Source organism: Solanum verrucosum, unplaced genomic scaffold (genome assembly GCF_900185275.1).
Source record: "Solanum verrucosum unplaced genomic scaffold, falcon-dt-bn FXZP01000235.1, whole genome shotgun sequence".
Taxonomy (NCBI): Eukaryota; Viridiplantae; Streptophyta; class Magnoliopsida; order Solanales; family Solanaceae; genus Solanum; species Solanum verrucosum.
The window spans coordinates 3,780,586-3,902,481 of record NW_026019948.1 but is presented as its reverse complement, the minus strand read 5'-3'; the positions used below and the strand labels follow the sequence as shown (position 1 = coordinate 3,902,481).

Sequence of the window (121,896 nt, the reverse complement as noted above, 5' to 3'; positions counted from 1 at the left end):
CACACCAAATGATAATATCTTATTAGCAGATTCAAAATATCCAGAAAATTAGTACACATGAGCATAAAAATTCTTAAAAAATAATCATCGAGAATCTTTTAGAAAGAAAGTACATGTTCTTATATTGTGACCTTCTTGTCCACAACGTCCACAACAATTCGTTTTTGTGCTTAGCTTTTTGTCTGAATTTTTCTTCCTCTTTTTTCTTGGTTTATCAGGCATTTTTTTGTATCTTGGTGGCAAGACGACTTCTTCCAAAACACATTCTAGAGCTGTCCAATCACTTTTGTCTGGCATTGGTTCCATTGGAACTACATACGTTTTTGTTAATGCGTCATGTTTATAGTAATCACAATGGAGACGAATCCCACCTCATGTTTCTTAATTTCTATGTACATTTCACCCCCATATCATTCCAAATACACAATGGAGATGAATTACCTTCAACAACGTATCTGATCTCGATGTTTCTTTTCAATTCATCAATATCCAATTCAGCTGCAATTGTTGAAATAAGATTCACGAACGAAATATTTTTCCAACTACTATCCCATCACTTCTGTATCGCTCGTATCTAACATCACTTTCCCATGATCCAGAATGCCTTAGCAAGATCGAAATATTCATTTCGAATCTTCACAAAATTGCGTTCCAGAATTGTTTGAATCAAACTTTTACTATTTTTTCGAAGAACAGGCCAGGGAGAAGGTTTCACAATTTGAAATTTAAAAATTATAACTCAGTTAGAGGTTTATGAACGACTGATTGGTTGAAGGAAGAAACATAGCGTGATTTGTGGGAGTCAATTATAATTTTCGTTTTAATCCATTATTTAACACATTAAACTGATAACAACAACTTAATAATTTAAGTATCCGCTCTTTATTAATTAAAGTATCCGCCTGCAATATTATGTATCCGAAAGACACTAAAAAAAGGGATTTTTGGTAATTAATGAAAGAGTAGGGATAGGAAGTAATTTATTTCTTATACTATGTGATTTGCCTAATTTTTACATAACATAATAACAATTAAATAATTAGGGAAGAAAGGCTCGGGCCCAAGTCCGGTTCTGTTCGCCTGGGTCAGTACTTGGGCCTAATCCTATTTTTTGGGACTTTGACCCAATACTTGATATATGTCCTAAACTATCATAAGAAAACTGATTTTTTCTTTGTAAGGCCCAATTTACACGTGTCCTAAACTCTAACAATATGATAACAATTAAAATGACGAGGGCTTAGGCCCAAAATAACAAAATACAACTTAAAATAAAGAGATGGGCTTTTGAGCCCCATTCTGCCTCAATACACAACATATACACTTAGTGTATATTAATGTATATTCTTGGTATATCAACTCCAAATCTTGTACGTCAATATTTCGGGGATCTGTTCTTCGATTTTAATGGCTGACTGACTTGATAATGGTGAAACTTGAGCCCTAATGGCTCTCTCGATATGCAAGGGAAAGGTGATAGGAGTTTATACTGAACTCGAATAGATGCCACATGCAAACAAAAATGAGAAGATAAGGATTAATAAGCAATAACAAAACTATTATACATTTAAAACAAATCATAGCAGCCCTTAAACCAAAATATAGCAAATAACTTTATCGAATTGAAATGACAATAGATCTAGATAAGAAGATATCAACTCCGAAAACAATGAAGACCCATCATACTAAAGATAAAGTAACGATTACTTAAATTACTATTTTAACATCTAAAATCCACATCAAACAAATACTAACAAACTTATTTAATGAGCAGATACGCCAATAAAGGATGATAACCACTAAAGTCGGATACTCAAATTTAGCTACTAAACGTGACTATATATCGCAATGAGGCTACAAATGAATTAATATATAGGAATTATGGTTAGCCACTTAAAGAATGTGCATTTACAACCTCACTTGGAAAAGAGAAAATTAAACAAGAAAGAGGTGACCTTAGCACAACTTTAACAACCTATCAGTTCATACTAGAGAAAATGTATACATAGATGCCAAGACATCTCTTCACTATAAGGAAAATCTGGACTAAACATAAACTAACCAAAATAAATAAATTAAGATCAACAAAAAAGAGGGGCACATCTACATACGAGAAGCTAGTTAAGCCAATAAGACAACAAATCAAACATTCAAGCAATTGCCCGTTCACTTTACTCAAACAACAATGATGTGAGAACTAGATATTTGACACACTCACGCTTTCCAGATTTTAAACATGAAGAAATATGCGAGGACATAGTGTTCCAAACGAACGACAAGAAGATATAACAAGACTTCATTAATGATCATTGAATGAGCTTAAAACAAGAAGTAACATGGGTCAAAACGAGCACACAACAGCTCAATCAAATTTTAATTTACTACTGTCTCCAACAAACTATGAACAACTCCAACATACAACCTCCATATCAACCAATTTTTCAGATTCTACCTTATTTTTTTTAAAAAACAGCACTGACAGTAATAAAAACAAATAGAATTTTTGAAATTTAAGGAACAAGGAAAACAAGAGAATAGAGATTCAACAGTATTCAAACAAACATACAAGCATGAAGATAACGAAGCAAACTCAAATCAAGAATCAAGGAAACCACAACTCTAGATACGAAACAATAAAAACCTTAATCGAGTCATTCAAGAACAAGATATATAACATATTAAAACCACCTATCTGCAGCTACAAATAGCAGTGACGCAACGATACAGTAGTGAGGCACATCAGAAATAGAAGAAGACAGAAAGAAAATTATGGCAGAAAATATTACATTTTTTCGGACAGCGAACTGAGATGAACAGAGTTGAGGCGAGTTGTATTACCACCACACGAGAGTTTCCAGAGTTCCAACAAATTCTGGCAAACAACGAAGGGGAAGAAAAGAGAGCTTATCCGTTTAGCTTCTATTTCCCTATGTATTTTTGTATGTAAATTATGTATCTTCTATGTAATCTGTAAATTTTCTATTCTTCCAAAAAAAACATCCCCTCAAACAACTGGAAAATGAGGGTTTTATAGGAGAAATTAAGGCTGAAAAATTGGGGAAAATCGGAAGGGATTTTATTGTGATTTGAAATTTGAAATTCCCATTCACCCTTTTGAGTTGTCAATAGTACCAATTCTCAACGGAATTCAAAGGAGGAACGTTGATTTCGTGACAAGGACGATCGAAGCAAGGAGGAGGAGACATTTGGATGATCACGCGCGAGGTCGCTGGGCTTCGGGTTCGCTGGAATTCGCTGGGCTGTTGGAATGGGTTTCGATTTTTTGGATTTTTCTGAGTTCGCTGGTCGAGCTTTCGCGTGAAAAAAAGAAGAAGAAACGATGGGGTCGTTGGTATTGCTGGAATTTGGGCTGCTAATCAGTTGGGTATTGGTGTTTTGTGTGTGTTATTGTATTGTTGAATATTAAAGAATTGGGCTTGGGTCTTGTATGTATTGGGTTTTCTTAGTTTGAAAAGTGGGCTGCTGGAAAGGAATTGGCCCAAATTTGGCCTAAAGAGGGTCCAAGAAGTGGGAAAGAGATGGTTGGATTTGAATTAGACAAATGACCAATTAGATTGCAAACTTGATCAATTCAAGTTTAAACCTTAGCCAATTTGAATTTAATTGGTCAAATCAGCTAAAATTAAATGAGATGAATTAATATAATTAACTAACAAGCTTCTTAATTTTAACAATATGAAATAATTAATTTTATTATAAAATAGTTAATTTAAATTTATAACCATAATTTAAGCTAAACTAAATTAATAAAATATTCCACTAAAACGTAAAATCTTTTTCAAATAATCATAAAATATACTAATTATATACATAATTATGTAAAACATATATATTACTTAAAAATCATAGAAATAAAAAAAAATTAATTAAAAGTAACTTGAAAAAATATTTTGAACGTTATAAAAACTAATTATTTCAAATCGTTTGAAATTTAAGAAGCTTGATTATTAATCTATATTGTGGAGGTCCAAAATTGGGTGTCAACAATGACTTTGTCTACACATGAAAAGTCTGAAAAAACATGTCTCCTTGTACGAACAAGCTTCAAGAATATTTACTTTTAATTTTTTGAATTTCATATTTGAATTACTACTCAACAGTTTAGTGCAATATGTTGGATATTTTATAATATATAGTCTTAAACTGAATAGACACATTTGTTCGTGAAAGAACATAACTGTTAATAAAACTTGTTCATGAAAGAACACGACTCTTATGAAAAGTTATATGTTCATGAAAGAACATGAGTCTTATGAAGAGTCATCTCTTAAGTCCTATAAATATAAAGACTCTCTAGAAGTAGCCGAAGAAAAATCTGCGGGTATAAACAAAAGACTTTTATTGTATCTTTGAAGAGAATTATTTTTATTTACCCCAATATGTATATTGGCCAATATCTCTTTAAAGAAAGTGATTACATGCCTCAAAGTCATCTTTTTATTTTATATTTTCTACTATTATTTTTCTAACTATTTTAAAGAAATATTGGGTTTGAAGAAGATAAACAAGACGAAATCTTTGAATTCTTGAGGATGTGAGGCAATAAGAAAAAAATATTTGAGTGATCTAAAGTAGGATTCTAAGGCACCAAGTCATAGGCAAAAGTGAATCAACAATGGATCGCGAAGGAAATGATATATATTGGGTTCTGCTTTCTTAACTTCTCTTATTATTTATCCTTTGAAATTTTGAGAAATGATTTTTCATAATGTTAGAATAAATAATTCACTTGTAATGATCTTGAAATGTATTTTAAATAAGTTTTGAAATAACACATTTGATATACTTATTATAAATTTGTTATTTGAGCCAAAAAAAATCATTACGATATAATTGTGTTGCATAAAGATCATGTGAATTTTAATTTCATGTTATGGGATGATATATATGAATTCCTTTATTTTGATGGATAATATATATACTTGAAAGTTATTAGAATAATTTGATATGAAGAGAAATGATCATTTTTGTTAGATCATTTTGCGTTCTTTAAAGGTTGAAAAGTTTGTATTCTTATTGAATGCTAATGTATTACAGTATTGGAACGCAATAAACTTGACAAAAAATAATTTATTGATGTTAATTAGATATTCAGACTAGTTACAAAAGGATTTTTGAAGCATTTAAAGTGTGGGGTGATTGGATTATGATTAATAATTAATAATATTTGAAAAAGTTTAATATATAAATTATTTCTTTATTACTACAAGATATATCTTTGATGTATTTGATATGGTGGCTATATTTATAACTTGACATTTTAGCAATAGCTAGTTGATTACACTACTAATGTGACAATCAGGCTATAAGCCTTGATAGAAATATTGTGTAATTTCGTGAAGTGTAGTACCATTTGAAATGCTACGACTTTTCATGAAAAAAAAAGTATTTGTTGTAAGATAACTTTTTGTATAGACATGATCATTGATACATATATGAATTGGTGTGTTGGTCTATAAATAGTAAATCTTCTAATGATAATGATAAAATTCATATAAGTTGGATTTGTAACAAGCATGAAGGTACCATAAATTTTGCACCAAAATAGGCTTGAATTACATAGTGGAATAAGAATATACTTAGCGTATAAATGCTTGAAATGAAATGGTTGCAAAATATGATTTTGAAATGTTGGGGTCACAACTGATGTAACCATTCTAAGCTATTCAAATAATGATGATAATTGATATCTATGATATGCCTAAGTAAAAGATTTGTTTATAATTTATATTAATCTTGTAAAATCTAATTTTAAAAGATGTAGTATAATAAATGTGTGAATGATTAAGGCTAAAATCCTTAAACTAAACACAAGTGATGGGAACTCAACTTTGAGTTAGTATACACTCTAATAATACAGGTTCAGCGGGTAATAAGAAGCTACTTTGTGTTGCTAAAACACGAGTCTTCTTTTTAGAGCCTTGATTCAAGTGTACTGCATGTTGTTACATGAGAAGTTAAGGAGTTGTTATATGCTTGAAAATAACAGGGGCATAGTAACAAACTCCACTGGTAGACTGTTACATGAAAGTTAAATTAATTTTTAATGAAATTAGTAAATGTCTAAATAACAGGGACATAGAAGCAAATTAATTTACCTATATGTATATTGAAGTGGTGTCGCTTCAAGAAAGATCTAAAGGGTTGGTCTTGTAAATATCATGAAATCAAAATGAGCACATGGCAATATATAAACGTGCTAAAGTAAATACTGAGGTTTCTAAGCTATAAATAATATTATGTATGTGATATTTTCAATTATGACACAGAGTTATAGTTCATATCTTTTAAGATAACAATTACTTTATTAGAACTTTAAAGTCCTAAAGTTCAAATCATTATTATAAGATACTCTCTCATATGCATGATATTTTGAGAATTATTACATGTTAAAATAAAAAAATATTCCACCCATATAAACTTGAAGAGACTATATATTATTGATAGATGTGGTTACTTTTTTTTTAACTAAAAATTTTAAATTTAGGTATAAAAATTTTTAGATAGAAAGTATTTTTTCCTTAAATAAAATTATATAAGATAGAAATTTAAAATAGTCATATATATGACGAGAGGGAGTTGCTCTGATGGTAAGCACCCCTCACTTCCAATCCGAAGGTTGCGAGTTCGAATCACCAAAAAAGCAAAAGCGGTGGAAATTTCTAGGGAGGGTAAAAAAAATTTTAAAAAAATAGTCATATATCAATATATTGGACATCAAATGAAAAAAAATAGGCAATATTTGTTCTCCTCCTTTCTCACTTGTTGCGTTACGCGGCAATAAATCACTTCTTCTATTACCACGTAAGTTGTACCCAATTTGACACCCGTCTTCATGCATGTCTTTCTATCAAAATTTTCATCTCTATCTTCTTCAAACATTACACTATATATAATAATAATCCCTAGTCATGTTTCCATTCATATTAGATAGGAAAAAAAAATTACAAAAAAATGATGGTAAGAGCAAAAGTATTACCTTTCTTATTTTGCTTAGTGGTTGTAGCTTTTGGTACCAAAGAATCGGACCTAAAAAGATGTAAACATCAATGCAAGGTGTTACAACAAATAGAAGAATATCAAAGGGAAAAATGTTATGAAATATGTGAGAAATTGTATCATGGTGAGAAACAGGAAAAAGAAGAAATTAATTTCTATGAAGGAAGAGAAGAGGGGAAAAATAATCCTTATGTATTTAACGAAGAGCATTTTATTACGGGAATTAAGACTGAACACGGTCGAATTCGTGTTCTTCCTAAGTTTAGTGAGAGGTCTAAGTTGCTTAAAGGAATTGAGAATTATCGTTTTGCAATTCTTGAAGCAAATCCAAAGACCTTTGTTGTTCCTAACCATTGGGATGCTGATGCTGTCTTGTTTGTTGCTCAAGGTATAATATAATTCTTTAATTTGTGTGTTTTTTTAGACAATACAATTGTTTAAAATTATGTCTATAACTACTTAAAATATTATGTTGATTGGTAAATTTTTAACACCAAGTAATTTGGGTTAATTATCATTTCGATTTAGTGGGACATTTCTTATGTTGGGTACCATCTAGAGGTAGAGGCTCTGTGTTTGTTCATTTAAATGTTAGGGTAAATATACTAATTAGATTCTTAATAAATTATTTGAGTTTGATCAAATAAACTTGTTCCCTTCCTTTCATTGATGATCTTACTAAACCATAATTATTACTCCCTCTGTCCCAATTTATGTGACACATTTCGCTTTTTGAGAGTCAGACAAGTTAAGTTTGACCGAGAATTTGCTCATGGAATCTTCAAATTATTTAAAATGAAATTTATATATTTGTAAACTACATAAAAAGTACTATAAGTCCCAATAATTGATAATTCAAAATATTTAAAAGATATATGAAAAATTTACGGTCAAAGATAAACTTGTTTGAATCTCGAAATCCGAAATGTGTCACATAAATTGGGACAGAAGGAGTAGTTGTTTCAGATTAATTGTCTACCTTACTAAGAATATGTTTGGATTGGCTTAAAAGTCATTTTTAGCTTTTGAAAGTGTTTGATAAGGTTAAAAATAATTTAAAATGACTTTAGAAAAGCTAAAAATTAAAAATAGGTCTATTTTTTTATTTTTTGACTTAAAAAATCATTTAAGTTGATTTTTTATTTTTTACCTTTTAAGGTACTTTTTTAAGTCAATCTAAATGGTTCTAAATCAAGAAAGTATTAATTGAATTCATAATATGATAGATATGATCATTTTACTAAAAAGTAATTGTTCCATATTAATTAGCTGTCTATCTTATTAAAGCATTAATTGAACTTTTCTTGTATTATCCTTTCAATTAAAAAGTGTTCATATTTGTTTTTAAAAAGTTTTAAAAGGGGAATTAGTAAAATTAGTTTTTTGCTTATGATTTTTTAATATGCATATAAAAAGAAAAATAATCAACTAATATGAGACGGAGGGAGCTAACAAGGGGATAGATAGTACATCTATTAAGTGGAGTCGGAGTTTTGACCAAACAAACTTAATTATAATTGGTACATTAATAATTTAAATTTTAAATATTTTATTTTATTTTATTAGATAAAATTTGAACAATGATATTAGAATAGACTTGTCGCTAGTTGAATTAACTTATTATTTAGGTGTTTATATGACTTTCAGTTTTGGCCCTTTTTGGAAAGGTTATAAAATGCTGTAAGTATCCACGTTTAAAAGTTTTAAAATAAGTCTAAAATAAGTTAGAAGTCAAAAAGAATATGATTACATCTATTTATGACTTTAATTTTTAACTTATAAGTTACTTTTTACTTTTTATAAGTTCATTCAAATAAGTCGAATATACTTCATGTCTTGACTCCAAAGTCAATCCTCTGACCACTGAGGAAGCAAAGTTTTGACTTAAATTTTTAATTTATAAATTACTTTTTATAAGTTCATTCAAACAAGTCGAATATACGATATGTCTTGACTCCAAAGTCAATCCCTCTGACCACTGAGGAAGCAAAGTTTTGACTTAAATTTTTAACTTATAAGTTACTTTTTATAAGCTCATTCAAACAAGTCGAATATATGATATGTCTTGACTCCAAAGTCAATCCTCTGACCACTGGAGGAAGCAAAGTTTTAAAATAAGTCAAAAGTCAAAAATAGAATTACATCTACTTATGATTTTTACTTTTGACTTATAGCTTACTTTTTATAAGCTTATTTAAACCGATCGAATATACTATTTGTCTATGACTCTTAACCCTCTGACCACAGAGGAAGCAACTCTGCTCCGTAGGGATGAAGTAAGAATTTGAAATTGAATGGGTTAAAAATTTTGAACTCTTTTAAGTTGCTGGATTTCAAATTAATAAGCTATACATATTCAGTGAATTTTTCCTACAAATTTAGTGTTCGAGTTGGACCTCCAGAGTTTGAACAAAACTCGGAGTTTAAACTCTGGCTCCGCCCCTACCTATAGTGGGGTAACTTTTTTCCTTCACAATAATAGGAACTAATTGGAACAAAATTAATTTTTTTGTTTTATTACATGATCGAACAGGGCTAGAATAGGAAGGATATGCGCTATGCTATGATTTTGAATTAGAAATAATATGAATTCCAAATATGATTTGTTTTAAACCACAATTACCAAGTCTTTCATCCATTATTAGACTATATACTAAATTAGTAACATTGTGCAGGGAGAGGAACGTTGAGCTTGGTTCGTAAGGGGAAGAGGAATAGCTTCAATATTGGACGTGGGGATGTTATCAAGGTTTGTGCTGGAACAACTGCTTACTTGATCAACAGGGACGATAATGAAAAACTTCTCATAGCCAAGCTTCTCCGCCCCGTCTCCACTCCCGGACAATTTGAGGTACCCAACTCTCCGAATTATTGAGTGCTTAAGATGAAGTATTCAATTCTTCCACTAGACACCGTGAATAATGTCTATTCGTTTGATGCATGCAGCACTTCTTTGGGCCAGGAGGACGAGAAAATCCAGAATCTTTTTATAGCGCCTTTAGCTCGGAAATACTTGAAGCCGCACTCAATGTGAGCTAATATTTCATTCACATATATACATACTCCCTTCATTCCGATTAATGTACTATCATTTTTCACACTTCCTGGAGTCGATTTGAAGCTTGGAGATTGGATTAAATTAATTTAATATTATTAAGACATACATTTGAAAATGTGTGAAACTTGTACCATTTGAATCTCGAAAAATAGAAAGTAAAGTAGACATCAATTACAACATAGTGAGTAGTTTAATTTAGGGATAGACATACAATCGGTATTATTTTGGTATGTTTTGACTATTAATCTAATATTCTGTTGAAACAGACTAGGAAGGATAGATTGCAGAGGCTGTTCGGGCAGCCGAGGGAAGGCGTGATAATAAGAGCTTCAGAAGAGCAAATCAGGGTAATGAGCCAGCACGAAGAAGGCGGAATTTGGCCTTTTGGAGGAGAATCAAAGGGCTCCGTCAATATTTATAAGCAACGGCCATTGCAATCCAACCAGTATGGACAATTCTATCAAGTAGATGATAGCAACTACAAGCAACTAGAGGACCTTGATATTTCCCTCAATTTCGCCAACATCACCGAGGTGAGCAAATTATACCAAATATAACACGTGTTTTACTAGTTCTGTTCAATTTTATACAAGTTTAAGTGTCTATTTATGCACAATCAAAATTCGATTATGATTAAAACCACTTTTACACTATCAAAGTTATTTTTTGTATTTTTAGGTTTTACTTATTTTGATTCTCTTTTTGATAGTTACTTCACGGAGATTAATTTTTTCCATATATATAGTTGATTACTACTCGGCATGCAAGCTGACAATTCTTCCTCTGCTTGTTCAATTTGTATACATAGGGTGGCATGTTAGGTCCAATTTACAGCTCAAGGGCAACAAAGATAGCAGCAGTGGTGGAGGGTGAAGGTTACTTTGAGATGGCATGCCCACACTTGGCGTCCAAGTCCGAGTTGGGTAGACACCAAGGAAGCAAAGAAACGGAAACGAGAATTGGACGTTACCAAAAGGTGCGTTCAAAGTTGAGGCGTGGGATGGTGCTGGTCATCCCTGCTGGCCATCCGTTCGTCGCTGTAGCTTCCACCAATCAGAATTTGCAAATCGTTGGCTTCAATGTCAATGCCCGCAACAACGAAATTGTCCCTCTTGCAGGTGATTTTATGCATAAGAATTTAACTCGGTGGGTTACGGTTACAAACATATTATATATATTTGATTAACTTGCGCGGTAACAAATAATTTTAGATTTATATTCACTGTAATTGATCTTACCATCAGGTTGATTTTCACACACAAGGTAAGATTAAATGATAATTGACACAAATATGTAATGATACTCCCTAATTCATATCAATACATATTTGTTTCTGATTTTAATTTGACACAAAGTTAAAAAGAGTCGATTTCTTATGAGTTGAGTCAAAATTATTCATCTCATTTGTATTTGTTAGGGAGGAACAATGTGATGAGTCAACTGGAGAGGGAAGCACTAGAGTTGGGTTTCGGGCTACCAGCAAGAGAGGTGGAGCAAATATTCCAGAGCCAACAGGAGGAGTTCTTCTTCCAGGGACCTGGTGGTCGACAGAGTGGCCGAGCCGCTGCATGAATGGCGGGCTGTGGCTGATTCGACTCCAATGCGGGTTTATGTTGGCTACAAGAGATGGTGACAACAATGTTGTAGTTTTTGCACTAGTAATGTTGCTACTACTTCCTATCATGTAAATGGTTAATAAGTGAGTGAGTGATTATAAATAAGTAGTAGTGGCTTAGTTGGGTGCTGCTAATAAGACTTACCAACTTTAGTTGGGTTATGGCATATGAGGAAATGTAAAATTATGGAGACAAAACTGCCAACAAGAATGAAATAAAAGCGGTTTTGGTGGTTGGTTATCTGAATTTTCATTTTATTTTGTTGACTACAAGTGTTCGATTTTCATTATTGTAATCCAAAAAATAAAAATAAAAATTGCAGAAATCCCACCTTTTAGTTTATTTATTACCATTATCCCCTATAAATTCAAATCTCCAAAATCTCTCATTTTCACGCATCAGATTAGTGTATCTCGCGCATCACATAGTGTATCATGTATAAAATGTATATCAGATTAGTGCATCTTGTATCTCGTGCAGCATATAGTGTATCATGTATAAAATGTACATCAGATTAGTGTATCATTTATAAAATGTAATATATCTTACTTAATGATTAATGTATCTCGCACATCAGATTAATGAATCAGCGCTTATATTATTGATCCGTTTTGAGGGATTTCTGTAATTAAAAAAAGTAATTAAAAAAAATAGAGGTGCATGCAAGCGATCCACTTAACATTTAGTCATGTGGGCTTTGGTCTATGGCATGTGTCACTTGAAGGAGTCCAATTTAGTGACGTCCAAGTCTAGATTCCCAATTGAATTGTGTTTAAAAGCCCACAATAATCCATGTCGAAAGCCCAAAAAGAGAGAGTTGCTGAAAAGGTGTTTGAACCAAATGGCCAACTATGGTAACTTGTTCTCAGACAACAAACTCTTCACTAATTTAATGAGTGGTGGTAAATAATAATATGTGGCAGGCCAAAACTTAGAAGTTGAGTAAGGGGGTGGAGCTTGAAGAGTGAAACGATATGAACTTTCCGACCATGTGGAATGAATTTATATTTAGGTAATTTTACATAAATTTTATATTGTTAAGAGCTAATTACACCGTATTTCTATTTTAAATTTTTTTATAAAAATCGCTTAAAATTTAAGGATTTTTGATATATTACTCAACGTTCCGATACAACGCATCTTGACTTCAAATACATCACTCAACGTTTTGATACATTGTGTTTCGATTTTGGATACATTATTCAACGCTCCGATACATCGCGTTTCGATTTTGGATACATCACTCAATGTCTGATATATCACTTTCCAATACATTACCTTTAATTTGTTGATGCAAGACACACATGTCTCGATACATCGCATTTTGATATTTTACTTTTGTTGATACAAGACACACTTATCCCAATACATCGCGTTCTGATATATTGTGTAAGAGTGATATATCCGAGAATAGGACAAAGTAGAAATTTTTATAACTTTTTTCAAATGATAGGGAATTTTAGAGAATATGGTAAAATAAATTGTGTATTTAGATAATTTTTCTCTATATTTAAACACAAAATTATTGGCTTTTAGATCATAAATTTCAAAAATCTTTCTTTCTTTCTTAAACTTTGTGTCAAATCAAACTAACTCACGTAATATAAAATGAGACAGATGAGATAGTATTTTAAAAAAAATATATACACGTTTATATAGGCGCCCGTGAGGTAATGGCTCCGCCATGTGATTGATGTAGCATTGGTAGACTGGTAAGCTAAGGCAGTGGGTAAGAGTGGATCTTTCACCAAAATAAACCTATCGTAAGAAACGACATAATATGCATTTACTAATACTTACTCTTTATTTAATGATCTTCACTATATATCTCACCTCTGACACCACAGTTTACTACCACTTCTTTGTACTTATTATTACTACAAAATCATTATCTACTTTGAAACGCTATCACGCCCTAGGATATTAGTTGTGAGTTTTTAAAAAAAAATTTAGTATTGGCGTTAAGTAACTTTGTTCATTAAGATTGAGACACAATAGTGGATTCTAAAATATTTGGGTTTTCATGCTTATTAACTAACGTGCAATAATTGTTGGTGGTGCACCTGTCATCTTTAAATTCTGGGTTTCGCCAAGACACGAAAAAAAATCACATAATATTTTTGTTTAAGTTGGAATTAGAACCCGAGACCTCATGGTTTTCTATCCATTTTATTGATTACTAGGTCACATTCATGGATTTTAGTTTGGAGGAGTTAAACCGGATAACAATCACCAGACTCCCAAAAGAATACAATTTTTCTAATCACGATTTCTTAAAATATTTTGTCTTAATTAAATATATCGTTACATTTTTATTGTTATAAAAATATGTCATTAAGTTTAAATATAAAGTCTAAATTTAAAAAATTCAAATATAATATGTCATCCCATTTCTATAAATTTGTAATTAATAAGAAAAAAATGTCATAGGAGTAGTATTCTTACCAATGTGGATGCTTTAAGTAACTTTTAAATGTAAACAATTTCATGGTTCAAATTTTCAACTTTTTCTTTGATAGCAACGGGTCAATTTAAGTGCACTCCACTATTCAATTAGACGTACATATCTTTTTCACGTATACAAGTACATTGTATATATAGAAACATAAAATTCACTTATTAGATTATTTCTATATTTCCTTATGAATTTAGGGATCATTTAGCTGGAAACAAGTTATTTCAATATTAATTATCATAGAATTAGGTATTCTGAAATAAGTTATCACACTATGTATATATGATAATTTATCTCATCACTATGATATAAATGATGAGATAAATTATCTCAAACTTGACAATCAAACAAAACACCAAAATTTTATCCCTCACATCAAACGACAATATTATTTGTTTTTTTATTATTATGTAAAGATGATGCTAATAGGTAGACCAAAGTGGAAATATAGATTAATTTTGTTGTGTAGGGAGTAGTTGACAAGAGGAATCATAGAGTCAAGTGTCTGTCTGCGTCAATGATGCTCGTGTGCTAAACGTTATTTGTGAGTCAGTACATATCTGATCACTCTGACGTTTTTACTTGCTTAACAAGATATCCAACCCTTTTTTAAAATTCACCTGTATCTCAATTTACGTGACATTATTTGAATTTCAAGAGTTAAACTTTTATGAATTTAGATAAGTATTTTAAGTCGTAATAATTAACAATTTAAAATATATAAATAACATATTCTTATCAAAGAAAAACGTGTTTGACTCTCAAAGGATATCACATACATTAAGATGGGAAGAGTACCTTTTTGCGTTATTTCTTTTGTGATACACTTTTATTTCTTAATTGGTTAAAAAGAGACATATTTTTAAATTTTGAAAAAGTAATTAAATATGTTTCACATTTTACCTTTAATTAAAAAGTTTTTATAATTATACACATGTTAATAATGTCATATTTCAAGTTACAATTTTTTATTAAAAAAAAATAGTTTTTTTTAATTGAACCCTATGTAAATAGAGTACTTCTTAAAAAAGAAATTGAGGGTACGAAAAGGGAAAATAAGAAGAAGGAATTACAAGATGAGAATAATCTTACCGTAAAAAAAATGAAAGTTCATGTAAATAATCAACTGATCGTATATTTATTTATATTTATATTAGATGAAAGAATCCCATGTGGTATGGTTGGTCTCCTCTTAATTACTGCACTTGAATTGTACTACTCATGTACTGTCAATTCCTGGGTCTCTCTTATCTACGCTGATGTAATTGTAATATAAATGATTCCTTCTAATAATTCAACCACAGAAAAAGAAAAAAAAATCCAATTATTGATTTACGCAAAATTAATTTTTCAAACAAATATTATTATTTTTTGGTGTATGTTTGATTTAAAACGAAAACATTTATTTTATGTCTCACACACCACTAACAATTCGTGTGGTATCTTTTTCTCTCACAAGCAAGTGGACCCAAAAAAAAAATATAAGATTTGAGTCTATTTAAAAACACTGAATTAGCTATGGAATTTATCGGTAGTTCCTAGTTATCCGTAGCTATATAGATCCTAGCTAAATGAATTGTCTTATAATCCGTAGCTAAATCGGATTAGCATGAGATTATTGTTATATAGCTAGGAAAGTTTGTCCGTCGCTAATTCCTTATTTTCTAATAGTCGTAACTCTTACGTAAATCTACTGTTATTTGTGTCAGTAGTTGTGTGAGACACAAAATAAAGCTTCTCATTTAAAACTATTTTTCTTTTAATAAGAAAAACAATTTTTTTTTCTCCTGGTTGAAGAAAATGCCACCTAATTTCTTTAAGACCTAATCCATATTTTGGTGATTTTTTCTTAGTAAATAGTATATATAATTTAACCTGGCAAACTTAATTTTCCATTTTTTTTGTAATAATAATAATAATAATAACCTACACATCCAGAATAATGTATTGTTTTTACAAGATAAATGATTGACTAATACAGATGAACATTTAGAAATATGGACAACATTATGTTACACTAGTATATCTTTCAAATAATTAACAAAGAAAATTAGTACTTAATAATTCAACTAGAGTATAAAGGCAAAATTCATTTATATTGAATATGAATTGTGTATGTGGTGATAGTATCATGTAGGAAGTTATGTTTTGGCAAATATCAAGTGGACATGTTATGCTGAGATTGAGCATGTGTGATAACAGAGAAATCAGAGCAAGTGAAATTAATCATTGTGTAATGAATATTAATGTAATAGCAAATAGGAAGACAACATTATTTATCTTCCAAAAATATGGTACTCTTCCAAATGGACTATCAGATTCAACTATATCTATTATGTGTATATACAGTAACGGCAGAATCAAAATTTTCATTTAGAGGTATTAATGATTATTATAAAAAAAATTATTATGAGACTAGCAAAGCTAAAACAATACGCGGCCCCAAGAAATTTCGTGACCCCTTAACCAGTGAACTAAATCTTCAATGGTAACCAAATATTTCCAAGGGTCATTCTCTTTTTTGGCTCCTCTCTGTACAATCAAGTAGTATTAAAGAAGGAGTTACTTGAAGTTCAGGAATTTTGATGTGAAAAAAAATAATCTAGGCTATTAGAGTTTATTTAATTATTAATTTGCATTATTGTCCTTAACAAGCTTATTTAACTACATATTTATATTTACTTGATTAATAACAAAATTACAAGTTGTGTTGATTCGTCTATTCTTGATCTCATATCAAATTCAATTGTACCGATTTTCAAATAAATAGATCATTAAGAAATCCTTTTCCAAAAAAGACACGCCCAAAACATTAAACCGAAAACTATTAAATTTATTTAACAAGAAATAATAATAATAATAATAATAATAATAAAAAGTACTTTCTTTAGTTTATATCAAGTGAAATGTTGGAGCGTTTTTCATATTTACTCTTAATTTAACTAGGTTCTTAATTACTTTATATTTTTTAAGAGAATAATCAAAAGAGTGTAATAGTGAAAAATATTTTTTAAAAGAATATATTATATGAAATATAAGGACAAAAGGTGTTGTATTATTAAATTAAATTAAATAATGCTCAAAAGAGTAGGCAAATCAATTTGATGCTGCAGAAAAAGGAACAGCTTGGACATCCCTCCACTTTCTTAATTTCTTCGGATTCTGTCTCTGTCTTTTTGTTTTTTTTTTTAATTTGAAAAACTTTTATTTGCATTTCAGAATGCACATTTCTATAATCAGATTTTTTTTTAAAAAAATAATAAAATAACATAAATAAATTAAAATGAAAGAAATATTGTATAGCCTCTTGAATCCTAATTATCGAATATGCAATTGAGCCATGATGACTCAGATATAAAAAGGCAACGAAAAATATATTTTACGTAATCTTTTGATAAGTATTTATTGATATATAATAAATAAATCTATTATAAATTATTTGCAAATATTATGAGAACAATTTTTTTTTACATAATTTACAGAATGAGATCAGGAGTAGGATCAGTGGTAGGGGTGGTTGGGTTGGCGGAGTGTTTGGGTGAGAAATTACTTGAAAAAATCCATCTTTTTGCAGAAGAGTTTATTTTGTTGATTTTTAAGGAATTTATTTTCTTAAAGTATATTTGGAAAATATTTTTGAAAAATCAAACAAGAATTATTGTTTCCATACCAAATACATCATAAGTACTAACCTGGAATATATATATATATATATATATATATGCCATACGATTTTAAATAACTATGTATCTATCACGAAATATAAATTAAAGGGATTCAAATTTAATATCAATGGTATTTTTTAAGAAAAATAAATGAAGGCCAGGGAAAGGGAAATGGGGAGGGGGTATTGCAAGGTGAAAAATTAAATCTCATTAACAATAAGATGAAAGTTTAGATAATCAAAAACAATTAATTTGAGGTCGCCCTAAAAAATCTCATTTTGAAAACTCCAATACTTCCTACTATCACAACTAGAAACAAAAGCTTTTTCCACCTCAAATTAACGGAAAATGTATGTTACAAAACATGATTTTTACCATCTCATTCTCGTCGAATCAATTCACTTAAGAAAATGCATGGTGAAAAATTGATTCTCGTTGAAATATTGGGAATAGCTAATGAACTTTTTTTTTCTTTTTCACCGATCTAATCAAAATATTTATGGGAATAGCTGAATATTTTTTTTTGGAGAAACTACCTTATTATACATACTATATATATTAATTCTACTCATACTTTCAATTAGTTACATATTTTACTTTTAATTAAGAATTTTCTACCATATATTGAAAAAATTCACCTAGATACATGTATTTTTTTATGTCAGATACACTAAAATAGAGAGGGAAGCGAGCGAGATAGTCATGTATCCCCGATACATGCAAATTATACTAGATATTATGTATCTGGTGTGATTCGCATGTCTGAGATACCAAATACATAGGAAAGTGGCGAGTGAGATTTGTTATGTATCCTATATACATGTGAATTCACTTGAATACAATGTATCTAGAACAATGTACACTTAAATTTGACTCATGTATCCTGAGATACATATATCTAGATGTATCTGAACTCACCAAAATCTGATAAAATTCGTAATATTGCAAACTAGAATCTATCTCAATAATTAGCTCTTATACTAGTGAAATTTCTATAAGTTTCTCGTATTTTTTTCTGGAGTGATTCAAATCAAAAGATCTCTACAAATAGTCATATAACATTTTTCATTAGAAAATTTCAATGAAAAAAATAGTGTTTGTTAGTAGTACAACAACTAATGTATTTTTTTCAAGGCTCAAACTCAAGAATTTTAATTGAAAATGAAGGAATACACTTATCACTCCACCATATCTTTGGGCATGTTTGAAAAAATAGGAATGTTGTAGAGACAGCGAAAAATGTCTCTTAGATTCTACGAACAACAATAAAAAAAAAGGACGAATATACCCCTCCAAACTATCGTAAATGGTATGCAGATACCCTTTGTCATACTTTTGGGACATTAGTACCCCTGCCGTCTAAAAATTAGAGCATATATGCCCTTCACTCTAACGGAAGACTAAATAGGAACGCATAGCGCAATCTTATTCATTGGTCCGATATTTAATAAATATTAGATCGATGAATAAGATTATGACATCTGTATGTCAGTAATTAGTATAAAGGTACAACAACAAAATAGAAAAACTTTGACTCGCCAAGAGAAAAAAACAAGAAAAGAAAAGATGAGAATTCACAATTTCCGATGCAAAGTGAAAATTGACTAAAATGTGACGTGCGGTCTCTGCATGAAATGGACCTTGGCTTTTTGTAAGGATTCCCATACACTACTCTCAACACATTCAAACAAAGAATGATCCAAATATATATTAAAGTAAGAAAACTTACGTAAAGTTAAAGATAACATTAAACAAACTACTACTACTATTTAGGTTTCCATTCTCCCTTCAATAAACCTATTTTCTAGATTTAGCTCTATTTTCCAAAATTCACACTTGCAATTCCATTAGTTAATATTTAAGAACAAAACTGAGTTTACATATGACAATAAAGAAGCAGTAGATAGACACAGAATTATCAAATAATGAATTTCCATGTTCTTAGTCTATGAAAAGAAATCAAGCTTGTATGTGAGTCAAACAGAAAATTACACTTTATATACAAGATTAGAATAATTATATATATGTAAAGTAGATGTTGAATCCACTTAGCTTTTTCGTGTGTTTATTTTCTCATATTTGAACCATCATATAGAATATTCTGGCTCCACCACTGACGTAAATGGCTTGCTAAAGACATAATTAAGTACATACAAGAATGTTATTTCTAATAGTTTAAGTTTTTAGATAAGATGATATCACACGGTTCAACATACACACTTCAAATAGAAAGTGGAAACCAAAGATTTATACAGAGCATGGACATGTCAATTTAGAGTGCTCCAATTCCATATGTAATTACTGCTGCATTCCTTTATATGATGGCATTCCAATAAAGAAGCTGACAATTAATGCATATATGTGAGAGAAAGCACAAGTACTTCTGCTTTGTGCTTTTCCACAGAATTTCAATAGTACTTGGTTTTTAAGTTATAATCAACACTTGCTACCCTTTTGCCTTACTGAGCACAATCCACAAACATACAAACTCATGAATATTGAACAAAGAAAAAAAAGAGAACAGTAAAAAAAAGATATGTAGAGCAACAACAATAAGCATCCAAGCAAACTGTGATTCCTTTTTCTTTTCAGGAATTTTTTTTACTTTTCAGTAATGTCATTGATGTTTGATGCCCACTCCCCCCCCCCTCCCCCCCCCCTCCCCCCCCCCCCCCCCCAACAACACAACATATCTTATTTGTCTGTGACAATGAGCACAAACCAAAGTTTCTTTTTCTCCAAATAGAACATAAAGGTCCACAAAAAATAAAGAGTGGAAGGACTCAATGCATCAACTTTCATCATTTTTTTGTATCAGGGTGTTCCTTTTAGTCCTCAAAAGAGATGAAGAACCTTGAGAAAGTTGATTTGCATCGGAGCAAATTCTTGCCTTAGCCATAGCACCTTCTCAAGAGTTTCTCTCTGTGTGTCACCTGTATGAAAATGAATTGAGAGAAGAGTGAATAACGATAAAGTCTTTTGATTGTGAATCAAAATATTGAGAACTAGTGAATCATATTGATTGTGTATTACGTTCATTTTGTTACAGAATCATCACCTGATATATATAACCATATCCTTGTATTAAGAGCTATAACAATTAATCGATGCTGCATTTTGGAATAAGAGACCGGTCTCAACATTTCTAACAGCTCTGAATCTTTGCGTAATTACTTCTTGCTTGTCTGTAACCACATTATATCTGGCAGAACTGCTCTGCTCCACTCCTGAAATTATTTTCTAAGCAAATTAGCCTAGGATTCTTCAAAGTTGAACATAAGTTCTTTCCATTACTCATACTACTGACACGACTGCATTGATCAGTTAAATTTTACACTCATGCGGCAGCACAAATGTAACATTATCTCAGCAAGATTCGGTATGAGGTTTTACCTGACTCGAGGCAGAAGAACTGCAGATATATCATATAGCAAAATTATCCCTTCTGAAGTCCTCTCATTTTGCAGTGTCCTGTTCAGCAGAGTTGAGCTTCAATTTTAAGTACTAAAACGAAAATTATCTCCATGTAAACTCAGTTAAACAAACTCACTTGCTAAGAATTTTCCTCTAAATTTTGCAGCATAAAGTCCAAAACTCCAAGTCTTGACTTCCTGACCTAAAGGCATCTGCTGCTTCAGAAAGAGTAGATATGTTAGCTAATGGAAAATATTTAGTATGAAATCTAACAATCAGAATCCCGAATACAGAAGCATACCTGAATATGGAGTTCTGTGGATAGGATTCTTCATTGAAGATCTGCATTCTTAGTAATAATATCCATCATATCCATATGAAGGGGGCAATAACTCTTCAACTTCAACCCTAGAGCTAGCACAACTCAAATTTTTCTTTATACGATGGCGGTTGATGGACTCGACCTCAGCCAAGAGTATACTATAAACTGGTCTATGATCCGAGAATCTGGACTCTCCACGAACATAAGATATTTGATATAGGCCTTGACCATACCATAATATGCGATCACACCTTCATTCACAAGTCATAAGTTTTAGATGTCCAACTATGTAACATGAACAAGATATGTATAACCATGCGAAAGGAGGGAATTTGCGCATAATGCACATAAAAACACATTGTGTTATTGTTAGAAGGATTACCAAGCAGGGGTTCTTCGTTTCTCTTTTGGGTGTGTGTCCTCTCCAGCATATCTGTCGGAATTACTTGAGTACTTGTATGTTGGAGGGAAGTATATTCTTCCTTCACTCCATCCATTAAAAACACGTCCCATCATCTGCTCTATCCGTAGCTGTGATAAAAAAGACAAAGGTTACAATTGATGATTTGGTGTGACTTCAAAATCTGGCAAATAAGAAAATGAAGGAAAGAAGAAAAGTGCTTGTGGAATATGAATAACATACCTGATCATTTTCTAACAGCACCCTCCAATTGCGCATCTCCACCAGTGCCTTGGCAGTTCGGTAAGACAAGGCAATCCGATAGTTCAAATCCCCAAGCCATATAATCCGACTTCACAAGCGCAAAATCAAAGTTAGGACATAAAACAAGACAAGAACCAACTTCAGAGCAATGAACATCATCTTAAATATAAATAACAGGTCAGGTAGACTATGGTCATTATTAAAAATCAATGTAGATTTTATAAGCAAGGGCTTTACTCATGCTCGAGGATTGTTTGAGGAGAGTTGTCATCCCCAATGCCATGAACCCTTGGAAACCTTGTTTTCTTTAGAATCTCCAAGACATCAGAGTTTCTCCGTAGCTCATCTCCCTCTTTCTGTCCAGATGTTAAATGACTACAAATGAAGCAGAAGCTTGTTTGGTGCAGTGACATGCTAACTGAGATTGAGCCCTGCAAATACAGTGGGGATTAGGACTTGTGCACATATGCAAGCAATTAAAGCTTTTACAAGATACCGTAGAAGGAAAATACCTTGTTCCCTAGATAACCCATCAATCCTCTGCCAACACAAGATACTTTCAGGTTGCGAACATCGTCCCTTAGATCACTTCTAATCCAAATAGTAAGAAATATTCCAACCATTTGCTTACTCGCGACGAGACAATATCTTGATTTCAATGGCTGTCTGTCTTTGTCCTCTAAAGTGATGGAACCACTGTACGAAATTGGGGAATAGTGGGTTGTAACCGGTGAATAATCATCTGGACAATTTTCATCATCAGAGGAACCACCCCATTGCGCATATGGGTCATAATCACTTGGCCTTCCCCCAAAGACACCTCTATCACAAACACTAAATCGCCGATCAAGTTGAGCCCGTGGCATTGACATTTCACTCTCCATTGCTCTCATGCTACGGCTTAGCGTCTGAAATGAGCGGCGGTGGAAGAAAGATGGAGCTTCATCTCTTACCGATCCCTCAAAGTCAGCATCTAGCTCAACAACAGGATTAGGAACTGGAGAGGGTGTATGATAACCACCACTTGCTCCGGGAAGACTGTTCAGAGTCTTCCGAATGAGTGCTAACCATTTTCTAGCTGGGCCATTATCTTCTGTCCCCAAAACATTACCAGCATTCAAAGGAACAATTTCTTGAAACCTAACAACTCACCAAATAAGACTCAATAAGTATAATCATTCTCAACGTAAAAGTATTTGTCTAAACATGACGATTAATCGGTTGTTACTCACCCCAGAACATAGATGTCAGCAGGAGGTGAGGTATGAAGCCAATCATCAAGACTTAAATTACTAGGTGGAGATTTTCCGGCCACATTCCATGTTGCTACAAAGACCCTGTGCAGGAAACAAATAAACATACATCCAGAGATATGCATACTTCATAAAAAGACAGCTCTCAATAAAACTGAACAGATTAAAAAAAAAAAACTTACCGGTAGTTATTCACATCTGTAACTTCTGAAGTGTCAAGGTCAATCTTACTTCGATGAAAACGATCAGCATTCCTTCTACTTGACTTATCTATAAGTTTTTTTCAATTAAACAAAACAAAAACACAAAATATACGATTCAGAAGACGGACTGCCAACCAGGAAAAAGAGGAAAATAAAATCATTGATTCCTTGCTTATGTTGTACAAAAACAAGTGGTTCGAAGAGTGTTGTGGTCCAAAGGGTAATTCTACTGAACCTGTTTTGCTTTTCTTAATAGTGGATGCCTGCCTCTCTGATAAGTTGTTCCTCCATTCATCATCAACACCTGAAAAAGCATGGACATAAAGTGGTTAAAGCTGTGCCATTTTGCTGTTACAGCATATAACTCACATATTTTGAAAAATGAAGCAAGAAAACACAACCTAAAACCTAGGAAAACAACAGGGAACCAAATTTCAGAAAACAACAAAACAAAGAGTAGATCTCAAAGAAGAACATGAAAATGGCAGACTTATTAGATTCCAAAGACTACTATACAAAAACATGCAGTGATTATTGCAGAATCAACCAACCAATCAACCAGGACAATTACAGTCAGTGAAAGTTTAACTTTAATTAAACCTCCATTACTTTACTTGTTAATTAATTACAAAGTAAAAACTCCAAGAACCTCAAACTCAAAATGCAATTTTTAGATTTAACCCTTCAAAAGTAAAGACTGATTCAATTACCTCCATTGACAATATCATCAGCTTGAAAATCCTCAGCTTTGCTCCTGATATTAAACCATTTCTTCACCAGACTCTTAGGCCACGAGAGCTTCATCAAAAACACACACAAAAAAAAAGGTAAATTTGGGGAACAAAAAAAATGCAGAAAACATCTTCACATTCTTGAAAAAACAAACCTTGGTTTTCTTAGAGCTTTCATCTCTCATTGTTTCAGAACTTCATACGAGAAGAATGCCCAGTAATTGTGGGTAATAAAGATCAAATCTTTCTGCTTTTTTTTTGTCCAAAAATGGATTTCAATGAGATCAAGAATCAAAACAAATTTCTCCAAGAATCACTCAACTTTGGGATTTTCTTTTCAATTCAATGAAATGGGGTTGTTGGGTATGAGTTTAAAGATCAAGAATCAACAAAAAGAAGCAATCTTGCAGCATAAAAACAAAGAACATTTAGGAGATTATAGTCAAATAGGCCCCAGAAGTAATGAAAAGAAAATAATTCTGGATAAGGAAGATGTGACAGTTGGTGTGCATTGTATGCAAAGTATAAAAGGAAGCAAGAATCTCAAATGGGCAAAACACAGAATTAATGACTGTTGGATTCAAGAACCATAGAAGAAGAAAATGTTAGAGAAAGAGAGAGAAGAAGAGGGTCTTTGTGGGGACTAAGTAAAATGTTGTATTTTCTATACCTCGTTCTTGTTAACAAGGCAAATTTGAAGGGGAATAAAGTGCAGGGGAGCAACAACAAAAAAAAATATACTATTCTTACCAGTCTCTCACTTTAATATAAATCCAATAAAAGTGCCCGGGAAAAAACAGTAAGAAAAAATAGCTCACATTAAAAAGAATTTTTTTAGTTGGAGTGATATAGGAGGTAGTCCTATATATATGAGCTAAAATAGTATTTTTCAACGCATACAAATTAGGGGCGGAGTCACGTAGGATCGATACGGTCGAGGAGTTTCGACTGAATTATCTTTGGTGGAAAATTAAGTTTATATATATGAGCTAAAATAGTATTTTTCAACGGCATACAGACTAGAGGCGGAGTTACGTAGGATCGATAGGGTCGAGGAGTTTCAACTGAATATATTGTTAAAATTATTTTTTATGTGTTTATATAGTAGATGTTAAACCTCCTTCGATTTCTTTGTATGTTTGCTTACCTCTTCATATTTTGATTCTCTAGTGAAAATTTTGATTTTGTTACTAATACGAAAGGGGCTCCTTATTGGGTCTCGGAGGAGCTAAGATGGGCTTTTTTTTTGTCGTTTGATTACCTTTGGCAGAAAATTACGTTGTTTATATATTATTAAAATGATTTATTATGCGTATATATAGTAGATGTTAAATCCCCTTCGATTTCTTTGTATGTTTACTTCTTTCATATTTTGACTCTCTTAGATGAAAATTCTGACTCCATTACTGATACTAAAAGGGCTCCTTGTTGGGTCTTGGAGGAGCTAAGATAAGCTTTTTTTTTGTCGTTTGATTACCTTTGGCAAAAAATTATGTTGTTTATCTATTGTTAAAAAGATTTCTTATGTATATATAGTAGATGTTAAACCCCTTTCAATTTCTTTGTATGTTTACTTCTTCATATTTTGACTCTTTTAGTGAAAATTCTGACTTTGTTTCTTATACAAAAAGGGCTCTTTATTGGGTTTTGGAGGAGCTAAGATAGGCTTCTTTCCCTATTGTTGGATACTAATATGGGAATTGTTTTGAGTCTCCCATGTTGTTTTTTGGGTTTTAGGAAAATTGAAGAATGTATTTTTTTTTTCTCTCTCTCTCAACTTGGTTTATATTAAACTCAACACAAAAGAACAATGTGTTGGTTTGTTGCTTTGTTAAACAAAACCAGAGGGGTATGTATTGGCTCAAACTAAACTTTGTGTCTTGAGAAGCAAAGGCATTTGTCCCTATATTAGGGTCTTTGTTCTTTAAAACATTTCATAGATATAATTGCAAGTTTTTTCTGTTTTTTTTCTTGTCATTAGATGCATGGACTCGGTAATTTAGATAATTTTTTGTCTAAGTGGTCCATCAATTTTAAGTGATTTATTTTTGTCCAATTTAAGCCATTTGACAATCTTAAATTACATTTATATATGTTGAGTGACAGCAAAAGCAACTTATGTGTTAACTTTTCTACTAAAAGTTAAATTGTGTGTTATATAAAGTTGATAGAATACGATAAATCTTTAAATTTGAGTTTACTGATTATATATAATCGATATTGACCATAATTCAAATTAGTTTGTAGTCAAAATTACAAATTTACTACCTAAATTTCAATCATAGATTGTTGTACAAAATTTATATGATTATATACATATTTTATATAATTTTTATCCGAGTTTTACTCTTCGAAGTCACTTCCAATTACAAGTAGTAATAGTAGTTTTTTTCGTATACAAATTAATGGTATTTTTCTTATGTTTTTTTTCCTTTTTATCAGATTTATATTAATTGTGTTCGTTGTCATGACTTTTGATGGAATATGTTCATTATAATAAAATGATGATACAAGTATTGTTAATAATTTTTAGAACTTATGAGTATAACTGTATAAATCATATTCTTTATAAATAAAAAAAAAGTCAAAAATTTCTCTCAAAATTTATGGCTAAACTCATGGTGAAATGACTTGCCAAATATATATGAGAATTTGTAGCCAAACACTAGCTACGTAATCTCTTCTCACAAGTTCTACTAAATTACTTCTTATTTGTTGTTGGTGGGAGTTGACAAATATTCCATGAAATTAATTAAAATATGTGTAAGTTAATACATACATGAACACTATTAAAAAAAAAAGATACATGAAATCTTTTTAAGTCAATTACTTAAGTCTTTTTACTTTTTAGTCCTCTTATAATAAAAAATGATGAATCTTGGCAAGTCAGAAGTGATTAGAAGTAGTTGGATATGATTAATTGTTGCAAATCTTGAAGAAAATTAAACAGTTGGTGAGTCTCCATCGTATTAAAATCATGGGAAATTTGCAAGTGATAGTGAAATTAAAATATGAAGAGGTCCCAAGCCAAAGATAAAGTCATAGTTGAACAAGTTTGTACAAAAAAGAAGTTAAGCACGTTGAGGTTCTTCTTTGTAGCATGGACAGGTCTACACTTCAACCATAACTACTTTATCCCATTATTCATCAATTTATTATAACTATATTCTAGTAGTACTATTTTTATCATATATATATATAGGTACATGAAAATTCTTCAATTTATAGTTATATTAAATATTTTACACTCGCTCATTATAAAGTGTAGATACCCTCATAAAATATTTGTCACATTTGTTTGTACCTACGGGTTTTGTCTTAATTTTTATCTAATTATTCTTTTTTACAAGTTTTCATCTTTTTTTTTCTCCCTTGATAATTCGATCTTACAATTATAGAATTGAAGATGAGGATGCTTATCATTTGAGTAACTCATTCTTATTATAAATGTCTTAAGTTTAATCTCATTAAGTCTATTTATTTTAAAATCTGAATCTTAGTAAATGCCTTTGTATTAAATTAAATTGGAAAAATTACTTAACTACACTCTTTTACTTACCTTAATATCCATTTATCCCTACTTATTTCAAAAATTTCAAAAATCCCTTATTTACCTATGTATCCCGCATGTATCCCGTGCACAACGCTATGTATCCCGCTATGTGGAATGTATCAAACGCTATGTATCCCGCATGTATCCCGTGCACAACACTATGTATCCCGCTATGTGGAATGTATCAAACCTAATGTATCCCGTGCACAACGCTATGTATCCCGCTATGTGGAATGTATCAAACCTAATGTATCTCGTGCACAACGCTATGTATCCCGCAAACATCATTTTTAAGGGATTTTTGGTAAATAGAAAACTAGAAGGGATAGAATGTTATTTAGTACTTATAATATGTGGTTCCTATAATTTATACAATTAAATTTTGCAACAATGGGCCTAAATAGATTTGAATGATATATATATATATATATATATATATATCATTGTGTTAGAATCATGGAGACACTACCTAATGAGACAAATATTCCTATCATATTTATTAATTTTCCCTATAGTTCGAAATAATTACATCATATCTCACTATTTAATAATTTCATACCAGATTTCAACTCAAATACATGTGAATCACACTAGATACACATTATATATATGTATCTAGGATACCATAGCCGAGCGAGTTATGGAAGTGGCGATCGATATGGGAAGGAGGCAAGGGAAGCAAGCAAGATTTGTATATGCATCCCTGATACGTGTGAATCCACTTGGATACAGTATATCTAAAACAAATTACACCTAATTTTGACCCCCGTATATTTTGAGATATATGTATATGGAGTCTAGACACACCAAAATCTTGTAAGATTAGTAATATTGCAAAATAGTGTGTATTTAAGTAATTATCTCCTAAAATAATGAAATTTCTGTAAGTTTTCCTAAAATCATTAAAATATTTATTTACGAATTTCTACAAAAATGAGAGTTCATCATTACTCTATCCATTCAATCAATATCCATCATCATCTCCCACCATAATCAATTATCGTCGCCCACCATCCACAACTATCATTCACAATTGATACAAATATATTTTGGAGGGTTTTCGGTAACAGCACAAATATCAGAATTGTGAATATAAGGGACATAAGATAGCAAGATCAAAGACCTTCTCAAGCAATGAAACTAAGGAGATTTGGGAATGGAAAGTCAATTAACATTTATACAATCCATTGCATATTAGGGTGTGTTTGGTATGAAGGAAAACATTTTCCGAAAAATGTTTTTCAATTTTCTCATGTTTGGTTGGGTTAAATGTTTTTGGAAAATGTTTTTTAAATCAATTCATTTTCCTCAAATTTAACGTAATCATGGGTCAAATTGAACATGCCTCGAAATCTCAATTATCTACATATATCCTTTGATCGTAGGCAAATATTTCTCAACTTACGAACCTAGCCAAGTGTCAACAAAGATAATTCAATTATGGGCATTGTAAGAATTTTACTATTACAAACTCATATCTAATAGATGAGGGATTAATCCTCAAATTAGCACCAATCAATCTTTGCCAACCTCAATTAACTCTTTTAAGCTAAATCAAAATAGATGGGCAATTCCTAGAAGTGATCAAATCCTTTGAAAAGCAGTTAAAACATGAGATTAATTATATAATTAAAGACTCATTTCATATATAAGAAAATATTCAACCAACTACAAAAGCATAAGATAGAAATTAACAACCCAAATATTATTTATGACTAACACAAAATCCAAATCAACAATTAACTACACCTATAAATATCCATTACAAATCATAGAGTTAACGGAAGGGTGAAAAATAATTACAATGGAAGCTCACAATATTCACTCTAATGGTATTATCATGGAACTTACTCTCAAAGTTATGTCCAGGATTAAAACTATGGAATTATTTGCTAAAATGGTTGTGCATAAGTGTATCATCCGCATTCGTGAGTTAGTTCTTTTTCATGTTTTATTCTTATTAGTAATTACTTATTCTCTAAAATATTTTTAATTTTAAGACCTAATACTAAAATATCAATTAATAGGGGTAATGTGGTAAAACAATCATGTCAATCATTCTTTTCTTAATAGGTATGTGTTGTAATATGATATGTAAAAGTGAACAAAAGGAGTATTTATCACTTTTAACATATCAAGAAAAAAATAACTTTTTTTTACATTTTACCCTTAACGTAACATTAATTACTTATTCCACAGATCATATTTCAAGGCCTATCAATTAATAAGAATAACATAGTAAAATAGTAATGTTGATTATTATTTCTTAATAAATGTGTTAAATTCAAATATGAAAATGAACAAAATCTACTTCCTATCATAAAAAGTAAAGTGAAATGACAAATACCCCTTTCTTATTTATATGTCACCATTTTAGATTTCACTTTTCTTAAGAAATTATGTAAGTTTATTATTGTACTCTTATTTAGTGATTTTTTGAAATCAAGTTTTCAATAAATGAACATAAATTAATTTATTTGATTAATTAAATTGGTCAAGGAACATGAATTAATCATTTAGTTTTCTATGTTGGTTAAATTCATACTTTCAAGACTAATAACGTTCAATGATATAATAAGAAAAATAATGTTATTTATATTAATTTTATAAAATAACAAATATTAATAAATATTTACTTTTACTGAGGACGACATATAAATATAAATAAAGAAAGCAGTGTTTAGAGGTTGTGTTGAATTGGAACCCATGAGCGTAGCCCACGCGACCTCCTTGATTTTTGAGCCAACTCCATGTTAGTGTCAAGTGAAAATTGGAATCACTTTTAAGCTCTAATTTTTATCATTTTGTACTAAGTATTTGTAGGCCTAGATAAATACCAAATAAAGGGTTGGATTAAGCTCTCAAGGCATTGAAATTAGATTTGACTATTCTTAATACACATGCTACATGTGGGAGACTGTGTCTGTTACCCTACAAACCTCAGTCTTTTGTTTTCAAATTTCTATGTACTTTTTCTATACAATTAATAATACAGACCAGTTCCACTATTTCTTTTCCTTTATTTATCACTTCAACAATTAAACTATTACTCTTTCACAGCAAAACATGCTTATAATAAAATCTAATACTATATATATATATATATATATGCAGAATCCCAAACTCTTTAAACAGTGAAGCTTCCACTACTGCTACCAAATTTAGCCACCTTTTCTATGATTCCTTCTCCCATTCTTCATACCATTAAATTACCTATTCGTATATTGGCAAGCGAAATATACAAATTGAAGTTTTGAAAAATTACTAAATGTATAGATACAGAATTTGTATAAACTTACCATATTTATATATTTGCAAGCGAAATTTACAAATTGTAACCTCCATAGCAAACAAAACTATAGCTATGAAGCGCAATTATCGAAACTATAGCTATAGAGCTTTATTTGGTCTATTATGTTTGTTATTTCTAAAATTTTCTCTTAAATTATAGTATTAATTAATACTAGTATAACTAATTAGGGTTGTGGTTGAGTGATAAGTATTTCTCCATCCTTAATCAGAGGTATCAAGTTTGAATCTCTTGTATACAGAGTCACCTTTGTTAAGGAACGTGTTACCCCCAATAGTACTTTCCGGCACGAATTCGATTTAGTCGGACTCTAATATAATGGGAAACCAAAATAAATAAATAATAGTACTAGCATTATTTTATTTTATTTTTAACAAAAAGAAGACCAAGATATGATAGGAGGGTGCAAAGTTATCTACTTAACATATCATAGTTTAATTTATTACTCACATTTCATATAATAAAGTCAATTCTAAAATCAAGAAATGTTTTACGTTACTACTTTATGAAATAAAGTTTAGGTGTTTTACACTATTGGTCTAAAATACCAAGGTTTCGCTACATTATAGGATATGACTGAGTACTTCCAAAAAATTTAACGTTTATCTATATGTTATTAACTGAACTTATAATAATAATATTGAATTCTCGAATATGTTCAAAGAATCAATATAGAAAAAAAAAAAAAAGATAGATAGATAATAAAAAAGCTATTCAACACCAGTAAACTAATCCAATTGAGGCATTTTTAATTTATTAAGACAAAAGGATTCCCTTTTAACCAACCAATAGTACTAAAAATAATATTAGACAAATCTAATAAACGCTGGAAGGCTAATTAGTTGAAGATTAATTATGAGGCTTGTCTAAATCCAAGCTAGTTGGCCAGCTAAAATTTCCATCTTAACACAAGTATTTATTGTACTAAAAACGTACGAAAATGCGTATCCCACTAATTAATGAATATGTATTGTGGCCTCCCATTTTGTTAAACAAGAAAGTTGTCAGCAACGACGATTATGGTGTAGTGGTAAGTAATTCTTCATCCTTAATCAGGTTAAGGGGTTTTGGGTTCGAGTTGGGTATGAAGTCGCCTTTGTTAAGAAACGTATTACCCCTAATGTGGTACTTCCTTATGTGAATCTGGATTTCATCAGATTCTAATGTGGATACCGAACACGGATAGGGAAAAAAAGGCTGTCAATTTGTCTAATCAATCATTTGGATAAAATCCAATATAATCTTTAATTAGTTGGTACATGTACTTACTCATCAAATAAGGAACATGCTTACTTATTGGTATGGTACCCTTTTAATAAATGTCGCTTACTTAAAATTTAATGAACTATGAAAAGCAAATTCAAATAATGATTTGTAAGAATTGATGGCGGAATCATGATTTTTACGAAAACAATATAAGATATAATAAATTTATTGATTTAAAGCACTAAATTTTCGATGGGGGTGTCATTTGACTTTCCTTTGACAAAGATGAATCCGCCACTAAGAGCATACCGATCAAAACATCGCATGTACAAAAAAAATAATTAGACAATCGTATTTTCTGTATATATAATATAATTATGATAAATTAACCTTTTATAATAAACATCAATCAATAAGATGAGCATCATAAGTTGAACTTCAAAAAATTTACACTATTGCATTTGTATATGTAATTTCAAGAGAATTTTACATTATAAGCGAGACAGTCAATGGATGTAATGGAACGAACGGTGACAATCATTGTGTGAAAGGAAGACAAAATCCCTAGTTTTATGGGATTATTTGGAGGTGTATATATTTCATAAAGAAACTATTGCTATGTTTTAAAATAAAATAACACCATTAATTATAGTAATTAGGATCCTATTTTATAGTAATATTTAGGAAATTATTCCCAAAGAAGTTGCAATATGTTGAGAAAGGATAGGGTCCATTTACGAACCTTGGTCAAGTCTTTTCCCCCAAACAATAAGTGCAAGAATGTGGACAATACAACAATTGTTACTATTATTAAAGCTTCCTAAATATACATTAAATTACATTCAATAAGAACAAATGTTCTTCTCATAATTTCGAGACAAGCACTAAGCTAATCAAACAACAAAGTTTCTTATTTTAATTACCATTAATCGTGTCTTATATACCGACCATAATTAATAACCTAAGGCAAAATATCTGTATTCCCTTAATTATTTTTTTTATCTTTTCTGGATGATCATTTAAGATCGTAGGTATAAATAAGGTCATGAAAAAAATAATACTGGACGAATTAAACTTTTGTATATATATCCTAAGTTATTTTCTAGCTTCAATTTATGCCAAGCACGTTCTACAACAATGGCCCATCTACCATTTTTATAATATGAAAAACTATATTGTACAAGTCGCTATATTATACCTTGAAACTTGAGTAAAGTACATTTAGCCTTAGTATTCAATATGCTTCAACAAATTTTGTTATAGGATAATAAAAATCAGTAGTTTGTTAAACAATTTACTCGTTTTATATTTACACCAAATTATAATACATATTTTCGATACAAAATAATATATGTATTTAACTATCGAAAGTAATTATTTTGATCGACTGATTAGTATGTTTCGATATCTCTATGAGATCTGCACATCGGACTGGTTAAATAATAAATTATAAAACAAGAATTGGCAGTATAATATGGTACGAATAGAATATAGTTATCATAAAAGGGTAAGGTCACCACGAATATGCTAACAAGTCAGCAAAATGGAAATTCTTTGTAAATTGCTACGACTCTATAAGTTTCGCGTCTTTTTTTTTTTTTGTTGCGTGTCTAGTATTTATTTAGGTGCAGAGGCAGAGCAAAGTACATTTGGCCTTAGTATTCAATATGCTTCAATAAATTTTGTTAGTATATGATACTAAACATGAGTAATTTATTAAACAATACACTCGCTTGGTATTTACGTTAAATTATATAAATTTATCATAGCTAAGGAAAACTAGTATGAGAAAATTACTTGAATTGACTTTGGTTGAGTGATAAAAATATATGTTAAAGACAAATATCATGCATTCATTTGTTGTTTGATGTGATTATCAATTTTTTAATATAAATTTTTTTTCTTTTTTCCGTTTCTTTTCCGGCTTGCCAAATTTATAAATAAGCAAGTTGTTAACTATAACTAGATTCAATTCATAATCAAAGGCACTATATTGGAGATGGAATCGTAATGACCATACGTTTATGGTCTATCACACATTGTACGTCTCATAGTAAGTTTTATTCTTCTACTCTTTTCCGAAAGTATATGATTACTCATAGCTATTATCTTACTATCAAAGAAGAGTAGACGGACTTTCAAATTTTCAAAAATGAGATGATCATGAGCTTAATATTATTTAAATCATGTTAATAAGAGGAACCAAATAAATGAAAAGATAATATGCAATAACAATTATATATCTTTTATTTGTTTTTCATTCAAGTTATTCTCATAGAGGAGGACAAATGAGAATATCATTGTCTTCCTTTATTTTCCAATTTAATTCTTATATATAGCCTTTATTTCTTAATCAATCACGATGCCTGTCCATTTCGTTGCATTTATGATTTTTACTCCCTTTCAATTAATAACTACTCACAACCTTCCAACTTGAGATGTTGATCATTCATCTAACTTCTCAATCTCCCTTTGCCCCACTAAGTGACGGAGCTATGAGCGCAAGGGGTTCATCTGATCCCCTCGTAGGAAATTTACACTATATATATGTTGTCAAAATATTTCTTTAGTATATGTAATTGAACGTTGAATCTCCTGCATTTACTTCTTTATATTTTGAATCCCTCTTATTGAAAATCATGACTCTGCGACTACTTATTGGAAGGAACATAAATAGACATAATATCCTCATATGTCCATATATATATGTATAAATTTGTAAGCAAGTCGTGATGGAGATGGACATTCTTGTCTTACATAAGAAATCGACAATTAGTCACTTATCTAATTGATGTTTTTATGCAATAACATTTGATCCCTCATTTATGTTATGCACAAAATGACTTTTGTCTTAACATTACATTGGTAACCACTAGTGTTCGTGTTTGATACTAAGGTAATTAAATTACAGCATGTTGGCCAAGTATCTAAAAAGTCAAAAGGTGATTAATTAATTTATTTTTACCTTTTTAGTGTTTATTTTAGAGAGTTGAAGCGTTTGGTCAAGTTTTTAGGGGTACAAACTCTCACTCTCCAAAAAAAAAAACTTTATCGAACTTGTCATTGTAAGTTGGTGGAGTTATTTTTCTGCATAATAATGAACTTAATAGGAATCAAATGAATAAACTAGTCAATAAGTTAAATCAATCACACATAATGTACTATGCCACATTGTTCCAATATGTACTCCAGATTTTCCGTCAGACACAATAAGATGAGAAATACTGGTCAATGATCAGAGGCATATATAAAGCGGGTTCTGTGAGTTTAACTGAACCATTACTTTCGACTCAAACAATGTACACACATGACCAAAAAAAGCTCAAAATATATATACATATAATGAGATCACACTTATATCGAACCTACAAACACGATAAATTTGTCAATGTAAATGATCTTAGCAAACAAGATAAAGTGCACAAACTTGGCAGTAGTACTGGCTCTGTCAATCAGAAATCAAAAGACTCTCATTCCCACCTAAAGCAACACGTTACTCTAAAGAAACTGCAGATTATATTGAAGTTTTCATCTGACTGGTATTTGCTGTAAAAGGCAAAAAGTCAGAAGAGTACTTACTGAGTGTTTGGCTAATTTTGTGTAAGCTCTTGCATCAGAATTCATCCCAACGTGTGACTTAAATTCACCACCAGTGTCACTAGCAACTTTAACTGCATCTCCAAAAAAAAATTTAGAATCTTGTACTCACAATATTTGGGTAAATATGTGGACCTGGTATCGCGCTTCCGGAATTGGCGTCATGCTCAAAGTTTGATCACCACTTGGCACATGTGTATGTATCTGTCCATTGCACTAGTGAATGCACATCCAAGAGTGATGTGATGACTTCCCTATCAATGAAAACAAAGAATTCAGAGAGACAAAACAAAGAGAAATATTACAAATGGTGCCAAGAATATTACATCAACTTGTAAACTCACAATCGAGTCAGGATGTACTATTCTTTTTTACTTGATCAGGTAGTGCTAGTACCATAAGGTAAAACCCGTATGTAGTTTTTTAAATTTTATAGCCTAGTCAAAATAGCTCACAAGGAAAGAATAATATCAAAGATTAAAAGCGACATGGAGAAGTGAAATCTCTCAATCAAAGTTATTATATGGTTTTTACTTAAGTTTTAATGAGTAAATAATCAAACAGATACAGCTTAACTCCTAACTCAAAACAACAATGAAATGAGATCAAACAATATAGGACAACAAGAAAATCCAACCTCTTTTGGCTTTCTTCCTCTTTTTTTTTTTTTTTTTTTTTTTAATAATTTCCAGTATATTCCAACATCAAATCCAAAGAAACCCGACAATGTTCAGAGCAGCACATTTGAGAGAGTTGCAAAAGAGTTCAAGCGTTTAATAGGGGAAATTAGAAATAACAATAGGAAAGTATATCAAATACTATAGGACACTTCTTTTGAACTGAGGATCTACTAGAAACAACTTTTCTACCCCCACAAAGGTCTTTAAGGTCCGCATACATCCTACTCTCCCCAAACCCCACTTGTGGAATTACACTACGTATGTCATTGTTGTTGAATCAAATACTATAGCAGTGCATTTAATTGCACTCTAAGGACCACAGTTGTAGTTCAATTGTACTGCTTCACATGCAGTCACATGGCATGAAAAATGTTGTGTTTATAATGTACAGCCTTCTGGGCTCATAAAATGTAAATATGCTGCCAACCAAAAGAAATTTTAGAACACCGATCACCACGTATGAACAGAAAATTTGTAATTCTGGGCAACTCTAAATGAGTTAGAACCACAATAAAACCTCGACTTAGCAACCAAAACATATTTGTCAGTGCTCCAAGCATTCTGTTTCTCCTGCCCCTAACGTTGATATTTAATGTAAAGCAATTGGAAAACTATTCATAAAATATTAAGGGTACTCTTAATAAGCAAATGTATTGTAAAAATGCATAAACAGGATAATTGTGTGAAGAACAGTTCAAACAGCGAAAGTTGACAGGCATAGACAAAAACATTGTCCTCTCTAATTGTGACCAACCATTCTGCTAAGTCGCGGTCTCCACAACAGAGGAAAAATAAATTCCCGCAGCATAGAAATGTAACTTCCTTTAATCTCTGCACATAACTGTGGTCTGTTGTTTCTGAAAAGGATATCTCAGATCTTCTATGCCTTAGAGAACATGACCCTGTATTAAGAACATCTGAAGAATATTTTTAAGTACACTATTGAATAATACTTTGAACGGGAATGAAGAGGTGCAAAGAGAAGAGGTGAATATTAAAGAATGCAGTTGTCCTAGGATCCACGAGACAAGCAAAGGACAGGCCAGATAACCATGATAGTACCATCCCTCTCTAAATTAATAGAAGGAACTGATGTATACCTCAAAAGAGAAAAATAGTTAAGAGGACGGCTTTGATGATTTGTCATATAAGATTATACAGGCATCTGCAATTGAAAAGTTGGAGTGATAGGCAAGACACTTACCCTTTAGAGGAGACAAAGGCATATGAACTTAATTTTTTTGAAAAATATTACAAAAAAGGCAAGGGATGCACAGCAAGAACAAAGTTCAACTCTAACTGGGAAGCTAACAAATCATATTACGGTTTCTATCTCTCAGCCTCGCTGATATATCACAAAACCCAAAGCAGAAACACAGTAAGATATAGTATTTGATATTTGACACCATTCATTTTTTCTGTGGAAAAAGAGGTAGTTAACAGAAAGGGGCATATAGGAACAGAGGCTGCTCCTTGGGCTAGCTTGTTGAACAACAACAGCCATTACTTTCAGTATTTCTTGTATGCAGCAATTATCTGGCCCATATGCTCACAGTTACAGGTCGAGACTAAAAGTAAAATCGCTATCTATGTTGGTTGCAAAAAATGAAGAGATCAGAGAATTGTATAGCTCAGTGACAATACACCAATGTGAAATGCCGTCCCAAGCAGAACTTGTATTCTCAAGAGCGAGCAAAATAGAAGTTAAAGATTCACATTAAGTGCAACTTAATCCTTAGGGAGGCTTAGTCTATTATTAGAAAAAAATCTCATCAGAAGCATATGCCAGAAAAGAGCACTTCCAGAGAAGTAGAAAGCCATTAATACCACTAGAAATACTGCTTAGATGGAAGAACTGCATGTTTCTTACATAATATGACTTGAATGACATTAATACTTGGAACAAAGGAAAAAAATATTTGAAAAGCGTTACCAAAAGTTTAACACTCTCTTTCCCTGAAACAGATTATGATCTACTGTAGAGATTACATATCAGTAAAAAAAGTATAGATCAGAGAAGAACAAAACGCTTGAGGAGATGTTCATTCTAGAACATGTCAATAACATATAACATAGGTGATACAGCTGAGCTCATTAGATTTCAACAAGAAGAGTGAATAAAGAGCACTTCCAGTACATATAAATCCACTGCTTTATCATCTGGAAGTGTTGAAGTAATGCTTAGTCAAAAGTCAATCAGTACCCGCAGAAAAAAAAAAACTTGGATAGTACCTAATTTTACAAAAGGTGAATGCAGAACATCAGCCTATTCAAAGAGAAGAAAAATGCAAAACAGGAAACAAAGTTGAAAAAAAAGACAATTATGAGAATTGAGACACTTATTAAGGATACAGAAACAGAATAATGCTCACCAGCTGGTTGGCAGCAAACCTCATCAACATGTTTGATGTCACCAAATCCCATGGACAATGCCACCATTATGTAGTTTTCCAATAGCATCACCAATCAGTTCATTTGCGATCGTTTCTTCAATAATCTCAAGTAAACCAAACCAAGGAATATATTTTCATGAGGGACCTTCAACATACTCAAAAGTGAGATGCATAGCAGCGTCAATAGCATATTGCTTTGAGTATGCACCTGGCCTCCTACTCCGTTATTCAAAATTGTTAGCAGCACAACTTTGAGGTATGAAGAGACTAAAGAATACAACTGGTATCATTTACACCAACCCACTTAAGTCTTCACGAGTAAGCTTTGATTCCACAGTTAGATGCCTGTATTTCTTTGTAAACAATGGACGTCCTACCACAAAGTTGACATGAAAACTCTCAACATTAGATAAATCCCAATGTGAAATAACATCAGCGGAGAGACTAGCATATTATGGTTTGTGATCTTTACAGAGTAAATACATGAAGGAAATAAACTTGCCGCACAGACATAGGAGAGAGATAATATAAACACATTTGCAGGAAAGTTCTTAATCAAATGAAAAAACATTTGCAGGGAAGTTAAATGGCACATGAACCTTGGATAACTTACAGCCTCAGCTCCGTGCTTGACTAAAACCAAGGATCCATCATTTCTGTCTGCCTTGATTTCCATCATATGAGATCTCCAGATAACTACTGCAACAAATATATACCTGGCAAGGTATCACTCATGGGTAACCAAATTAGTTTTGATAAAGTAATGTTTCTTCCATAAAGAAGCAGTACACCAAAAAAAATAAAAAACTTACATAAAAATATGATTCTTTGTAAGAGAAACCCCATCTTCTATACAAGCAAGGACCTTATGGGTGCACGAAAAAGTAACTACAGACAAGAGGCTACTCCTCAAATGTACAAAATCATTGTCAACTCTTTCAAATTGTTCTCTTCTTTCTCTATTTTATATACTCACATGAAGGCTAAAAGGGGAAACATCCCATGCCTGTGTCGTTTCCTTCTTCTAAAGTTCCAACTGTATATAATCTCTTCCTCTTCCCCTAGCGGCTAGCATCATCGACCACAGTAATTCAAACCAACAGTACCGAAGGAGGTGACTTGTATATTCTCTCAAACATTTGCACATAAAGCACCAACCTACATAAGTGAATAAGTGATCCTCCTCTCCCTCAGTTCTCAACTCTCACTATCACTTCCTTACTGCCAACCAAACAAATAAGCACACATTCGAAGGAACACCTGCGGACCCAAACCTATAAGTTCAAGAAACCCGACTCTTCCCTTACTACTAGTTTCTAGCAGTATGATTTAACTGAGAACAAACTAACTCTTCTCGTACTCCATCTTCACGAGTTCGGTAGTATGCGATAAGTTTTTGTAAAGTAGTTCCACCAAGTTTGGAAATCATACATCTCCTGTACATGTAGACTCCTCTTAAACCTCAAGTCACAATGACCTCACCATCTTGTATAATCAGGATCTATCGTACTGTCATCTCTACTAGCTCAAAACACTACATATGCTATAGCATGCAAGTCACTGTGCATTCTCCTAGCACCACTTGTGAACCTAAAATCAAGCATTCGTCCTACTCTGAATAAATGTAGTTATTGAAATCTTCTCATGCCTTCATGATCATCCTCCATAATTCGTACTCCGATGAAAGTGTGATATTTCCAATAATTCATCTTTCATTCACACTTTCACAGTGCCACACTTTTCCACTATCAGCTTTCTCCAAAAAGTCTGTTCCTTCTCCAAATCTCCATAATAGTTTCCCAAGCATGACTATGTCGAACAGTCTAAAGTCTTCCACCAAAATCCTTCAGTAAAACCTCATTCTTCTCTGCTTCCTAGAGTTTAAATCCGAGTTGTAATAAAAAACACACAATGTAGTTACCTCCTCTATATCTATCTTCCTCACATCACAAAATAATAGGATGTCTTGCATTCCAAATTGTAGGAATCGAATCATACTTAATCCACCTTTTCCCTCACACACTTCTTACAATTGTGTTAGTTATAAAACTCAATTAGTTTTCTAAAAACACTATATCCACCTTTTATTTGGTCAATTCATTATCTCACACCCTAAGAAAAGATCTTAACATCTATAAACGATATATGATATATCTATCCCTTATCTCTCACCTTCTTCAACACTTCTCTTTCCCTCATGCCGAGCCTTCTACCATACACCACAATATTTCCTCTTGCTCCAATCTCTTTTCTTCTTTTTTTTTGGAAACGGGTAAGCATTAAGGGCTATGCTGGCCACCTCCAAAATGTATTAACAGAGAAGAGAGGAAAAAAGATGAAAAACCTAAGGATGTAATTACCTAATTGGATTTCCTCTTCTATATTTTGTCTTTTACACCAAAAACCAAAGGATGTAATTACTTTCCATTTAATCTTTTGTATTGAGCATTCTTTTCCTTAAAAAAATCCTCTGATTCCTTTCGTTCCAAATATTCCACTAGATACAAGCAGGTACTGTCGTCCACCCACTTCTTTTGACTCTTGCTGCCCTCCCCCCCTTCTGATCCAACAACTCAATAAATCTGCCGTGTGTTCTACCATACACTAGCCTAAATTGAAGAATAAGGCCCATACTTGTATTGTTACATTACCATGCAAAAATAAGTGCTTGTTGGTTCCAGTGCCTCTTTGCATAGTAAGCATCTAGAGGCTATGTTGATGCCCCAGCTCCAGTCTCTTTTCTCACCCCACCCATGTCGTTCTTTCATCACAACTAATCCTTTTAAACTTGTTCTATGTCAGCTAACAATTCGATGACTCTATCTTCCTTTCCATCTCTCCCAAACTTAAAAGTATTTTTTTTTTTTCAATCTCCTCCATCCTTTGGTGATTGCTACACACACACAACATTTTTTGGTGCCAAGGTTTAAACAATCTTTTACCTAGTTTTTTTGTTTCTTATTCATATATATAGTTTCTTGCTTTTGTTATCTATCTGTTGTTTATCATGTTTAGGTGATTGCACTATTTGGTTGATGTTACTGTTCCTTGTATGTATGTTCTACACTACTTTTCTATTAGTTGTCATGTTTTCTTTACCATCGTTTTTCCTTTTCATTACTTCTTTGTTTTGCTGCAGTTGAGCCGAGAGTCTTTTGGAAAGAGCCTCTCTACCTCTACGAGATAGGGGTAAGGTTCACGTACACTCTATCCATCCCGGATCCCACTTTGTTCCCACACTAGGTATGTTGTTGTTTAGTTTGGTGCACCACCTTGGTCCCCTTCGTGAACATTTCATCTAGTTCCTAAGCCTTTTGGGACGATACCAGAAGTACCGGAGGGATGTAAATCCTTTATTGATATTGGAAAGATGACTAGTGTAATTGGCTCTTCCTTTCTAGCCTTAGCTAAGAATTTTGACCACCCACCCACCCTATCTCCTTTAGATGGGAAATTGCCAAAGTTGTTTTTCCTGCCATCTGCTTCATTGGATATATGATGGAAGAAAGCAAGAGCCCTTTACCGTCCCACTCCAATTATGAGTCTAGACTTAAGTTCAAGCCTATTGGTTTTTTAAATCATCGCCTTCTAACTCATTTTCAGTTTTGAAAATGGAGTTTCCGACATCTTGATCACCTACTCAATGACATTGGTTCGATCCGATAGTTATTTACTGGAACATATAATTCAGTAAACTGAATCCAATTTGTTTCACTATTTTTCTGCCCGATCTTTTTTGTTAAGTATCGCACATATGTTGAAGGACAAGTGGTGTACTTATGAGGTCTTAGATAATTCTTGCCTCAAGACCAAGCTTCAGGGATTGAATTAGGCCCAAACATAGGACCCATTATGTTATATTGTCAACACTTCTGATGTTCTTCATATCAGTGTGTATAGGTGTGTTAAGTATCTCACATGAGTAATGTTTTCTCTTTATAAGGTATTCAACAATCTTCACCTTCTAAGCTATTTTTGGAGCTGAATTAGGTGCAAGAACCATTTTCTGAAACATTTCCCACTTCATAATAGGCTTTTCCTGTCCCTCTTTTGCCCTTTCTCTTCCCTCCTCCTCATTTCCCCAATCATGTCCTCGTTTCCCAAGTTTCAGGGATAACTTTTGGTGTTAATCTCACCCTGAAACTCATGTCACCCCTCTCTGGTGCTATAGACACTGGCACCCTATTTCTCTTCTTTCACAGACAACCTAACTCTAAACCTGGTAAGTTAAAATCCAATTTAACAAAAAAGTTTCAAGGATAAATTTCAGAGTGTTCCCCGAAACTCATGTCGCCCCTCTCCACTGTTATAGACACTGGCACCCTTTTCCTCTTCTTTTAGGGACAGCCTAACTCTAGCAAAACTCGGTTAGTTACAATCCACATCAATGTAAATTTACACACTTCCCCTCCTTTTTGAGCAATTCATTACATCATAGATGAGTCAGTACACTGGTGATGTTACCACCACTGCCCCCTCGCTACTTCATTTTTTTTTACAACATGTTCTCTTAGACCACCTTCCAACCGTCACCTGGTACATGCAATGCTTTCACATCCCTTCACATTAAAGGGGCTACTGACTGGATGATCCCACACTCGTACAAACCTCCCAATCAAATATGTCTTAACTCTTAAGGAACTCCTTCCTCCTCAATATGTGGTCCCCAGATAACCTGAATCCGGGAATAGCACAGTCTCCACTTTCCACATTTCCTAATCATGATCCAAGCTGGCCCGGTCAAAACTTCCTTGAAGGGGTGATTGTTAATGTTCTTTGGTTCTAGAAAGGAGTCTCCCTCTAAAAGCCATTCTCATACAATAAGTAGGTCACTTAAGGAGCTGTTCTATCTTCACTAAACCAAAGTGGTTACTAAGAAAACTATTGAGAAAAGGAAACGAACCAGTCTTGTCAAAGACGAAAATCACTCCAGGTCTATAGGGGCTTTAAGCGCAAAGCGCAATTGAAGTGTGGGTTTTAGTTAAAGGCGCAATGAAGAAAAAATAAAGAAGTAAATGTAATGCAAGAAAAAAGTAACAACTTTATTCATAATCATTTCCTTAATCATTAATATATTTTTCTTATCAAAATCATTATAGTTTAGTACCCCTCTTACAAGATAGAACTTGTGGGCAATGAGTCACACAGCTTTGCGCCTTGCATACACTGAAACGCAGCCAAAGTGAAGCGAAGCACCTAGCCTGAGCTTCAAGACTTAAGTGCGTCACAAATGAGCCTTTGACAACACTGAATGAACACGATTAAAAATGTTTCATCCGACAATCACCTCCTGCAACATCAATACATAAGAGATGAGTGAGAGTTCAATAAAATATTAGGCATTGTACCCACATTTCACCAAAGAAAAATCCACTAATCACTGATAATACTGAATTTTGTTTAAATGTGTTTTTGGCATAGCTTAATAACTGAAGAAGAAAATCCACGAACAAGTAATCTTAAGCCCATTCATTCTCTTAGAGAATGCATGAAAGGTCTTTGGCAATTTTTCTATTCTCATTCTCTTTTTGTTTCCTCAATGATGGAGGAATCCCCGAGGGACCATGGCGCTGAGTTTCGAACTCATGGATAATGGATTCGCCCTGCTACCCTTATCCACTTAAATACCAAGCTTTTGTCTACAGTAGGGTCCAAACTCGTGACGCACACCTAACTCACACTTCTTATTCTAATTTATTGATTTTAGAGAACCTCTTGTTTCAATTAAAAGACAAGTTATAGTTTAAAATGAGATGGGCTTGATTAATGTGAATCTAATTCATATAACAAGGACTTCAACTAGTTATAATTGAGGATAGTCACTGTTTATCACTAGAACCTCCTAACCAAGAGAACTGAAATATCACCATCCTTAAACAATAAATAAGTATTGTTTATTGTATAAAGGCCAACTTTTTGAGGTTGGGCTGAGTCAATCAAAATCACCAATTTTCACTGTATTGGTAGATGCATGATTTTGGGTCAGAAATCATGAAAGAGGGGAACTCCAACCAACTAAAATGTAAAGCAAGATTGATTACAAATGTCAAATCCCTATAAAGATCAAGAATGAAAAGAACAAAAAAAAAAAACAGAAACCCAGAAACGTTGATGCAATTTGTGAGTTGTAAGGGAATCAAAAATACCTTACGGGCACCACAACAAATCGTTACAGCAGCAATTAGTGAAGAAAAAGAGCCACAAACTCAACTTTTACTTGTTTCAGAACAAGAAGAAAAAATTATATGGAGCCAAGAAACTCGCATCAACTACATCTGAACAATTAAAATGAATCTGCATTTGTCATCAAATGCTCAAGAAAATTTCAGGAACAACAAAGATAATAACCATATTAGTACTTGATAGTTATATTTTTGGTAATGGTGTTATATACCTATAGTTTTATTTGCTACAAAGGATATCTGGTTTGTATAGTTCTCGAAATACTTAAATTTGTATACAATTTTTTTTAAAAACAAATTAACTAAAAAGAAGCTAATTTCTGCTACTAAAAAAATGTAAATAATCTCATAACTCACACATATTATATTTTAATAGGATTTGTTTCCTACAATGACTTCTTTAACAACATGAACATCATTTTAATTTGGTTTATCAAATCGAATAAGCTTGAGCAATACAAACATTAGAGACCAATTTGATATTCGAGTAAATAACAACAGCTAAATGTATTTAATGCTGGAAATTATTTTGATTTGACTTTTTTCTGAACGAAATTGATGTTTTTATCTGGTGTTTTCAAACTCATATTTGGTTTTGAACATCCAGAAATTGATTTAATTGTATATTACGATAATATTCTGTAATTATAATTCGAATTGTATATTTTTGGAGTTTTTTGACATTCATAAAGTGTTTGGATTGTAAATTATGATAGTAATCAATGATTTCGTTTTGATTTGTATATTTTTTCTTTTCAATTTGTATATATGAATCAACAATGAAATTGTATTATGATTGTTAAATCATTTATACATTACGTGAAATGAAATTATATGAATTAATCAGTTCTGTATAAATTTATTTGAACACTTGAATAATTCCTATATGAAATGTTTTAGTTTATATAATATATATATATATATAAACAATTATTGAATGGAGGCAACAATCAATAAAATGCTAAGATAAATTCATTTTTCAAGTATACTCTATAGGCTTTTAAATCAAACATTAAAGGATTCAAAAATTACAAATCGATCATCTCAACAATCCTCATATCTAAAATAAAACTATTACTTAAAAAAAAAAACTCATGCAAACAATAATAATTTGTAGATACTACTCGATTAAATTTAAACCAGCCAAATCAAGCCTAGATTGATTCCACTAGGAATCATCTGTCAAACAAAAACTTAAGAGATATTCGATGTGGAATCCTCGTTGCCAGCCCTTGCTTTCAATATTTCTTTCATTTGTTTGAGATTTTCTCTCACCACGTACAACAAATTGTTGACATCTTTAGGGTCCATGTTAACAGAAAAATCTTCCTTTTTCATTTCATACACCTTAATTGTCAACTCCTTGAACTTGTTCTCTTCCCTTAGCTTTTGAAGTTCCTTCATCTTCTTAATTATTAATTGCTTGGTGACTTCTTCTTGTGTCACCATGTTTTTGGGTTGCTCCTGCACAGATAACTTTCTAAATTGTTCAAAGGTTTTAATAGCAGCAACATGATTTGGATATATCAGAGATTTTTTGTGGTAATCACTATAGACGCCAACAATCTCAACACCATGAGAGGCGTTGAGTTCTCGAGCCATTTTGAAAAACTCGTTTCGTGCTTTTTGGTATGCAATTTTTCTTTCAGTGCTCATTTCCTTTGTCATGGCTAAAAAGAAGTAGGAGAATATATTTTAGTAGATATCAGGGGTGATCAAATGACTTTGTTGATGTTGTTGTTATTGTGTGTTTCTTTGCCTAGGATTGACTTCTATTTATAGGGGAAATTTAGATTTTAATTTTTTTTTGAATAAGTTGAAATAGAAAATGTGTAATTGTCATACCTAAATTATTTTGGGATAAAATTAAATTATGATAGATTTGATGTCAAGTTAAGTCTAAAGAGACATGGAAACAAGGGAGATATTTTACACAACACGGATGAAGTGTAAATCTTGAAGTACGGGTCGGTTCATATGTCCCATAAATTTATGGGACTTAAATTTCATGTATCTTCAAATTTATAATTTTATTTTTAAGAAAATAAGCAAGAGTTGTAACAACAAAAAATGATAATAGCCAAGATAATTGTTAAAATGATTTCATTATTGATTTTAGCATTAGCTAGTCCTTCTCGGCTCAACAAATATTCGCAATTTTTTTTTTACATATTTTAAAGGCAAAAAATAAAAAGCGTAAGAGCAATAAAGCTAAAAAAGTGTTATAAATAGTGACGAATTTAGAACTTTAAATAAAAAGGTTCATTATTTTTTAAAAATGAATTGTAAAAAAAATTGTATTCTTAAAAAAAAATATTGTAATTTGAAATGAGCGCATAATACAATTCACTTCTTTAAAATAATATAAACTATAAAATTAAAATTAACAATATATTATATAAAAGAGAATACCTTTACGTTATTTTTAATTTTTTTCTCTCAAAAAATAATAATTAATATGCTAGTGCAAATGGCTTTTAAAGGAAGAATAGGTATAAAAAGAATGAGAAAATTTCAGAAATAGCAAACATAATAAATATAATAAGGCTCTAAAGTTATAATTTCGATAATTGTGCTCTATAACTATAATTCTGCTTGCTATGGAGGCTACTGTTTGTATATTTCACTTGCAAATATACAAATAGGGTAAATATATTACAAATGGAGATTGTTGTTTGTATATTTTGCTTGTGAATATATATACAAATAGGGTAAGTATATACAAATTTTGTAGGAAAAATTACTTGAATAAATACTTTTTGATATATAATTACTGATTTTAGCGATATTTTTTATTTATTACCATTCATAACAATATATAGCAATACTATGATAAATTTGCAATATGTATTAAAAGTGAATTATGTATGCAATATATATGTATTATAAATGTTTTAAAATATATTATGCTTGTTTGGTAAAAAAAATTTGACACATTGTATTATAAGTGTATTAAAATGTGTGATACATGTATTATTCATCAATAAAACTTATATTATATGTGTTTTATAAATTACTCTCCGTAATATGTATTAAAACTGTATTATACATGTATTAAAAGTGATCAAGTGAAAAAAATATTATTGCTATAAATGATAAATATTTTCTTAATTTAGTATATTTATGTAAGTTTTCCAATTTTGTATTTATACATTTGAGAATTTTACAGAACTCCGTTTGTATATTTCGATTGCCAATATACAAACATAGTAATTTATTATGAATTTTTCATAAATCATATACAAATAGTTAGGGTAAGCATATACAAATTCTGGATTTATACAATCAGGAATCGAATTATACAAATTCTTAATTTATATAATCACGCGAATTATACAAATTATAGATTTATACAATTAGAAAATTGAATAGCAAAAATTGAGAAAATTGTAGCTGCGAATTACAATTTCATTAAACTTTAGCTATAGTACATAATATAGGCTAAAGGTTTGCTATTGTACAAAATTTTCCCTAAGAAGACCCACATATTATAGGTTCTTAAACTTTAAACATAAAACAACACACACAAAAAAAGTTATGTTTTGATGCAATTTTAGGATAAAATTATTAAAATGGTCCTTAATATATTATAGGTAATTGAAATAGTCCTTAATATATAATAAAAATGTTCAATTTAGTTATTTACCCTAAACTTAATATATTTGTCCCCGAAATCTATTAAATATAACGATTAACCCTATATAACTTACAAAATCCATCATTTTTACCTTTTTTTTATTAGCTCAAAGATAGAGTTCCCCTTCTGTTTTTTTTTTTTTAATTACAAACCCCCACCCCACCCCCTCTCACCTCCCCCCCCCTTTTGAATAATCAACATTGCATATTTACCTGTATATATTGTGAAGACACAAAAGCCCTAACCAATTCAATTATTCAATTCGATTCGATTCCTTTGTGGTTCATTCTCTCGAGTTCGTCCCTGTGAGTGCTACAAGGTAATTCTTTTCCTTAATTAATACCCCATTAGCTTCGATTAATGTTAAGGCTATTTTGTTAATCAAGATTCGTTTTTGTGGGTTTTGCAGTTTGTTAAGGGGATGAAAAGGGAAATGCCATGGAGTGATGATGAAGAAGACGATTCATCCTCCGATGATGAATCTTCAGCACTTGATACTGATAATGAAGACAATTCGGGGTCTACCAACATCAAACGTAAACTTAATAATGCTTCTTCCTCCAAACATAAAGGTAACTCTTTTCTTTCATTTTGTCTCTCCAAAAATCCATTTTCTTGAAAATTTTAACTGCGGTGTACAGGCCAACTTGTGAGACCCTCTACTAGATGAAGATGTTTTTGCTATCAAAGAAAAGGTTTAATTTTTTTCACTGCTTACATGGTTAGAAATGTAAAACAGAGAAAGTAATCTGCTATAATTGTTTACCCGATATGGGTAGCTGTGTTTACTGTTAGTTGTATAGCTTAAATTGGAAAAGAAGTATGATCATTTGTGTTCATTGGTTTCGATAGAAATAGAATACTGATACTACCACTTGCTTATTACTAGAATTTTGGTTCCAGTTAGAATTGTTCCCTGTTCCTTCATTGGGAAGTCTAAGGAATTATGTTTTTTTTTTTAAAAATTCTAGCATAGTTTATTATGGTGATGGAGATCAACATAGATGCATGGAATAAATCCCCGAGGAGTAGGCTTCCCGATGCTGAACTCTATTCCTTAGGTTCGGAGGTTCATAGGTTCTTAGGTGGAGCCTTATGTTGTAGGGCATAGTTTACTATTTCGATGCTTATGCTACTACTGAATTGAATATGATAATATAGTCAAACAAAGGGGCCTTCAAGACTTCCATCTTCTTACTACTCGCTCCAAGTATTCGACTAGTTGGGTCGGGTACATCAAGAGTTCTTATGCATTTCCACGCCCCTTTGAGACCCCGAGAAATGGACAAATTCCTTTTCTTAGGAACACATACAACTTTCATCACTACAAAAAGGATAATTCACCACAATCCATGAATTTAAATTTATAGGGTCTCAAATTCGACCCGGGGATCTTAATTCAAGCCATTTTTGTATTCTAGCATCAATATAGTTCTGGTTCTATAGCTTATTAGGTCGGTGTGTATGGGATGCTACTGTACTTACTGGTAATTTGTGACAATGGGTACTAAGTTAGTAGAGTATATTGTATGATCATTTGGGGATCCTTTGCTTTTGATAGAATACTGTAGCTCTAATATGATACTACAGCTTGTTCATGTTCTTAAGTTCTTAGGTACAGTTAGAGTTGCTCCCATATCCGTATTTAGGAATGGTAAGCAATTATCTTGTTGTAGTTCTAATTTATTCTAGCGTCTATCAGAAACAGTTTTTCTCCTATGAGGTAGTAGGGGTAAGGTCTGCGTCCACACTTTATACTCCCCAAACCCCTCTTTCTGCGACTACACTATGTTGTTGTAATTTATTCTAGTGATGGAGAACCACAGATGCATGGAATAAATCACAAGACACTCGATGATATCTGTGAATTTGCATAGGCTTAAATACTAGGATTCAAACAATTAATTTCAAGTGTAGCGTTAATATAGTTCTGGTTTTATAGCTTACTAGGCAGTTTAAGTCGGTGTGCATGAGATACCGCTGTACTTACTAATCATTTGTGACAAATGACAAAGGGTGCAGAGTAAGTATGAACATGCTATATTTTCAAAAGTAATATCAATGTGTATATAAGGTTCAAGCAGAAGGCCACATACTGCTGAAGGCTATATGTAGCACTGTATAAATAACTTAGGATAGTACCTTTGTTGTTGGACTGCTTCCCCCAGTCTTCAAAGTAGTTTGTCGTCCTGTATACCAGCAAAAAATATCAATTACTTGATGCTTAACTGTTAATTTTGTCTAAGCTCAGCTGAATCTGCAAAGCGGAAGAGCAAAGGTGTGGACTTTGACGCTCTAAGCCGCCACGGGTACAGAGGTGGATTATCTGTCTTGAAAGTTCCACCACCCAAGGAACCGGATCAGGAACAGAATTGGTCTTGGTCAAGCGGGAAGGAAACCCGGGAAAAAGAGAAGGAAGAAACTTATGAGGAGCGTCAGAAGACGAGGGCTGCACTTGCGGAAGCAGAGGAACTTGTTCATGCACGAACTCAAAAAGAGAGGAAGAACTTTTCTTTCTCACAGAAGGAGAAGAGGAAGAGAGATCTTGGTCAGGCTAGCAGAGGGAAGAGTTACGTTGAAGAGGAAAAGAGGCTGCTTAGGGATAATGGTGTTTACTCTGGATTTGATTCTTGATTCACAAGCTGTTCTTTTTAGCAGTGTTATCTTGTAAAAGGTTGTAAAAGTTAGCTATGACTATTGGGCACACGCTATATCCATAAATATTGTTGTCAGCATCAAAACGAATGTATGATACCTCCATTGTCATTGCACGAGTATCAACAGATAAATCTAATCAAATTTGATGGTCCAATATCCATCTCATGTTCAAGATTGTTGTACTTTTTCCAGTGGCTTTGCCTTTGCTTGTTAAGTTCTCAAGTCCTAAGTTTTGAAAAATATGTTAATCCTAACTTCCTATAGTTTACCTATTATACGCAAAATGTGTTCATGCCAAAGTATTCTTCAAAAATAGCTACTCCCTTGGCTCAATTTGTATAATACTGCTCTTTTCATTTCGAAACAACTGTTTCCCCTGAAGCAGTATTTTCTGACTAGCATTTTTGGGCATCTTATATTATTAGACAATTAACATCATTTTAATGTTCACAAATGAAGTTACATTCTTTAAATCTGATACGGTATCTTTCTGCTAAACTGACTTTCTAACAATTATTTTAATATTTTTCACCACTACTGCTACAATATAATCAAGTTAAAAGGTTTTAACAATCCCAGCTCCGTCACTGCGTACAATGGAGCATTTTGTTTCACAAGTACAGAAGGTAACAGTTGCCATAACTCACAGTAGGTAAGATTAAGGTTCAAATCTCAGAACTTCCAATTTGGAAAATTGAAGTTCTAAACACAACAGCAAATACTTAAATAGCTATGGTTCCGTGGTTGGTGGTAAAATAGAGAACCACAAACTACAATGTGGCGTAATACTAAAAAGTTCTCAAAAACCAAAAATTTCATAGATTTTTCGTACATCTCCACCCAAAAATATGATACACCACCAATAAACAGCCTAGGTTGATCAGTAGATCCTCTCTTGCCCTGAACTCCAGTCAAGCAGAAACCTCTTCTGAAACGTAGGCCATCCAGGTTTACAAGAGACGGAAACAATCCTTTCGACCCAGGCACAAAATCTTGTCTCGTTTTTAAGTTAGATGTGCCCCTATTTTGTTCTCCAGATTAGACAGTACGTTTTCCGGAGAGTGATTTGTGAATTGCTCTGATGGTATTTGGAGTAGTTCTGCAGCAACCTCCTACCAGGGATGCTCCTGCCTCACACCATTTATTAACATAAGGAACAAAATCTTCATCTGTCACCCCGGTATTACTCTGCAACATAGAAAAAAAGACTATTAGGAGGATAGATTTGAAGTAATTAGTCCTTAATCTTCATCTGTTATCCCAGTATTACTCTGCAACATAGAGAAAACCAATATTAGGAGGATAAATTTGAAGTAATTACAGCATGGATATTAGTAAGAACATCTTAAAACCACAGGACCACACAGCTGATGATTAATATTTCTAGATTTAATTAACTATACACAGGGCACAAAGTACTTTAAAATTCCTGGTTGTATTAAAGCCCAAGGGCCTAAGCTGTTTTGTTTTGCTTTCCTCTTTTCTAAGGGAAAAAACACTGAAACTGAAGTGGCTCTTCTCCAGTTATTTCATGAGCAGAACGTTAACTTCTAATTTCGGTTTACTTCATATTCAGTATTTAAATATCTTTTGCTGTCTTGAAATGACTTTCTTTTGTGCTTCAGGCAACATCTTTAGCTACCACATAAAGTAGAAATGGAATTTTTTCACATAAATGCTTGAATGTTGAGAATTACAAAGGTTGTAGACCATCATATTGATTAGCAAATGTGGAGCCTAAAGCAAAAGATGAAAGTGACTTTTTTCGAGTTCGTGTGTGAACAACTATCGCAGGGGTTAGCACAATTGTCAAAGGTTGTGGGTTTTGGGTCTTAGGCACAAATTTGATCCCTGTGCCAAGCGAACTAAGTCCGGTATTTAAGTGGTGAAGGGTAGATGGTTGGGCCCCATCATCCCCGAGTGCTGAAGGTTGCGGCTGGCCCAAAGGGCAGGCTCAACATGAATTTCTTGTTCATTAAAAATAAAAAAACTCATCAAGGTTTCTATTCATCATCCCAAGTTGTCTGCAAGAAAGGAAATGACATAGTTTCTTTCCTACAAGCCACTGACTAGGAATAAGCACATAAGTGTTGTGTTGTAAATCAAGAATCAACAAGCCTTTTCAGTGACACTCAATAGGTACAGCTAAAAAGCTGAAAGTCGATGAGGAGAAATACTCACCACCCACTCCTTCCGAATGCCATCGTAACTCTCACCACTGTTGGGATATATAAGGATTGGTTTTGTTGTTACCTGAGAAATGCAAGTGAAAAAGTAACAAGACTATATTAGAACAATAGATTTATACAGAGCTATTGTTAAGTATATAAGAAAAATAACCTAGGATAACAACCAAACTAAGCTTCGCTTGAGAAATTTCCATTTGCTTGTCTAGACCCACTAGGTTTCTCCCTTATGGGGGGGGAGAGAGTTAAGAGAAGAATTTGAACACTTATCACAATTTCCTTGTTATTTTCCACCTATAATCCAAACAAGAGAAAAATAAAACAACACTTTCTCATCTCCTGCTGGTTTCTTTAGTGCCCAGAGGGAACTGAGGCAGGGAGACCCTTTTTCTCCTTTCCTTTTCCTACTTGCTATGGAAGGGCTGAACAATATGATCAAATCAGCTAAAGTGAGGGGATGGCTCAGAGGTATTGAGGTCAGTGGACCTGAAGTAGACAGTGTGGAACTTACCCATCTACAATATGTTGATGATACCTTGATGCTGTGTGATGCTGAAGAAGGCCAACTAAAGATACTGAGGGTGATCCTAGTGTTGTTTGAAGGGTTTTCTGGTCTACACAATAATTGGAGGAAAAGCTACCTCTATCCAATTAATGAAGTACACAACATGAAGCCTTAAATGTTATTCTGGGAGGGGAAATTGGAGCACTGCCTACATCGTATCTTGGGATGCCTTTGGGGGATAAATCTGAGTCATATGAAATCTGGAACAATGTGGTTGAGAAAATGTGAAATGAAGCTAGCAAGATGGAAATCACAATATCTCTTCAGGGGTGGCAGGTTGACCTTGATTAATTCTGTTCTTGATTCACTACCAACCTATATGATGTCAGTATTCCCAATTCCCAAGAGGGAATCAATAGGTTGGATAAAATTAGAAGAAAATCCCTCTGGCAAGGAAACAATGACAGAAAAAGCTACAACTTGGTTAAAAGGGATGATGTGATGGTGGGAAAGAAGCTTCAAACAACAATAACTATACTAATCCAAGGCTTTTAAACTTACCAGTTTCAAAAAAAAAAACATCGAGATCTGGGAATAAAGAACTTTATGAAGCAGAGCAAAACCCTTAGGATGAAATGGTTGTGGAAGTTCAATAATGAAGAACATACCTACTGGAAGGAAATCACTAAGGTAAAATATGTAGAGGAAGACAACTGGATGACCAAAGAGGTGACTACACCATATGGGGTCAGTGTATGGAGATCCATTAGATCTTTGTGGCTTGAGTTTAAGGCTAACACAAAGATCAAAGTGGGGAATGGAGAGACAACAGAATTTTTGGAAGGATGTTTGGCATGAGACAGGTAGACTAGAGGCCTTGTATCTTGATATATATTCTCTAGTATCCCACCAACAGAAGACCATAGTAAATCACTAGACTCCTCAAGGGTGGAACTTCATCTTTAGAAGACAATTAAATGTCTGGGAGATTCAGAGGGTAGCAAATTCTTTCAACACCTCAGGATGAAATGGTTATGGAAGTATTCCACAGAACAAAACCAGTTGTGGGGAAGAGTTATCAAATTTAAACATGAGCAGATGGACAACTGGATGACCAAGGAGGTCACTAGTCTTTATGTTGTAAGGCTATGGAAATTTATCAGAGTATTGTGGAGTGAAATGCAAGAACACTCCAAGATAAAAGTGTCTAATGGGAATAAGACTAGCTTCTGGAATGATAAATGGCATGAAGTTGGCATTTTGAAAGTGGTGTTTCCAGATATCTACAACCTAACTAATCATCATCTCAAAATAGTGGCAGAGATGTGGTCAGCCCAAGGATGGAATGTCAGCTTTAGAAGACAGATGAATGACTGGGAAATCAACAGAGTTGCTGATTTTTTCAACACTTTGAACCAGTTCTCAGGTCTCCAAACAAGAGAGGATACTCTTATGGTGGCAAAGTAATAATAAGGGGGTATACAAGGTTAATGTTGCTTATCATCAATTGAATCAGTCCAACTACCAGAATCTCAACTGAACATGGAAACTGATATGGGAAGTCAAAATTCAATATATAAAGTCTCCTGTTTGTATGGCTATTAGCAAGAGGAGTTGAGTTGACACTTGATAATCTACTGAAGAGGGGAATTCCCATGTGCTCTAGATGTTTTTTGTGTAAAGAGACTGTTGAGACAGTCAACCACTTATTTCTACAATGCAAGTTCACAGGCAGGTTATAGAGTATTATTTTGAACCTTAAATACCTAACATGGGTCATGCCAGGCAAGGTTTCTGAAGTTCTGAGAAGCTGGGATGAAGTAGGAGTAATAGCTAAAAATAGGTGTAGGTGGAAACTCATCCCCACATGCATCTGATGGACAGTGTGGAAGGAGAGAAAATCCAGATGCTAAGAAGGTGTAGAAAATGAAGTGCAGATCAAACTTGACTTACTGCCCAGTTTTTAGTGTAACCAGTTATACTATAATGAGTCTACGTCTATTGTTGATGTACTTGATTCAATATAGATAGAGATATAAGCATTCTAGAGTCCCTTTTGTAATTATGGTTCAGTACTACCTAAGTACTATTCTGGATAAAATACAATGTTACTGTTTATCAAAAAAGATTCTTTCGACACCATTGGGCAATTTAATGGACTGGAAGGGGGTCAAGACATTTTGTGGTGGAAAGGCAATCAGAAAGGCAGTTTTAGGTGGGTTGTGCATACAACTGGCTGAGCCACCCCAATCAGCCTCAAAGTCACTAGCCATGAAGAGGAATCTGGAAGTCGAAATCTCACTCAAAGTGGCTTGTTTTGTCTAGCTGCCAGCCAAAGAAGTTGTACTGACTCAAGACAACTTGAAGAGGAGGGGGATACCTTTATGTTCTAGATGTTTCTTTTATGGGAAAACTGTTAAGACAGTTAACCATCTCTTTATACATTGCAAGATCACTGGCCAAATATGGAGGTTATTCCTTAATCTTAAGGGTATGTCATGGACAATGCCTGCCAAGATCACGGAAGCAATCCAAAGTTGGGAGGAAGCAGGAAAGCAGTCCAAGAACAGAGACAAATGAAGAATTATCCCCGCTAGCATATGGAGGGCAATATGGAAGAAAAGGAACTCTAGAGCTTTTGATAGTATAGAGAATAGTATGCAAAAAGTCAAACTAAATTGTCTTATGCTACTATGTTTTTGATGTAACTAGTTATACTCAAATGATCCTATCTCCAAAATTGATGTACTAGACTCAATTTAGGAAATGATAGTAGGATTTGAACTACATGTTATACATATTGACCAGTACATTTTTAGTAGAGTCTTTTGAGGAATATATAAAGTTACCAGTTTTTAAAAAAACCACTTTCTCTCATTCTAATTTTCCTCCATTTCCTTTTTTGTCTCCTTTTCCAGATTAAAGTTAGAATCATTTGTTTTTTCTTATCAAGAAAATTTCTTTAACATTTGTTCAATGTAGCTAGTTTTCACCTTTGAACTGCTAGCATTGCAAAAACTAACATGGGGCATCTGCAATTACCCCAAGCACCAAGAGGAGTTCTCTAACCACATGTATACATAGATAAAAAATGAGAATCATCCTAGTGTAGACCTTCAACAAGGACACACATATGGCTCCATGACCCCTGAATATGAAGGCATTATAGCCCAAGACAAGTAGGTTTTATAGGCCCAAAATTGCTGAATATGTTATCACCACAAGTGCAATATGACAGAAACTTGTGTTTCCACGTGTAAGTAAACCAGTTCTCTTTCCCAGTTCCTTCTTCCTTTCTGCTTATGGCTCTTGGTGGTCTGTGAATTAAGGGGTCGTTTGGTAGAGTGCAATAGAAAAAATAATGCATGCATTAGTATTACTAGTAACTTGTTTGGTGCACTTTTACAACTAATGCAAGCATTAGTGATTTTTTTTAAAAACTACTAGTGCAAGCATTAGTTATACATACTATTTGTTACTAAGGTATGTATGACTAATATATGGAAATCCATGGTATTAGTAATGCAAAGGGTTCTAATGCATGCATTATTATCATGGTTAAGGACACAATTACCCCTCAAAACCTCTTCAACATCCTTTCCACCATATTTGTGGAGGATATTTTTGTAAGCAAATATATTTTTAGAAACTATGCAATGCATGTTATTTTTAATACACCAAACCAAACATTGCATAAGAAATAATCTCCCCATACCTAATGCGAGCATTACTATTGCCAACATCACTAACACACCACATGCAGCATTGACCTTATATGCCCTACCAAACGATCCCTACGTGTAAGTCAAATAATGAACATGCAGACAGATGGGGATACAATAAGGAATGAACTAAAGACATGATTTTTTTTGAATTCTGACAAATATAAGGTTTCCTAAGATTGGGTTTAACTTGTTTTGATCATTTTACTTCTCTGGAAGGTTCATCTTTTAACAAAGATTGAAAGATGTTCTTGATTGACCAGATGGTCGGGTTTGAGTTTTAAAAAAGCGATCAGAACAAGAAATAATCCAACTCATTTTTTCGTACAATATCCATCTTCTCTAGTAAGCATAAGCAGACACTAAAAGTGTCACTTTAAACCCACAAAGATAAACAGAATGAAGATCAGGAAAATGTAATGAAAAAGTACCTGCTTGATGGATAGAATAAGATCCAGAATAAATCTAGGAGGGGTACAGTTGATTCCAACAGCTAAAACTTTTTCACATGATTCGCCAATTGCAGCACATTCTGACAAGGAATCACCACTGACCACATTTACACCGTCTTTGGAGTTGAAGGATAACCAGGCAGGAGTCTTTATGTCTTCTTCCTTAAGAAGCTCAACAAAAGCCTGGGCAGGTGCTAATAGCTGTCAATCTCAAGCTCTTAACAAAAGAATACAAACTACTACTCCAGATAGACTGCTTCACAGCATTATACTGTGGTATTAACTTTTTCTATTGTCACAAACAGCTGTGTTTCAGATAATTATTGTCCATATAAAGAATGATAACAGAAGCATACCACTAATTTCTACAAGTAGTAAAGGCAATAAGTAGTATCAAAAGATCTCCTCAAAACTTACAACCAATAACGACCTTACCTGAGCTTCCAGTTTATTTGGCACGGTCTCAAAAGCTATTAGATCAGCACCAGAGTCTGCAAGAAGCTGAACCCTTCTACGATGAAAATCCTTTAGAAAGTTGAGATCAACCGCATCCCCATATTCCCCACTGCAAATTGATAAGCAAGTCAGTTTCAAATGCATGGAAGGCTAATAGTGGTTTGTGCTTAAGAGGCAAAGAAAATGTTAATGAGACCAGGTAAGAATTGTCAGAAGAATGTCATGGGTGTTAGTGAGACAATTTTTATGCTCTAACCTTGAGTTGACTACAAACTAAAGAGTAGTTTTGCAAAAATTTGGAGCAATATTCCCAGAATACACTTTAATGCACAAAAATATCAATAGTTACAGGGATGACAGGGAGCTAAACAAGAAACAAGGTAAACAAAAACGCCTCTAAGGAACAAGCAGATAAGCATCCTTACAGCCCATAAAAAATCCAATATTCCTTTATTTAATCAAGTAATAAAACTTTCATTAAATGGAACTGCAGCATACAAGTAGTACACAAAAAAACCCTTACGTTCCTACCATAGAAATCACATCAGACCAGAGAAAGGAAGAAGAATAAAGTCCTAATTTTCTTAAAATTACCTGTATTCGGAACCATCAGCTAAATAGGCCCCATAACTCCCAACAGATGCTGCAACTAAGATAGGACGTTGTTTGAGAACCTTTCCATCAGTGCTATGATCAGCTGAAGACTCACGGCATCTATTATAGTAGACATCACGTGCTTCACATGCAATCTCGACACTTCTTTTGAGCAAGGATTCACTTTCTTCTATAGAATATCCTTTGGCCTTAAACCCCTGGATGGTTGCCTGTCCAAAAAATGAGAAACCATGAAACTAGTCGCAAGGACATAGATAGAACTTGAGATGCATTCATGCGCAATAGATCATGCATATGAGATACAGAGAGGAAGAATAATTGCAACTGACAAAAGTGGTACCTGATAAGATGAACTGAGTATTATATCTGCACCAGCTTCAAGGTAATCCAAGTGTACCTGCTCAATTTAGTACACCAATGAGCCATGTAATAGAACAAAGAGAACAATTTCATGTACCTCAAATATTTAAGTGTGGTGATAATTGATATCACACTAGTTTCTCAAAATTTTCCAGCAAAGATTTTGATATGTGATAAAAGCATAGTCTAAACCGTACAACAAAAGCCACAAAGGATACCGAAAAGGGAAAGAATCAAAGAGAAGATTGTCAGTTGCCAAATGTTGAGATCTACTGATTCATTTGAGTTGATTATGTCAAGAGCCAAGAACTTTTAACTATTCAAGATGAGGATCATCACATTCAAAATTATATCGGAGATTGTAGACGTGGTAACACTTAATTGTTCACAATTCTGAACCACAGCGTTTCTGTTGAAATTTCACACCTGTACCACATTGATATTTTCATCAAACAAATTCATGGGCATACCAACAATTCCGATCATATTATCGATATTGGTAATACTATATAGGATCTTTGCGATGTTGCATTCCATTATTCCAGAAACTGTTCTTATTTTCCCATTCCTATAATACATAATAAATAACAGTTCCAGCAATTTTTAATAATACTTCCTTCATTAAAAAAATTGTGAAAAATGCACATATTCAAAATTATCAAAGTAATTTCTCTGATCCAGTGCCTCAATACCTATTTCACCATAAGGAATACAAATTGGCAAGAAGTGAAATCCATAAATGAAAATAGGAACTTCTCTAGCAACATGCATTTGTTGAAAGGTTTCAACCTCTACAAAGAAGAGATAAGTCACTATTCTACAGCAATTTTGTAACAATTGGAGCAGCGAGAAGCAAAAGAGTATTAAAAGGAGAAAACAAGAAGAGGAGGAAGTGTTATGCTTTTACATTAGGTCTACTGAATGGTTGAAGGGGATTTCCAGACTTAAAAAAGATGGATAAAAGGTCTAAGGAAGCTGAATAAATGGATAAACTAGGGGTAAGTTTGTTCAAGTATCCTTTCTTTCTTTTTTTAAAAGGAAGTATAATGTAGAATTAATGATTTAGCAGAATATTTACAGCCTTATTTTCTATTTTATCATCTATCATTTTTAGTTATTATCCCTTCATTCTTATTGGATTTGCCTTAGTGATACAGCAGATGAAGGAAAATTACTAGTATTTCCACCACCTCCTTCTTGGTTTCCCCAAGAAATTATTTGAGGCATAATTGTTGTTAAGAAAGAACTACTGTAGCTAGTTGTTTCATTAGCAGAATATAGTTTGACTCAAATGTCTCATTTTAAGATATTACATCTCTACTTATTTTTTTTGAAAATTGGGTATTCCTGGATCTTTCTTCTTTCCAAAAGACAGAGAGAGATAGAGAGAAGCTGAATCTTTGCTATTTGAAGAAGTATGAAATAGGTCAGTCTCTCCTATCGAGTCAGGTGAAGATGCAGAATCAAAAAAGAAGAGAGAGTCTCAAAAGGATTAGTTGTTCATAAAGTAAGCTACTTTTCATGCATTTGTTTGACAATATGTTCTATCTACTTGTATGAGATAGTTCCCAGAAAAGACAAAATCTCTGAAACATTACCAGAAAGTCTATCATTATGCAAAACAAAGATGCTGCCAACAACCCCCACACCCTCACACTTCTACAGAAAAGGGAAACCTAATAAAAAATCCATATGGTGGTCCAACTTATCCACATAACCCGTGCTGTAAAGCTAACATCCTAAAGAACTAATCTTGAAAAGATAACCCTTTTCGCTAAATCCACTAAATTGAATAAGCTAGTCAGTAACACGAAACAAGACAAGTGAAAATCTGTTAGAATACAAAAAGGTTACTGAACTACTAATATTTTTTAAAAAAAACAAAATCTATTCAGCTTAGTATAATATAATAGAGTATTAAAGATATGGTTGAAGAAGCATACAGCGCGGACAAGGTGAGGGTCAGTGAGGAGACATTTAGCGCTCCAAAGAGGGTCATTAAGGTCCGCTCCATGACGTTCCAGCTCCGTCGCAAAGCCGCCGTCAATCACGGCAACGCCACCGCATTTGTGGAGGAATTCTTTGACGAGGGAAGAGGAGGAGGAGTTGGCATTAACGTCGGAAGTACCCATGGATTCTCGTAAAAACAGTGACGGAGACGAAGAGAAGTCAATGCAAATTCGGCGTGGTAGTTCACCGGCGAGAAATCTCAATTGGTTGGGGATGTAGTAGTTGGTAAAAGAGATGGAGTAATAAATTGGGAAGATCCGAAATGTCTCAATACTTGGAATTACAAGTTACGAATATTTTTTTCATTTAAAAAACACATTTAGATGCACTAAAATTCCCCCACTAGCATGTGTCAGAAGGAATTCGAATCATATGAATTTATTGGTGTGAACTCTAAACTATATGTGTGTCAACGAGTCGAGTCGAATATGAGTCTACCAAAAATTGGTTGAATAAAAATAGATAAAGTATTCAATTCAATTTATATTTTAAATGGTTAAAAACGAGTTACTCAATGAATAATATGGATACACATACTATAGTAGAGATCTTATTAAAAGCTTTTAAAAAATAGTTTATTTTTACCCCATGCCCTCCCTATCCAAAAAAATGTATAAAGAATTTAAATCTTTTTCATAAAAAAAATAAAATTGAAGTGTTTTTTTTTTATCACCCCATTACTCTAGCTATTGACATTCATTTTATTATTTTGAACTGAAACAAGTCTAATTAAAGAGAAAAATGGATGACTAGAATTTATATTTGGTCAATATCAATTATCTTGAAAATGAAGGTTGGTGTTTGATGTTAAATTAGGTTCAATTTAGTTTTCACACGTAAGTACAATGAGATACTGTAATAATAGGTGAGTTTTTATTGAAATTAAATAAAATATCACTTTCAAAAAGTTAAATTATTAATCCAAGGAAAACGAAAGCATTTAAATGAACCCCACGTTTTGCTCCAATGACTTAAATTAAGAAGAAATTATTTGATGGACTTTTTTTTAGAAATATGATCCTCCTTTTATTTTAGTTTATAGATGTAATTAAGCTTGGTTAGCATTGCTATTAAAAACTCCTTAGGTTTAGAAGCGCTTATTTAAAATAACTTTTTAGAAAAGTGCTTTTTTTTTAAAAAAATTGTGTTTGGCATATTCATTTGAAAAGTGTTTTTGATAAGCAATTTATGTTTGACTAATTTTATTTTAAAAATGCTTTTGAGAGTCAAATTACAAAAAATGGCAAGTATCAATGTGCTTTTAATATTATGATTATTTTATAGAGATAAACTATTTTAAACACCTAATACATAAACTTTAATTACATTTTTAATTCAATTATTTAAAATGTACATATTCAAATTTTGAATCAATATTGTACATAGACAAATATTGAAAACATGAATCTTTTTGTTATTTGTTACCTATTTTTCGGATTCAATCTTAGCTATTATCCTTCTTTTATTTTTGTTATAATACTCTAAAAATAAAAATCTTGAATAAAAATCAACCAAACTTATGAGATAAGTTAATTAATTAACAAGGAATTTATTGATAAATATGTATACATCTGACTCAAAAAAAAAGATAAATATGTATACATGTAAGAGATATTTTAGTCTTGAAAAAATTAATTTTCTATTTTTGCTTCTACCTTTTTTAAAAAGTAGAAATTTTTAGCTTATTCCAACAACAAAAAAACTGCTTCTGCTTCCATTTAAAAGCAATTTTACGAAATTGTCAAACACTTAATTTTTTCAAAATAAGTATTTTTTTTCTCAAAAAAACACTTTTGGCCTCCCAACAACAATGTCAAACAGACTCGTAGTTCGAAACGGTATGATATTTGAGAAAAATGAGATTTAAAGATAATATTTTAAAATATTACATAGTGTGTATATGATTATATCATTTTGAAACTTGTGACCTTAACTACATTAATATTTGATTGAATATAAAAAATTTCATTGGTGATAAAATGAAGTTTCTTAGTATTTAAAATTAAAATGAAAAGTGCAAAGTAAATTGATTTATTTGGTAATATATCATATTCTTAGAAAGAAATAAAAAAAAAACTAAGTCAATTAAGGAAGTAACAACTTTTTTTACTTTAAAATACTACTTATTTTGCGTAGCAAACTAACTTTTTTGTTTTTTTTTTTAATAAGATAAAATAAAATATTCAACATATTCCATTTTTAAAAGTACAAAAAATAAACGTATAAGAACGAAAATAAATATATACTTTAAAGTAACAAGAAAGCACAACTAACAAAGGGTGAAACGGACAAAATTGTCATCTTATTTTTTCTTTATCTTATGGTATCTTTGGTTCTAACTAGTATATAGTAATTGTGATATATGAGGTTAATATTAAAATACCTAATTGTACCATATGGATATTATATTTAATTTATAATATTATATTTAATTTAATTGCTTCAATACTAAAACAGACATTTTTATTAAGGTTACTTTATTCTAGTATATAGTAATTGTGATATACGAGGTTAATATTAAAATAACTAATTGTACCATATGGATATTATATTTAATTTATAATATTATATTTAATTTAATTGCTTCAATACTAAAACAGACATTTTTATTAAGGTTATTTTATTTCTCTTTGTAAGTTTATTCTAAGGTCTGCACATGAAATATATATTAAGGATTACTAACGTGGATTTTAGCAAGTTTTTATTACAGTATTATTTTTGTTTTTCATTCGATGTATGCATTTATTTTGAAGCTCGATTAATTTGAAATTATCATAAAATATCCTACATCGTATTCAATGGATTCAAATCCAAAACAATCGATTAAAAATAAATAAATATTTACTTTTTATAGATTAGGTAAGACGAATTCTGTATTTTCAAGTCAAAGACAAATTTAATGGGTAGGTAAGAACAGGTAATGGGTTAGCTTATCTCACGCGTAAAGTACACATTTCCTGCCATGTAAGCTACTACATGAGGGGAAATAAATCCTTTCTGAACCAAGAACAAAGGGGTTGTTGAAATCTTGCAAAATTTAATTTTTATTTATTTTCATTGAGATAAAGACGTGATGTATATTTGAACAATTAAATTATTATCTTTAGATTTCAATACTAAATGATAACTTACATAACTTCCTAAGACCTAAATTACATCATAATCCTACTCTTTTTTATTTTATAAAAATCTCTTAAAATATCAGTCATTCGGATACATTAATTGTGATACATTATAAAATTTATTTGTTGCGTTTAATATGCGTAAAATTGATTTTCTTTCTCACAAATCACGCATAACTGATTGATATCAATCCATTCCAATTTGTAATAGCTTCACAAGATTTAAAATTCAAATCTCAATTCATCAAAGATCCTTTCAATTTTGATTCAAAATAATTCAAATTTTTGAGATTCAAAATTCTTCTCCCAGTTCATCGAAGATCCTTTCAATAAGTTTCTTTGCACAAATATTAGTATTTGTTAAAGCTTCTTATGCGGATGACCATACACCCAAGACTTATTTAAATATTAAAGATGAGATCGATATGATTATTTACTTAATAATTATATTTTCAACACGCTTCGTCATAATTATTTTAGTATTTTTGCGGATGTATGATATGACATCTACCCACTATAATATATCATGATATGACTTCTTATGCGGATGCCATATAATATTGTTCCCAAGAGTCTCGTCTACGGTGGAACAAATATTATGTTGTCACTTTCTTTTTCTTGCATGGATGGTGAGATTGAGAAGCTGCGTAATTTCAAGTGAATTTATTGTTTCTTATAATATCATTAAATTTAGGAACCGAGTTATAATTTTGTGCAAAAAGAAATAATTGTGATAGTATATGACTTTCTCATTTCGATCTAAAAGCTTCAACAAAATTGGTGGAATGATTTCAACTACTATTGTAGTACCTGTCTTTTGTTTTTGCTCCTGCTTTTTTTATGACAGTACTTTTAGCTTCTTCTTCTTTTTTTGTTATCTTCTATTGTTGTCAATCTGATTTATCTTCATCATCCCTGAAAACTTACTTGGTTAAGTACAAAACAAGTTGTCAATCTATTCAATATTTGACTATATACTTGTATATTAAATGCCGAACTCAAATTCTCGTTGCTTCTGCAGGGTAAAAGAAGTAGAAAAAGTAGAAGAACACAATATTGATAGAGCAACTGGATGGATTTACATGTATCAGCTTTTATGAATTTATGTATCATGCCCATAAAATTGTGCATGATACATTCCTTTTTAGACGATACATTATATAACTTGATACATTATGTAGTGTTTATGAATCAAGTACATTTATATTGAACATGATAAGCACTAATCGAAGATGCAACAACATTAGAGTTATGTATCAATACCTTAAATAGGAACATGATACATTGCATAAAACAAAGGCTATTGTAGCAGTGATGTATCAGATCAGTAATAACACTAACAAAGACTAATTTAAGAATCAAAATAAACGAGATACATTGACGATTTGTATCTTTGGTAGTGATGATCGTGTAATGATAGATCCAACTTTTTTCCTTCTTTTTTGAGCATTTTTTCAACAATAGATTTAGAACTCGAGCATACATCCTTTTTTTTACTTCTCCGCTCTCAAATTCTTCATGATTAACGGAACGTTTCGTTGATTAAATCTATTTTCATGAAAGTGTTCATCATCAAAATCAAATACACAAGGCACCATATCTCTAGTAAGTGAAACTAACTTGGATAAACCCAATACTAAAAGAGGGAGAAGAATTTATATGTATCAGAAGATTGTAGATGAAAAAGCTAAAAAAAAAATTAAAAAAACAATTGAAGTGGAAAAGAGAAAAAAATTGATGAAGAAATAGTCTTACCTCTTTAGGAACTTGAAATTGATGAACTAGAGAGAGAGTAGATTTGAAATTCAAAAATGGAGTGATGGATGTAACTGCCGATATATGGGAGTGAATTTAGGCGTGAAAATAGGAACAAAATTGTTGGGTTGGAAGGGTTGTGAATAATGTATCTTGAGAAGGAGAGAAAAAAGAGAAAAAGAGGGATTTTTGTAATATTTTGAAATGGTAGGGAATTTTAGTGAATATGGAAAGAAAGGTTGTGTAGTTAGGTAATTTTTTACATATTTAAATATGCATAATTTATATATTTTTAAATATAATAAATATACAATTTAAACAAAACCAATCAAACATTAGATAAAATGTAAATTTAATAATAAAAAAATGATTATTTTTGTTGTTGATGATAAAGATGGTAGATAATAGGTGCTAGTTACTAGTAAGGCAATACATAAACACAACCCTTAACTTGACTTCAGCGGATAACTATGTCCTCCAACTTTGGGTGTGTACAAGTAGACATTTAAACTTACATGAAATTGAACAAGTACACATAAGACGCCGCGTAGGATACAAAATTGTCATGTAGGATGAATGTGTCTATTTGTTCAATTTTATACAAGTTTAAGTGTCTACTTGTGCACACTCAAAGTTAAAGGTCATAGTTGTCAGTTGAAGCCAAGTTAAAGGTCATGTTTATGTATTATGCCTACTAGTAATGGTGGTAGTAAAATTATGATGGGGAAGAAAGTTGTATTGTATTGATTTATGCGATGTAATAGTTGATAGTGATGGTAATGATTGTTGATGTTAGTAGTTGACAATTCTCGTGATGTTGACCGAGGAAAATGTAGTAGTTGATGATGGTATGAAAGGTGCAGTGGTTGGGAATAGACATTGGCCATAGTGATGTTAGTAGTGATCGATGTGGTGACAACGATGATTATGAATGTCGTGGATATAGTTATAATGATGAAAGTGATAATTGTGGTTGCAATTGACAAAAATGGAATACAAAATTTCATAATAATTCAAGGGTATAGTTAGAAAGAAGCTTTTGTATGTAGAATTTTAATTCAAACACAAGATGGGGTGGAACAATGAACCAAACAATTGATAAAAAATAAATCATGTATTACTAATATCTGCACTAAATCACTGCATTACTATCATTGCGTTACTGATATCTCCCTTATTAATCTTTGTACCAAACAATCTCTTAGTGAAGTTATCCGTGGTATGCATGATTGTTATACTCCCTCTTGAACAATAGTTTTCCACTATAGACTTGACACGCTATAGGAGTGTCAAAATGAGTCCAAATATAGGTAACTGTCAGAAATTTTATGGGTTGGGCTTAAGATAATTTGAATTGAATTCGATCTCAACTCATTCGAGCTTTAACATATTTTAAATGAATCTTCAATTGATTGAGTCCAATTTAATCTCCAACTGCAACCTGTTTTAAGACTTTTTATTTGCATTGATGTAATACATGTTCCTATATATTGAAGGTATGAATCACTATTGATTTATATCTTCTATGATTTATCTATTCATTTGTAACTTTTTATTTTATTTTCTTCAGTTGAAATTCAAATTGTGATTGTAAAAGTTAAATGACAATATGTTGAAATTGTTGAGATTAAGCGAGTCAAATTGGACAGATCGTGATCCAATCCGATTTTTAGCCAATTTGAGCCCAAAGTAAACTTGAGTGTGTCATGACCCAATCTGATTTCTATTTCAACTCAATCTCCCCTTTGACACCCCTATGACACATGGATTACAGAACAATAAATGATAGGGGTAATTTTACTAAATCACACCAATAAAATATAAGTCATCTAAATATATTATTGGGAAAAGGGTTAAAAATGCCCTCAACGTATTGCAAATGGGTCAAAAATGCCCTCCTTCCACCTATTGGATAAAAAATGCCCTTAAGGTTATTTTTAAGGTTAAAAATGCCCTTCTTTAACAGAATTTTGACATGGCATAAATGATTTTTTAAATTAAACACATGGCATTAAAGTATTGGTCCACGCAAATTTTTGACCCAACTCAAAGAATCCGACCGATGACTGGATTGGACTTTCATCTTCCTGTTTCCAATTATTGAGGAACCAGTGCTCACTTCCACTAAAAACTCCATTGCAAACATCCATTGCATCCCACCAGTAACTTTCGCCTGAACATGGTAACAATCCCCGCAGTGGAATGTCACGACCCAAGCCTAGGGCCTAGATGTGACCGGCGAATGGGAAACCCGAAGGAACCCCAAACAAGCCTCATAGCGTATCATTACACATCCTTGGTCGCGGAAGCAATTAAAATGACCATAAACAATAAGCATAATCATAGGGGGAAATCGGGACTAAGGGAGCAAGAGAAAAAAAGAAGAAATGATACATAAATACCATAGATGAGTCAAGCTCAAGCATAATACACAACTTGTCCAACACCACCTCTAAACATGAGTACTTAGCGGGGGCCAAGACAAACTACCGGGATCACCCTCATAGTCAAAACATAACTAAAAAGAAAAGTCTTATACATAGCAAAAGATCATGAACAACGTCCCCGGAATGGAGGACTCACCAATAACCTTGATAGGAAATCGTATTAGCCACGCGGAGGAGGATGGTCAAGCGGTGCTCCGGTCCCTACATGGTGACATCATGTAGGCATAGAGTATGTGTTAGTACGTTTGAATGTACTAAGTATATGGGATGAAATGCAATGCTACAATAGATGGACATCATAGGAAAAATGCATAATCATACCCGATAGATAGCATATTAAAGAAATGATATGTATCATGATGCTTACATAAAAATCATATTTAGTGGGACGTAGTACATGTGTGGTGAGTGACCATCAATATAGTATTTTCCAAGGCCTACCACCCCCTTGGAGAGGCGAAAGAGGTACAAACCCCTCAATGTGGTTACCCGGGCCTACCACCCCCGAGCTAGGGACCAAGGTACAAACCCCTCGATGTGGTTATACGGGCCTACTACCCCCCGTACTAGGCAACCAAGGTACCAACCCCTTGATACGGTTACCCGGGCCTACAACCCCCCGAGCTAGGCTTGGTCGATTCACAACACTTATATAGAGAAAATCATATACATGTATCCATTTCATCATCATTTCAATGATTATATGACCATCCGACTCATAGGACGTACATTGGACATTCCATTTCCTAAGAATTCTATCAATGGCATTTTATCAAACACATGGTGGGCTATTGTTCATGTAGATATAATTATGTCTTTCAAGAGTACTAAGTCCAACCAATTCCGAAATACATATAAATCAGCCCACCAACAACATACATATATATATCAACCTTCATAATTTGATCATGGAAGCATGAAAACCATAAACATCACATAATAATTCCATTTCATGATAATATGCAAAAATAGACCATAATAGAATGTGTAGTAGTAATTCCATAATTCAAGAGTTCATAAATGATCATAAGGACCCATAAACTTGAAGTAAAATAGAGGATAAATGGTTGGACTTGTGGAAAGGAAGGTTTCCACAATCAACCCACATACCTCAACTTTGGAGAATCCTTGATGAAGATTGGAATGGAGAATTGAAGCTTGAGATTGAGTCTTGAATCCGGAATTAGAGCTTGAGATCTTTGAATTTGGTTGAAGATCTTGGTGAAATTTTGAAGAGGGCTTAGAGAGTGTTTTTGAGTGTTTTGAAGCTAGAAAGAAATATAACTAAGTATGGGACATATCCTTTTTTATAAAAGAAAAACGTCCCCAGCCCGCTACAGTAACTTAGCTCTCTGGAAATTGCAATTCTGCCCGGACAGGTTTTACGAAAATGATCATAACTCCTTCATCCTAACTTGGAATGAGGTGAAACCAATTGTATTGGAAAGCTAACTCAAAGGGCTTTAATTTAATAGGTGGTGGCCCTTCCAGTTCCTTGTGTGCTAAGAGATATTCCCCTTTAAAGTTGACCCTCAAAATCGCATTTTTTGCAATTTTCGAATTTTGATACGGTTGCTCTAAAATTCGGGTTAGACCCATTTCCCACTCAATTTGACCCCCTTAATAAGAATATGAAGTCGAATTTCCTAAATCATGCACGGATTTTGAGATATATGGAAATTACAATTATAGGTGTTTCCGAAGCACATTTTCGGGCATTTTTGGGGTCGTTTTAATATCTCCCCCTTGGGAACATTCGTCCCCGAATGTTAAAGAAACGTACATGAGAGACACAACCATGGCAATTTCAGCCCACATAAGGATGCAACAATGCACTTACACCTTATTCAAAACCTCAACATAGTTGTAACACCACATTGAACTTGTCAACTTAAACATGAATGTATGCAATGACATGAGGGCTGAACTTAAGACCTGAGATTTTATAAAGGGCTAAGATCAATACCTTAAGCTTGAGTGGAGTGAAAAAGATAAGGATATCGCCTTTGCATGTCCGCTTCGGCCTCCCAAGTAGCACTTTCAACTTGTTGATTTCTCCAAAGGACTTTAACGGAAGCCACCTCTTTGTTTCTTAACCTCTTCACTTGCCTATCTAAAATATGGACCGGAACCTCTTCATAGGTCAAATTATCTTCAACAACACCCACAACATCAAGAGACACAATGGCATTCGGATCACCCACACACTTCCTCAACATAGACACATGAAATACCGGATGAACAAAATCCATCTCACTAGGCAATTCCAACTCATAAGCTACCTTGCCAATTCTCCTCATCACCTTATAAGGACCCACGTATCTAGGGCTCAACTTGCCCTTCTTACCAAAACGAACCACACCCTTCATGGGTGACACCTTCAAATAGACCCAATCACCAACTCGGAATTCAAGAGCCCTTCTCCTCACATCGGCATAGGACTTTTGGCGACTTTGGGCCGTCTTCAACCTTTCTCTAATCATCCTAACCTTCTCAAGAGCCTCCATAACTAGATCTGGTCCTAACAAGGCCACCTCACCAACCTCAAACCACCCAACCGGTGATCTACAACGCCTCCCATAGAGAGCCTCAAAAGGAGTCATACCGATGCTAGAATGATAGCTATTGTTATAGGAAAACTCAATCAATGGAAGATGATCATCCCAACTACCCTTAAGCTCCAATACACAAGCCCTAAGCATATCCTCAAGTGTTTGGATAGTCCTTTCGGCTTGTCCATCCATTTGCGGGTGAAAGGCCGTAGTAAGCTTAACTCTCGTACCTAGACCCCTTTGAAAGGACTTCCAAAAGTGTGAAGTAAATTGAGTACCACGGTCCGATATGATGGATAGAGGAATCCCATGCAACCTTACCAAGTCATGAATATATAACCTTGCATAATCTTCCGCCCCATATGTTGTCTTTACCGGTAGAAAATGAGCCGATTTTGTCATCCTATCAACCACCACCCAAATAGAATCAAAACCTTTTCTAGTCTTGGGTAAACCAACTACAAAATCCATATTAATTTCTTCCCACTTCCAAGTAGGAATCTCTATGTATTGGGTTAGACCACCCGGCCTTTGATGTTCGGCCTTGACTTGTTGACAACTATGACAACCGGAGACGAATTTGGCAATGTCCTTCTTCATGCCTCCCCACCAATACACATCTCTTAAATCTCTATACATTTTGGTGGAACCGGGGTGAATGGAGTAGGAAGAATTATGAGCCTCCTCAAGAATTTTCTCCCTCAAACTATAAACACAAGGCACACACAACCTACCTTGGTACCTAAGGGCACCATCTCCCCCTTGGGAGAAAACTTCCACTTTGCCCTCTTTCACCAAGGCCTGCAATTCTAACAAGGAAGAGTCAAGATCTTGTTTTGCTATCACCTCATCAGCCAAGGAAGACCTAGCACCATCAACAACGACCACACCACCATTTCCAACCTCTTCCAACCTAACCCCCAACCTAGCCAACCGATGCACCTCCCTAGCCATTTCCCTATCACCAATATCAACATGAGCTAGGCTACCCATAGACACCCTACTCAAAGCATCCGCCACCACATTAGCTTTACCGGGATGATAATGCACACTCATATCATAATCTTTAAGAAATTCTAGCCACTTTCTTTGTCTCAAGTTGAGATCTTTTTGGGTGAAGACATATTGGAGGCTCTTATGATCGGTGAACACATCAACATGTACCCCATACAAGTAATGACGCAAAATCTTTAAAGCAAACACCACCGCAGCTAATTCAAGATCATGCGTAGGATAGTTCTTTTCATGCCGAAACGACCCCAAAAATGCCCGAAAATGTGCTTCGAAAACACCTAAAATTGTAATTTCCATATATCTCAAAATCCGTGCATCATTTCGGAAATTCGACTTCATATTCTTATTCAGGGGGTCAAATTGAGTGGGAAATGAGTCTAACCCGAATTTTAGAACAACCGTATCAAAATTCGAAAATCGCAAAAAATGCGATTTTTAGGGTCAACTTTAAAGGGGCATATCTCTCAGCACACAAGGAACTGGAAGGAGCTCAAACTATCAAAATTAAAGCTCTGTGAGTTAGCTTTCCAACGCAATTTGTTTCACCTCATTCCGAGTTAGGATGAAGGAGTTATGACCATTTTCATAAAACATGTCCGGCAGAAAATGCAAATTCCAGTAGCCGAAAACACTGTTCACCCGCCTCAATTTTTTTCTAAGTGTTGGGACGTTTTTATAAAAAGGGGACATATCCATACTTAGTCATTTAACTTCAAAACATCCAAAAAAACTCTCTCTAAACCCTCTCCAAAAATTCCACCAAGATCATCAACCAAATTCAAGGATCCCAAGCTTTAATTCCGGATTCAAGATTCAATCTCAAGCAATTCTCCATTCCAATCTTCATCAAGAATTCTCCAAAGCTGAGGTATGTGGGTTGATTGTGGAAACCTTCCTTTCCACAAGTCCAACCATTTATCCTCTATTTTACTTCAAGTTTATGGGTCCTTATGATCATTTATGAACTCTTGAATTATGGAATTATTACTATACATCCTATTATGGTCTATTTTTGTATATTATCATGAAATGGAATGATTATATGATGTTTATGGTTTTCATGCCTCAATGATCAAATTATGAAGGTTGTTATATATGTATATATATATGTATGTTGTTGGTGGGCTGTTTTATATGGATTTTGAAATTGGTTGAACTTAGTACTCTTGAAACACATGATTTTATTTACATGAACAAGTAGCCTACCATATGTTTGATAAAATGTCATTTATAGAATTCTTATGAAATGGAAGGTCCAATGTACGTCCTATGAGTCGGATGATTATATAAGTATTGAAATGATGATGAAATGGATACATGTATATGATTTTCTCTATATAGTGTGTGAGTCGATCAAGCCTAGCTTGGGGGGTTGTAGGCCCGGGTAACCGTATCAAGGGGTTGGTACCTTGATTGCCTAGTACGGGGGGTAGTAGGCCCGTATAACCGTATCGAGGGGTTTGTACCTTGGTTGCCTAGTACGGGGGGTAGTAGGCCCGTATAACCGTATCGAGGGGTTTGTACCTTGGTTGCCTAGTACGGGGGGTAGTAGGCCCGTATAACCATATTGAGGGGTTTGTACCTCTTTCGCCTCTCTAAGGGGGTGGTAGGCCTTGGAAATACTATATTGATGGTCACTCACTACACATATACTATGTCCTACTAAATATGATTTTTATATAAGCATCATTATACATATCATCTCATTAATATGCTATCTATCGGGTACGATTATGCATTTTGCCTATGATGTTCATCCCTTGTAGCGTTGCATTGCATCCCATATACTTAGTACATTCAAACGTACTAATGCATACTCTATGCCTACATGATGTCACCATGTAGGGACCGGAGCACCGCGTGACCATCCTCCTCCGCGTGGCTAATACAATTTTCTATCGAGGTTATTGGTGAGTCCTCCATTCCGGGGACGTTGCTTATGATCTTTTGCTATGTATAAGACTGTTTCTTTTTAGTTATGTTTTGACTATGAGGGTGAGCCGGTAGTTTGTCTTGGCCCCCGCTAAGTACTCATGTTTAGAGGTGGTGTTGGACAAGTTGTGTATTATGTTTGAGCTTGATTCATCTATGGTATTTATGTATCATTTCTTCTTCTTTTTTCTTGCTCCCTTAGTCCCGATTTCTCCCTTGATTATGCTTATCGCTTATGGTCATTTTAATTGCTTCCGCGACCAATGATGTGTAAGATACGCTATGAGGCTTGTTTGGGGTTCCTTCGGGTTCCCCATTCGCCGGTCACGTCTAGGCCCTAGGCTTGGGTCGTGACACATGCACTTTGAGTTGTCTAGACGCATAGGCTATCACCTTACCATTTTGCATTAGGACACAACCCAAGCCAACTCTAGAAGCATCACAATACACAACGAATCCCTCAAGCCCATCCGGTAGTGACAATATAGGAGCGGACACAAGTTTATCTTTCAAGGTTTGAAAACTCCTTTCACACTCGTCGGTCCACTCAAACTTAGCCTTCTTTTGTGTCAACTTAGTCATGGAAGAAGCAATAGAAGAAAACCCATTCACAAATCTCCGGTAGTAACCCGCTAAGCCCAAGAAGCTCCTAATATCCGACGGGGTCAATGGTCTAGGGCAATTTCTAATCACATCGGTCTTCTTAGGGTCTACCTTAATACCATCCCCTGACACCACATGACCTAGGAAGGCAACCTCCTTCAACCAAAATTCACATTTTTCATACTTGGCATACAACTTCTCCTCTCTCAATCTTTGCAACACAACCCTCAAGTGACCCATATGTTCTTCCTCGCTATGTGAATAGATTAAAATATCATCAATGAAGACCACAACAAAGGAATCAAGGTAGGGTTTAAAGACCCTATTCATTAGGTCTATGAAGATAGCCGGTGCATTGGTCAACCCAAAGGACATGACCACAAATTCATAATGCCCATACCTAGTCCGGAAGGCTGTCTTGGGAATGTCACACTCACTCACCTTCACTTGATGATACCCGGACCGAAGATCAATCTTAGAGAAGTGGCTAGCCCCTTGCAATTGGTCGAACAAGTCATCAATCCTAGGAAGAGGATATTTATTCTTGACGGTGACCCTATTGAGTTGCCGGTAATCAATACACATCCTAAGGGACCCATCTTTCTTCTTCTGATTGGCTAGGCCTAATAAAACCCTTCTCCAACAAGTCCCTCAATTGTTCCTTCAACTCTTTTAACTCCGCCGGGGCCATACGATAAGGGGGAATAGAAATGGGTTGAGTATCGGGGAGGAGGTCTATGCCAAAATCTATTTCCCTTTCGGGAGGAACACCGGGAATGTCATTAGGAAAGACATCAAGGAATTTATTTACGACCGGAACCGACTCTATAAGAAGGGTTTTGGACTCCACATCCCTAACCCTCACAAGGTGATAGAGACACCCCTTAGAGATCAACTTACGGGCTTTAATGCAAGAGATGAACCTACCCTTGACTACAACATTTTGGCTTTCCCACTCAAGAATGGGTTCACTTGGAAATTGGAACTTGACCCTACGGGTTCTACAATCAATGGAAGCATAGTATGCATGCAACCAATCCATCCCAAGAACAACATCAAAATCGACCATGTCCAACTCAACAAGATCACAAGGCAATATTTTATGCAAGATGCAAATAGGACAATTTCTATAGACCTTCCTAGCAACAACATATGCACCAATAGGAGTAGACACCTTATATGACTCACGCAACAATTCGGGCTCAACATGAAACTTTTTGGCAACAAAGGGGGTGACAAAAGAAAGAGAGGCACCCGAATCAATTAATGCAAATACATCAAAGTCAAAGATTTTCAACATACCGGTAACGACATCGGGGACTTCATCGACCCCTTGCCTCCCATGCAAAGCATAAAATCGATTGTGCCTTGGGGCACCATCTTGTCGGCCCCCTCTCCCCAAAGGAACCGCATTGGCACCTTGTGGACGGACCTCCTTACCCTTGTTGCGATTTCGAGGACAATTCATTGCCTTGTGCCCCATTTCCCCACAACTATAGCAAGCACCGGTATTTCTCAAGCATGGGCCACCATGGCCCTTACCGCACTTCGGACATACATCAATAGGACCCATACCACTAACACCTTGGGCCCTTGGAACGTCATTGGCAAACCCCTTATGGGGCGCATGAGAAGACCCTTGGTCTTGATGAAACCGGTCTCCCCTTCGACTTTGGAACTTGCCCTCAAAACGGGCCCTCTTGGCCTCATGACCCCTCCTCTTCCTCAACTTCTCTTCCTCCATTTGTTCGGCATAAACCATCAAGCGGGACAAGTCCATGTCACTAATCAACATTGCGGATCGGCATTCTTCACTCACTAGGTCGGACACACCCATCACGAATTTGTTCATTCTAGATCGTGAGTCGGCAACCAAGTGTGGAGCATATCTTGAAAGTTGGTTAAACTTGAGGGCATACTCCCTCACATTCATAGACCCTTGTTTTAAATTCATGAAATCCACCAATTTGGCTTCCCTAAGCTCAAGAGGAAAGAATCGATTAAGGAAAGCCGTTTTGAACTCTTCCCAAGGCACCACATAGTTTGCCCCCTTCTCTTCCTTCCATTGGTTGTACCATATTTGGGCCACCCCTTTTAGTTGGTAGGCCGCCAACTCCGCCTTATCTTCTGACCTCATGCCTATGATAGCTAATATCTTGTGCACTTCATCAATGAACTCTTGAGGGTCTTCATCTAACTTAGACCCATAGAATTCCGGGGGATTCATCCGCACGAAGTCTCTCACCCGAGATGCCGGGGTAAGAGCCTGAGGGGCTTGGGCCCCGTGGTTGGCTTGATTAGCCATAGCTTGAGAAATAAAGTAAGGGCATCCTGAAGATCCCCATTGGTCGGTTGTTCCTCGGGTGCGCGGGCTCGTCTTACTCTTGTATTAGGCATGATCTAGCAAAGCAAAGAACAACCGTTAGGGAAGACCTTAATTCAACTCTACAGCACGACTTAGAAAATGGAGAAGGGAAACATTTCCTAAAACGTCTCATAGCCTCCTACTCATAGTTGTGGTGCACAACACAACCATGAATCGGACTCTAATCAACGCGGTGTGTTGGACTCCGAGGATCTATCAACCTAGTGCTCTGATACCAAGTTTGTCACGACCCAAGCCTAGGGCCTAGATGTGACCGGCGAATGGGAAACCCGAAGGAACCCCAAACAAGCCTCATAGCGTATCATTACACATCCTTGGTCGCGGAAGCAATTAAAATGACCATAAACAATAAGCATAATCATAGGGGGAAATCGGGACTAAGGGAGCAAGAGAAAAAAAGAAGAAATGATACATAAATACCATAGATGAGTCAAGCTCAAGCATAATACACAACTTGTCCAACACCACCTCTAAACATGAGTACTTAGCGGGGACCAAGACAAACTACCGGGATCACCCTCATAGTCAAAACATAACTAAAAAGAAAAGTCTTATACATAGCAAAAGATCATGAACAACGTCCCCGGAATGGAGGACTCACCAATAACCTTGATAAGAAATCGTATTAGCCACGCGGAGGAGGATGGTCAAGCGGTGCTCCGGTCCCTACATGGTGACATCATGTAGGCATAGAGTATGCGTTAGTACGTTTGAATGTACTAAGTATATGGGATGAAATGCAATGCTACAATAGATGGACATCATAGGAAAAATGCATAATCATACCCGATAGATAGCATATTAAAGAAATGATATGTATCATGATGCTTACATAAAAATCATATTTAGTGGGACGTAGTACATGTGTGGTGAGTGACCATCAATATAGTATTTTCCAAGGCCTACCACCCCCTTGGAGAGGCGAAAGAGGTACAAACCCCTCAATGTGGTTACCCGGGCCTACCACCCCCCGAGCTAGGGACCAAGGTACAAACCCCTCGATGTGGTTATACGGGCCTACTACCCCCCGTACTAGGCAACCAAGGTACCAACCCCTTGATACGGTTACCCGGGCCTACAACCCCCCGAGCTAGGCTTGGTCGATTCACAATACTTATATAGAGAAAATCATATACATGTATCCATTTCATCATCATTTCAATGATTATATGACCATCCGACTCATAGGACGTACATTGGACATTCCATTTCCTAAGAATTCTATCAATGACATTTTATCAAACACATGGTGAGCTATTGTTCATGTAGATAAAATTATGTCTTTCAAGAGTACTAAGTCCAACCAATTCCGAAATACATATAAATCAGCCCACCAACAACATACATATATATATCAACTTTCATAATTTGATCATGGAAGCATGAAAACCATAAACATCACATAATAATTCCATTTCATGATAATATGCAAAAATAGACCATAATAGAATGTGTAGTAGTAATTCCATAATTCAAGAGTTCATAAATGATCATAAGGACCCATAAACTTGAAGTAAAATAGAGGATAAATGGTTGGACTTGTGGAAAGGAAGGTTTCCACAATCAATCCACATACCTCAACTTTGGAGAATCCTTGATGAAGATTGGAATGGAGAATTGAAGCTTGAGATTGAGTCTTGAATCCGGAATTAGAGCTTGAGATCTTTGAATTTGGTTGAAGATCTTGGTGAAATTTTGAAGAGGGCTTAGAGAGTGTTTTTGAGTGTTTTGAAGCTAGAAAGAAATATAACTAAGTATGGGACATATCCTTTTTTATAAAAGAAAAACGTCCCCAGCCCGCTACAGTAACTTAGCTCTCTGGAAATTGCAATTCTGCCCGGACAGGTTTTACGAAAATGATCATAACTCCTTCATCCTAACTTGGAATGAGGTGAAACCAATTGTATTGGAAAGCTAACTCAAAGGGCTTTAATTTAATAGGTGGTGGCCCTTCCAGTTCCTTGTGTGCTAAGAGATATTCCCCTTTAAAGTTGACCCTCAAAATCGCATTTTTTGCAATTTTCGAATTTTGATACGGTTGCTCTAAAATTCGGGTTAGACCCATTTCCCACTCAATTTGACCCCCTGAAAAAGAATATGAAGTCGAATTTCCTAAATCATGCACGGATTTTGAGATATATGGAAATTACAATTATAGGTGTTTCCGAAGCACATTTTCGGGCATTTTTGGGGTCGTTTCATGAAACCACCCAGGGTATTCGTGACCACGGTCTGTCCGACCATCCCCCGAAGGTCCAGTTTCCTTGATCAACCATATGTGGGTACGCAACAAGAATTTTATGGAACGATCCAGGATTAAACCCAAACCACAACAACAATGTTCCCAATAGATTTCAGTCTCTGACACTCAAACCAAGCAACCGTGGTGAAATCCGTTCAATAAATTAAGTAGATTCGAACAAAAAATACCAGAAAATCAGCTGGGTTATATTAAAAAGGGTAGGTCAGTTCCACTGAGTTGGGTCAAAAATTCATGTGGACCAATACTTTAACGCCATGTGTTTAATTTAAAAATTTATTTATGTCATGTTATAATTTTGTTAAAGAAGGGCATTTTTAACCTTAAAAATAACCTTGAGGGCATTTTTGATCCAATAGGTGGAAGGAGGGCATTTTTGACCTATTTTCAATATGTTGAGGGCATTTTTAGCCCTTTTCCCTATATTATTTAATAGCAAGGGTAAAATAGACACAAAATGATAAATTATTTATTGATTTTTAAATTGATAAAAAATTCTAAAATAGTATAGTGAACAAGTAAATATAGACAAAGGGAGAAACAATTAATAAATGATATATTTACAAAATGATTTATGTATTCCGTAAATCAGAGTAAGTACAGGAATATTGATCTCACATTGATTCTATAAATTTGTGTCTGTCAAATTTTTAATAAAAAATTATAAGTCAAAAAATTATAAATCTTACATTGACTCTGTTGGAAAAATGAAAAATCACAATAATAATATATAATTATTATTTAGTAAAATAATAATATTAAAAATTAGATAAATACTATCATGATTCATGGTAATATCTTAAATGAAAAAGGGATAAAAATATCCTTAAACTATATAAAATGAACAAAACTATATAAAATGTCCTTATCGTTAATATTTTGATCCAAAAATACTTTTGTTATTGATAGTTTGGTAAAGAAATATCCCTATAGTTACTAAATGAATAAAAAATGTTGCTTTTCCAATAAATATAATATTTCTTTTTTTTTAAACACACTGTGTTCCTAATAAAAATCACTAAAGAACCATATTCTTGTTTCCTTTCTTTTCTTTTAGAATCACTTTAGCTAATAAATATGTAGGAAATATTTTTTTTCTTCTTAATCTCATTTTATCAATTAAAATAGAATAACTTCTTTACCCTTTTAACGGATAATATATATCATATATATAACTTATAAGATCATAGTAAATCCATCATTATTTTTTGTTTATATAACGATAAAAATAATTATAATAAAATAAGAAATATTTTTTTTTCTATTTACCCGAATTGAAGTAAGATAAACATTTGCTAATAAAAAAACATTATTAGAAAAAATGTGTTAAAAAGAAAATAAATAATATATTTATTTTGGAAAAAAGATATTTTTAACCTATTAAGTAACAACAAGGGCATTTTTGGACCAAGATATTGACGACAAGGAAATTTTTAGACCAAACTATAAACGGGGGGCATTTATGTTAATTTAGCATAGTTTAAATGCATTTTGACCATTTTCCGTATTTTAAATAGTACACTATCAATACTTGAATCGTGTTGAGCAGGGACGAAGCTACATGGAGCGAAGGGATCCGAACCCCCTTCGTCGGAAAATTACACTGTGTATATATGATCGATTTACTGATTTACATGTATAAATTTAATAATGAACCCCCCTCGACATAAGCTAAAGATTTGGTTCAATGGTAGCGAGATCAAGTCTGGGGTAGCCTCCTTTATTTTTATCACATTAGCTTGTTGCTTATTGGTGTTGAGCACATTCATAAGAAACCATTTCAACAATGTGAGGAGAGAAAGAGGGAAAGGTGAGAGATGGTAGGTTAATAGGGGAAATAATGATTTTAGTCCTTGTATTATTGTATAGTTTTAATTTTAGTTTATGTGTCATTTGACTATGTACATTTAATCTTCAATTATTTGAAGCGTGTGATTTTGGTCCTTAAAGTTAACAAAAGTTAACTAAGTATTTAACAAAATTGTTATTTTAAAATATATAAAATATAATAAATTGCAGGGTTGCTGACTCTAAATGCTTGAAGAATTGGCCTGCCCGCAAAGTTAAACTCAACCCACTAATTAAAATAAATTCAAGATCATGTCCTAAATTTGATTAAATCTGACTCAACTTTTAGGCTTTCTATTGCTGCTGTCATTGAGTATCAATGGTCTGATGTGACAGAGTAGGAGACTATCGTGAATTTTAATTTATGTTTTTTGGTTGCTTTATAAGATGGGTTAATAGAGTTGAACATAAGAATAAATATTGCAGAGCTTTCATGGATTGATTTAGAAAATTTGAGAGGACTAGAGTGTTGACACCCAATTTTGACCCTCCCCGATAGTAATTAATTTTTGAGCTCCATAATCTTCAAACGATTTAAAATAATTAGTTTCATAAAATTAAATACACACACACACACACACATATATATAAGGTTATTTTAACTAGTTTTGTCACTTTTATAAGTTTTTAGATAATATATTTGTTTTACATAATTATGTATATAATTAGTATATTTTATGATCATTCAAAAATCGTCCCAAAAATATTTAGTTTTACTTAAATATTTGGTTAACTAGTTTAGTTATATAATAGTTTACATTTTTGAATTAATTAGTTTATAATTGAGTTTATTATTTTATTTCGTTGAAATTAAGAAGCTCGTTAGTTAATTATATTAATTCATCTTATTTAATTACTAGCCGAATTTACCAAATGAATTCAATTTGGCTACATTCTTAATTTAATCGGCTAAATTATCAATTTATTGGCTATTCTCTAATTACAAATCTAGCCACTCTTTAAACTTCACCTTCAACCCATCTTAAGACAAATTTTGGGCCTTCATTTTTCTTTCCAACCGGCCCAATACCCAACTCCCAACCCACTTCAGTTCCCAGCCCACTCCAATTCCCAATCCTACTCCTAAATGACCCGACCCATCCCAAAACAGCCCACACCAAATCCCAGCCCATAACCGACAATACATACATTATCAGCATACAAAATACAATCAACAACATCAAATAGACAACACCAAACCGACCCCACCCATATACCCTTTGTTCTTTTTTTTCTTCCAGCAAAACCCAGTAACGTGAATAGCAGAGCAATACACGGAAAGCAGTCGGCAACGTCAATCCAAATAGACGGAAAGCGATTCACGACGTCTATGTAAAGCACCTGTAATTTCGTCCTTGTAGCAGGCGGTAGGCACGTTCTTCTTCCATTCCCTCTTCCGGAATGAGTAAAACCTCAAGAAAAAAAAGGTGTTTATCCGAATTGGTGCAAGAAATTTATGGCGTTTGAATTTCGAATTTCCACCCGAATTCATCCGTTTTCCCCCCTATTTGGAACCCTAATTTCCCCCTATATAAGATCTTTTTTGTTATCTGTGAAAGGAGGGGGGGGGGGGAATTGAAAGAGATTTTAGTTGAAAAGAAAAAAAAATTAGAGTCAAGAAAGGGGGAATTTCTTTGAACGAAATTTTGTCTTAAGAAGTCTTAGACGTTTTTTTCAAAGAAGCGGGCAAATTTTTGTTCAAAGCTAGCTCGAGGTGTTTGGTTCACTGTTTGGAGCTTCGAATTCGTGTGGTGGAAGAACTCGTGCTGCTCGTTGTTGTCCGGTCCGCTGCCCGCCACAAGGTAAACAACTCGCGACCCTTCTACCACCTTTGAGTTCAATGTATTGGTTTTGGTGTTCTGCTCCTGGTCTATTTCGATGATTCTATATGATGTGTTCATATTAATTTTGAAAATGGTATTATGTGTCTCTCTTTCGAAAGGATTTAATGCCTGGTTGAATCTGTTTTTAATCTTCTTGAGTTTGCGGTTATGGTCGTCTCAAGCTTATTTTGTTCATCGGTTGACCACCATGATTCTGTTCTGCCTCTGTCTACTGAAATAATTTTCTCATTTTTGACTACATATCCTGAAGTGTCAAAGAAGTTATCTCATTGTTCCTCTGGTGTGTCTTCGAGTATAGATTAGTAATTTTAGTTGACATCGCCGTGATTCGATTTGTTTTGGGATCATCTCGCGGTATGAAACCGTTAGACTCGTTTAGTATTTGGCGATTATATGTTGCTAGGATTCATTCATTCATTTTGGTTGGTTGAATGTTTGGCCATGAATACGAAAGGGTCCTCTTGTTAGCGATGAGTGCAACTTCATACTACGGTTTTGCTCGTCATCTTAGTCCAAGTTTTGTTCCATGTTTCCTCAATTTAAAAGGGTCTAGTCTGTGCTTGTTTGATAGAATATTAGTCCACCATGAGATAGAATATTGTTTTTTTTGTGCACAAAATTGTGTTGCCAGTGATTTGATTAAATAACCCTCTTCTGTCTCCATTTTAAATAATTCATTATAGTTGAATTAATTGTTTAAAATTTTGATTGTCATTAGTGTTCTACTCGTTGTATTTTGAATTGTTTAAATGTTGTACAAGTAAGCTTCAAGGCACGGTTCCTGGGCGAATAAATTATCTTAAATATAATTAATATTGTTCTCTTCTACTTACCACGAACTGTTTGCTATATTATTCAATTCCATTTATTTTGTTTTGCTTAGTTCGAAATATATCTAGTTAGGGTCCCTTGAATGCATTACCGTTTTTATTTCTAAATTAGTGAATCCTAGTATAGCTGGGAATTACAGATTGAGATGCTATTTTTTGTAAGTACTAATCCTTATGTTTTCTTTATTTTGTCGCATGTGATACCATCCGAGTCTTCTTGGACTCCTATTTTCTTCCTCGCATTTCAAGAGAGCCGTAAAGGCTCAAGTCCCTTCCTTTCGAGTCAGCCGACAATAAATTGAAATACAGGTTCTCGGAGTGTAAATAAGGGCTGGAAAACAAGTTTTCATGTTCTGGAAAATTGGCAAAGAGTTGATACATTTGCTGTATACAATGATATACGATAAAAACGCAGTGATATACAGGTGGAAAAGCAAAGTTGCAGGCTGGAATATGCGAAAAACAGGTGTACAGGTCAACAACTAATATTTTAGAAAAAAAAGGGAAGAATACAGACCCGAAATACGGCCCGTATACGGTGGTATACATAAAGTGTATACACAGATTTCTTGAAAGCAAATGGGGCCAAAGGCCCAAGAAAATTTCAGCAGGTCCAAGATTTGGGGGGTTTGGGCCTTTAATTTGATATTCTCTTCCTTGCTCTTATGTATTTTATTTATATTTGACTAACGCTTTTATTTCTTATGGTTAAATTTAATTAAACCCCAAAGTTAGTCATTTCTCTTTTATATTTTAAAAAAATAAATATTCATTCATATAATTTGTTTACTTAGCTTTTATTTAGTGTCGGTCTTGTTATCTCCTTAAGTCATTTCCCTTAGAAAAATTCCCCTTTAGTTCATCCCCCTTGAGATAATAATAATAAAAATAATAATAAATAAAAAATAAAAAATAGTCATAAATGAGTTCTTTACTTATTTAAAATCTCAAAAAAATTAGTTAAAATAAATGAGTTCTTTTACTTATTTATAATTTTGAAAAAAAATATATAATTTTATTAGTTAAAATAAATGAGTCCTTTTTACCTAGTTAAACTTTCAAAAAGTTGGTTTAAATAGATGAGTTTTTTTTTACTTGGTTAGAATCTCAAAAAAATTAGTTAAAATAAATGAGTTCTTTTACTTATTTATAATTTCGAAAAAATAATAATATAATTTTATTAGTTAAAATAAATGAGTCCTTTTTACCTAGTTAAACTTTCAAAAAGTTGGTTTAAATAGATGAGTTTTTTTTTACTTGGTTAGAATCTCAATAATATGTAGGTAATATAAATGAGTTCTTTTACTTAGTAAAAATTTTAAAAAATTAGTCAAAAATCACTTTTAGTCAAATCGCCGGTCAACCGCAAGTTAGCGGGCATTCCGAGGGCCTAACACTTTCTCGGAATGTACATTTGAACTCGAACCCTTTTTCAATTGATTTTATCTGTTTAAGTCTTTTGAAAAATTTTGTTTTTTTTCTTGATTTTTTACTAAAAATTAAGTGGCGACTCTGTCCTTTTGGAAACCCGATTTCTCTTAAACCATAAGTTTAATCGGTTTTTTTTTCGAAAAACTCAGTCATTTTCCTTTTGATATATTTTAAATAAAACAGAAATGACGACTCTGCTGGGTATTTAATTAAGTTTTAACCATAAGATTTGACTTGTTTGACTAATTGTATTAATTGCTAAACTGTTTATCTGCTCTCAACGTGTTTAATTTGTTATAACTGTCATTGCATTCATGGCATCTTCCTATTGTATGTATAGTATATTAAGGACGGTTTCTGCATAATCGCAACCGAACTTCTTATACTCAACCCTTTTTCGGAAGGATTGGCGATTTATTAGTACGTCATGCGTCCAATGGTTGTCGTGAATTCCAGCCTAAGTCGTCCACTTGGGTTCCCCGTCTTTCAAAGCCACTCTTAGTCAACTAGCGTAAAGCGAAAACCAAATCCCAATTTTTAGCGCATTTTGAACTAGGTCGACCCAACACCCAAGACGTGTTGGGCCCATTAGAAGCCCACCTTGTGTCTATTTGGCCCATTTGCCAATAAAAAGACAATCATACTTATGTGTTTTAATTGAAGGATGTATATGTCATTTTTAAACAAATCGATTATCAAGTGGGGGTGGGGGTTAACTTACCTTTCTTTGTTTTTCTTGTAAGATGAATCCGACGTTTGAGCCGTTTAGAACTCGAATGGTGACTATACATGATCCTTACCTCCAAGTTTGGTGGAAATTCATGAACAAGAAAGATAAAAAGAAAGTGCAAAGACACATAGGCCATCTCCCGTTATTAATGGAAATGGTGGCTTACCCCGACTTGATCGAAACGATGGTGAAATTTTGGGACAGCAACAACATGGTATTTCGGTTTGGGGAAGTAGAGTTGACTCCGACTATAGATGAAGTCCTTGCCAGTTACGATAGTGTCGGCATGTGCAACAAGAGGAAACACCAACCCGATACTGATATTCTATTTCCAAAAGTATGGGATTTTGCTGAAATCAAAGAAAAATTGTCACTCGTCAAAACTGAATGGATGGACAGGCTGCCCGGGTCAAATATTCCACTTCGGAAGTTGTATTATCGATTTGGACGCGCAAGAGCTTACGAGAAGTTTAAAGATGAGTTCGTGTCGGAAGAAAAATGGAAGGAAACACGCCCCCTCGCTTTTGCGATATGTCTACTTGGGACAATGGTATTTTCCCAAGGACCGAACTACACCATCCATCCAAGTGTAGTAATGGTTACTCATGCTATTTTTAATGGAGTAGACTATGGACCTGTAAGAAAGTACTACAATTTGGCTCCTATGATCCTTGCTGACATTTACAGGGCGTTGGATAGGTGTAAAAATGGCACACGTTTCTTTCAAGGGGGCAACCTGATACTTCAATGGTGGATGATGAGACACTTGATCAAACCTCATGATCCAACAGAACCAGATTCCTTGGAAAGACCGAACAGGCTCGAAAGTCACGATTGGTGGGTACAACGTAATCATTTCAATAGGACTGGAGGCCAAGAGTTTTGGTACCTAAGACTTCAGGGTTTGAGAGAGGAAAATGTGCAGTGGTCTATCCAATGCTTGGTAATAACAAAACAAATTGTGATCCGAAGTGGAAAGACCCCCTACTTGATATTTGCTTGGTTGAGAGGAACTCGGCCATATGCTCCTTCTCGAGTACTTAGACAGCTAGGAGGGAAACAAGAGCTTCCTCAGATAGAAGACATGACAAAATTTGTGACGGACCATGAAAATGGCGAAGTCGCTTTTACTAAAAAAATGCTTTAATTATGGAAGACTCGAAGGGTATTGGCCTAGCCGGTACCAAATAGGTTTCGTCCGGAATGTTCTAAGGATTACAAAGAATGGTTAAAGAAGAGTCACGCCGGATGGAGTGTTAAAATCTGTATTAGTTCTTAATATATCGTCATCTAATGTGAAAGAGGATGTATATAATTTTTCATGTTTGTTTGTATAGAAACGATTGCATAGAGAAAATTTAAGCATAGGAATCATAGGATAAATATAACCTTAAAGTTGGATGATAATATAAAGAATGATAAATATAATTTTTTTTGAGAGTACAAAAACAAACATGACCCGAATACTTTGCCCATGTTTACGTGTTTGATTTGATATATCTTTAATAAGTACTTAATAAATTTAAAAATAATTTTAAATTATTAATATATAAAAATTTTAAATAAAATACATATAAAATAATAAATTATCTATTTATTTATTTATTTATGGGTAAAGGGTCAAATATGCCCTTAAACTATTCGAAAAGGTCTAGATATACCCTCCGTTTAAAGTTTGGCTCACTCATGCCCTCGCCGTCCAACTTTTGGTCTAAATATGCCCTTATGGGCGTTTGTTGGCCTGCTGGACATATCCAACTCCTTTTTCATTTCTTTAAATGCCACATGGAATTGCCATGTCATTTCGACTTTACCATATGACATTTATATGAAAATGGAAAGGGATTAATTATACCCCTAAAAAATTCGAACCCATAAACACCTAATCCGACCCATAAATCAACCCCCCCTTTTAAAAAAACTACCCGACCCATTTTCAACTTTTTATTTTTTTCGGTAAATCCCGAAAATTAGTAATTGATTAATAAAAAATATGAAAAAAAAATTAATGCCAAAAATTCACAAATAAATATTATAACCTTAAATTCAACAATTTCAACAATTTTTTTTAATTTTTTTTTTTCGGTAAATCCCGAAAATGAGTAATTGATTAATAAAAAATATGAAAAAAATATAAAATTAACGCCAAAAAATCACAAATAAATATAGTAACCTTAAATTCAAAAATTTCAACAATTTTTTTAATTTTTATTTTTATTTTTTTAATAAATTACTCATTTTCAAAATTTGCCGAAAAAAAAAAAAAAAAATTGTTGAGATTTTTGAATTTAAGGTTACTATATTTGTTTGTGATTTTTTGGCGTTAATTTTATATTTTTTATTAATCAATTACTCATTTTCGGGATTTACTGAAAAAAAATAAAAATTTAAAAAAATTGTTGAATTTAAGGTTACACTATTTATTTGTGAATTTTTAACATTAATTTTTTTATTTTTTTTCATATTTTTCCTTTTTTTTATTAATCAATTACTAATTTTCAGGATTTATCGAAAAAAATAGAAATTTAAACAAAATTGTTGAAAACGGGTCGGGTTGTTTATTTAAAAAGGGGGTTGATTTATGGGTCGGATTAGGTGTTTATGGGCTCGAATTTTTTAGGGGCATAATTGATCCCTTTCAATTTTCATATAAATGGCATGTGGTAAAGTCAAAATGACATGATAATTCCATGTGACATTTAAAGAAATGAAAAATGAGCTAAATATGTCCAGCAGGCCAACTAACGCCCATAAGGGCATATTTAGACCAAAAGTTGGACGGCGAGGGCATGAGTGAGCCAAACTTTAAACGGATGGTATATCTAGACCTTTTCGAATAGTTTAGGGACATATTTGACCCTTTACCCTTTATTTATTAGGAAAATGCTCAAATATGCCATCGAACTTTCAGAAAAAACTCATTTATGCCATCCGTTAAAAGTTTAGCTCATCTATGCCATTACCGTTTAAGAAAAGGCTCATTCATGCCATTATTTTTTAACGGTGGTTTTGCAAAACCATTTTTTACACGTGACCAATTATAATTCGGCCACGTCATTATTTTTTCAGAATTTTGATTTTTTATTATAAAAATAATAATGACGTGGCCGAATTATAATTGGCCACGTGTAAAAAATGGTTTTGCAAAAAATGTTTGTTCAGAATTTTGATTTTTTATTATAAAAAAAAAATGACGTGGCCGAATTATAATTGATCACGTATAAAAAATGGTTTTGCAAAACCACCGTTAAAAAATAATGGCATGAATGAGCCTTTTCTTAAACCATAATGACATAGATGAGCCAAACCTTTAACGGATGACATAAATGAGCCTTTTTTAAAAGTTCGATGGCATATTTGAGCCTTTTCCCTTATTTATTTATCCTTTCGTAGAAGCAGAACAAATATCGTTGTCAAATCTTTTCCCATTCGCCAGTACTCTGAATTTAAAACTTGCACTGCAATCGCCACAACATCTCCACGTCATATTGGATTAAACTTCTTTCTTAAATTAGTAAAGAAATAAAATTCATCTTTAAATTCTCTTTCACCGTCATTTTCCTTTAGGAAAGCTAACCATTTCTCTTCATAACAATGTCGATGGTGGCGTTCATACTCCGGCGAAAAGTACACACAAAACCCTACATTTCTCAACAATCATCGCTTTACGCCACGACGCCGGCGATAAAGAGTTCGAATAATCAACGGATTGAGAAAATACTCATAGCTAATAGAGGTGAAATTGCTTGTAGAATTATTAGAACTGCTAAGAGATTAGGGCTTCGTACTGTTGCAGTTTACAGTGATGCGGATAGAGATAGCTTACATGTGAAATCCGCCGATGAGGCTTTTCGTATCGGTCCTCCTCCTGCTCGTTTGAGCTATTTGAATTCTTCTGCTATTATTGAAGTTGCTAATAAATCTGGAGCTCAGGTATATGATAATGCTCTTTCGATTCTCTTACTCGATTATGTAATGAATTGATTGAGTATTTTTGGACACTTTCATTGGCTTCTAATTGAAATGTGAAGTGTGTGTGGTACAGTTGGAATTTTGAGATTCAAACTTCTAAATCATTAATTTGGACAAAGAAGCTTTAAATTTTTTGTAATAAAATTTGTATATTTGAAAACTATGTAAAAAGTGCTACGAATCATCATAATTAATAACTTAAAATATATATAAAAAAGTTATGGTCAAAGAGAAACTTGGTTCACTATTGAAATTTATATCCTTCCACATAAATTGAGACATAGGGAGTAATAATAATAATGTGTTCTCGCTAATATTTATGGGTTCTGTGCTGTTAAGACACTAGAGTCATCATTTATGCTAATATTTACTATTAATTTTGCAATGATTGATATGTATATATAGGTCTGTTATATGACAGCACTATGTAATATTTCAAACTTTTCTGCACTACCATAATTGATTTATTTCATTCATTTGTAAAAAGTTCAAGGCCAATAAGTACTTACTGAGCAGGAGTGCATTATGTAGGTGACCAATGGATTCACCCTCTCCACCCACCAAAAAAGGAAAAAAAAGGAAAATTCCAACATGAAAAAGGGAACGAAGAGAAGATGAATATGTTAACCATGTTTGACTAGTTTGTACCAATGGAATTCGTGGTTAAAACTCAGAAATGTAATTCTAGGCATATGTCAATATGAATAATGATGATCTTTTGGGTGATTGAAAAGCGATATTACAGCTAGGACAGAAGCATTTTTCAGAATAGCTTTTGATCAAACATGATTTTAGTGTGTCTCTGGGCCTTACTCTTTCCATCTGTTCTTTTCAGTTGTCTCAGAACTGTATTCTTCAAGCAAGAACTTTGATACAATAGTTATATTATTTAGTGTGTGACAGAACTGTATTCTTCAAGCAAGAACTTTGATACATTAGTTATATCAAACATGATTTTAGTGTGTGTAATATAGATGCTTGTTTTTTTAACTTTTGGGCACCGTAATAGTTTAAAAGTCGGATGTGAAAGCAATACTTATCATTTTACCTTTAATGGTGGAGATATGTGTTTCAAGTCATTGTTGTATTTAGCAATGTACATCCTAGCCTTGGTCAACAAAGTTACCTAGTATCTGTTGCTTGTGGGAGGTGGTGGGTATATGTGGAATTAGTGGAGGTGCGCACAAGTTGACATGGATACCACAGTTATGAAGAAATAATGGTGTACATCTCTAGAAATAGCTGACTTTACCTTTTCTTTAAAGGAGATATAAGCTACAATTCCATGATTCTCTTTTACCTAGTTATCCAACATATGAAAATATTTGACAGGTGCACTACATTGCACACTAGTCAGTAAGTGCATCAGATCCAGCTATGTCTTAATGTATAGTTCAATGGGACTAGATGCTAAACTTAGTGATGCTATGGTGCATCCTCAAATATCTTATTTCTTAAGAAGAAAACATGGCCTTTCTTGCCACTTGACATGAACTCCAAAAAAAAACTAGTTAATACAATGAACATACTTGTTTCTATGAAATCTGTAGACTTTTACTTTTCCTTGTTCGACTCGTGATAATTCCATGATTCACATTTAAATTTGTCACATTTTTAAATTAAAGTTTTGCTGATTAAATGATTGCCAACATGTAAACATTCAGAGAGGATCTCTTGTTTACATTTTGTTTATTTTATAATTAGGCTATCCACCCAGGTTATGGATTCTTATCTGAAAGTGCTGATTTTGCTCAACTTTGTGAGGATGAGAATCTCTTATTTATTGGACCTCCTGCATCTGCAATCCGTGACATGGGTGATAAAAGGTTGAGATCATTTCCATTCCACTTGCTATCATGTTATGCCTATGTATTCCACTTGTTTTTTTATCAAGTTGATTTATGCTACAACAGCTGAATCATTCAAATGGCTAGTTCTAATTTGTGAGGGAGATAAAAAGGCACAACTTTGAATTTGGATTATGAATCATCTCAGGAAGTTGCTCATACTCTTTTTCTATTTCAGCAGGAGAAAGAATTAGGTTAAAAGTCTACTGTAATGGGAAGAAGGGAAGCTCCGTGTTTGTTCTTCTCATTTCTTTTGTTTATGAATTTTCAGTTTTTCCCTCCTTTGAGCATGGACAATCATGTTTCATCTCATTACTTCCCGCTTTTGTGTCAATATGGTTGATTGAAATTTAGGATCTCACCAATTCAAACTGGCTGCATTAATACTTGAATAAATGGGTATTATTGCCTCTGTCCCTAATTACTTGTCCACTTTTGAATTGACACACCTATTAAGAAAACAATGATTGACATATTGAGTTTACCATTTTATCTCTATTAATTATAAAGTGGATGAATTTAAAATTTAAGATATTTAAGAAGTTCTACATTTTTCCGAGTAATTAATTGAGGGTATAGGTAAAAAAAATTGTCCTTTCTTGATTTGTCAAAATGGACAAGTAATTAGGGACAACTAAAAAAGGAAAAGTGCACAAGTAATTAGGGACAGAGAGAGTCTGTTTGCACCAGACAGAAATATGCATCTACTGCATGCATTTTGGCTATTTAAAAACTGCTGACTGTGACATTGGGATTAATATGATTGCTGTTAGTGTTTGTGTGAGACGGGGATGTTGATTTATGCGTAAAAGCAAGCATTAGTGGTTGTCTATGCATAGCAATTGATTTTTAAAGTTGATTTTAGCCTCAAGTGTGTTTCATGGGGCTAAGCTCCGCATTTGCAAAGGTCCTGTGTGCAACTAACATGGAACATGGCAATAATTCATGCCAGACTTAAAATGTTAGTTCTATATCACCTGCGTGAATTATATTTTCAGCTTCTCCCATATTGATTAAGCAATGGCTTAGAGAGTGTCTATATGCAAACGTTAAATCACATTTCATTGACCTACTAGCGTTTCTGGCATGCAGTTCTATGAAATGATCTGTCACATTGCACCACATTCTAATGCAGTTTGACTGCCAAGTGCTAGCCTTTCAGTGAAGTTTTAATTTAGCAGTATGTTGCTGCAATTGGATGCTGACAATTTATGCTTATTTCTTTTCTTTCTCTGGATATTTCCATCAGTGCTTCAAAGAGAATAATGGGTGCAGCTGGGGTTCCACTTGTGCCTGGATATCATGGTGATGAGCAAGATATTGACTTTATGAAGTTGGAAGCAGACAAGATTGGGTATCCTATTTTAATTAAGCCAACCCATGGAGGTGGAGGGAAGGTCTGCCTTCTGTTAACGTACTACTTATTTTGCTGAAGGAAAACAAACTTAACTTCTAGCTTACAAATTTTGCAATTCAATCCTATTGTGTATGGCCATTTCTATTAAAGATTTCACTATAAGAAGAAATCTTATAATGCCAACAGGATAGCTCAAGTATATCTGAAGAAATGCTCTTGTTTATCGTGTTCTATAGTAAAAGAAAATAATGTCTACTAACCTGTTTTGTTTCAGGGTATGAGGATTGTTCAGAGCCCAAATGAGTTTGCGGACTCATTCTTGGGGGCCCAACGTGAGGCAGCTGCATCATTTGGTATAAGTACAATCCTACTGGAGAAATATATTACTAAACCAAGACACATAGAAGTCCAGGTAGCTCTTGTTATGTTTTGATAGACTGCTTGGTCCTTTCCATTTTTGTTTTCTTGCTAGTTAGATTAATAGCTAACCTTAAGTAGTTGGGGGAAAGAAAGAATTAAAAAAATCCCTCTAACTAGCTTGAGATTGAGACATACTAGTTGTAGTTGTTGTATTCTCCTGCCTTGCCCCTTTTCATACTTAATAAATATAATTCTAGTTCGCTTACATTTATTTTGTTAGATATTTGGGGATAAACAAGGTAATGTAATACATCTCTATGAGAGAGATTGTAGTGTGCAGCGAAGACACCAGAAGATAATAGAAGAAGCTCCAGCTGTAAGACTTTTTTGTTACAATTTTCTTTATTTCTCTTGAAGTGTCTTAAAAGGTTGACAAAACTTTGTTATACGCAGCCTAATGTGAGCTCTGACTTCCGCTCCCATCTGGGTCAAGCAGCTGTATCTGCAGCTAAGGTCAGATGAATTTGTCTGTTTTTAGATTAGATAGTCTACTCGAAATTGTCAAGTTTATTGGTGGTTAGTTTTTAAATACCCTTAACTTTTTCTTGTCGGAGACAGATTATCTGAAATCAAGAAAAATGTGTTCTCATCTTTAACTATCATAAAGCATTTATCGTGTAATGCATGTATACGAGTCTCATCAATTACTTTAAACATGACAGTGAGGAAATGAACCTTGGGTCTAATTTAACCCAAAAGTTAGCTCATGAGGTGACGATTGCCCAAGGTCATATAAGGAGGCAAACAACTATAATTGCAGAGAAGTAGAATGAAAAAATGTGTATATATAATGAGCTCAAAGAGTTTATATACAAAGGAAATGAAACAAGTTGTGCTAAGCTAACTCCTAGAATCTAGGAGCATATAAACAATATGGAAACAAACTAACTGAACGATAAAATATTGTGAATAGGAAATTAAAGCCTAAAATAACTAAAGAGGACTCATCCTAATGCACAACAAGTGCTGAGCAGTAGGACTCATCCAAATGTACAAGTGATGAGTAGTACATACACTTCTATACCCCCCTCAAGTTAGGTGTGAACTTGTGAAGATACACCACCTAACTTAGGAACCATGCGCTAGAAGGTGGGCTTGGACAATGGTTTGGTGAGTGGATCTACAAGTTGTTCAGTGGAGTGGACAAGGAATACTCGGATTAGGCCATTGTGTACTTGGTTGCGAACAAAGTGAAGATCAACCTCAAGGTGCTTCATTTTGGTATGACGTACTAGATTTTTGGAATGTACGTGACCCCAAGGGTTATCACTAAGTACTATAGGAGCAGAGAGCAGCACATGAAGGTCCTTGAGCAAGTGGGTGATCCAGTTCATTTAAGACAATGCAGAAGCTACCGGACGATACTCAGCCTCAGTGGAGGAGGAGCAGGAGTAGTAGTTGCTTACTAGAACACTAGGAAATAGGCGTTGTGCCTCGATAAAAAATGTAATCAGAGATCAAGCAATGTTATCAAAAGCAAAAAGCGCAATAATGCTCTAAGGTCTGTTGGGGCTTTAAGTACAAAGCGCAAATGAAGTGTGGGCTTTAATGAAAATAGGCTCAAATGGAGAAAAAAAATACAAATATGTATATTAGTCCAAGACTAATAATTATAAGCAAGAATAAAAAATATATGGACAAAGAAATTGTTTTTTTATGATAAAGTGAAATGTCAATTGTTTATTGTCGCATCTTCCGGAAACTCTCATCGGCAAGGAAAAGTATGTCTTAGAGCCTTGATGACGATACTGAATTTGCAGATTAAGCGAGGCAAAACACTCAAGACATTTTGAGCTCACTTCAGGGCTTACATGCGCCTTTGACAACATTGAGATCAAATGGCTATCATTGATATCACCTGCCCAATCAACATCTACATAGGCATAGAGCGCAAGCAATTGTTGTGGGAAGTATGAATACCATACTTGATGTTTCTTTTAGATATTGAAGGATACATTTAATTGCCTTCTAGTAAACCATAGAAAGTGAGGTGTTGAACTGAGTAAGCCTGTAGACTGAATGTATGATGTTAGGTCTGGTAAACAAAAGGTACTAAAGCTTATAAAGCACACTCCTATACTCGTTGCCATCAGTTTTGGAGGCTCCTCACCAACTTGTAGTGTTGCAGAGATGCTCATGGGTGACTGAATGCCTTTGTGTTCTTACATCAGAATGTCATGTAACACCACCTCCATATGCGTGGATCGATTGTGGAACAAACCGTTTTTGCATCCTTGTACCTCATGGCCAAGAAATGGTCCAGTAAACCAAGATATTTAAGAAAAAGCTCTTTGGAAAGAGAGGTAATTGACTTGTTGAATGAGTGTTTCATTACGTCTGGTGAGTATGATGTCATCCACATATATCAAAATATAAATAGTAACTCCCAATTGTGTAGAACAAAAAAAAGAATTATCAGACTCAGCCATCTGGAACCCCATTTGAATCAAAGAATCGGTGAGTGCTTCATACCAAGCCTTAGGAGATGAAGCACCTTGAGGTTGCAATCCGTAGATTGCCTTTTTGCGTACGTCTTAACTACACTATTCCTTCTCAGAAAAACTCAAGTGAAGATGTCTTTGGAATAAATATCTGTAATTGTGTTTGTATGTCTGATTAATGCAAGAAATAGTATCACGTCACAAAGGAGAAGTGGAAAAGTGTACACTTCTGGAGGGGCAGCATTTGGACAATTTTAAAGCTAGGAGGTAATATTACCAAACTGGGTGCATATCAGTTGGTAGCAGAAGGCAAAGGGTATGCTTAGGCGGTAACAGATGAAGGGCATTTTTGTGTGTATTTTCCGTTCTGAAGAGCAGGAGGGATAAAATTTTAGGGTAGAGGTCCATGTGCAGATAATTCCTTGTTTTACAAGTAAAGCAATGTATTCTACGGCTAGCAGGGAAAAAACGGTCAGTGGCTTTATTGACTTGAAGTTCAGACTGTTAAAGCTTATATCTGCACTAGGGGATTGGATTATGCTAGCTCAGCATCGTGTTATATGATGGTTCTAGTTCTTGTCTAAAACAAGGATGAAGCTTGATATAGATAGTAGTGAATTAAGAGCCATATTTGACTGCTGAGGTTAACCTGCATCTTTGATTAGTAATTAGTTTCTCCTTTTTTTGCTAAGTAATTTTGTTATCTTTATTTTTGTAAGGAGATTTGAGTTTGAAAGGCATTCTACCATATTGCCTTTAGGTGACCAATAAAACGAATATCTCCATTTTCTCTCTCTATCGTGTATTGATATATTCCCCCCTCCCCTCTCGCTCGCTCTTGTGTGAAGTGTTATTGTAGTATTCAGTTCCTATAGAGATTCTGTTATGATAAAGTTAATTCTTGATCAATTAGTATCACTATCCTTCTGTTTGGAAGAGATGTTCTGTGGAAAAACCTCTCATATTATGATCTGTTCTCTGGTGCTGTCTGCTCTCTGTTGACATCTTTTTTCAGTATTGTTCTCAATTGCTACTCCTCACCTGACATCCCCTCCATTATGTTTGAAGGCAGTCAATTACCACAGTGCAGGAACTGTTGAGTTTATAGTTGATACACAATCTGGACAATTTCATTTTATGGAGATGAACACCCGTCTTCAGGTACTTTTGATTAGTCTATGCCCTTCCCTTCTTGTAGCAGTAGAGCAGAGGATATAATCATTCTCTGTCAGGTTGAACATCCAGTTACAGAGATGATTGTTGGTCAAGATCTTGTAGAGTGGCAAATACGTGTTGCAAATGGGGAGCCTCTTCCCTTAACTCAGTCAGAGGTGCCATTTTCAGGTTAGAGTTTACATTGGTTAACTTGCTTTACTGTTCTCTAATAGATTTATGCAAAGTGCTTGCTCGGTAGGATCTGCTGGACGAAGCTAGAGTTATTTACCTAGATATACCAAGACTGCATACGATTCGATAGAACGATTCTTAATATATAATGTTCCTTTTACTTCCCTGGAATGTAAAAGTTTGCTTAGGATTTGAAAATTGCTTAGACTCAAAGAAATTTAGTTCCATTACATACTGTAGCTTAAAAGTTTTGTTGACACCCTTAAGTTAAAGTTGGAGGTTGTCTCATATAATAGTGAGATTGGAGTAAAAAATATTTATAGATTTTTTCTATTTCACTTGTATTTTTTGATGTAAAGAGATAAATAACATGTTGTAGGATAGCTGGTCAAACTTGGTGGAAAGTGATGGATGACTTGAGCAGAGTCATAAGCACAGATTGTACTGTATTTCTTTTTGCACCAACATGGTCTTTTTATGAAATTTCTTATCTTAAAAAAGGGATAAATACTTGAATCATTAGAACAACCACTTGCACATAAGTTTAACTGATATGTCTGTTCTTTTTCAAAGAAGATAAAACAGAAACTTATTTTAATGTCATAATATCGACAGTGACTCAAAGGCTTATCTGAAATTGAGAACCATTTACTGGAAGTGATGCCTTGAATCTTGATTAATATAATACCATCTTTGTAGCATAACTGGATCCAGTAATGCTCAATGAAAAGCATAACTTTTGGGTGGTATTGACATTTCTATAGTCTTCAACATCACAATCCAAATCGAGTACTTTCTCTTGATTGTTGGTTAGGAGGTGAATTATTCATGTAGTAAAACCAACATAACTAGTACCATGTTTGGTAGCATTTTAGTTACTGTGTATAAAATTCAGCACACCAAGTACTGTGTTAGGTTACCTATTTACAAAACACATAACTAATACCTGTATACGTTATGAGGGAATCTATGTATTATTTATGCAAGGTAGAAGATAGGATAACTAATAAATGAATAACTAAACCCCTGCATAAAAGGGGGAGCTCCTAGGAAGGGGTAAAAATAGAACTTGCATGAAATAATATATAAATTCCCTCATAACTAATCTCTATCCCTGTGTTACTAATACATGTACAACTCTAACTAGCAAGCAAATGAGGTTTCTTCTTACCTCTCCCTAGGAGCTCCCCCTTTTATGCAGGGTTTAGTTATCCATAAATTAGTTATTCTATCTACTATTCTGCACAAAATAGTACATATATTCCCTCATAACTAATCTCTATCCTCTGCATTACTAATACATGTACAACTCTAACCAACAACCAAACAACCCCTTAACCCATGGAAAGAAATGTGTTTCATTATAACAAAAAAATTCTTCTCATTAATGTAGTCAGTGCATGGACATGGTTCAGGAAAGTTTCCCATTTCAAACTTGGACTAGCACAATATGAGCTTAATATAATTTATCAGTGGAATTCATTCATGAAAAATGTTCTCTGAAGTAAACTGCTGCGGGATACTCTTATTACTGGAATCAAATATAGGAGTTTTAAGTTAATGTTAACCCTAGAGCATATGGGAGAATTCGTAGATGCTAATGTTTGTCAGTTTGATGCTAGGTCATGCTTTTGAAGCCCGAATTTATGCTGAAAATGTTCCGAAAGGATTTCTTCCAGCAACTGGTGTTCTTCATCATTATTGTCCTGTTACAGCTACATCAACAGGTGCGGATCCATACTATGATCATCTTATTTATGAAATGTTACATTAGGCCTCCTTTAAGTGGGTTGCCACTGAGGAAACATGATAGAACCCTCAATTTTTCCAGAGGGATGCAAGATATTTTAGCAGTTCTTTTAACTCTTTTACTATATCAACTACACTTTGTTCCTTGACTTGTGTAGATTGTTTTTCTAACTCTACTAGCATCAAATCTTAAATGTGAAACAAGTCCATGTAAAAAACATGACCATAGCTGCAAAATGTACCACCAGATGCATAACTGCTTATTTGGTGTTATATAGGAATACCAGCACTTGCTACCCATTCTCACATTTCTGATGAGTTGCTGTTACATATAAAAAATGAATTGCCATCTAAAAACTCCATCCACTCAGAAAAAATGTATGAATGGATTTCTGGGAGATCTATCAGCGTTTTTATGTCAAAATTGTTATATGGAATCATTTGACTCAGAACTAAAATTAGGGCCTCTCCCCAGCTGGATTTCCTTTTACACTGCCTTGCCAAAAGCTCTTCAACTCCAGCGAGTTGTCAATTACTTCACGGCCTTTGAAGTATCAAGCTAGGTTGCTCAATTTGCTGGCTGATAAAAAAAGGACAGCCCGGTCCCCGAAGCATCCCAGGTTCATGCAGGGTCTGGGGAAGGGCTGCACTGCCGCCTACCTGTTACACAAGCATCAGTGGCTGATTCAACAGTTTTCTGACTGATACAATAACATATTTACTAAAGCTAGTTGCTATAGTTTAATGAAGTTCTGAGCCTAGCCCATAGAGGATTCTCTGCTGATCATCTATCAGTTTATTTGCGTTTCTGATTATGCAAATTGCTAACTATAGTTAAGCTGTATATTTTGCACTCGCATGACTTTAATACATAATTGCAGTAAGAGTTGAGACTGGAGTGGAGGAAGGGGACACAGTAAGCATGCATTATGATCCCATGATTGCAAAGCTAGTAGTATGGGGACAGGACCGCCTTTCAGCACTGATAAAAATGAAGGATTGCTTGTCAAAGTTTCAGGTATGATTTTTTTTTTTGTGTTGACCTGTTTTGCAGGTAATGATTCAGAATAAATAGTTTAGAATGAAGAATACTCTAGTAATTGAGATCTAATCACTGCTCATTTAATGAAGGTTGCAGGTTTACCCACCAATATAGACTTTATCATTAAGCTTGCCAGTCATAGGGCTTTTCAAAATGGTGAAGTAGAAACTCATTTTATTGAGCGGTACAAGGATGATCTGTTCATAGACGGTTCCAATTCAATATCAGCGGAAAAAGCTGAGAGTGCTGCCAAACATGCTGCATCCATTGTAGCTGCATGCATTTGCCAAAATGAACTTGCAACATTGAAGGATAAGGCTCCTGGTGAATACTAATATCCTGTTGTGTTTAGCAAAGGCATGCTTTAGTACGAACAGCTGATGCATAGTTTATTGATATGTTCTCTTAAGCAGGAGGCCTTCATTTGTGGTATGGTAATCCTCCATTCAGAATCAATCATTTTGCTAAGCGAACAGTGGATCTTGAATGGGAGAATCAATACAGTATTAGCGGTTCAAATCTTTTAACAGTCTCCATTACCTATTTGCCAGATGGGAAATACCTAGTTGAGGTAATGATAATTTCTCTGTTTGATATAACAGAATGACTACAGTTGAGCTTGTTTTTGCCTTTAAGTTTTTCCATTTGCAGCAAAATAATCTATATCTTTAGACAGGAGAAAGCAATTCCCCTGGTTTGGAGATCCAAGTGACACAACTAAGCAACAATGACTACAGAGTTGAAGTGGATGGTCTAAGCCTGAATGTCTGCTTGGCAGCTTACTCCAAGGTAACACCTTATATTTCAGGTCCTTATCTTCAAGCTGTCCTGGGCCCCTGGCATACATATTGACTGACAAGTACACAACTATGTGTAGGCTGAGGCTGGAGTTATTAAAATGCCTAACATTGCACAACAATGTGATCCATTATAGCACTAAATTTATGTACATTAGGTGTTGTTTAAGATTGTGAATTGTGCACTTCACTTCAAAGAAGCATGCACTTGTCTTCTCACTTTTTGCTTCAGGCCCTATGGACTTTTTTTTGGGCGCATTTTGCTATTAAGAACACTGGTTTCTAACACCATTTTCAATCTAGTCTAACCAATGAAAAAGAAAAAAGAAGCGAGAAAGATTAACCTTCTAGTGATCCTAGGTGTAGATTTTTTCCAGGGAGTGTTGGAATGGTGCAACTTAGTCCACTAAATACAATTTGGACTAAAAATAAAGGATTTGCATATCTTTAGCACATTTAGTCTTGGTTCATGAGAATCTGATGCCCCTTGATCAAGAATGCAGTGATTGCCAAGGAAAAACCTGATCCAAATTTAGTTAGCCAAACTTCCATTTTTGCAGGATCAAATTGAGCATATTCACATCTGGCATGGCGACTCTCAACATCACTTTAAACAAAGGATGGGCCTTGAAATCTATGACGACGACGAAACAATAGACAAGCCTGCTAGGGTGGTGACATCTTATCCTTCTGGCACCGTGATTGCACCCATGGCTGGGCTAGTGGTTAAAGTATTGGTGAAGGATGGGGAGAAAGTTCAGGAGGGACAACCTGTGTTGGTATTAGAAGCAATGAAGATGGAGGTGTGTATATTACAACCACAGCTTAAGATTAACATCTCTTGAGTGGCTTAATTGTTTTGGCTGGTTCTAATTTATTGCTTTTGCTGCCCTTTACATTGTCTATGAGTAGCATGTCGTGAAAGCACCAGCTAATGGTTATGTAAGAGGGCTTGAAGTCAAAGTGGGCCAATCGGTCCAAGATGGTGTTAAACTCTTTGCTCTCAAGGTTAATCTTCTCTTCTTTAGATTTATGGACTTCATTCACATTTATATTTAATAATAAATATTGCATAGAACATTTTAAACGTTGGGAACAAGCATCAGGCTGCTATGGCTTTTTTTAACATTCTGGGCATCAAGCAAAAGTAGGATAACATGAATGCTAGATATCATTATATTCTCATTGATGAATGAATTTCTCAAAGAGAATTGATAACATAACAAAGTCACAACAAGAAGTGGTTTTGGGGAAGCAAAAGGGCACTAAGAGTATTCCTATATATATCCTTGATTTGCTTAGTCAAAATTTTCATGCACATGATTCTGCATGTTTAGGTTGATTGTCTACTTTGCATAATGAAGTGAGAACTTTATTCTTAATCTTGTTGGGTATACTATGATTCATAATGTTACTCCAGAGAAGATCAAAATATCACTTTGAAAACTTGCAAAATTTGAGTCAACCATGCTAGCTCGCTCTTTGTATCTAATCATCTTTTCTGTTGTATTCTAACCTCCTCGGTCTTTTTCCTTTTTGCTTGCCATCCTCGTTATTCCTTGACAATGCTGTCTTCCATCTTTGTTTGGTGGCTGGTACTAATCCTTTTCGCCGCTTGTTGATTTTACTAAAAAATGTATTTAAGACTTCTAAAAGCCTGCAAAACATATGCATAGGTGTCATAACTAGCCCACATTTTGGGTCAAAAGTCATCTTAACTCCTGCTTGGGCCAAATATCCTTATCTATGTTGCTCGGAAGGTAACAGTTGCAGATCTAGAGGTCAGATTCTTCATTACATAAATTTTAAGATTCCGGGATATGGATCCGAGTGCGGATTCTGATGCTGACATACGACCAATTGATGTCTATTACGACATATATACTCATATAAGAATATATTTTGGTTAACTAAAGTTTTCGAACTAAAACTAATAAAATTTAATTTCTTATAAACACCTAACATTTTATTCATAAGTTATCTCGTGTAATAAGAAAGTGTTCTCTTATTTTATATAACTATTTGTATAATTGTATATACATAAACCCAATACCAACTCAATTCTTGGTCATCAATGTAGCTAAAGCATGTAAAGTAAGTTGACCAAATCTGTGTGGATTCCACTTCCACGCCCAAATCGTGTCGTATCAACACGGGTGCGGCAGGGATTTTGAAGGGTTTTAACAGTGTAGATCCTTTTATCTAAGGATTCTTTACTCTCTTGTGAAGAAGTATGTTAATTTGAATGGACATTCTTTCATGTTGCATCAATATCATTACTATATCAGTATATAATGGTGAGAGCATATGCTAAATTAGTTGTTCTACTCTTTGACAGGACTGAAATATATCCCGAGGCTATGACATCATTCTACACAACTGTATTTATGACCTTCCTATGAGGACTGTACATCCAATAGGTATAAGAATAACAACATTGAGATGTAAAATCTCTTGGAGTTTCATCTTCTGTATTTCAAATACATTTACTTGTAAATGACTTTCCAGCTCAAAATTTGTCCAGATTAGTGGTATATGATCAATGGTTGCTCATGCATTTCTAAGATATACAAGCAAAGTTCTTTCTGCTTACTTCTGAAAGTTACTAGTTTAGGTATTGCAAGAAAAAAAACGTGCTTTGCTTTGTCCTGTTTCTCATGTTCTATCATTTTTACCGTCAATTCGTCATTAGTGATGCTTAGTTCTCCATTTTCTCTTTCATTTTGAACTCAGCAGTGAAACTATTCCACGGAAGAAAACTGTGGGTCTGCTGTTTGGAGACTACATGTTTTTAACAAACAACGTAATCAACTGTGACGCTTCTTTGCAGCTTGTACGATTGTTTCCCTTGCAACTATTGAATAATCTCCCTAGCAGTACAGCTTTCTGTTTCATTTGTTTGATCCGTTGCAATTTGAACGTCAAACTTGACAAATCTACAGGAATATTCAAACATTGTGTTAGAGGTATTTTATAAATTTTAGTAGATTTAAGGATGTGGAGTTTTACATGATAATCTTATCTTCAATTTACTTCGGACAGGTAAACTTGGTGAATTGAACACAGACCCAATTTTGGGCCGAATCATTTGCATAAGCTAAGTAGAGTTAAGTTCACAAAATGCCCTCCTTATAGGTGGTCTTGATTATTTTTGGCTCCGCTTGAAAATTTTATGCCCATCAGACATAAATTATCTTTGATTATAAAGCAGAAGTTGATATTTGTTCAATTGACTACAACTTCTTTCTTATAGGCAAAAGCCAGAACTTATGCCTTTTGGATAACATAGACAAAAAAATTTATTGTTCATCAGGCATAAGTACAACAACAACAACATACCCAGTGAAATTCCACAAAGTGTACGCAGACCATACCACTACCTCGTGGAGGTAGAGAGGCTGTTTCCGGAGGACCCTCGGCTCAAGTACATCCAAACCAAGTAAAAGAAGAGGAAACAATATATAAAACATAACATCCAATAAGAAAAATAGTGCATAATCAACAACGGAGACAATAACATCAAGAAAATACTGAGAGAGGTGAAACGCAGTAAACAACATATGACTATAGGATCACAGACAAGAACTACAAGTGCCAGACTAGGACTACTACAAACGCTACCAACCCATACCCTCGCAAGGAAAGACAACACGCTAACCTTACTAACCTTCAACCTTAATACGCGACCTCCACTCCTTCCTATCTAGAGTCATGTCCTCGGTAATGTGAAGTTGAGCCAAGTCCTGTCTAATCACCTCTCCCCAATACTTCCTAGGCCTACCTCTACCCCTCCGCGTACCCTCTACAACCAGCCCCTCGCACCTCCTCACTGGGGCGTCTGCGCACCGTCTCATCAGGCATAAGTAGCGGACATAAATTAGTTTTGCATATATGACAGTTATTCGGGTTATTTTAAGACTAGTGAACCTGCTCAATTGACCACAAGTTTTGTTTTATAGGCATAAACTACCAAGTTCTGCCTTATATGGCAAAAACTAAAACTTATGCCTGATGAGCTACAAAAGTTTTACCAACAATTTCTTAATTATTTTGTTAACCGGGAAGAAAAAATCAAGCTTTTGAAGACACCGTGCGTCATTTCTAGGAATCTTTCATCTTTTATTATTGGCTTCTAGTCAATGTCTGTATCCATATTGAGGGCAAGATTAATCACGCAATATAAGGCCTAGTTAGGAAGAAACACTCTCTAATGGGATCAGGCTTAAACTAAAATTTATAATTAAAAGATTGAGAGATTCTATCCATTTCATCATAACCTTGATCGGTGAAACTTCAATGTTCGATTTTGCTTCAATATTGTTGCAACGGATTACATTAGATATGAGTGATTGGGAATTAACTATAATCCTTTTCGTAGCTATTGGCTTTTAGTTTTTAAGCTTTTGGAGTTGGCATATTGCAATACTCGAAATGATGGGTGTCAAAACGGCTCTAAACCTGCCAAAAGGGTAAGTTTCTACTTTCGTTTTCTCTTCCTTTTTAGACATTGGATCTTTATTTTGAATTTGTCTTTGTGTTTCTTTATATTATTATTAGGGGTGGGTCTACTTAACATCCTATAGGTTCATCCTAACCTCATAAATATTGGCTCGGACTTTTTGTCCGAAAGAAAAATCTATAAATAAATGAATTGTGGTACGTAGAACCCAATTTGAATTTATAATGTTATAAAAAGTGATCTTACTTATTTTACTATAGACTTGTAGTAATTTGTTTTTATAAATTGTTGCATTGAGAATCTCCAAAGAAATTAGAAATGTCTATGATAGTGACATAGCAAATGACTATTTTTATTTGTGACCGATGATTGCTTGCGAGAAGGTATTAAAACATTATGGTTGTCGATCAAGATATTTTTCTTCTCATGAAGAGTGTGGCATTGCAAACTTCTTTTGGATGATGATTTGAAAAAACAATCAGGGAAAATAGTAAGAAAAATTAGTCTATTATGAAATTTGACTGGTTTGGGTTTATAAGTGGGAACCATATGGTGTCAAGTGGATCAATTTATAAGCTTAGTCAAACACACACCCTCATTAGTCATTAGTATGAAATTTTCTAACATTTAATTTTCTTGGAGTTCAATGTATTCTCTTCTTCCATTTTTACTTGTCCATCATAGTAAAAATAACTGATACTTTTACTTATCTAGTTTAGAAAAATCAAGAGATAATTTATCACTTAATTCCTAATTTATTTTTATTACTTACTATAGTCATTTCCCAATACATTTGTCATAACATTGAATTTATTATATTTAAAAGATAACATAATATAATTGTCCTTCTATTTATTATTCTTTAAGAATGTGACAAATCGATACTGAACAAATAAAAATGGACGGTTCATCAAATACTATCCTACCTTGATTCCTTATTTTGGCCGAAGTAGAAAACTACAAAATAACCAGCTAGCTTCTTTTTCTTAGTTCAGTGTCTGTCAATTTCAATACTAAAAAGGAATTTTCAGAGCTATAATAAGTTAAACAATCTTGGTGGCTTCTAAATCATGATCACAGTATTTGAAATGTCTTCTTTGTGTAGGCCAAATCAAAATCAATTATAGCCACCTATTTTACACTATGAAGTAATATTTAGTAAGAGTATTAACAAAGCACATGGCCAAATCATCAATCATTTTCCTTTTGTTAATACATTACACTAACACACCAACAAAGATTTGTTCAATACCTAACATAAGTTTTGGTGCAGTGGTGGAACTGCTTCATTCCTAGTCAAAAGTTTCATGTTCGGTTCCTGGGTATGGAGATAATTATATTGGGAGCGGCACCACCAAATAGATTCTGCAATACACAATTCAAATTTAGGAGGAGCTCTAATGCAGACACCAAACACCGAATAGAAAACTAAGAGAAAAATATTTGTCCAATAAGCTTTGTGAATTTGATATGCATGGAAAGATGAGTTAGTTAAATAATTAAATATTATATACTCCATATGCTTACAAATCACAATCTTGAATATAAAATTGAAACACAAGGATAACTATAAGCAAAGCAACTTAATTAACATTTATTTAGGCTCTCATTGAGTTTGATGAAAATATTGATTATCTAATAATTGGTTGGTCTTCAATTATTAACTCAACTTCCCCCCTACACTCCCAAACAAAGAAACAACACACATAGAATAATAACTGTATTCTTTTTTCCTTTGGCCAGCTGATACTATATAATGGTCACTGAATTTGCTTTATTTTAGCCACATACATTCAACTTTAATTTTGTAATTAATGGAACGACATTTTTAATTTTTTTTTAATAAAGTAATTATTTGCAACAAATTTTAAAGTGACAGAAAATAAATTACAATTACAAAAAAAATGAAGAAACATAATTTTATTCATCAAGATTGCGGGTACAATTATGTTCCTCCCTTGATTCTACTCTCCTAATAATTATCTATGATTCAAGGGCATTTAGTGGCATATTTCTCGAACTAGGATGATTTAGATTTGACCTCTATGAATATTCCATGACTTTTGTGGAATACTCGAGATGTCTTTTCAAGGGAATATAGTACCCTTTATATAGGCCTGAGGTTTAGGGTTGAGTAGTCTCCAAGAATTCTAATTGGAATTGAACACACCTTGTGGAGTCCCAACTCAAATTGAACACGTCTTGTAGAGTCCTACAAAATTTCAATGTCTACAAATGTCCCCTGCTTCAAAGCTTGTCAGAGTGTAGACTTGATGAAACTAAAAAAACGAGGTTTGAAGTACTCATGCTTCCACCTTTGCAACTTCAGATTTTCAGATTTAATTTATGAGAGAAGAGATGAAGGGCCGATTTGGTCCCACTGGGCGTGCCAATTTGTTTGCAACAAATTTTAAAGTGACAGAAAATAAATTACAATCACAAAAAAAATATGAAGAAACATAATTTTATTCATCAAGATTGCGGGTACAATTCTGTTCCTCCCTTGATTCTACTCTCCTAAGATTTATCCATGATTCGAGGGCTGCTCCTAAGATTTATCCATGATTCAAGGGCCGTTAGTGGCGTATTTCTCAAACTAGGATGATTTAGATTTGACCTCTATGAATATTCCATAACTTTTGTGGAATACTCGAGATGCCTTTTAATGGAATTTTTGAGATCTTGATCCATAAAAATATCCAAGAGTTTGTGGGATATTTGAGATGTCTTTTAAGAGAATTTAGTACCATATATATAGGCATAAACTAGGGTTTAGGGTTGAGTAGCCTCCAAGAATTCTAATTGAAACTGAACACACCTTCTAGAGTCTCAATTCGAATTTAACACGTCTTGTAGAGTCCACAAAATTTCAATGTCTACAGTAATACAACTAAAAGATAAAATTTATTAGAATTTTAAAGTATGTATATATATATATATATATATATATATATATATATATATATATATATATATTACTTCTAAATGTGTCTTTTTTGCTATAGTGAACAGGAGGAATCTCCCAAATTCCATCCTTTATCATTTCATATTTTCATCTTTAAAATTTATTGTTGTTGCAAAAATATTTAGTGGTAATTAAGTTAATGTCATTGTATTTATTGTCTCTCAAGTTTTTAGCGACATTTTTATATAGAGTGCTGATTATAAATATTCATATTATATTATTGCCGCTAAATATAATATAGCGGCAATTATATAATTGCTGTTAAATAATTACCACAAAATTTTAGATTTTGAAGTTCAAACTTGAAACTTGAAAATTTGAGTTTTTAATGTTTGGACTCATTATCTGGGAAAAATAAAATAAAATAGACTCAAAATTTTATTTGTATATGAAGATTAGATTTCCAAATTTTGATCAAATGTCATGGTCAAATGAATATTTAAAGATAATATTTCAAAATTTAATCTAAAATTTATGGCAAATTGCTAATAAAGTTTGAAGGAAGGTTTTCGATAAGTTTAACCAAAAAATAATCAATTGGACCTTTCTGTAAGAATCACTAGGCTTTATTTCTCCTTAGATTTCTTGAATGTTCAATTCTACACATCTTTTTTCTTAGGTCTACAATCATTATGCTATATCCATTTTTTATACCTAAACCTAACAACACTTATTGATACAATGTCAATTGAGTAAGCCTAAAGAGCAAGAAGATTGATAGTTGCTTTTGAACAGCTGAACTCGTTTCTTCCAAGGAAGAAGATGAATTGAGAGAGAAGAGATAGAGAAAGAGAAAGAGAATTTCGTATTGATCTGAATTGATACCTTTACAATGAAATCAACGATTATATGTAAGAAGGGACAGCTGTCCACAAATCAATTATAACAACTTGTAACCGATTTCCTTTACAACTATTACAACTCACGTGTCAGTCACGTGTCCCACTTAACAAACTCAAATACAAAATTAACGACTAACTCGATTTCTAATCAATTGACATGTAACAATACTCCCCATCTTCATCTGATCCTTGACCTCAAGGATTAAAATGTGGAAACCGCTGGGTGAAAGACTGATAATCCTCCCAAGTGTTGTCATCTTCAAACACATTGAACCATTTGACTAACAATTGAGTAGCAAGTCTACCATGCTTCTTGATAATCCTCCTGTCAAGAACTGCTTCTGGTGTTAAGAGGATGTGACCAACATCAATATGAACCTTAAGGAGGGTAGCCGAAACAATATGGGACCCTAACTTCTTTTTGAGCTGAGAAATATGAAAAGTAGGGTGAATTCAAGGGGTCGGGGGTAATTGGAGAGTGTACGCAACTGAACCCACCCTTGCTATAGTTTGAAAATGACCAAAAAACTTGGCTGAAAGTTTTTGAAAAGTATGAGATTTCAATGATGTCTGTCTGTAAGGATGTAACTTTATGTAGACCCAATCCCCGACTACATAAGACCTACCAGTTCTTCCTTTATTAGCTTGAGACTTCATCCTAATTTGGGCTCTAGCTAAATGAGACTTTAGGCATCTCAAAGTAGCCTCTTTGGCATGTAAACTCCTATCGACCATGTCAAGTTGGGAGTCGAACGGCATGTAAGGAAGGTGCGAATGAGGTGTTTGACCATAAACAACAGCATAGGGCGTCATGTTAATAGCAGAATGAAATGAAGTGTTGTACCACCATTCAGCCAGGGCCAACCACTGGGGCTATTCCCTAGGTTTCTCAAACGTCATGCACCTGCAATAACACTCAAGACACCTATTAACACCTTCAGTCTTCCCATCTGTCTGAGGGTGGTATGCCGAGGAAGTAAGCAAGGTGACCTTCTGCAATTTATAGAGGGTCTTCCTAAGGTCGCTGTACATGAGGTTATTTTTGTGGTAGTTGACGGGTTGAGCAAAACAACTCACTTTATGGCACTTAAACACCTTTATACTGCAGTGGAGGTGGCTTAGACTTTCATGAATGGGGTATTCAAACTGCATGGAATGCCAAAAATCATAGTCTCTGATAGAGATCCAGTATTTACAAGCAGGTTTTGGAAAGAATTGTTCAAATTGCAGAAGGTCACCTTGCTCACTTCCTCGGCATACCACCCTCAGACAAAGGGTATTCCTAAAACCAACAACACTTATTGAAACAATGTCAACTGAGTAAGCCTAATGAGCAAGAAGATTGATAGTTGCTCTTGAACAACTGAACTCGATTCTTCCAAGGAAGAAGATGAATTGAGAGAGAAGAGATAGAGAGAGAGAAAAAGAATTTCTTATTGATCTGAATTGATACCTTTAAAATGAAATCAACGAGTATATGTAAGAAGGGACAGTTATCCATAAATCAGTTATAACAACTTGTAACCGACTTCCTCTACAACTATTACAACTCACGTGTCAGTCATGTGTCCCACTTAACATACTCAAATACAAAATTAACGCCTAACTCAGTTTCTAATCAATTGACATGTAACAATACTCCCCATCTTCATCTGATCCTTGACCTCAAGGATTAAAATATGGAAACCGCTGGGTGAAAGATTGATAATCCTCCCAAGTGTTATCATCTTCAAACGCATTGAACCATTTGACTAACAACTGAGTAGCAAGTCTGCCATTCTTCTTGATAATCCTCCTGTCAAGAACTGCTTCTGGTGTTAAGAGGATGTGACCAACGTCAATATGAACCTTAAGGAGGGTAGCCGAAGCAATATGGGACCCTAGCTTCTTTTTGAGCTGAGAAATATGAAAAGTAGGGTGAATTCGAGAGGCAAGGGGTAATTGGAGAGTGTACGCAATTGAACCCACCCTTGCTATAATTTGAAAAGGACCAAAAAACTTTGCTGAAAGTTTTTGGAAAGTATGAGATTTCAATGATGTCTGTCTGTAAGGATGTAACTTTATGTAGACCCAATCCCCGACTACATAAGACCTATCAGTCCTTCCTTTATCAGCTTGAGACTTCATCCTACTTTGGGCTCTAGCTAAATGAGACTTTAGGCATCTCAAAGTAGCCTCTCTGGCTTATAAGCTCCTATCGACCATGTTAAGTTGGGAGTCGAACGGCATGTAAAGAAGGAGCGGAGGAGGTGTTTGACCATAAACAACATCATAGGGCGTCATGTTAATAGCAGAATGAAATGAAGTATTGTACCACCATTCGGCCAGGGCCAACCATTGGGGCTATTCCCTAGGTTTCTCAAATGTCATGCACCTGAGATAACACTCAAGACACCTATTAACAACTTCAGTCTTCCCATATGTCTGATGGTGGTATGCCGAGGAAGTGAGCAAGGTGAACTTCTGCAATTTGAACAATTCTTTCCAAAACCTACTTGTAAATACTGGATCTCTATCAAAGACTATGGTTTTTCGCATTCTATGCAGTTTGAATACCCCATTCATAAAAGCCTGAGCTACCTCCACTGCAGTATAAGGGTGTTTGAGTGCCATAAAGTGAGCTACTTTGCTCAACCTGCCAACTACCACAAAAATAACCTCATGTCCATCGACCTTAGGAAGACCCTCTATAAAATCCATCGAAATATCTTGCCACACTTTGTTTAGAATTGGTAGAGGTTGAAGAAGGCCAGGGTATGCTACATATTCACCCTTGCACCTTTGACAAACATCATAACATCTAACATAGGCATAGACATCCTGTTTCATTTTCTTCCAGTAAAAATCTTGTTTAAGCCTCTGTAAGGTGGTTGTTATACCAGAATGACCTCCACTAGCACTGTCATGGTATAAAGCTTTCAGATCTTTTCTCACTGTAGCCACAGAGCCTACCATCATCTTACCTTTTCTACTCAAGATCCCAACATGATAACTGTAGTAAGGATTAGTAACACCTGCAGTCTGAATGGAAGTGATTAGTTTCTATAGCACAGGATCCTGCAATCACGAGTTCTTAACATCTTCAAGTAGTTGAGTTTGAACCCCAGAGATGTTACAAAGCCGGATGGGTTCCTTTTTTCTAGAAAGAGCATCTGGAACAATATTGTCTTCGCCCTTTTTATATGAAATAAGGTAGTCATAACCAAGTAGTTTGACCAACCAATTTTGATGGCTAGGGATGGTGATACTTTGCTCCATCAAATATTTGAGGGGTTGATGATCAATTTTAATTACAAATTGCCGACCCAAAAGATACGGCCTCCACTTCTGGACAACTGACACTAGTGCTAACAATTCCCTTTCATAAACTGATAGGGCTTGATTCTTTGCGGATAACCCTTGACTGAAAAATGCTATAGGTCTGTGATTTTGTGCAAGTACAACACCAATACCTCCTCCAGAGGCATCTGTTTCCACTATGAATTCTGTGGAAAAATCTGGTAAAGCTAACACATGTGCTGAAGTAACAACCAATTTGAGCTTGTCAAAAGCTTGAGAAACAACTTCATTCCATTTGAAATTTCCTTTCTTCAATAAGTCATTCAAGGGTCTTGCTGTAATACCAAAACCTTGGATAAACCCCTTGTAGTACCCTGCAAGTCCCAAAAACCCTTTCAATCCTTTTAAAGTTGTAGGTTGGGGATAGTTCACCACAACATCTACTTTGCTTCCGTCCATAGCAACCCCTTCTTGAGAGATGATATGACCTAAATAGTCAATCTGTTGAACCCCAAATGCACATTTACTTTGTTTCACATACAAAACATTTACTCTAAGAATCTTGAAAGTTTCCCTCAGGTGAGAAAGATGATCAGTCCACTTAGAACTATAGACAAGGATATCATCAAAGAAAACTAAAATGAACTTTTTGAGATGAGGAAGAAAAATTTGATTCATCAAGTTTTGAAATGTGGAGGGGGCATTGTTTAGGCCAAAAGGCATGACCATGAATTCATAATGACCTTGATGGGTTCAAAAAGCAATTTTTGGGATGTCAGGCTCGAACATCCTAATCTGATGATAACCTGATCGTAGATCCAACTTAGAGAAATACTTTGCTCCATGTAGTTCATCTAGCAATTCTTCAATAAATGGAATGGAAAACTTATCCTCGATAGTACGAGTATTCAGTTCTCTGTAATCGACACACATTTGCCATGAACCATCCTTCTTCTTAACCATGACTATGGGTGAAGAATATGGACTGGTACTAGGCCTTATCACTCCTGAATCCATCATCTCATTGACCAGCTTCTCAATCTCATCTTTCTGAATTGCAGGGTACTTGTAGGGTCTAATGTTTATAGAAGAAATGCCTTCCTTCAAGACGATTCTATGGTCATGATCTCTTGATGGTGGTAATTCAGTTGGTACCTTAAACAAAGCATTGAAATCTCGTAGTATCTCATATATGTCAGCTTTATCCTTACCAACTTCATCACAAGTGTTTATAGAAAAGTATCTACTTGGTTCCCCACTGTACTCATCCACCCAAATACATACACATAGAGATCAAGCATAGTTCGGCTGGTTTAGCTAACAATTTATCCATGCCACTCTGTTGTACCAGCTTAGCTGCAGGAGGTTTGACACCCCTTAGAGACACCTTGTGTCCCATGATACTGAACTCCATTTTTAGTTGTTTGAAATTCCACATTATATCCCCCAAGGTAATTAACCATTGGACCCCAAGGACCATGTTACACCCTCCAATAGGTAGTACTAACATGTCAGAATCGAATGAGACCCCTTGCATTTTCCAAACCAGCTTCTTACATATATACTGGCAATGCATCTTCTTTCCATCAGCCACAGACACAGGAAAAAGGAAGATAGCAGTTAAAACACATCCTAACCTTTTGGCAGTGTTTAAATCCAGAAAATTGTAAGTACTCCCTGTATCAATTAGGACTTGTACAACCTTGCTTTAACAGATACTATAACTCTCATAGTCCTAAAGTTATGCAATCCATTCATGGCATGAACAGACACATGAGGCAGAATGGCCCCCTGATCATCAGTTTCCAGGGAATGACCTATCATAGTCAAGAATTCTGCAGGGTCTACTGCAACTTCCTGCTCTAATTCCTCAACGCTCTCACTGCCCGCCTCTACTTCCATAGAAAATAATTGTCGCTTCTTTTTACAAACATGCCCATAAACATACTTTTCATCACAATTAAAACATAGTTATTTGCTCCTCCTTTCATCCATCTCAGCAGGTGTTAATAGTTTGACATTTTTCAGGTTAGGTTTGGGGTTATTAGAGAAGGTCATGGAATTTTTTGAAAGGTTTGGATGACTTCTACCGGATTGGTAAGTGGATCCATAAGAAAAAGTGGGAGTAGTTCTGGGGTTGGAAAGTACTGAAGATCCATAAAATACTTGCTTTTGGACAACTAAGGTTTATTCCTGTATTCTAGCTAAGTTAACTGCTAGTGACCTTAGTGCAAGCATTTTAACAGGTAAGCCAATTTCTGGTTTCAACCCTCGAACAAAGCAACTAACAACCTGATCTTCTGATAGTTCAACCCTAGTGAGTAATTCATCAAAAAAATCGACATAGTCTTGAACAAAGTTTACCTGTCTCAAGTCCTTGAAGTCGCCCATTGGATCGTCAAATAGTTCAGCCCCAAACCTAGCATAGAGGCTTCCTATATACTCAGTCCAACGTGGCCATTCCCTTGACAGCATGTGGTTCATATAAGATTGATGTCATTGAAGTGCCTTGCCCTCGAAGTTGCAAAATGCCAGCTTAACCTTTGAGTCTTCTGGGGTTTCGTCTACATCGAAAAATTGTTCACATCTGTAAAGCCATTCCCTCAATCCCTGTCCATCAAATTTAGGGAAATCCATCTGGTAGTTAGGAGTAGGTAATTGATAATTTCCGGGTCTATTTTCACCCCTAGGAATTCCTTCAGCTAGGGGTCTAACACCATTATGGGTGTTCGTAGATGTTGCCATCAATCTTCGAAATTCGTCCATGGCCTGAGCCACACTAGCATCCACAGACTGTCGAATCTCCGCGACGGAGCTAGTTACTCCTTCCATGGAGTGTTTGAGACTGTCGACCTCCTTGCACAGCTCCTGCATCCGAGTGTTGTGATCTCCCATTGCCACAGATCAGAGAATACTTTTCTCTGATACCAATGATACAATGTCAATTGAGTAAGTCTAAAGAGCAAGAATATTGATAGTTGCTCTTGAATAACTGAACTCGATTCTTCCAAGGAAGAAGATGAATTGAGAAAGAAGAGATAGAGAGAGAAAAAGAGAATTTCTTATTGATCTGAATTGATACCTTTACAATGAAATCAACGAGTATATGTAAGAAGGGACAGCTGTCCACAAATCAGTTATAACAACTTGTAACCGACTTCCTCTACAACTATTACAACTCACGTGTCAGTCATGTGTCCCACTTAACAGACTCAAATACAAAATTAACGACTAACTCGATTTCTAATCAATTGACATGTAACACTTATTAATATAACCAGATACAAAAGCTAGGAAAAGTCTGGACCCGATATAAATATTTTTACTTATTATAATTTTATAATATTTTAAACGTATTTTTAAAATAATATATGTGACACATATGATATTTTGAGAGTCCTAATTTATAAATAGTCACAATAAACTTAACATGACTAAATTATCCTCGAACTTAATTGATATTTTCAGGAAGCAAACACATCGATGGAGACATGTGTGTATTTCCTCTTATATATTAGTAGTCGATATAACAATATATTCTTCATAAAACTACCCACACACTACGATAACATTACTCAGATATTGATGATCTCATTTCCGTTGCTATAGTCAGTTATTTCATAATTAAAAAACTTGTACTGTTTTGCCTTAATAAAGTCGCACACAAAAATAGAATCACTAAGATAGCTTATAATGGGTCTAGTATCCCACTATTTTAAATCTTTAATACATCAATTTTTGCTAAAAAAATATATTTCATCAAGCATACTTTAGTCGTTATATATATATACACGTTAAAAGATTGACATATATTTGTATTCCATTTTAACAAAAGTTCTCAATCTTTTAAGGCTAAACGCTTTATGTAAAACAAATATTAATTAATTAATCAATTATATCCATGCCATATAAAATCTAAACGTGAAACTAAACATTTTGAGATTTCAAAGTTGAAATAATTTTTTTTTGCCTCCACGATAAAGATGGTGAACTGTTTAGCATATATATTGAATGAGCATATTTATTAGGCGTTTTGATATGCTCTTAATTTAAATTATAATCGATAATAAATTTCATTGGTGATCATTTATCTTTGAATTTATCACACAAACTTTTATTATTTTTTTAAAAAAATTGTTATATAAAAAAATTCAACTTTAAAGTTATCCCCCTTCTATGCAGGTCTGAACTTCCTTCGGCAGAAAACTATATCATTTATACATGGTAAAATATACTTTTAGGTATATATAGTAGATGTCGAACCCCCTTCGACTACTTCATGTGTTTGTTTCTTCAGATTTTGAACCTCCTTATTGAAAATCCTAACTCCGCCACTGATGCAGGGTTTACTATATCATATAAAGGTTATCCAACTTTAAAGTTTATCACAGAAAAACTATTTTTTCTATCTTTTATCACATAAAATCATTCAATATTGCCAAAATCAGCTAAAAATAAATTTCACCCGAATTTTTATATTTATTTATACTAAAAATATGACGTGACTTTATACAAGTTATAAACATTATAAAATATCTAATTAACTTAATAAATCATATTAAAATAATGAATCAATTTCAGATACTTTCCCAATTTTTAAGAGACCTCCCAATTAAGGTAATGATGTTTGGCATGTGAGTGAATGAATTATAGTTTTTGGGGTAGGTGCTATGATTGAGCCATCTAGGCAATCACCAAATTTCCCCTACCTTGCTAAGTATTAAAGTCATCATTAAGATATCATTTCTAATTATTATTTAAAAAAAATATAACTTACCGAAATCCCACCTGTTTAGAAGCTAATTACTTCAATTTACGCTAGTTTGTAATACTATAAATCTTATTAGATTTTGGACTTTGAACTTTGGATACATGTATCCGGCACGTTCAAATACGTCCAGATATATGTATCTTGGATACATCAAAATTATGTGTAATTTACTCTATATACTTTGTATCTATGTAAATTCACTTGTATTTGACTTTCTCACTTGCTTCTTTTCTCGACCGCCTCTCTCCCTATTTTAGTGTATTTGGTGGCAAAAATGTATGTATTTATGTGTATCTGACTTGAAATCTGATATGAAATTATTAATTAGTGAGACAATATATAATTATTTTAAATTATAAAAGAATTAGTAAATGTTATAAAATATTTATCTAATTAGATAGTTTTTCGTTTAACATATGTTATTTAATTTCATTTTAAAAAAAGGACTCGAAGATAATTTCATTCGTTTTGATAAGTTCAATAAATAGATTGTTAAATCGATAGTCAGCTGGACTTTAAAGAAATTCAATCTAATACTAGGTAATTAAAATCCATTAGTTTGAATTTTTAAAAAGAAAAATATTGAATACTTTTTGATGGAGTACTTGATTTCTCAATTTGGATTGTTCTGTTTCTAATTTTGATTTTGATTAAAGATCAAGACAAAAAGGATTTTTTTTTTTTCCAGACTTTCCATAAAATTAGAACAATAAAAAAAATTAACGACTCTTAGCTAGCTATCAGTAAGTTTAGTAGTTAAGTTAAAATTTGTTTGAATAATAAACTTTAGGTATAATAAACACGTTCTTTTAATTTATCTTTAACTAATATTTATGTCTTTCAACTTTTGATGTACATAAATCAAAATTTAAATTTGTATAAAATTAAACAAGTAAATCCACATGTTCGTGATAATTGTGTGAGATACACTCAAACTGATTTGTATTATATTATGTAGAATGTGTGTATCTACTTGTTGGTGCATGCCTTATATATGGTGTTAGCTTATAACATGTATTTCAAAGGTGGTGAAAACGTCATGTTCAGTTTTATACAAATTTAAATGCACTGCTTCGATTGTGAGTTATTTGATTGTTATTGGAAATGGATAACTCAATACATAGAGTTCTCTAATTCTGGTCCTATATCATCATTATCACTTGACATTGCTATTGGCATCTCTCTCTAATAATAATAAAAATAAAACATCATATCATTTTAAATGCGTAACAACACATTCTGTTGTGATCTAAAGTTTATTCATTAATTACTTGCCAAATTAAAAATTACAAGAAATAATCTGACTTTCCTAGAGTGCATAAAACTTCAAATGCAACAAAGGGAGAACTAGTAATCCAAATTATTAATTGGTTAAAGAGCTTATTTGGATTGATTTATTATAATTAATGAAATGATCTTTCCTAATAAAGTACTAACTAAATTATTAGTAAATTTGAGAATTTTATTAAGGAAATATACAAAGATAAAAAGATGATTATAATAATATTCACACACCTGAACAAATTGAAGTGAACAAAAAAAACTTATAAAAAGGATGATTTACTTGGAGATGAAGCAAAGTTACGTGAGAAAAGAACTTCGATAAAATAAAAACAATGATGTAGGCATGTGGTTGGATGACAATTTCCTTAACGGGTTAAAAAAACAGGTCATATGATTGACCCATCCAGGCAATCACCTAACCAATCCCTACCTTTTTATTAAACTCATCATTCAATATAAATTTTAAATTATTTAAAAATAATTATTTTGCCATGTTAAATTTTTTTTAATGATAAATTTACTTCAATGATTTTGGATGATAAAAATCCTAAATGAAGGGATTATATTGGTACAAAATAAACTTTAATAATTTTATTAAATAACTTTTCATAATTAAGTAACGTTTTAAGTTATCATTTGCGATAAATTTATTAGGTTAAATTGAATTTAATTGAATTATGGTATGTGAAATTTGTTTTTGAGACGCAACGCATCTTTATTCCATCTTGAATTATTTGATTCTTGTTGAAATGGACAACTCAAGACATATAGTTGTGTAATTCTTGTCCCATATCATCATTCACTTGACAATCTCCAAGAGGCAACATGAAAAGTAAAGCACCAACAAATTTTGCAAAGTAGGAATGAATAAGATTTTTTGTATTTTAATCATGAGTGACTCCATGTATGCTAGAATTTATTCATAAATTTTGAGAGAAATATTTAATATAAGTATTTTTGAAAAATATGATTTATATCTATAAGTTTTATAAATTATTTAAAATATTTTTAAGTTTCTATTGTCATTTTATAATGAACATGTTCCATTAAAAAGTAGTAATATTATAACAGGATTGATAACAATCAACAACAACAAAATAATACATTAATTGCATAATCAAATTTGTCACTGATTCAGGATGAATTATATTCCATTAAAACAAATTATTCTTTTTTGAGTACATTTTGTATAGATAGATAACAGAGAGGAATAATTATTAGTGTAATAGAGTTATTTGGTGAATATGTACTTCAACTGTTCCTAATTACTTGTTCATTTTTCCTTTTTAAGTTGTCCCTAATTACTTGTTCATTTTGACAAATCAAGAAAGGACAAATTTTTAACCTATTATACCCTCAATTGATTATTTTGAAAAAAGTAGAAATTCTTGAAATCTTAAATTTTTAATTCATCCACTTTATAATTAATAGGGGTAAAATGGTAAACTCACTATGTCAGCATCATTTTCTTAATAGGTGTGTCATTTTAAAAGTGGACAAATAATTAGGGACAGAGGGAGTATTAGTTGGAATTAATAACTGATGAGTATTTTTTTTATAAAATATAAAAGTTTAAGGTAATTTTTCAAAAATTCCCAAATATTAGAACTTGGTCCAAATACTCTTTTTCTAGGACTTGGAAACTTGGGATATTTGACAAATATATTTGCCAGGTAATAGCAAGTTGAATGGCCAAACACCAATTTTCAAGTTCTTCCTAACTTTTTACAAATATATTTGGGACCAAACAGGTGGTAAACATCAACATTTATCTCTGACCTTAGTATTGTAAGTTCGAGTAGTGACAAATTCAAAATTTTCATTAAAATCTAAGAAAGTTCAAAAAATAAAAATATAGTTCATATAGTTTGTACTTGCAACCTCAAAGAAAATTTTAAACCCCTAAATCACCCGCATAGCCTTTTTATTGGGTAAAATACATCAGGATACACAGGTTGACAAATTAACCTCTAATCTTATTTTTAAGGAACATAATATATATATATATATATAACTTTGTAACATCCTAACTCTTTAAATCTGCCTCTAAATACGAGTCATTAAAAAAAGAAAAAAGTTAGAAGTACCTAAGGAGGAGCTAAGAAAAAGAACGTCTTCCACCTTAAATGGTAGGAGCAAAGAAAAAGAATGACTTCCACCTTAAATGGACCTTACATGTTGCAAACTCAAATTAATCAGAGTCCAATACTAATATCAAATATCGAACAAAACAAAATTTTTAAAAAAAAAACTTTGAAAAATAATAGAAGAATAAAAGAATTGGCATGATAAACGTGGGCCATATTATAGAAATGAAATGAAGAAAGAATATTGTGTGTCCTGTGACGAATGAAAGAGCCGTAGCTACCGTTGCCACCGCCCAAAGCCGCCCCACTTTTTTTAAAAGCTCACCAACCAAACTGGATATGTATTCTACTTTATTTATTTTATATATTTATTCTATTTTACACATAAGCCACATTTTGGCAACAAGCATTGAGTGTGTAGATAGATGCTGACCAACATTTACTCATTTATGATATTTAAAGTATTGCACTTTTTTAATTTTGTGTTCGATATTTATATTAAAATTTGATTAGATTTGAATTTATATCGAAGAGTTTTATATTTAGAGATAAACACTTCC

The 121,896-nt window shown here is 33.7% G+C and overlaps 5 protein-coding genes and 1 long non-coding RNA gene across 10 annotated transcripts; 3 read left to right on the top strand and 3 right to left on the bottom strand.

The window, feature by feature from the left end:
- The first annotated feature begins 6,975 nt into the window (after positions 1 to 6,975).
- Positions 6,976 to 11,705, top strand: LOC125812161 (vicilin Cor a 11.0101-like). Its single transcript, XM_049491655.1, has 6 exons — positions 6,976 to 7,408; positions 9,696 to 9,871; positions 9,967 to 10,050; positions 10,345 to 10,611; positions 10,887 to 11,196; positions 11,496 to 11,705. Exons 1-6 carry the CDS (start codon positions 6,976 to 6,978, stop codon positions 11,648 to 11,650), a joined length of 1,425 nt encoding a protein of 474 aa, XP_049347612.1. The 3' UTR covers positions 11,651 to 11,705.
- Positions 11,706 to 20,500: 8,795 nt separating this feature from the next.
- LOC125812127 (type I inositol polyphosphate 5-phosphatase 4) lies at positions 20,501 to 24,661 on the bottom strand. 4 transcript variants are annotated; one of them, XM_049491622.1, is made up of 14 exons: positions 24,557 to 24,655; positions 24,381 to 24,468; positions 23,906 to 23,974; positions 23,650 to 23,737; positions 23,447 to 23,551; positions 22,727 to 23,354; positions 22,452 to 22,645; positions 22,194 to 22,302; positions 21,933 to 22,081; positions 21,530 to 21,801; positions 21,365 to 21,440; positions 21,208 to 21,285; positions 20,873 to 21,041; positions 20,501 to 20,747 (listed from the first exon to the last, which is right to left on the bottom strand). In XM_049491622.1, exons 1-10 carry the CDS (start codon positions 24,584 to 24,586, stop codon positions 21,579 to 21,581), a joined length of 1,683 nt encoding a protein of 560 aa, XP_049347579.1. In that variant the 5' UTR covers positions 24,587 to 24,655; the 3' UTR covers positions 20,501 to 20,747; positions 20,873 to 21,041; positions 21,208 to 21,285; positions 21,365 to 21,440; positions 21,530 to 21,578. The 4 variants fall into 4 exon arrangements, with proteins under 4 accessions (XP_049347579.1, XP_049347575.1, XP_049347583.1 ...); XM_049491618.1 differs by lacking the exon at positions 20,873 to 21,041 and having other exon boundaries at positions 24,557 to 24,661; XM_049491626.1 differs by lacking the exon at positions 20,873 to 21,041 and having other exon boundaries at positions 21,365 to 21,446.
- Positions 24,662 to 39,348: 14,687 nt separating this feature from the next.
- LOC125812380 (uncharacterized) lies at positions 39,349 to 40,135 on the bottom strand. Its single transcript, XR_007441999.1, has 3 exons — positions 39,953 to 40,135; positions 39,754 to 39,856; positions 39,349 to 39,513 (listed from the first exon to the last, which is right to left on the bottom strand). It is a non-coding gene; the product is annotated as an uncharacterized LOC125812380 (long non-coding RNA).
- Positions 40,136 to 49,358: 9,223 nt separating this feature from the next.
- Positions 49,359 to 51,789, top strand: LOC125812304 (uncharacterized). The gene is made up of 2 exons (XM_049491819.1): positions 49,359 to 49,531; positions 51,211 to 51,789. Exons 1-2 carry the CDS (start codon positions 49,381 to 49,383, stop codon positions 51,591 to 51,593), a joined length of 534 nt encoding a protein of 177 aa, XP_049347776.1. The 5' UTR covers positions 49,359 to 49,380; the 3' UTR covers positions 51,594 to 51,789.
- A 486-nt stretch (positions 51,790 to 52,275) lies between these two features.
- On the bottom strand, positions 52,276 to 62,332 carry LOC125812188 (homocysteine S-methyltransferase 2). 2 transcript variants are annotated; one of them, XM_049491713.1, is made up of 7 exons: positions 61,857 to 62,332; positions 59,894 to 59,950; positions 59,533 to 59,762; positions 58,918 to 59,047; positions 58,462 to 58,665; positions 53,799 to 53,870; positions 52,276 to 52,805 (listed from the first exon to the last, which is right to left on the bottom strand). In XM_049491713.1, exons 1-7 carry the CDS (start codon positions 62,043 to 62,045, stop codon positions 52,656 to 52,658), a joined length of 1,032 nt encoding a protein of 343 aa, XP_049347670.1. In that variant the 5' UTR covers positions 62,046 to 62,332; the 3' UTR covers positions 52,276 to 52,655. The 2 variants fall into 2 exon arrangements, with proteins under 2 accessions (XP_049347670.1, XP_049347678.1); XM_049491721.1 differs by having other exon boundaries at positions 53,802 to 53,870; positions 61,857 to 62,193.
- A 27,914-nt stretch (positions 62,333 to 90,246) lies between these two features.
- On the top strand, positions 90,247 to 104,241 carry LOC125812050 (methylcrotonoyl-CoA carboxylase subunit alpha, mitochondrial). The gene is made up of 16 exons (XM_049491548.1): positions 90,247 to 90,610; positions 92,354 to 92,475; positions 93,746 to 93,893; positions 94,128 to 94,265; positions 94,494 to 94,589; positions 94,667 to 94,726; positions 97,783 to 97,875; positions 97,947 to 98,058; positions 99,684 to 99,788; positions 100,692 to 100,828; positions 100,942 to 101,176; positions 101,266 to 101,423; positions 101,525 to 101,641; positions 102,210 to 102,452; positions 102,562 to 102,657; positions 103,988 to 104,241. Exons 1-16 carry the CDS (start codon positions 90,272 to 90,274, stop codon positions 103,991 to 103,993), a joined length of 2,205 nt encoding a protein of 734 aa, XP_049347505.1. The 5' UTR covers positions 90,247 to 90,271; the 3' UTR covers positions 103,994 to 104,241.
- Positions 104,242 to 121,896: the final 17,655 nt, after the last annotated feature.

Excerpts from the sequence above, each read along its gene's own strand:
- LOC125812161 (XM_049491655.1), top strand. The coding sequence starts at position 6,976 with ATGATGGTAAGAGCAAAAGTATTACCTTTCTTATTTTGCTTAGTGGTT. Across the intron at positions 7,409-9,695 it reads TGTCTTGTTTGTTGCTCAAG|GGAGAGGAACGTTGAGCTTG; the intron begins GTATAATATAAT and ends AACATTGTGCAG. Across the intron at positions 10,051-10,344 it reads TACTTGAAGCCGCACTCAAT|ACTAGGAAGGATAGATTGCA; the intron begins GTGAGCTAATAT and ends CTGTTGAAACAG.
- LOC125812127 (XM_049491618.1), bottom strand. The coding sequence starts at position 24,586 with ATGAGAGATGAAAGCTCTAAGAAAACCAAG. Across the intron at positions 24,469-24,556 it reads AAAGCTCTAAGAAAACCAAG|CTCTCGTGGCCTAAGAGTCT; the intron begins GTTTGTTTTTTC and ends TTTTTGATGAAG. Across the intron at positions 23,552-23,649 it reads ACAGATGTGAATAACTACCG|GGTCTTTGTAGCAACATGGA; the intron begins GTAAGTTTTTTT and ends TTTCCTGCACAG.
- LOC125812304 (XM_049491819.1), top strand. The coding sequence starts at position 49,381 with ATGAAAAGGGAAATGCCATGGAGTGATGATGAAGAAGACGATTCATCC. Across the intron at positions 49,532-51,210 it reads TTCTTCCTCCAAACATAAAG|CTGAATCTGCAAAGCGGAAG; the intron begins GTAACTCTTTTC and ends GTCTAAGCTCAG.
- LOC125812188 (XM_049491713.1), bottom strand. The coding sequence starts at position 62,045 with ATGGGTACTTCCGACGTTAATGCCAACTCCTCCTCCTCTTCCCTCGTC. Across the intron at positions 58,666-58,917 it reads CAAATAAACTGGAAGCTCAG|GCTTTTGTTGAGCTTCTTAA; the intron begins GTAAGGTCGTTA and ends GCACCTGCCCAG. Across the intron at positions 53,871-58,461 it reads TTATTCTATCCATCAAGCAG|GTAACAACAAAACCAATCCT; the intron begins GTACTTTTTCAT and ends TGCATTTCTCAG.
- LOC125812050 (XM_049491548.1), top strand. The coding sequence starts at position 90,272 with ATGTCGATGGTGGCGTTCATACTCCGGCGAAAAGTACACACAAAACCC. Across the intron at positions 90,611-92,353 it reads CTAATAAATCTGGAGCTCAG|GCTATCCACCCAGGTTATGG; the intron begins GTATATGATAAT and ends TTTTATAATTAG. Across the intron at positions 97,876-97,946 it reads AGATGAACACCCGTCTTCAG|GTTGAACATCCAGTTACAGA; the intron begins GTACTTTTGATT and ends ATTCTCTGTCAG.